This window comes from Pleurodeles waltl, chromosome 12 (assembly GCF_031143425.1).
Source record: "Pleurodeles waltl isolate 20211129_DDA chromosome 12, aPleWal1.hap1.20221129, whole genome shotgun sequence".
NCBI lineage: Eukaryota > Metazoa > Chordata > Amphibia > Caudata > Salamandridae > Pleurodeles > Pleurodeles waltl.
The window spans coordinates 105,345,949-105,452,180 of record NC_090451.1 but is presented as its reverse complement, the minus strand read 5'-3'; the positions used below and the strand labels follow the sequence as shown (position 1 = coordinate 105,452,180).

The 106,232-nt window shown below is 44.5% G+C and overlaps 8 non-coding genes across 8 annotated transcripts; all 8 read left to right on the top strand.

The window, feature by feature from the left end:
- The first annotated feature begins 15,467 nt into the window (after window positions 1–15,467).
- On the top strand, window positions 15,468–15,541 carry TRNAI-AAU (transfer RNA isoleucine (anticodon AAU)). Its single transcript has one exon. It is a non-coding gene; the product is annotated as a tRNA-Ile (tRNA).
- A 20,341-nt stretch (window positions 15,542–35,882) lies between these two features.
- On the top strand, window positions 35,883–35,956 carry TRNAI-AAU (transfer RNA isoleucine (anticodon AAU)). Its single transcript has one exon. It is a non-coding gene; the product is annotated as a tRNA-Ile (tRNA).
- Window positions 35,957–46,877: 10,921 nt separating this feature from the next.
- TRNAI-AAU (transfer RNA isoleucine (anticodon AAU)) lies at window positions 46,878–46,951 on the top strand. The gene has a single exon. It is a non-coding gene; the product is annotated as a tRNA-Ile (tRNA).
- Window positions 46,952–50,543: 3,592 nt separating this feature from the next.
- Window positions 50,544–50,617, top strand: TRNAI-AAU (transfer RNA isoleucine (anticodon AAU)). The gene has a single exon. It is a non-coding gene; the product is annotated as a tRNA-Ile (tRNA).
- Window positions 50,618–54,209: 3,592 nt separating this feature from the next.
- On the top strand, window positions 54,210–54,283 carry TRNAI-AAU (transfer RNA isoleucine (anticodon AAU)). The gene has a single exon. It is a non-coding gene; the product is annotated as a tRNA-Ile (tRNA).
- Window positions 54,284–61,539: 7,256 nt separating this feature from the next.
- Window positions 61,540–61,613, top strand: TRNAI-AAU (transfer RNA isoleucine (anticodon AAU)). Its single transcript has one exon. It is a non-coding gene; the product is annotated as a tRNA-Ile (tRNA).
- A 24,696-nt stretch (window positions 61,614–86,309) lies between these two features.
- On the top strand, window positions 86,310–86,383 carry TRNAI-AAU (transfer RNA isoleucine (anticodon AAU)). Its single transcript has one exon. It is a non-coding gene; the product is annotated as a tRNA-Ile (tRNA).
- A 19,272-nt stretch (window positions 86,384–105,655) lies between these two features.
- TRNAI-AAU (transfer RNA isoleucine (anticodon AAU)) lies at window positions 105,656–105,729 on the top strand. Its single transcript has one exon. It is a non-coding gene; the product is annotated as a tRNA-Ile (tRNA).
- Window positions 105,730–106,232: the final 503 nt, after the last annotated feature.

Sequence of the window (106,232 nt, the reverse complement as noted above, 5' to 3'; positions counted from 1 at the left end):
GTTACTGTTTTAAAAATGCAATCAAATACATGACCCCAAATATACTATTCTGGTCAGGCCTGCCCTACTAACCAATTGCAGCGTCATGCACTGCTGAGTAAACTGATCTCACGACAGTGAGGAATGCACAGGCCGGGTGGTGCCCGGCGCACAAAAGCGCGGCTTCTTGTGTTGTACGTCTCTTCGCGCAAATGCAAACTCAGATTTCCTGCAATGTGGTCGGCAGGAGAGACATGGGAAGGCGCTGTAGGGAAGGCTTGAGCAACGAACCGTTGGCTATGTTTTGTTGTTACTTTGTTGACATGAGCTCAAGTAATTTGAAGCAGAAGGAACGGCCAGACCTAAAAAAAACTCTCTTACCTCCACCGCCGAATAACCACTATAATTATAATATCTCAAAAGCAGCTGGCCTTGTAAACTTAATGAGCAAGCAAGCCGATGCATTTTGGGTTTTGTTGTAAAAGAATAAAAATACTATCCCTCCTTTCCTTTTTTTCCGGCAACAAGCCATGTTACAAAGATATCACAGCACACAGTGAGATTGAGTGAAAGAAGAGGCACTGAGGCTGGCGTGCAGCACTCCACAGCTCTTGTTATTGTAATCCAGACAGGGGGCGGAAGGAGAAAAATATGAAGGAATTGCAATAGTGAGACCAACTCTTCTATCTATCTGCATTACATGGAAAAAGGATATCTTTAGTATTCATGGCTGGTTAGCCCAGTTGGTTAGAGTGTGGTGCTAATAACGCCAAGGTCGTGGGTTTGATCCCCTTCAGGCCAGGTTGCATTTTTTCTCTCAACTAAACTCTTTTTTTCTCATTTAATCAAGCTCTTATAAATCCATACACTCTGTTGCTCCAGTATACGTTCACTTTCCATTAGTCCTTCTTTTGCCACTGCTGACCAAAGCTCAAGCCGCAGCGCCAGTAGAACAACACTAGTGCAAGGGATTGTCTCTCCAAGATGGAGACACTGCCTCAGACTATGTCTCGTGAGAGGTGGAGGGAGACCAAGAGCTGATTATTAGATGCGTGGGGATAAGAGGAACATAACTCAGGTGAACAGATTCTGGATAGTGATGCTATAGCTAGGATCAGCAACGTTACAGGGGAAAGGATAGGAAAATAATTAGGTGACAGAAGTATAGAAGTGGCTACAAGGGGGTGTGTCTCTTAAGAGGGCCGAAAGATACACTGAAGGCGAAGGTGAAGTGAAAAAAGAAAGAAAGATCAAAGGAAGTCGACAGTGATTGAGAGAAAACTCACAAAGGCAAATTGAGCAAAAGACAAGGCCTGGGGAGTTAGACTACTTCAATGCAAATTTACGCCGCAGATGAGCATGACAACTGACCCTTGTACAGTGGTGCTGAAACAATTTTCAGTGTGGGGGTGCTGCCATCAAAGGGCTTCTGAAAATCCAGGAATCATACAAAGAATTAGTCCTGCGGAATGAGCCACGCACATTCAGAAAGAGTGGTGATGCGTTGGTTACTTATTGGTAATCTTCATTAGCCTTAGTCCATTGCATCCTTGTGACAGTCATTACAAAGTAAGGTGATGTCACCTTCCAACAGGAAGAAAGAACAGGAGGATCCTTAAATGCTAGCCCCATGTACCCAACCTGGGTGCCAAGCCCTTGCCAAAGGACTGATGGGAAGGTGGGCAGGATGTAATGTTTGTGACAAAGACAAGATGGACTAAGGGTAATGCAGAGTTCAAAACATTGGTACTCAAATGCAAAACAGAAAAATTATTAAGCCATAATGCTTGACAACTGTATGCTCTGAGGACCAAGTAGCCACCCTAGGAATTTCCTAGATTGTTACTCACTGGAATTCAACCCAGGAGGTGGCCATTCCTCTCGTAGACCATCCCTGAACTGGAAGATATTCTAAAAAGCCTTGCAAAGCCAGAAAAATTGACAACTTAATCCACCTACTCAGAGTCATAAAAGTCACCTTCTTGTCTTTTCCAGGCTGTCCAAAAGTCACAAACAAGGAGTCGGTTTTCCTGAACTGCAGAGGCCTGGTGACATGAATGAAAAGAGCTCTTTAAACATCAAGTGTATTCAGCAAATGTTCCTCCGGAGAGGAAGGAGAGGGAATGAAAGAAGGAAGAATTATTTCCTAAGATCTATCAAAAATAGACTTAACCTTTGCAGCAAAGGTAAGGCTAGGCCTTAAAGTTACCCCATCTTCCAAAGTATCAAATGAAGAGAGGACAGCATTTTAAGGCTCCCAGCTCCCCAATTGTTCTCAGCAAGGTGATAGGAAATAGGAAAATAACTTTATAGGAAACAGTCTTTATGTCTACAGTATCCAGATCCTCAAAGAGATAAAATTGCAAAGCCTATAAAAGAGTAGGAAGATTCTGAGTTGGAGAAAAGGGATTTTTCAACTGGTCTTACAATTGACAAAAGATCAGAACAGTCTAGACACCAAAGATTGTAACATCGACGAAGGTACAGAAAAGTCCCTAAAAACCTTTATCGCAAAGCAATGAGCTTTCAGAGTGGAAAGAGATTCAAGTGAAACCCATTCAGAAGAAAATGCAAAATAGCAGACAAACTACAGGTAGGTGCCAAAAGATCATGAGCAGAACATCACGTCTCAAAAGACTTCCAGTTCTTTGAGTAAGACTTCGAAGTAGAAGGCCTGCTGGAGTGCTGAATTAACTCCACTAAGGAAGAGGAAAGACCCTTTGCGAGCAGTCCAGACTTCTCAACCTCCAAAGCGATAGAGTGAGTTGGAGCAAGAAGGTCAGGGACGACGTTCTGACAGAGACACACTTGAGCAGTACTCAAGGAGGTAGAAGAGCCAGGGGTTCAGAAGAGGAAACCATGACATCTCTGGGCAATAAGGGCCCACAAGAATAAAGTTCCCTCCCCCCTGCTGAGGCTTGAAGAGAACCATCTGGATCAATAAAAAGTGGGGGAATGTATAAAGGAGACTTCTCAGCCACTTTATCACTAATACGTCCACTACCTAGGCTCCTTGTTCCGGAAGCCTGGATCAGAATCGACAAAGATGAGCATTGTCCTTGTTTGAAAAGAGATCCAGAAAGGGTTTCACAAACTCTCGGCATATCTCTCAAAACAACGACCTGGATAACGTCAACTCCAGCAAATTTGGAAACCTCCAGCTGTCTGCCATCACATTGTCAGTGCCCTTGATGTGTACTGCCGACGTGTGCAACAGATTGATTTCTGTCCAATAACCCAATTGTTCTGCTATTGCATTGAAGGATTTTGAATGCATGCTTCACTGTTGGTTAATGTAAAAGACAGCTACCTTATTCTCTGTCTTTACTAGCACATTTTTTTGAGACAGATGATGATGGGAAAACTTCAAAGCCCTGTAGATTACCATCAACTCCATCTATTTCCATGACCTCCGACTCTCTAGGAAAGACCACTTGAATCGACAGGATCAGTCCAACACAGTAGCTCTCCAGCCAGGTTTGCTGGCATCTGTTGCGAGGATTCAGGAGCATCCAGGTATATTAGTGTCCACTTAGACCAGTGGTCTTCAAACTCTTTAATGCCGCATCCACCCAATGGGAAAAAAAAACATTGGTGCCTCCCCTCTGAATTGTCCACAATTCTTCTATTAAATTGATACTGTTTAAATATGTCTAGACCTATTTAAACATTGCAGTTAAGTTCTGTTACTGTTTTAAAAATGCAATCAAATACATGACCCCAAATATACTATTCTGGTCAGGCCTGCCCTACTAACCAATTGCAGCGTCATGCTCTGCTGAGTAAACTGATCTCACGACAGTGAGGAATGCACAGGCCGGGTGGTGCCCGGCGCACAAAAGCGTGCCTTCTTGTGTTGTACGTCTCTTCGCGCAAATGCAAACTCAGATTACCTGCACTGTGGTCGGCAGGAGAGACATGGGAAGGCGCAGTAGGGAAGGCTTGAGCAACGAACCGTTGGCTATGTTTTGTTGTTACTTTGTTGACATGAGCTCAAGTAATTTGAAGCAGAAGGAACGGCCAGACCTAAAAAAAACTCTCTTACCTCCAACGCCGAATAACCACTATAATTATTTTTTTTTTTTAAATGTGTTTTTATTATTTATTATCACACAACAAAATTACACAAGTGAAAGCTGTCAATAAGAATAACATTTGCAACAGGTTCGTTCATCACATCACCCTAGACGGCTTATGTACCATGACTGGGCTATGTTGTACTTCGCCCACTTCCGCGCCACTGCCAGAGAGAACGTGTTGCCACGGGCTGGAGCAGGGGGGGGAATAGTCCTGACTGGGCATCATATTAAAGCATCCTGTTGCATTGGAAAGAAAGAAAAAAAAAAAAAAAACAGAAAAGAGAAAAGAAAGAAAGAGAAAGAGGGGAAATACTGTGGGGGGGGATAAAGGCCGGGGGGGGCCCCCAAGACGGAGGAAGCGGGGGCAGAGGAGGAAAGGAAGGCACGCGCGCGAGCATTGGGTCATGCGTCCCTTTGTGTGCTGGTGTTATTGCTAGTTGGTTACCGCCTGTTAGGTTATACAATTTCATGTTGTCTCTCCCAGCTCCTGTCCGCCTTCCTCTATTTGACATTCTGATTCGAGCCTGATGAAGGGTGGTTGCGCGCTATCACTGGGGGGTTACAGCTATTTAGGACTATAAAATGCAGATTTTAATGTTCGTTGGGGGGATCGTTCAGGGCGGGCGTTCGTCATCTTTTCTTTCTATTATTGCTACGAAAGAGTTCCAGGTGTCAAGACCTTTGACCAGAACACCCTTTGTTGATAGGAGCTGAAGCGTGTCGGCTTCGGCCCTGGCCCAACGCCGCAGCTCCGATCGCCATTGTTCAATGCTCGGCGCGGCTGGTGCCTTCCAGTGCATGGCTATGAGGCGTCTGTACAACACCAGTGCCAGCGCTATGCATCTTAGGGTTTGTTTCCGTCTTTTAAGGCTTGGACCTACACCCAGCAAACACAGCTCCGGGGTGGGGGACATTTCAACAGCTGTCCAATCAACAAGCAGTACTATTATGTCTTCCCATACTTTCCGGATTGGGGGGCATTCCCAGGTCATGTGGTAAAAGGTGGCTTCGGGAGTGGCGCATCTAGGGCATGTTTGCTTTGAGTGGGGGAAAATACGGGTTATTCGATGAGGTGATAAATATGTTTGATGTAAATAATTAAACTGGGTATAACGAAAACGCGGGTTGCGTGATACTTCTTTTGTCATTGTCAACGCCTGATTCCAAGCGGGTTGTGGTAGAGGCTCTGCTAGCACTGCATCCCACTTGTTCTTTGATTGTACTTGTTTATCTTCAGCGCAAGAAGTTAAGATTATGTATGCTCTTGACACATTTATTGAATCTTCTATGCTACCTAGCAACTCATGCAATCTAGGGGAGATATTTGGTTCTGAGTTTTCATTGCCCCAGCAAAACCTTAGTGTCTGGCGTACAGCTCCATATGCTATAAAGCTTCCGCGCCCCAGTTCATATTTATCAATTAGTGTATTGAAAGTTAGGAGGCGTCCTTCACTATAGATGTCGCCGATGGTGCGTATTCCCTTTTCTGACCAACTGTTCAGGCCAACTCTAGCTGCTATGTTGGCTATTTTCGAGATGGCCAAAAATGGAAGCCTGGGGGAATATTGTGGTGTTTTATTGTTCATGATCACATGGTGGCCCCATATCCAGTGCGCAATTTTCAGTAGTATGTTGCGTGGGTGTTTGGGGGATTCGCGATTCATCAAGTATTGTATTAAGCCCCTGTTCCCCAAAGACGAGTGGATCATCTGTGATTCAGCTCCGTCTGGACGGCTTAGCCAGGATGAGATCCATTGTAACTGGGAAGCTGCGTAGTACATTTCGAATCTAGGCGCTCCCATTCCACCCATTGTTAGTGGGTGGTATAATTTTGTTAGTGCCACTCGGCGTCTGCCGTTGCCCCATATGAGATTTATTAATAGGCTATTCAGAGGTTTAAAGAAAGAGGCTGGGAGAGTCAGTGGGAGGGCCATGAAGAAGTACAACAATCGGGGCAGGATCACCATCTTCGCTATGGCTACTCTGCCCAATGGTGATAGAGGGAGTGAGCACCAGAAGGGCAGGGAGCCTCTAATGGATCGAATCGCCTGCCCCAAGTTGCCGTCCCTGAGATCTCGTGCGTCGTGATATATGTTTACACCCAAGTATTTGAAAGTGGTGTAACACCATTTCAGTTCGCCAGGGTTGGAGGATAATCTGTGTGCTTCAGGGACAGGACACATAGGGAATATGCACGACTTAGACCAATTTACCTTGAGTCCGGCCAACGTGCCAAACCTGTGCAGTAACTTCAGCACTTCAGGTAGGGATTTTTGGTGATCTCGTAAGAAAATAAGTGCATCGTCTGCATATAGCGACACTATACGGTGTGTGTGGTCGTCTCGGATGCCCCATGCAGGGGCTACCGCTCGTAGGTGAGCTGCTAAGGGTTCGATTGCGAGGGCGAATAAAAGCGGGGATAATGGGCAGCCCTGCCTGGTTCCTCTCTCTATTTTAAACGGTTGCGAAATCGTGTCGCCCGTTTTGACTCTTGCAGAAGGGTTAGTGTAGAGTACCTCTATCCATCTGATGAATGTTCGACCGAAGCCCATACGGCGCAACGTCTCCATCAAGAAGGGCCAACCCAGCGTGTCAAATGCTTTTTCTATGTCCAGTGATACTGCCACTTGAGCATAGTCATCCGTTCGTGAGTTCGCCATAAGGCGCAATAAGTTTCGGATATTGCTAAATGTGCTCCGGCCAGGTATAAATCCAGCCTGGTCGTGATGTATCAGGTCCGGCATACATGGGAGCAAACGGTTGGCTAGCAGTTTACCGAGTAGCTTACAGTCTGTGTTCAGTAGTGATAGTGGTCTATATGAACGTACATCCAATGGGTCTCTCCCCGGCTTAGGTAGCACTGCTATCAGCGCTTCACGGCATGTGTCTGGTAATTGTCCACGCTCTAGCGCCTCCGTCAGCATCTCTAGATATGGGGTTTGTGTTTGAGTCGGGAACATGCTATAGTATTCAATAGGCAGTCCATCGTTGCCTGGTGCTTTGCCATGCGGCAATTGTTTTAGGGCCTGCTGTATCTCATTGATATCAATTGGTCTTTCCAGGTCTGCAACCTGAGCGGTCGTTAGTTGTTTCAGCTCGATAACAGTAAAAAACTCGCTCAGTGATGTTTCGGGTGGGGGGACGGGAGCTTTGTATAGTGTGCTGTAATACTCCTTAAAGGCTAGGTTAATATCGGCCTGTGCATTTACTATTAGTCCTGTTTCTAATCGGATGGCTCCTATGGGGGATTTCCGGCCACCATTGTGTATGAGCCATGACAGTAATTTACCCGATCTGTCACCCTCTGCGTGGTTACGAGCTATGTAGTGTCGATGGTCAAACAGACCTAGTCGTCTATCAGCTTCGTACCATTGTGCGCGCTTTCCAGCTAGTTCTGTGTGTGTAATCTCGCCCCTGGCGAAGTCTTTCTCAAAAGAATGTACTTCCTTTTCTAAGTTACTAAGCTCACGTGCTAGTGTTTGACGCGCGCCGACTGTTGCTGAGATGCATGTTCCTCGTATGACTGCCTTATGTGCGTCCCATTCTGTTGATCTAGAGCCCGTTGTCCCCTTGTTTTGGATGAAGTAAGAGGATATGTGTATGGCTAATTCATCTCGGAAAGGGGGGTCTTGTAACAATCGGGTCTGGAGGCGCCAAGTTGGGATGCATGCGCGCGGGCTGCCCCATCTGAAATGAGCGATGAGAGGGGAGTGATCTGAGATTACCCTAGCGGTGTAATCAGCGCTAGTGATCTTGTGGGTGATGTCTTGGGAGATGAGGATAAGGTCTATGCGAGTGTGGAGGAGGTGTACTGGGGAGTAGTATGAGTATTCGCGATCATGGGGGTGTATATGCCTCCAGGTATCTATGAGACGGTGGTCTACCATCCATTGACGCAGCATCTGCGAATTTTTGATTGCTTGGGAGGCTGCTATGGGGGGGTGTGATCTATCCGTATCTATATGTGGAACGCAGTTCATATCCCCGCCCCAGATACATGTAGAGGATAGGTCGTTTGAGAAGTGTGAGATTGTTTTGTGTAGGAATTCACTTTGTCCGACGTTCGGGACGTACAGTCCGTTCAGTGTTACTGGTTCCCCATCTAAGTGGCCTGTTAAATGTATGTATCTGCCCTCTATGTCAAAAACGCCGCGCCGCACAGTGTACGGGACCCCCGGGGCTATCCATATCAAAACCCCTCTTGCGTATGATGAATTTCCCGACCCGTGGACCTGCCCGCCCCACTTTCTTTCCAACCAGGGAATATCTACAGGGGTAATGTGCGTTTCTTGGAGAATGGCTATATGAATATTGTGACGCTTTAGGTGCGCGTGTATCCTATTGCGCTTTCTTATGCCCGCCATACCCTTAACATTCCACGTCATTATATTATATGTTGGTTCCTTTTTTGTCATGTTAAGTTAGGTTGTTGCACACCTATTTTTTTGTACAGTTGGGTCGATCCCGTGACGCGTCCAGAGACTGCTGTTAGTCTAGTGCGCGCCGCCCACCCACGTCTCCCCTCCGCCACCAGCGCCCGCCCGCCAGCCCCCCCAGTCCTACAAAACAACATTATCAAAAGAGAATAATAAAAATGAGAGCAAAAGAAATAATAGGCAAAAGGATATTTCGGGTAAAGCCCGGAGATAAACATAATGGCACAACTGGTGCCTAAACTGCAAACTGCGAAGTTAAGTTCCATTCGGGAGTGACTTGGTTGTCGGAGAGCGTGGTTTTGGTATAGCCGGGCGGGAACCGACCCGTCTCCAGGATAATTTTGTCCCTGCTCGGTCCAAATTGTAAGTACAACCGCTTTGGTTACCCTGTTAGTCCCAGTCAAGGAAGCTAGCGGCCAGATCCCATCCCAAAGAAACCACCAAGCACCGCTCTAGGCCGCATAAGGGCGGGAGGTCGCGTGTCCCAACGCCGGACTCATGTCTGTGGCGCAGTTCATATTCCCTCACGAGGTCTAGAGATCATCCGCAACGCGCGGTGTAAGGTCAGGGCCGGCCAGTAGGAAGGAGGAGGATGCACTTGATTCCCCTCCTGGGGATCCGCTGTCTGTAGCATCTGTGTCACTTCGGGTTTTGGATTGTGGTCGAGTGAAGGAGCTAGTTTCCCTTAATATTTGAGCTTGCTCTGATTCCATTTGCGATTTCGTTGGGCGCAATGTGGTCTTGCTTTGTTTTTTTTTCCTCCTGGAGCTGGGTGTTATCCAGTCCTCAGTTGTTGTCTTTTCCGTTGGCGGGCTGATCAAACCTTTGGCGTGAATCCAAGTCCATGCATCCTCTGGGGTAGGGAATATGAGCGTTTTCTCATCTATGGTGATACGCAGGCGGGCTGGGAACATGAGAGAATAAGTTATATTATTTTGTCGCAAGATTTGTTTGATCTTTACAAAGGTTGCTCTTCTACGTTGTACTTCCAGCGTATAGTCCGGGTATGCAGATATGTTATTATTTTCCAAGCTGATTTGACTGGAAGATCTAAAGTGTTGAAGAACAGAATCTCTGTCTCTGTGGTTAAGAAATCTAGCTATCATGGGTCGGGGTGGCGCTCCAGGCCGAGGGGGTCTGCCCGGTATTCTGTGGGCTCTTTCTATCATTGGTGATTTTGTGGCATCCTGAGTTTTCATTATTTCTTTCAGCCAGTTTTCTAAGAAATCCTCGGCTTTGGGTAGTTCCAATCGTTCTGGGATGCCAATGAATCTGATATTGTTACGTCTTGAGCGCCCCTCTGCTTCTTCAGCTCGGCGTTGTAGCTGTGCCAACTCAGTTTCCATCTGTTTGAATTTGCTTTTCATGTCTTTCATTTCCGGGTGAACCGTTTCTAGCGACAGTTCAGCATTATGCACTCTGTCAGACAGTTTGCGGTGGTCAGCTCGGAGTAGGGAGACCTCCAGCACTGCGGCATCAATTTTCCCTTCTAGCGAAGTTTTGGTTTCCATAATTGCCTGCATAATTTTATCAAATTGCTGGGAGTGTGCGCGTAGCGTCTCGCTCAGTTGAAGTTGCGTTGCCTTTTGCATGTCCAGTTGGCCCATGGAGGGGGGGGTTTCTCCCTCCGCAGAAGTCCCTGTTTTGGAATGCTTAGGCTTGACCATTGTGACCACTATGCGACCGGGGAGAATTATGCCGTATGAAATCAGCTATGTGTACTGGTGGGGCGAAGCAGAGCCATGCACGTCAAAGTGGGTGATTTTAGCGTTATCAGTGGTCCAGGCGTGGTTGCTTATTTTCAGGGATATTAGGAGTTAGTATGTTAATTTGTTGACTGAGGCCCTCCTCGTTGCAAGGCAGAGAGCTGAATGCCACTGGCCTGGTACAGGTGCGTTGGGTTTTTCACTTATTTGCTTGTGGCTTGATACTTTGGTGACCCAACGTGGTTGTTTTATGTGCGTTTAATTTATTCTGTGCCAGCGCTTTTTCATTCTTTTTTTTTTTTTTTTTTTCTCTTTTTTATTTCTTTTTTTCCTTTATTCTGATTTTATTGGCTCCTCCTCTCTTTTTTATTTATGTATTTTTATTTTATTTTTTGTAAATTTTTTCCTTCTTCCTTTCTTTCCCACTCCTCCGCCTCTGCTTCCCACTGTTTTATCTTCTGTGCTGGGTGCTGGTGCTTGAGGGTCGTTGTCGCTGGCCCAGTGCCCTGCACGGGAGGAGAGGCCGAAGGTCCCCTCAGCCGGTCCGGTACACTCCACCAAAGGCACGCCGGGGCCCCCACTCCACCCGAGCACGCGTCCGCCGGCCGCCTCCACAGATCAAGGGCGGAGTGCCAGGGTGAGCCAGACGCCCGTTCCTGGCGCCGACACGTCCAAGGCCCGACCCCGCAAGGAAACACCGCCCAGTGCTCTCGCCGCAGCGTCACCGCACGACGCTGCTACCAGTTCTTGGTAGGGGGGCCACGTGGAGCTGTAGGGATGCTAAGCCATATCAGGGGGGGCTCGCTCACTGCCGCGCGCCCCCGTGTTTCTTGTTGCTCCGATGGAGCGCGGCCGAACCGGAAGCCGCGGCGTCCCCCAGGCCGCGCCCCAGCCAGCAGGCCCGCTCCCAGGGCCCACCGCAGTCCAGGCCCAACAGCCCTCGACCCCCCCGGCGATCCCACGGGGAAGCCGAACGGGGCGACCCGACCGCCGTGCCCACGTCTCGCCGGCCGCGGGAGGGCCGCCTCACCTCCCGATCCACAGCACCAGGCGCGTCTTGCTTCCTCGAATCCAGCAGTTGATCACGGGGCCATCCGCAGCTACTTCTGTGTCCTTGAGGGCTGCCCCCGGCACTGGGGGGGTAGCCTCAGCATTTTATGGCCGACCGGGAACCAGGGACCAGGATATTCGGCAAGAAGGAGGGCCGCGAGCGGAGCTCTTTTCTCAAGCGTCCGCTCCGGCCGCCATCTTGGCCACGCCCCCCCATAACCACTATAATTATAATATCTCAAAAGCAGCTGGCCTTGTAAACTTAATGACCAAGCAAGCTGATGCATTTTGGGTTTTGTTGTAAAAGAATAAAAATACTATCCCTCCTTTCCTTTTTTTCCGGGAACAAGCGATTTTACAAAGATATCACAGCACACAGTGAGATTGAGTGAAAGAAGAGGCACTGAGGCTGGCGTGCAGCACTCCACAGCTCTTGTTATTGTAATCCAGACAGGGGGCGGAAGGAGAAAAGTATGAAGGAATTGCGATAGTGAGACCAACTCTTCTATCTATCTGCATTACCTGGAAAAAGGATATCTTTGGTACTCATGGCCGGTTAGCTCAGTTGGTTAAAGTGTGGTGCTAATAACGACAAGGTCGTGGGTTCAATCCCTGTACGGGCCAGGTTGCATTTTTTCTCTCAACTAAACTCTTTTTTTCTCATTTAATCAAGCTCTCATAAATCCATACACTCTGTTAATCCAGTATACGTTCACTTTCCATTAGTCCTTCTTTTGCCACTGCTGACCAAAGCTCAAACCGGCAGCGCCAGTAGAACAACACAAGTGCAAGGGATTGTCTCTCCAAGATGGAGACACTGCCTCAGACTATGTCTCGTGAGAGGTGGAGGGAGACCAAGAGCTGATTATTAGATGCGTGGGGATAAGACTAACATAACTCAGGTGAACAGATTCTGGATAGTGATGCTATAGCTAGGATCAGCAACATTACAGGGGAAAGGATAGGAAAATAATTAGGTGACAGAAGTATAGAAGTGGCTACAAGGGGGTGTGTCTCTTAAGAGGGCCGAAAGATACACTGAAGGCGAAGGTGAAGTGAAAGAAGAAAGAAAGATCAAAGGAAGTCGACAGTGATTGAGAGAAAACTCACAAAGGCAAATTGAGCAAAAGACAAGGCCTGGGGAGTTAGACTACTTCAATGCAAATTTACGCCGCAGATGAGCATGACAACTGACCCTTGTACAGTGGTGCTGAAACAATTTTCAGTGTGGGGGTGCTGCCATCAAAGGGCTTCTGAAAATCCAGGAATCATACAAAGAATTAGTCCTGCGGAATGAGCCACGCACATTCAGAAAGAGTGGTGATGCGTTGGTTACTTATTGGTAATCTTCATTAGCCTTAGTCCATTGCGTCCTTGTGACAGTCATTACAAAGTAAGGTGATGTCACCTTCCAACAGGAAGAAAGAACAGGAGGATCCTTAAATGCTAGCCCCATGCACCCAACCTGGGTGCCAAGCCCTTGCCAAAGGACTGATGGGAAGGTGGGCAGGATGTAATGTTTGTGACAAAGACAAGATGGACTAAGGGTAATGCAGAGTTCAAAACATTGGTACTCAAATGCAAAACAGAAAAATTATTAAGCCATAATGCTTGACAACTGTATGCTCTGAGGACCAAGTAGCCACCCTAGGAATTTCCTAGATTGTTACTCACTGGAATTCAACCCAGGAGGTGGCCATTCCTCTCGTAGACCATCCCTGAACTGGAAGATATTCTAAAAAGCCTTGCAAAGCCAGAAAAATTGACAACTTAATCCACCTACTCAGAGTCATAAAAGTCACCTTCTTGTCTTTTCCAGGCTGTCCAAAAGTCACAAACAAGGAGTCGGTTTTCCTGAACTGCAGAGGCCTGGTGACATGAATGAAAAGAGCTCTTTAAACATCAAGTGTATTCAGCAAATGTTCCTCCGGAGACGAAGGAGAGGGAATGAAAGAAGGAAGAATTATTTCCTAAGATCTATCAAAAATAGACTTAACCTTTGCAGCAAAGGTAAGGCTAGGCCTTAAAGTTACCCCATCTTCCAAAGTATCAAATGAAGAGAGGACAGCATTTTAAGGCTCCCAGCTCCCCAATTGTTCTCAGCAAGGTGATAGGAAATAGGAAAATAACTTTATAGGAAACAGTGTTTATGTCTACAGTATCCAGATCCTCAAAGAGATAAAATTGCAAAGCCTATAAAAGAGTAGGAAGATTCTGAGTTGGAGAAAAGGGATTTTTCAACTGGTCTTACAATTGACAAAAGATCAGAACAGTCTAGACACCAAAGATTGTAACATCGACGAAGGTACAGAAAAGTCCCTAAAAACCTTTATCGCAAAGCAATGAGCTTTCAGAGTGGAAAGAGATTCAAGTGAAACCCATTCAGAAGAAAATGCAAAATAGCAGACAAACTACAGGTAGGTGCCAAAAGATCATGAGCAGAACATCACGTCTCAAAAGACTTCCAGTTCTTTGAGTAAGACTTCGAAGTAGAAGGCCTGCTGGAGTGCTGAATTAACTCCACTAAGGAAGAGGAAAGACCCTTTGCTAGCAGTCCAGACTTCTCAACCTCCAAAGCGATAGAGTGAGTTGGAGCAAGAAGGTCAGGGATGACGTTCTGAGAGAGACACACTTGAGCAGTACCCAAGGAGGTAGAAGAGCCAGGGGTTCAGAAGAGGAAACCATGACATCTCTGGCCAATAAGGGCCCACAAGAATAAAGTTCCCTCGCCCCTGCTGAGACTTGAAGAGAACCATCTGGATCAATAAAAAGTGGGGGAATGTATAAAGGAGACTTCTCAGCCACTTTATCACCAATACGTCCACTACCTAGGCTCCTTGTTCCGGAAGCCTGGATCAGAATCGACAAAGATGAGCATTGTCCTTGTTTGAAAAGAGATCCAGAAAGGGTTTCACAAACTCTCGGCATATCTCTCAAAACAACGACCTGGATAACGTCAACTCCAGCAAATTTGGAAACCTCCAGCTGTCTGCCATCACATTGTCGGTGCCCTTGATGTGTACTGCCGACGTGTGCAACAGGTTGATCTCTGCCCAATAACCCAATTGTTCTGCTATTGCATTGAGGGATTTTGAATGCATGCTTCACTGTTGGTTAATGTAAAAGACAGCTACCTTATTCTCTGTCTTTACTAGCACATTTTTTTGAGACAGATGATGATGGGAAAACTTCAAAGCCCTGAAGATTACCATCAACTCCATCTATTTCCATGACTTCTGACTCTCTAGGAAAGACCACTTGAATCGACAGGATCAGTCCAACACAGTAGCTCTCCAGCCAGGTTTGCTGGCATCTGTTGCGAGGAATTCAGGAGCATCCAGGTGTATTAGTGTCCACTTAGACCAGTGGTCTTCAAACTCTTTAATGCCGCATCCACCCAATGGGAAAAAAAAACATTGGTGCCTCCCCTCTGAATTGTCCACAATTCTTCTATTAAATTGACACTGTTTAAATATGTCTAGACCTATTTAAACATTGCAGTTAAGTTCTGTTACTGTTTTAAAAATGCAATCAAATACATGACCCCAAATATACTATTCTGGTCAGGCCTGCCCTACTAACCAATTGCAGCGTCATGCTCTGCTGAGTAAACTGATCTCACGACAGTGAGGAATGCACAGGCCGGGTGGTGCCCGGCGCACAAAAGCGCGGCTTCTTGTGTTGTACGTCTCTTCGCGCAAATGCAAACTCAGATTTCCTGCACTGTGGTCGGCAGGAGAGACATGGGAAGGCGCAGTAGGGAAGGCTTGAGCAACGAACCGTTGGCTATGTTTTGTTGTTACTTTGTTGACATGAGCTCAAGTAATTTGAAGCAGAAGGAACGGCCAGACCTAAAAAAAACTCTCTTACCTCCAACGCCGAATAACCACTATAATTATAATATCTCAAAAGCAGCTGGCCTTGTAAACTTAATGACCAAGCAAGCCGATGCATTTTGGGTTTTGTTGTAAAAGAATAAAAATACTATCCCTCCTTTCCTTTTTTTCCGGCAACAAGCGATGTTACAAAGATATCACAGGACACAGTGAGATTGAGTGAAAGAAGAGGCACTGAGGCTGGCGTGCAGCACTCCACAGCTCTTGTTATTGTAATCCAGACAGGGGGCGGAAGGAGAAAAGTATGAAGGAATTGCGATAGTGAGACCAACTCTTCTATCTATCTGCATTACATGGAAAAAGGATATCTTTAGGACTCATGGCCGGTTAGCTCAGTTGGTAAAAGCGTGGTGCTAATAACACCAAGGTCGTGGGTTCGATCCCCGTACGGGCCAGGTTGCATTTTTTCTCTCAACTAAACTCTCTTTTTCTCATTTAATCAAGCTCTTATAAATCCATACACTCTGTTGCTCCAGTATACGTTCACTTTCCATTAGTCCTTCTTTTGCCACTGCTGACCAAAGCTCAAGCCGGCAGCGCCAGTAGAACAACACAAGTGCAAGGGATTGTCTCTCCAAGATGGAGACACTGCCTCAGACTATGTCTCTTGAGAGGTGGAGGGAGACCAAGAGCTGATTATTAGATGCGTGGGGATAAGAGGAACATAACTCAGGTGAACAGATTCTGGATAGTGATGCTATAGCTAGGATCAGCAACGTTACAGGGGAAAGGATAGGAAAATAATTAGGTGACAGAAGTATAGAAGTGGCTACAAGGGGGTGTGTCTCTTAAGAGGGCCGAAAGATACACTGAAGGCGAAGGTGAAGTGAAAGAAGAAAGAAAGATTAAAGGAAGTCGACAGTGATTGAGAGAAAACTCACAAAGGCAAATTGAGCAAAAGACAAGGCCTGGGGAGTTAGACTACTTCAATGCAAATTTACGCCGCAGATGAGCATGACAACTGACCCTTGTACAGTGGTGCTGAAACTATTTTCAGTGTGGGGGTGCTGCCATCAAAGGGCTTCTGAAAATCCAGGAATCATACAAAGAACTAGTCCTGCGGAATGAGCCACGCACATTCAGAAAGAGTGGTGATGCGTTGGTTACTTATTGGTAATCTTCATTAGCCTTAGTCCATTGCGTCCTTGTGACAGTCATTACAAAGTAAGGTGATGTCACCTTCCAACAGGAAGAAAGAACAGGAGGATCCTTAAATGCTAGCCCCATGCACCCAACCTGGGTGCCAAGCCCTTGCCAAAGGACTGATGGGAAGGTGGGCAGGATGTAATGTTTGTGACAAAGACAAGATGGACTAAGGGTAATGCAGAGTTCAAAACATTGGTACTCAAATGCAAAACAGAAAAATTATTAAGCCATAATGCTTGACAAATGTATGCTCTGAGGACCAAGTAGCCACCCTAGGAATTTCCTAGATTGTTACTCACTGGAATTCAACCCAGGAGGAGGCCATTCCTCTCGTAGACCATCCCTGAACTGGAAGATATTCTAAAAAGCCTTGCAAAGCCAGAAAAATTGACAACTTAATCCACCTACTCAGAGTCATAAAAGTCACCTTCTTGTCTTTTCCAGGCTGTCCAAAAGTCACAAACAAGGAGTCGGTTTTCCTGAACTGCAGAGGCCTGGTGACATGAATGAAAAGAGCTCTTTAAACATCAAGTGTATTCAGCAAATGTTCCTCCGGAGAGGAAGGAGAGGGAATGAAAGAAGGAAGAATTATTTCCTAAGATCTATCAAAAATAGACTTAACCTTTGCAGCAAAGGTAAGGCTAGGCCTTAAAGTTACCCCATCTTCCAAAGTATCAAATGAAGAGAGGACAGCATTTTAAGGCTCCCAGCTCCCCAATTGTTCTCAGCAAGGTGATAGGAAATAGGAAAATAACTTTATAGGAAACAATCTTTATGTCTACAGTATCCAGAGCCTCAAAGAGATAAAATTGCAAAGCCTATAAAAGAGTAGGAAGATTCTGAGTTGGAGAAAAGGGATTTTTCAACTGGTCTTACAATTGACAAAAGATCAGAACAGTCTAGACACCAAAGATTGTATCATCGACGAAGGTACAGAAAAGTCCCTAAAAACCTTTATCGCAAAGCAATGAGCTTTCAGAGTGGAAAGAGATTCAAGTGAAACCCATTCAGAAGAAAATGCAAAATAGCAGACAAACTACAGGTAGGTGCCAAAAGATCATGAGCAGAACATCATGTCTCAAAAGACTTCCAGTTCTTTGAGTAAGACTTCGAAGTAGAAGGCCTGCTGGAGTGCTGAATTAACTCCACTAAGGAAGAGGAAAGACCCTTTGCTAGCAGTCCAGACTTCTCAACCTCCAAAGCGATAGAGTGAGTTGGAGCAAGAAGGTCAGGGACGACGTTCTGACAGAGACACACTTGAGCAGTACTCAAGGAGGTAGAAGAGCCAGGGGTTCAGAAGAGGAAACCATGACATCTCTGGGCAATAAGGGCCCACAAGAATAAAGTTCCCTCCCCCCTGCTGAGACTTGAAGAGAACCATCTGGATCAATAAAAAGTGGGGGAATGTATAAAGGAGACTTCTCAGCCATTTTATCACCAATACGTCCACTACCTAGGCTCCTTGTTCCGGAAGCCTGGATCAGAATCGACAAAGATGAGCATTGTCCTTGTTTGAAAAGAGATCCAGAAAGGGTTTCACAAACTCTCGGCATATCTCTCAAAACAACGACCTGGATAACGTCAACTCCAGCAAATTTGGAAACCTCCAGCTGTCTGCCATCACATTGTCAGTGCTCTTGATGTGTACTGCCGACGTGTGCAACAGGTTGATTTCTGCCCAATAACCCAATTGTTCTGCTATTGCATTGAAGGATTTTGAATGCATGCTTCACTGTTGGTTAATGTAAAAGACAGCTACCTTATTCTCTGTCTTTACTAGCACATTTTTTTGAGACAGATGATGATGGGAAAACTTCAAAGCCCTGTAGATTACCATCAACTCCATCTATTTCCATGATCTCCGACTCTCTAGGAAAGACCACTTGAATCGACAGGATCAGTCCAACACAGTAGCTCTCCAGCCAGGTTTGCTGGCATCTGTTGCGAGGATTCAGGAGCATCCAGGTATATTAGTGTCCACTTAGACCAGTGGTCTTCAAACTCTTTAATGCTGCATCCACCCAATGGGAAAAAAAAACATTGGTGCCTCCCCTCTGAATTGTCCACAATTCTTCTATTAAATTGACACTGTTTAAATATGTCTAGACCTATTTAAACATTGCAGTTAAGTTCTGTTACTGTTTTAAAAATGCAATCAAATACATGACCCCAAATATACTATTCTGGTCAGGCCTGCCCTACTAACCAATTGCAGCGTCATGCTCTGCTGAGTAAACTGATCTCACGACAGTGAGGAATGCACAGGCCGGGTGGTGCCCGGCGCACAAAAGCGCGCCTTCTTGTGTTGTACGTCTCTTCGCGCAAATGCAAACTCAGATTTCCTGCACTGTGGTCGGCAGGAGAGACATGGGAAGGCGCAGTAGTGAAGGCTTGAGCAACGAACCGTTGGCTATGTTTTGTTGTTACTTTGTTGACATGAGCTCAAGTAATTTGAAGCAGAAGGAACGGCCAGACCTAAAAAAAACTCTCTTACCTCCAACGCCGAATAACCACTATAATTATAATATCTCAAAAGCAGCTGGCCTTGTAAACTTTATGACCAAGCAAGCCGATGCATTTTGGGTTTTGTTGTAAAAGAATAAAAATACTATCCCTCCTTTCCTTTTTTTCCGGCAACAAGCGATGTTACAAAGATATCACAGCACACAGTGAGATTGAGTGAAAGAAGAGGCACTGAGGCTGGCGTGCAGCACTCCACAGCTCTTGCTATTGTAATCCAGACAGGGGGCGGAAGGAGAAAAGTATGAAGGAATTGCGATAGTGAGACCACCTCTTCTATCTATCTGCATTACATGGAAAAAGGATATCTTTAGTACTCATGGCTGGTTAGCTCAGTTGGTTAGAGCGTGGTGCTAATAACGCCAAGGTCGTGGGTTCAATCTCTGTACGGGCCAGGTTGCATTTTTTCTCTCAACTAAACTCTTTTTTTCTCATTTAATCAAGCTCTCATAAATCCATACACTCTGTTGCTCCAGTATACGTTCACTTTCCATTAGTCCTTCTTTTGCCACTGCTGACCAAAGCTCAAGCCGGCAGCGCCAGTAGAACAACACAAGTGCAAGGCATTGTCTCTCCAAGATGGAGACACTGCCTCAGACTATGTCTCGTGAGAGGTGGAGGGAGACCAAGAGCTGATTATTAGATGCGTGGGGATAAGAGGAACATAACTCAGGTGAACAGATTCTGGATAGTGATGCTATAGCTAGGATCAGCAACGTTACAGGGGAAAGGGTAGGTGTTAGAAATGGGGTCTTTGGTTGACAGTCAGGTTACCCCCTGTTCAAGCAAGGACCCTCACTCTAGTTAGGATAAAAGAGAATCACCCTCAGCTAACCCCTGCTTACCCCCTTGGTAGCTTGGCAGAGCAGTAGGCTTAACCTCAGAGTGCTGGGCGTAAAGTATTTGTACCAACACACACAGCAACTCAATGAAAACACTACAAAATGACACAACACCAGTTTAGAAAAATAGGAAATATTTATCTAGACAAAACAAGACCAAAACGACAAAAATCCAACATACACAAGTCAAGTTATGATTTCTTTTAAGGTTTAAAATAAAAAGAGTCTTTAGGTAGTTGTAACAACACACTAGCGCTGCTAGCGTGTAAATGTACCTGGTTTGCGGCAAAAATAACCCCGCACGGGCGGTGTGCGTCGAAAATAACCCTGCACGGGTATATGCGTTGAAAACAGCTCGGCTCGGCGAGGCGCGTCGAAAAAGCCAGCCACGCGACGGTCCGAAGTCCCGCGGCGCTGGTTGCGATCTCTCAGCCTTCGTCAGCGATGCTGCGCGTCGTTTCTCCTGCTCCGGGCATCGATTCTCCGGTCGCGTCTCCAGCGGCGTCGTTTCTCAGCTGCGGAGCCGGCGTCGCGTCGTTTTCTCAGCCGCGATCGGATTCGCGTCGATCTTTTCTCCGCACGGTGCGCGGTGCGTGTATTTTTGTCCTTAGGCTGCCAGCCTCTCCTTTCAGGGTCCCAGGAACTGGAAGGGCACCACAGAGCAGAGTAGGGGTCTCTCCAGAGACTCCAGGTGCTGGCAGGAAGAAGTCTTTGCTATCCCTGAGACTTCAATAACAGGAGGCAAGCTCTACATCAAGCCCTTGGAGATTTCTTCTTCAAGATGGAAGGCACACAAAGTCCAGTCTTTGCCCTCTTACTCAGGCAGAAGCAGCACTGCAGGAAAGCTCCACAAAGCACAGTCACAGGCAGGGCAGCACTTGTTCCTCAGCGATCAGCTCTTCTCCAGGCAGAGGTTCCCCTTGATTCCAGAAGTGTTTCTAAAGTTTGTAAGTTTGGGTGCCCTTCTTATACTCATTTTAGTCTTTGAAGTCACCTTCCTTCAAAGGGGACTCACACCTTCTTGTGAAATCCTGCCTTGCCCAGGCAAGGCCTCAGACACACACCAGGGGGCTGGAGACAGCATTGTCAGAGGCAGGCACAGTCCTTTCAGATGAGAGTGACCACTCCACCCCTCCCTCCTAGCAGAGATGGCTAATCAGGAATGCAGATCACACCCCAGCTCCCTTTGTGTCACTGTCTGGTGTGAGGTGAAAAACAACCCAACTGTCAACTGACCCAGACAGGGAATCCACAAACAAGGCAGAGTCACAGAATGGTTTAAGCAAGAAAATGCTCACTTTCTAAAAGTGGCATTTTCAAACGCACAATCTCAAAATCAACTTTACTAAAAGATGCATTTTTAAATTGTGAGTTCAGGGATCCCAAACTCCACCTGTCCATCTACTCTCTAGGGGAATCTACACTTTAATCATATTTAAAGGTAGCCCCCATATTATCCTATGAGAGAGAGACAGACCTTGCAACAGTGAAAACGAAATTGGCAGTATTTCACTGTCAGGACATATAAACCACATTACTATATGTCCTACCTTATCCATACACTGCACCCTGCCCTTGGGGCTACCTAGGGCATACCTTAGGGGTGCCTTACATGTAAGGAAAGGGAAGGTTTAGGCCTGGCAAGTGGGTACACTTGCCAAGTCGAATTTACAGTGTAAAAATACACATACAGACACTGCAGTGGCAGGTCTGAGACATGATTACAGAGCTACTTATGTGGGTGGCACAACCAGTGCTGCAGGCCCACTAGTAGCATTTGATTTACAGGCCCTGGCACCTCTAGTGCACCTTACTAGGGACTTACTAGTAATTCAAATATGCCAATCATGGATAAACCACTTACATACAATTTAAACAGGAGCACTTGCACTTTAGCACTGGTTAGCAGTGGTAAAGTGCCCAGAGTAACAAAAACAGCAAAATCAGAGTCCAGCACACATCAACAACCTGGGGAACAGAGGCAAAAAGTTAAGGGAGACCACGCCAAGGATGAAAAGTCTAACACGTGTCCCCCCCAGCTAAAAGTGGGGAGCAACTACCCAACCTCATGGGAGTTCTCATCACTAAGGCGGAAGAACCTGGACAGACCATCAGCATTGGCGTGTTCTGTACCGGGTCGATGTTCCACCGTAAAGTCCATCCCCTGTAGGGAAATGGACCACCTCAACAGTTTTGGGTTCTCACCCCTCATCTGCATTAACCATCTGAGGGGTCTGTGGTCGGTCTGAACTCGGAAGTGAGTCCCAAACAAGTAGGGTCTTAGCTTCTTCAGTGCCCAGACCACAGCAAACGCTTCACGTTCTATGGCACTCCACCTACGTTCCCTGGGTAGTAACCTCCTGCTAATGAAGGCTACGGGTTGATCTAGGCCCTCTTCATTCAGCTGTGAGAGTACTGCTCCAATACCATGCTCTGAGGCGTCTGTCTGTACAACAAACTCCGTGGAGTAGTCAGGTGCCTTCAGCACCGGTGCTGTGCACATGGCAGCCTTCAGGGCATCAAAAGCGTTCTGGCAAGCCTCTGTCCAGATCACTTTCTTGGGTTGCTTCTTAGAAGTCAACTCAGTTAAGGGGGTAACAATGGTACCATATCCCTTAACGAACCTCCGATAGTATCCTGTGAGACCTAAAAAGGCTCTCACTTCAGTCTGGGTCTTGGGAGGCTCCCAAGCCAGAATCGTGTCAATCTTAGGCTGGAGGGGTGCCACCTGGCCACTCCCCACCTGGTGTCCTAAGTACACAACAGAACCCTGCCCTATTTGGCACTTGCTCGCCTTAATAGTGAGGCCTGCCTTCTGCAGGGCCTCTAACACTCTCCAGAGGTGTTGCAGGTGTTCCTCCCATGTGGAACTAAACACAGCAATGTCATCCAGGTAGGCGGCACTGAACTCATCCAGTCCTGCCAACACCTGGTTGACCACCCTCTGAAAGGTGGCAGGGGCATTCTTCATCCCAAAGGGCATCACATTGAAGTGGAAGTGCCCATCGGGGGTAGAAAATGCTGACCTCTCCTTTGCCCCTTCAGTTAAGGCAATCTGCCAGTACCCAGATGTTAAATCAAACGTACTGAGGTACTTGGCAGCTCCTAACCGATCAATGAGCTCATCAGCTCGGGGGATGGGGTGTGCGTCAGTCTTGCTGACCGCATTGAGACTCCGGTAGCCCACACAGAACCTAAGTTCTGGAGTGGCACCAGGAGCAGTAGCCTTTGGGACCAAGACCACTGGGCTGGCCCAAGGACTGCTGGAGTGCTCAATAACCCTTAGGGCTAACATTTTGGAGACTTCCTCCTTAATGCACGCCCTCACCCTGTCAGTCACCCTGTAAACCTTATGTTTAACAGGTGTACTGTCCCCAGTGTCCACATCATGTGTGCACAGGTGTGTGACTCCTGGGATCAGGGAAAACAGTGAGGCGAACTGTCCCAGCACGTGGCGACAGTCCCTCTGCTGTTCCTCAGTCAGGGAGGGGGAGAGGATCACTCCCTCCACAGACCCATCTTTCTCTCCTGCAGACAGGAGGTCAGGAAGAGGCTCACTCTCTTCCTCCACCCCGTCATCTGTCGCTAGGAGCATGGATAGCTCAGTTCGCTCAAAGTGGGGTTTGAGGCGGTTGACATGTAGGACCCTCAAGGGGTTCCTGGGGGATTGCAAGTCTACCAGATAGGTGACCTCGCTCTTTCTTTCCACCACCTCAAAAGGCCCAGTCCACTTATCTTGGAGAGCCCTAGGCTCTACTGGTGCCATGACCCACACTTTTTGTCCAGGCTGAAACTCAACCAGAGTGGCATTCTGGTCGTACCACCGTTTCATGTCCTCCTGGCTTGCTTCCAGGTTCTCCTGAGCGAGACGCCTGAAGCGGGCAGTCTGGTTTCTTAGTGCCAGCATGTAGCTAAATACATCCTGGGGTGGTTTACTAGGAGCTTTCTCCAAAGCCTCCTTCACCAGACTGAGCGGTCCCCTCACAGGGTGGCCATAGATGAGCTCAAAGGGGCTAAAGCCAAGTCCCTTTTGAGGCACCTCCCTGTAAGCGAACAGAAGGCATGGCAAGAGGACGTCCCACTTACGCCTCAAGGGCTCTGACAGGCCCTGAATCATGCCTTTCAAGGTGCGGTTGAATCTCTCAACCAGACCATTACTTTGGGGGTGGTAAGGGGTGGTGAACTTGTAGGTTACCCCACACACCTTCCACAGAGACTTCATATAAGTGGATATGAAGTTTGTACCCCTATCAGATACTACCTCCTTGGGGAACCCCATGCGGGTAAAAACCCCCATCAAGGCACGTCCCACCACGGGGGCGGTGACCGTCCTTAGAGGAATAGCCTCTGGGTACCGTGTGGCATGGTCCACCAAGACCAGGATGAACCTGTTGCCCAGGGCTGTCTTGGGATCCAGAGGCCCCACAATGTCAATTCCTACCCTTTCAAAGGGAGTACTGACTACCGGTAAAGGTTGGAGGGGAGCTTTGCATTTCCCCCCACTCTTGCCACTTGCCTGACAAGTCTGACAAGATCTACAATAAGCAGCTGACTGCTTGTTCATCAAGGGCCAGTAAAAGTGGGAGCCAAGCCTCTTATAGGTCTTGTCCTGCCCTAGATGTCCTGCCAAAGGCACATCATGAGCCAAACCCAGTAGGAAGGTCCTGAAGCCCTGGGGTACCACCAGCATACGAGCTGACCCCGGCTCAGGAACCTTAGGCTCACTATACAGGAGGCCATCCTCCCAATAAATCAGGTGAGTACCTGGCGCCCCGCCAGCCGCCTGGGCTGCAGCCTGCTGCCGCAGTCCCTCAAGAGTAGGGCATTCCTTCTGCGCTGTGCAGAATACTTCCCTGGTGGGTCCCCCTTCCTGCTGCCACTGCGACAGCTCAGGGACCTCCCCCAGTTCAGCCACCTGTTCCCCTGTAGGTTCCGGGGCATCACCCTCAGGCTCTGCCTCCTCCCGGACCGTGGGAACTTCTGGGGCGGGTTTCCCGCGCCTCCTGCCTCTCCTCTTCTTGGCGGTCCCCTGGGCCACTGTTTCAGGCTCCAGGGGCTCTTGACTACCCTGATTGGCTGCCATAGACCGGGTGGATACGCATACCCACCCAGGCAGACCCAACATCTCCAAGTGAGACCTGTGTTCCACCTCCTTCCAAGGGGAATCCTCCAGGTCGTTGCCTAGCAAACAATCAACAGGCATGGTTGGACTCACAGCTACTTTCCAGGAACCTGAGACCCCCCCCCATTCAAAGGGAACCTGCGCCACTCTGCAGAGGCGCTCAGAGTTGTCTACTGCAACTACTTGGTGAAGTACCCGGGGATCAATCTGCTCTTCAGACACCAGGTGACTCCTCACTGTAGTCACACTGGCTCCTGTGTCTCTCAGAGCCTCCACCCTCTGTCCATTGATGGTCACCCATTGCCTGTACTTCTTAGTGTTATCAGGCACTAGGTTTCTCTGGACCATCTCACTGTCCCCTAGTGAGACAAGGGTCATTTCTGCTGGTTCCCACCCACCTGAAACCAACTCCTCCCCAAGCGCTACACTGGCCAAACCCTGGGACGGTGCACCAGTGGGTGCCGGTGTACTTTTGGGGCATTTGGGGTCCCCCCTCACATGACCCACCTGGTCACATGAATAGCACTTACGTAGGGGACCACCTGCCATTGGCTTCCCTTTGGAGAACCATGGCCTCTTTTCACTGGGGGGTTGGGAATCCTTACCCTGGGAATCAGTTTGGGGCCCTTTAGAGAACTCATCCTGTTTGCCCTTACCCCCCCCTTTCTTCTGAGAGGGACCCTGCCCACCCTTGGCGTGGTCTCCCCCATACCTCTTTTGGACCCTGGTGCTCTCCCAGCGGTCCGCTTCCTGTGCAAGCTTCCTGGGGTCAGTCAGCTTGCTGTCAATGAGGTGCTGGCGCAGCTCTGGAAAACATAAACTGTACAAGTGCTCCCAAGCAATTAAATTGTAAAGCCCCTCATACGTGTTTACCTTACTGCCCTTCACCCAACCATCCAGTGACCTGCAACAAGAATCAACACATTCCAACCATGTTTGGGATTCCTTTCTCTTGTAGGATCTAAACTTCTCTTTGTACTGCTCAGGGGTGAGACCATACCTGGTAAGTAAGGCCTCCTTCATGGCAGGGTAGGTGAGACTCTGAGCATCCCCTAAGGCCGTCAGTGTGTCCCTCCCCTCTGCCTCAAAATGCATCCACAAGGCTGCCCCCCAATGAGCTTCAGGGACCAGGTTCATGTGGAGAGCTGACTCATAACCCTTGAACCACAAGTAGATATCATCCTCCCTCTTATAATCCCTCACAAGGTCTTTTGGGATGTGTACCCTTCTCTCAGGCTGCACTGTAGAATTGCTGCCACCATCCCTACTGGACTGACTCCTCTGATCAATCTCTTTTAAACTGAGCTCATGAGCCATGTTTATCTTCCTTTCCTCAAGGGCCAGCTTTCTCTGTTCCACCTCAAGGGTCAGCTTTCTCTGTTCCCCCTCAAGGGTCAGTTTTCTCTGTTCCACCTCTAGACTGAGCCTTTTCAACTCCAACTGGTACTCCCTCTCTGCCTGTCTGTCCTGAAACTCTCCAGGTGTCAGACTCTTGGAGGACACACTGCTACCTGCCCTGGAGATTCTCCCCTGAGACATAGCAGGCCCACCCACTACATCAGTGTGAGTGACTTGCAACTCCTCTTCCCCCTCTGGCTCCTCATCTGTGTGCCCCTCAGCTGCTTTGGCTGCCACCCAGGCCCTCAGCGCCTTTTGCAGCTCAACCTTCTTGGATGAGCTCTCAATGGGACAGCCAACATTCCTACAAAACTGCTTCAACTGAGCCACCTTGTAGCTCTCCAATTTCTCCAAATCAAAAGCAGTTTCAGCTAGGGCATCTCCAGACTGAGACATGATGAGAGGTTAAAAAGAAATATGCACAGTTCCAAAAACAGAAAAGCAAGTTCTCAAATGAAGTTTCAGCAAAGTCAATCCCGGGATCAGTGAAAAAAAAAGAAACTGAATGCAGAGAAAAACAGTCCAAGTAAAAAACAAAAATCACAAGACTAGTAGTATGTGGTCACGTAGTGGTCTGAGATCAAAACAGTAGTGTACACTTAATTACTGTATGTCAAGTACAAATACAAGTCCAAATCCCGACCGCTGGTCACCAATGTTAGAAATGGGGTCTTTGGTTGACAGTCAGGTTACCCCCTGTTCAAGCAAGGACCCTCACTCTAGTTAGGATAAAAGAGAATCACCCTCAGCTAACCCCTGCTTACCCCCTTGGTAGCTTGGCAGAGCAGTAGGCTTAACCTCAGAGTGCTGGGCGTAAAGTATTTGTACCAACACACACAGCAACTCAATGAAAACACTACAAAATGACACAACACCAGTTTAGAAAAATAGGAAATATTTATCTAGACAAAACAAGACCAAAACGACAAAAATCCAACATACACAAGTCAAGTTATGATTTCTTTTAAGGTTTAAAATAAAAAGAGTCTTTAGGTAGTTGTAACAACACACTAGCGCTGCTAGCGTGTAAATGTACCTGGTTTGCGGCAAAAATAACCCCGCACGGGCGGTGTGCGTCGAAAATAACCCTGCACGGGTATATGCGTTGAAAACAGCTCGGCTCGGCGAGGCGCGTCGAAAAAGCCAGCCACGCGACGGTCCGAAGTCCCGCGGCGCTGGTTGCGATCTCTCAGCCTTCGTCAGCGATGCTGCGCGTCGTTTCTCCTGCTCCGGGCGTCGATTCTCCGGTCGCGTCTCCAGCGGCGTCGTTTCTCAGCTGCGGAGCCGGCGTCGCGTCGTTTTCTCAGCCGCGATCGGATTCGCGTCGATCTTTTCTCCGCACGGTGCGCGGTGCGTGTATTTTTGTCCTTAGGCTGCCAGCCTCTCCTTTCAGGGTCCCAGGAACTGGAAGGGCACCACAGAGCAGAGTAGGGGTCTCTCCAGAGACTCCAGGTGCTGGCAGGAAGAAGTCTTTGCTATCCCTGAGACTTCAATAACAGGAGGCAAGCTCTACATCAAGCCCTTGGAGATTTCTTCTTCAAGATGGAAGGCACACAAAGTCCAGTCTTTGCCCTCTTACTCAGGCAGAAGCAGCACTGCAGGAAAGCTCCACAAAGCACAGTCACAGGCAGGGCAGCACTTGTTCCTCAGCGATCAGCTCTTCTCCAGGCAGAGGTTCCCCTTGATTCCAGAAGTGTTTCTAAAGTTTGTAAGTTTGGGTGCCCTTCTTATACTCATTTTAGTCTTTGAAGTCACCTTCCTTCAAAGGGGACTCACACCTTCTTGTGAAATCCTGCCTTGCCCAGGCAAGGCCTCAGACACACACCAGGGGGCTGGAGACAGCATTGTCAGAGGCAGGCACAGTCCTTTCAGATGAGAGTGACCACTCCACCCCTCCCTCCTAGCAGAGATGGCTAATCAGGAATGCAGATCACACCCCAGCTCCCTTTGTGTCACTGTCTGGTGTGAGGTGAAAAACAACCCAACTGTCAACTGACCCAGACAGGGAATCCACAAACAAGGCAGAGTCACAGAATGGTTTAAGCAAGAAAATGCTCACTTTCTAAAAGTGGCATTTTCAAACGCACAATCTCAAAATCAACTTTACTAAAAGATGCATTTTTAAATTGTGAGTTCAGGGATCCCAAACTCCACCTGTCCATCTACTCTCTAGGGGAATCTACACTTTAATCATATTTAAAGGTAGCCCCCATATTATCCTATGAGAGAGAGACAGACCTTGCAACAGTGAAAACGAAATTGGCAGTATTTCACTGTCAGGACATATAAACCACATTACTATATGTCCTACCTTATCCATACACTGCACCCTGCCCTTGGGGCTACCTAGGGCATACCTTAGGGGTGCCTTACATGTAAGGAAAGGGAAGGTTTAGGCCTGGCAAGTGGGTACACTTGCCAAGTCGAATTTACAGTGTAAAAATACACATACAGACACTGCAGTGGCAGGTCTGAGACATGATTACAGAGCTACTTATGTGGGTGGCACAACCAGTGCTGCAGGCCCACTAGTAGCATTTGATTTACAGGCCCTGGCACCTCTAGTGCACCTTACTAGGGACTTACTAGTAATTCAAATATGCCAATCATGGATAAACCACTTACATACAATTTAAACAGGAGCACTTGCACTTTAGCACTGGTTAGCAGTGGTAAAGTGCCCAGAGTAACAAAAACAGCAAAATCAGAGTCCAGCACACATCAACAACCTGGGGAACAGAGGCAAAAAGTTAAGGGAGACCACGCCAAGGATGAAAAGTCTAACAGTAGGAAAATAATTAGGTGACAGAAGTATAGAAGTGGCTACAAGGGGGTGTGTCTCGTAAGAGGGCCGAAAGATACACTGAAGGCGAAGGTGAAGTGAAAGAAGAAAGAAAGATCAAAGGAAGTCGACAGTGATTGAGAGAAAACTAACAAAGGCAAATTGAGCAAAAGACAAGGCCTGGGGAGTTAGACTACTTCAATGCAAATTTATGCCGCGGATGAGCATGACAACTGACCCTTGTACAGTGGTGCTGAAACAATTTTCAGTGTGGGGGTGCTGCCATCAAAGGGCTTCTGAAAATCCAGGAATCATACAAAGAACTAGTCCTGCGGAATGAGCCACGCACATTCAGAAAGAGTGGTGATGCGTTGGTTACTTATTGGTAATCTTCATTAGCCTTAGTCCATTGCATCCTTGTGACAGTCATTACAAAGTAAGGTGATGTCACCTTCCAACAGGAAGAAAGAACAGGAGGATCCTTAAATGCTAGCCCCATGCACCCAACCTGGGTGCCAAGCCCTTGCCAAAGGACTGATGGGAAGGTAGGCAGGATGTAATGTTTGTGACAAAGACAAGATGAACTAAGGGTAATGCAGAGTTCAAAACATTGGTACTCAAATGCAAAACAGAAAAATTATTAAGCCATAATGCTTGACAAATGTATGCTCTGAGGACCAAGTAGCCACCCTAGGAATTTCCTAGATTGTTACTCACTGGAATTCAACCCAGGAGGTGGCCATTCCTCTCGTAGACCATCCCTGAACTGGAAGATATTCTAAAAAGTCTTGCAAAGCCAGAAAAATTGACAACTTAATCCACCTACTCAGAGTCATAAAAGTCACCTTCTTGTCTTTTCCAGGCTGTCCAAAAGTCACAAACAAGGAGTCGGTTTTCCTGAACTGCAGAGGCCTGGTGACATGAATGAAAAGAGCTCTTTAAACATCAAGTGTATTCAGCAAATGTTCCTCCGGAGAGGAAGGAGAGGGAATGAAAGAAGGAAGAATTATTTCCTAAGATCTATAAAAAATAGACTTAACCTTTGCAGCAAAGGTAAGGCTAGGCCTTAAAGTTACCCCATCTTCCAAAGTATCAAATGAAGAGAGGACAGCATTTTAAGGCTCCCAGCTCCCCAATTGTTCTCAGCAAGGTGATAGGAAATAGGAAAATAACTTTATAGGAAACAATCTTTATGTCTACAGTATCCAAATCCTCAAAGAGACAAAATTGCAAAGCCTATAAAAGAGTAGGAAGATTCTGAGTTGGAGAAAAGGGATTTTTCAACTGGTCTTACAATTGACAAAAGATCAGAACAGTCTAGACACCAAAGATTGTAACATCTTCGAAGGTACAGAAAAGTCCCTAAAAACCTTTATCGCAAAGCAATGAGCTTTCAGTGTGGAAAGAGATTCAAGTGAAACCCATTCAGAAGAAAATGCAAAATAGCAGACAAACTACAGGTAGGTGCCAAAAGATCATGAGCAGAACATCACGTCTCAAAAGACTTCCAGTTCTTTGAGTAAGACTTCGAAGTAGAAGGCCTGCTGGAGTGCTGAATTAACTCAACTAAGGAAGAGGAAAAACCCTTTGCTAGCAGTCCAGACTTCTCAACCTCCAAAGCGATAGAGTGAGTTGGAGCAAGAAGGTCAGGGATGACGTTCTGAGAGAGACACACTTGAGCAGTACCCAAGGAGGTAGAAGAGCCAGGGGTTCAGAAGAGGAAACCATGACATCTCTGGCCAATAAGGGCCCACAAGAATAAAGTTCCCTCGCCCCTGCTGAGACTTGAAGAGAACCATCTGGATCAATAAAAAGTGGGGGAATGTATAAAGGAGACTTCTCAGCCACTTTATCACCAATACGTCCACTACCTAGGCTCCTTGTTCCGGAAGCCTGGATCAGAATCGACAAAGATGAGCATTGTCCTTGTTTGAAAAGAGATCCAGAAAGGGTTCCACAAACTCTCGGCATATCTCTCAAAACAACGACCTGGATAACGTCAACTCCAGCAAATTTGGAAACCTCCAGCTGTCTGCCATCACATTGTCGGTGCCCTTGATGTGTACTGCTGACGTGTGCAACAGGTTGATCTCTGCCCAATAACCCAATTGTTCTGCTATTGCATTGAGGGATTTTGAATGCATGCTTCACTGTTGGTTAATGTAAAAGACAGCTACCTTATTCTCTGTCTTTACTAGCACATTTTTTTGAGACAGATGATGATGGGAAAACTTCAAAGCCCTGAAGATTACCATCAACTCCATCTATATCCATGACCTCTGACTCTCTAGGAAAGACCACTTGAATCGACAGGATCAGTCCAACACAGTAGCTCTCCAGCCAGGTTTGCTGGCATCTGTTGCGAGTAATTCAGGAGCATCCAGGTGTATTAGTGTCCACTTAGACCAGTGGTCTTCAAACTCTTTAATGCTGCATCCACCCAATGGGAAAAAAAAACATTGGTGCCTCCCCTCTGAATTGTCCACAATTCTTCTATTAAATTGACACTGTTTAAATATGTCTAGACCTATTTAAACATTGCAGTTAAGTTCTGTTACTGTTTTAAAAATGCAATCAAATACATGACCCCAAATATACTATTCTGGTCAGGCCTGCCCTACTAACCAATTGCAGCGTCATGCTCTGCTGAGTAAACTGATCTCACGACAGTGAGGAATGCACAGGCCGGGTGGTGCCCGGCGCACGAAAGCGCGCCTTCTTGTGTTTTACGTCTCTTCGCACAAATGCAAACTCAGATTTCCTGCACTGTGGTCGGCAGGAGAGACATGAGAAGGTGCAGTAGGGAAGGCTTGAGCAACGAACCGTTGGCTATGTTTTGTTGTTACTTTGTTGACATGAGCTCAAGTAATTTGAAGCAGAAGGAACGGCCAGACCTAAAAAAACCTCTCTTACCTCCAACGCCGAATAACCACTATAATTATAATATCTCAAAAGCAGCTGGCCTTGTAAACTTAATGACCAAGCAAGCCGATGCATTTTGGGTTTTGTTGTAAAAGAATAAAAATACTATCCCTCCTTTCCTTTTTTTCCGGCAACAAGCGATGTTACAAAGATATCACAGCACACAGTGAGATTGAGTGAAAGAAGAGGCACTGAGGCTGGCGTGCAGCACTCCACAGCTCTTGTTATTGTAATCCAGACAGGGGGCGGAAGGAGAAAAGTATGAAGGAATTGCGATAGTGAGACCAACTCTTCTATCTATCTGCATTACATGGAAAAAGGATATCTTTAGTACTCATGGCTGGTTAGCTCAGTTGGTTAGAGCGTGGTGCTAATAACGCCAAGGTTGTGGGTTTGATCCCCGTATGGGCCAGGTTGCATTTATTCTCTCAACTAAACTCTTTTTTTCTCATTTAATCAAGCTCTTATAAATCCATACACTCTGTTGCTCCAGTATACGTTCACTTTCCATTAGTCCTTCTTTTGCCACTGCTGACCAAGGCTCAAGCCGGCAGCGCCAGTAGAACAACACAAGTGCAAGGGATTGTCTCTCCAAGATGGAGACACTTCCTCAGACTATGTCTCGTGAGAGGTGGAGGGAGACCAAGAGCTGATTATTAGATGCGTGGGGATAAGAGGAACATAACTCAGGTGAACAGATTCTGGATAGTGATGCTATAGCTAGGATCAGCAACGTTACAGGGGAAAGGATAGGAAAATAATTAGGTGACAGAAGTATAGAAGTGGCTACAAGGGGGTGTGTCTCTTAAGAGGGCCGAAAGATACACTGAAGGCGAAGGTGAAGTGAAAGAAGAAAGAAAGATCAAAGGAAGTCGACAGTGATTGAGAGAAAACTCACAAAGGCAAATTGAGCAAAAGACAAGGCCTGGGGAGTTAGACTACTTCAATGCAAATTTACGCCGCAGATGAGCATGACAACTGACCCTTGTACAGTGGTGCTGAAACAATTTTCAGTGTGGGGGTGCTGCCATCAAAGGGCTTCTGAAAATCCAGGAATCATACAAAGAACTAGTCCTGCGGAATGAGCCACGCACATTCAGAAAGAGTGGTGATGCGTTGGTTACTTATTGGTAATCTTCATTAGCCTTAGTCCATTGCGTCCTTGTGACAGTCATTACAAAGTAAGGTGATGTCACCTTCCAACAGGAAGAAAGAACAGGAGGATCCTTAAATGCTAGCCCCATGCACCCAACCTGGGTGCCAAGCCCTTGCCAAAGGACTGATGGGAAGGTGGGCAGGATGTAATGTTTGTGACAAAGACAAGATGGACTAAGGGTAATGCAGAGTTCAAAACATTGGTACTCAAATGCAAAACAGAAAAATTATTAAGCCATAATGCTTGACAAATGTATGCTCTGAGGAGCAAGTAGCCACCCTAGGAATTTCCTAGATTGTTACTCACTGGAATTCAACCCAGGAGGTGGCCATTCCTCTCGTAGACCATCCCTGAACTGGAAGATATTCTAAAAAGCCTTGCAAAGCCAGAAAAATTGACAACTTAATCCACCTACTCAGAGTCATAAAAGTCACCTTCTTGTCTTTTCCAGGCTGTCCAAAAGTCACAAACAAGGAGTCGGTTTTCCTGAACTGCAGAGGCCTGGTGACATAAATGAAAAGAGCTCTTTAAACATCAAGTGTATTCAGAAAATATTCCTCCGGAGAGGAAGGAGAGGGAATGAAAGAAGGAAGAATTATTTCATAAGATCTATCAAAAATAGACTTAACCTTTGCAGCAAAGGTAAGGCTAGGCCTTAAAGTTACCCATCTTCCAAAGTATCAAATGAAGAGAGGACAGCATTTTAAGGCTCCCAGCTCCCCAATTGTTCTCAGCAAGGTGAAAGGAAATAGGAAAATAACTTTATAGGAAACAATCTTTATGTCTACAGTATCCAGATCCTCAAAGAGATAAAATTGCAAAGCCTATAAAAGAGTAGGAAGATTCTGAGTTGGAGAAAAGGGATTTTTCAACTGTTCTTACAATTGACAAAAGATCAGAACAGTCTAGACACCAAAGATTGTAACATCTTCGAAGGTACAGAAAAGTCCCTAAAAACCTTTATCGCAAAGCAATGAGCTTTCAGTGTGGAAAGAGATTCAAGTGAAACCCATTCAGAAGAAAATGCAAAATAGCAGACAATCTACAGGTAGGTGCCAAAAGATCATGAGCAGAACATCACGTCTCAAAAGACTTCCAGTTCTTTGAGTAAGACTTCGAAGTAGAAGGCCTGCTGGAGTGCTGAATTAACTCCACTAAGGAAGAGGAAAGACCCTTTGCTAGCAGTCCAGACTTCTCAACCTCCAAAGCGATAGAGTGAGTTGGAGCAAGAAGGTCAGGGATGACGTTCTGAGAGCGACACACTTGAGCAGTACCCAAGGAGGTAGAAGAGCCAGGGGTTCAGAAGAGGAAACCATGACATCTCTGGCCAATAAGGGCCCACAAGAATAAAGTTCCCTCGCCCCTGCTGAGACTTGAAGAGAATCATTTGGATCAATAAAAAGTGGGGGAATGTATAAAGGAGACTTCTCAGCCACTTTATCACCAATACGTCCACTACCTAGGCTCCTTGTTCCGGAAGCCTGGATCAGAATCGACAAAGATGAGCATTGTCCTTGTTTGAAAAGAGATCCAGAAAGGGTTTCACAAACTCTCTGCATATCTCTCAAAACAACGACCTGGATAACGTCAACTCCAGCAAATTTGGAAACCTCCAGCTGTCTGCCATCACATTGTCGGTGCCCTTGATGTGTACTGCCGACGTGTGCAACAGGTTGATCTCTGCCCAATAACCCAATTGTTCTGCTATTGCATTGAGGGATTTTGAATGCATGCTTCACTGTTGGTTAATGTAAAAGACAGCTACCTTATTCTCTGTCTTTACTAGCACATTTTTTTGAGACAGATGATGATGGGAAAACTTCAAAGCCCTGAAGATTACCATCAACTCCATCTATTTCCATGACCTCTGACTCTCTAGGAAAGACCACTTGAATCGACAGGATCAGTCCAACACAGTAGCTCTCCAGCCAGGTTTGCTGGCATCTGTTGCAAGGAATTCAGGAGCATCCAGGCGTATTAGTGTCCACTTAGACCAGTGGTCTTCAAACTCTTTAATGCCGCATCCACCCAATGGGAAAAAAAAACATTGGTGCCTCCCCTCTGAATTGTCCACAATTCTTCTATTAAATTGACACTGTTTAAATATGTCTAGAACTATTTAAACATTGCAGTTAAGTTCTGTTACTGTTTTAAAAATGCAATCAAATACATGACCCCAAATATACTATTCTGGTCAGGCCTGCCCTACTAACCAATTGCAGCGTCATGCTCTGCTGAGTAAACTGATCTCACAACAGTGAGGAATGCACAGGCCGGATGGTGCCCGGCGCACAAAAGCGCGCCTTCTTGTGTTGTACGTCTCTTCACGCAAATGCAAACTCAGATTTCCTGCACTGTGGTCGGCAGGAGAGACATGGGAAGGCGCAGTAGGGAAGGCTTGAGCAACGAACCGTTGGCTATGTTTTGTTGTTACTTTGTTGACATGAGCTCAAGTAATTTGAAGCAGAAGGAACGGCCAGACCTAAAAAAAACTCTCTTACCTCCAACGCCGAATAACCACTATAATTATAATATCTCAAAAGCAGCTGGCCTTGTAAACTTAATGATCAAGCAAGCCGATGCATTTTGGGTTTTGTTGTAAAAGAATAAAAATACTATCCCTCCTTTCCTTTTTTTCCGGCAACAAGCGATGTTACAAAGATGTCACAGCACACAGTGAGATTGAGTGAAAGAAGAGGCACTGAGGCTGGCGTGCAGCACTCCACAGCTCTTGTTATTGTAATCCAGACAGGGGGCGGAAGGAGAAAAGTATGAAGGAATTGCGATAGTGAGACCAACTCTTCTATCTATCTGCATTACATGGAAAAAGGACATCTTTAGTACTCATGGCTGGTTAGCTCAGTTGGTTAGAGTGTGGTGCTAATAACGCCAAGGTCGTGGGTTCAATCCCCGTACGGGCCAGGTTGCATTTTTTCTCTCAACTAAACTCTTTTTTTCTCATTTAATCAAGCTCTTATAAATCCATACACTCTGTTGCTCCAGTATACGTTCACTTTCCATTAGTCCTTCTTTTGCCACTGCTGACCAAAGCTCAAGCCGGCAGCGCCAGTAGAACAACACAAGTGCAAGGGATTGTCTCTCCAAGATGGAGACACTGCCTCAGACTATGTCTCGTGAGAGGTGGAGGGAGACCAAGAGCTGATTATTAGATGCGTGGGGATAAGAGGAACATAACTCAGGTGAACAGATTCTGGATAGTGATGCTATAGCTAGGATCAGCAACGTTACAGGGGAAAGGATAGGAAAATAATTAGGTGACAGAAGTATAGAAGTGGCTACAAGGGGGTGTGTCTCTTAAGAGGGCCGAAAGATACACTGAAGCCGAAGGTGAAGTGAAAGAAGAAAGAAAGATCAAAGGAAGTCGACAGTGATTGAGAGAAAACTAACAAAGGCAAATTGAGCAAAAGACAAGGCCTGGGGAGTTAGACTACTTCAATGCAAATTTACGCCGCAGATGAGCATGACAACTGACCCTTGTACAGTGGTGCTGAAACAATTTTCAGTGTGGGGGTGCTGCCATCAAAGGGCTTCTGAAAATCCAGGAATCATACAAAGAACTAGTCCTGCGGAATGAGCCACGCACATTCAGAAAGAGTGGTGATGCGTTGGTTACTTATTGGTAATCTTCATTAGCCTTAGTCCATTGCGTCCTTGTGACAGTCATTACAAAGTAAGGTGATGTCACCTTCCAACAGGAAGAAAGAACAGGAGGATCCTTAAATGCTAGCCCCATGCACCCAACCTGGGTGCCAAGCCCTTGCCAAAGGACTGATGGGAAGGTGGGCAGGATGTAATGTTTGTGACAAAGACAAGATGGACTAAGGGTAATGCAGAGTTCAAAACATTGGTACTCAAATGCAAAACAGAAAAATTATTAAGCCATAATGCTTGACAAATGTATGCTCTGAGGACCAAGTAGCCACCCTAGGAATTTCCTAGATTGTTACTCACTGGAATTCAACCCAGGAGGTGGCCATTCCTCTCGTAGACCATCCCTGAACTGGAAGATATTCTAAAAAGCCTTGCAAAGCCAGAAAAATTGACAACTTAATCCACCTACTCAGAGTCATAAAAGTCACCTTCTTGTCTTTTCCAGGCTGTCCAAAAGTCACAAACAAGGAGTCGGTTTTCCTGAACTGCAGAGGCCTGGTGACATAAATGAAAAGAGCTCTTTAAACATCAAGTGTATTCAGAAAATATTCCTCCGGAGAGGAAGGAGAGGGAATGAAAGAAGGAAGAATTATTTCCTAAGATCTATCAAAAATAGACTTAACCTTTGCAGCAAAGGTAAGGCTAGGCCTTAAAGTTACCCATCTTCCAAAGTATCAAATGAAGAGAGGACAGCATTTTAAGGCTCCCAGCTCCCCAATTGTTCTCAGCAAGGTGATAGGAAATAGGAAAATAACTTTATAGGAAACAATCTTTATGTCTACAGTATCCAGATCCTCAAAGAGATAAAATTGCAAAGCCTATAAAAGAGTAGGAAGATTCTGAGTTGGAGAAAAGGTTTTTTTCAACTGTTCTTACAATTGACAAAAGATCAGAACAGTCTAGACACCAAAGATTGTAACATCTTCGAAGGTACAGAAAAGTCCCTAAAAACCTTTATCGCAAAGCAATGAGCTTTCAGTGTGGAAAGAGATTCAAGTGAAACCCATTCAGAAGAAAATGCAAAATAGCAGACAAACTACAGGTAGGTGCCAAAAGATCATGAGCAGAACATCACGTCTCAAAAGACTTCCAGTTCTTTGAGTAAGACTTCGAAGTAGAAGGCCTGCTGGAGTGCTGAATTAACTCCACTAAGGAAGAGGAAAGACCCTTTGCTAGCAGTCCAGACTTCTCAACCTCCAAAGCGATAGAGTGAGTTGGAGCAAGAAGGTCAGGGATGACGTTCTGAGAGCGACACACTTGAGCAGTACCCAAGGAGGTAGAAGAGCCAGGGGTTCAGAAGAGGAAACCATGACATCTCTGGCCAATAAGGGCCCACAAGAATAAAGTTCCCTCGCCCCTGCTGAGACTTGAAGAGGATCATCTGGATCAATAAAAAGTGGGGGAATGTATAAAGGAGACTTCTCAGCCACTTTATCACCAATACGTCCACTACCTAGGCTCCTTGTTCCGGAAGCCTGGATCAGAATCGACAAAGATGAGCATTGTCCTTGTTTGAAAAGAGATCCAGAAAGGGTTTCACAAACTCTCGGCATATCTCTCAAAACAACGACCTGGATAACGTCAACTCCAGCAAATTTGGAAACCTCCAGCTGTCTGCCATCACATTGTCGGTGCCCTTGATGTGTACTGCCGACGTGTGCAACAGGTTGATCTCTGCCCAATAACCCAATTGTTCTGCTATTGCATTGAAGGATTTTGAATGCATGCTTCACTGTTGGTTAATGTAAAAGACAGCTACCTTATTCTCTGTCTTTACTAGCACATTTTTTTGAGACAGATGATGATGGGAAAACTTCAAAGCCCTGAAGATTACCATCAACTCCATCTATTTCCATGACCTCTGACTCTCTAGGAAAGACCACTTGAATCGACAGGATCAGTCCAACACAGTAGCTCTCCAGCCAGGTTTGCTGGCATCTGTTGCAAGGAATTCAGGAGCATCCAGGTGTGTTAGTGTCCACTTAGACCAGTGGTCTTCAAACTCTTTAATGCCGCATCCACCCAATGGGAAAAAAAAACATTGGTGCCTCCCCTCTGAATTGTCCACAATTCTTCTATTAAATTGACACTGTTTAAATATGTCTAGAACTATTTAAACATTGCAGTTAAGTTCTGTTACTGTTTTAAAAATGCAATCAAATACATGACCTCAAATATACTATTCTGGTCAGGCCTGCCCTACTAACCAATTGCAGCGTCATGCTCTGCTGAGTAAACTGATCTCACGACAGTGAGGAATGCACAGGCTGGGTGGTGCCCGGCGCACAAAAGCGCGCCTTCTTGTGTTGTACGTCTCTTCACGCAAATGCAAACTCAGATTTCCTGCACTGTGGTCGGCAGGAGAGACATGGGAAGGCGCAGTAGGGAAGGCTTGAGCAACGAACCGTTGGCTATGTTTTGTTGTTACTTTGTTGACATGAGCTCAAGTAATTTGAACCAGAAGGATCGGCCAGACCTAAAAAAAACTCTCTTACCTCCAACGCCGAATAACCACTATAATTATAATATCTCAAAAGCAGCTGGCCTTGTAAACTTAATGAACAAGCAAGCCGATGCATTTTGGGTTTTGTTGTAAAAGAATAAAAATACTATCCCTCCTTTCCTTTTTTTCCGGCAACAAGCGATGTTACAAAGATGTCACAGCACACAGTGAGATTGAGTGAAAGAAGAGGCACTGAGGCTGGCGTGCAGCACTCCACAGCTCTTGTTATTGTAATCCAGACAGGGGGCGGAAGGAGAAAAGTATGAAGGAATTGCGATAGTGCGACCAACTCTTCTATCTATCTGCATTACATGGAAAAAGGATCTTTTAGTCCTCATGGCTGGTTAGCACAGTTGGTTAGAGCATGGTGCTAATAATGCCATGGTTGTGGGTTTGATCCCCGTACGGGCCAGGTTGCATTTTTTCTCTCAAATAAACTCTTTTTTTCTCATTTAATCAAGCTCTTATAAATCCATACACTCTGTTGCTCTAGTATACGTTCACTTTCCATTAGTCCTTCTTTTGCCACTGCTGACCAAAGCTCAAGCCGGCAGCGCCAGTAGAACAACACATGTGCAAGGGATTGTCTCTCCAAGATGGAGACACTGCCTCAGACTATGTCTCGTGAGAGGTGGAGGGAGACCAAGAGCTGATTATTAGATGCGTGGGGATAAGAGGAACATAACTCAGGTGAACAGATTCTGGATAGTGATGCTATAGCTAGGATCAGCAACGTTACAGGGGAAAGGATAGGAAAATAATTAGGTGACAGAAGTATAGAAGTGGCTACAAGGGGGTGTGTCTCTTAAGAGGGCCGAAAGATACACTGAAGGCGAAGGTGAAGTGAAAGAAGAAAGAAAGATCAAAGGAAGTCGACAGTGATTGAGAGAAAACTCACAAAGGCAAATTGAGCAAAAGACAAGGCCTGGGGAGTTAGACTACTTCAATGCAAATTTACGCCGCAGATGAGCATGACAACTGACCCTTGTACAGTGGTGCTGAAACAATTTTCAGTGTGGGGGTGCTGCCATCAAAGGGCTTCTGAAAATCCAGGAATCATACAAAGAACTAGTCCTGCGGAATGAGCCACGCACATTCAGAAAGAGTGGTGATGCGTTGGTTACTTATTGGTAATCTTCATTAGCCTTAGTCCATTGCGTCCTTGTGACAGTCATTACAAAGTAAGGTGATGTCACCTTCCAACAGGAAGAAAGAACAGGAGGATCCTTAAATGCTAGCCCCATGCACCCAACCTGGGTGCCAAGCCCTTGCCAAAGGACTGATGGGAAGGTGGGCAGGATGTAATGTTTGTGACAAAGACAAGATGGACTAAGGGTAATGCAGAGTTCAAAACATTGGTACTCAAATGCAAAACAGAAAAATTATTAAGCCATAATGCTTGACGAATGTATGCTCTGAGGACCAAGTAGCCATCCTAGGAATTTCCTAGATTGTTACTCACTGGAATTCAACCCAGGAGGTGGCCATTCCTCTCGTAGACCATCCCTGAACTGGAAGATATTCTAAAAAGCCTTGCAAAGCCAGAAAAATTGACAACTTAATCCACCTACTCAGAGTCATAAAAGTCACCTTCTTGTCTTTTCCAGGCTGTCCAAAAGTCACAAACAAGGAGTCGGTTTTCCTGAACTGCAGAGGCCTGGTGACATGAATGAAAAGAGCTCTTTAAACATCAAGTGTATTCAGCAAATGTTCCTCCGGAGAGGAAGGAGAGGGAATGAAAGAAGGAAGAATTATTTCCTAAGATCTATCAAAAATAGACTTAACCTTTGCAGCAAAGGTAAGGCTAGGCCTTAAAGTTACCCCATCTTCCAAAGTATCAAATGAAGAGAGGACAGCATTTTAAGGCTCCCAGCTCCCCAATTGTTCTCAGCAAGGTGATAGGAAATAGGAAAATAACTTTATAGGAAACAATCTTTATGTCTACAGTATCCAAATCCTCAAAGAGACAAAATTGCAAAGCCTATAAAAGAGTAGGAAGATTCTGAGTTGGAGAAAAGGGATTTTTCAACTGGTCTTACAATTGACAAAAGATCAGAACAGTCTAGACACCAAAGACTGTAACATCGACGAAGGTACAGAAAAGTCCCTAAAAACCTTTATCGCAAAGCAATGAGCTTTCAGAGTGGAAAGAGATTCAAGTGAAACCCATTCAGAAGAAAATGCAAAATAGCATACAAACTACAGGTAGGTGCCAAAAGATCATGAGCAGAACATCACGTCTCAAAAGACTTCCAGTTCTTTGAGTAAGACTTCGAAGTAGAAGGCCTGCTGGAGTGCTGAATTAACTCCACTAAGGAAGAGGAAAGACCCTTTGCTAGCAGTCCAGAGTTCTCAACCTCCAAAGCGATAGAGTGAGTTGGAGCAAGAAGGTCAGGGACGACGTTCTGACAGAGACACACTTGAGCAGTACTCAAGGAGGTAGAAGAGCCAGGGGTTCAGAAGAGGAAACCATGACATCTCTGGCCAATAAGGGCCCACAAGAATAAAGTTCCCTCCCCCCGGCTGAGACTTGAAGAGAACCATCTGGATCAATAAAAAGTGGGGGAATGTATAAAGGAGACTTCTCAGCCACTTTATCACCAATACGTCCACTACCTAGGCTCCTTGTTCCGGAAGCCTGGATCAGAATCGACAAAGATGAGCATTGTCCTTGTTTGAAAAGAGATCCAGAAAGGGTTTCACAAACTCTCGGCATATCTCTCAAAACAACGACCTGGATAACGTCAACTCCAGCAAATTTGGAAACCTCCAGCTGTCTGCCATCACATTGTCGGTGCCCTTGATGTGTACTGCCGACGTGTGCAACAGGTTGATCTCTGCCCAATAACCCAATTGTTCTGCTATTGCATTGAAGGATTTTGAATGCATGCTTCACTGTTGGTTAATGTAAAAGACAGCTACCTTATTCTCTGTCTTTACTAGCACATTTTTTTGAGACAGATGATGATGGGAAAACTTCAAAGCACTGTAGATTACCATCAACTCCATCTATTTCCATGACCTCCGACTCTCTAGGAAAGACCACTTGAATTGACAGGATCAGTCCAACACAGTAGCTCTCCAGCCAGGTTTGCTGGCATCTGTTGCTAGGATTCAGGAGCATCCAGGTATGTTAGTGTCCACTTAGACCAGTGGTCTTCAAACTCTTTAATGCCGCATCCACCCAATGGGGAAAAAAAACATTGGTGCCTCCCCTCTGAATTGTCCACAATTCTTCTATTAAATTGACACTGTTTAAATATGTCTACACCTATTTAAACATTGCAGTTAAGTTCTGTTACTGTTTTAAAAATGCAATCAAATACATGACCCCAAATATACTATTCTGGTCAGGCCTGCCCTACTAACCAATTGCAGCGTCATGCTCTGCTGAGTAAACTGATCTCACGACAGTGAGGAATGCACAGGCCGGGTGGTGCCCGGCGCACAAAAGCGCGCCTTCTTGTGTTGTACGTCTCTTCGCGCAAATGCAAACTCAGATTTCCTGCACTGTGGTCGGCAGGAGAGACATGGGAAGGCGCAGTAGGAAAGGCTTGAGCAACGAACCGTTGGCTATGTTTTGTTGTTACTTTGTTGACATGAGCTCAAGTAATTTGAAGTAGAAGGAACGGCCAGACCTAAAAAAAACTCTCTTACCTCCAACGCCGAATAACCACTATAATTATAATATCTCAAAAGCAGCTGGCCTTGTAAACTTAATAACAAGCAAGCCGATGCATTTTGGGTTTTGTTGTAAAAGAATAAAAATACTATCCCTCCTTTCCTTTTTTTCCGGCAACAAGCGATGTTACAAAGATATCACAGCACACAGTGAGATTGAGTGAAAGAAGAGGCACTGAGGCTGGCGTGCAGCACTCCACAGCTCTTGTTATTGTAATCCAGACAGGGGGCGGAAGGAGAAAAGTATGAAGGAATTGCGATAGTGAGACCAACTCTTCTCTCTATCTGCATTACATGGAAAAAGGATATCGTTAGTACTCATGGCTGGTTAGCTCAGTTGGTTAGAGTGTGGTGCTAATAATGCCAAGGTCGTGGGTTCAATCCCCGTACGGGCCAGGTTGCATTTTTTCTCTCAACTAAACTCTTTTTTTCTCATTTAATCAAGCTCTTATAAATCCATACACTCTGTTGCTCCAGTATACGTTCACTTTCCATTAGTCCTTCTTTTGCCACTGCTGACCAAAGCTCAAGCCGGCAGCGCCAGTAGAACAACACAAGTGCAAGGGATTGTCTCTCCAAGATGGAGACACTGCCTCAGACTATGTCTCGTGAGAGGTGGAGGGAGACCAAGAGCTGATTATTAGATGCGTGGGGATAAGAGGAACATAACTCAGGTGAACAGATTCTGCATAGTGATGCTATAGCTAGGATCAGCAACGTTACAGGGGAAAGGACAGGAAAATAATTAGGTGACAGAAGTATAGAAGTGGCTACAAGGGGTGTGTCTCTTAAGAGGGCCGAAAGATACACTGAAGCCGAAGGTGAAGTGAAAGAAGAAAGAAAGATCAAAGGAAGTCGACAGTGATTGAGAGAAAACTAACAAAGGCAAATTGAGCAAAAGACAAGGCCTGGGGAGTTAGACTACTTCAATGCAAATTTACGCCGCAGATGAGCATGACAACTGACCCTTGTACAGTGGTGCTGAAACAATTTTCAGTGTGGGGGTGCTGCCATCAAAGGGCTTCTGAAAATCCAGGAATCATACAAAGAACTAGTCCTGCGGAATGAGCCACGCACATTCAGAAAGAGTGGTGATGCGTTGGTTACTTATTGGTAATCTTCATTAGCCTTAGTCCATTGCGTCCTTGTGACAGTCATTACAAAGTAAGGTGATGTCACCTTCCAACAGGAAGAAAGAACAGGAGGATCCTTAAATGCTAGCCCCATGCACCCAACCTGGGTGCCAAGCCCTTGCCAAAGGACTGATGGGAAGGTGGGCAGGATGTAATGTTTGTGACAAAGACAAGATGGACTAAGGGTAATGCAGAGTTCAAAACATTGGTACTCAAATGCAAAACAGAAAAATTATTAAGCCATAATGCTTGACAAATGTATGCTCTGAGGACCAAGTAGCCACCCTAGGAATTTCCTAGATTGTTACTCACTGGAATTCAACCCAGGAGGTGGCCATTCCTCTCGTAGACCATCCCTGAACTGGAAGATATTCTAAAAAGCCTTGCAAAGCCAGAAAAATTGACAACTTAATCCACCTACTCAGAGTCATAAAAGTCACCTTCTTGTCTTTTCCAGGCTGTCCAAAAGTCACAAACAAGGAGTCGGTTTTCCTGAACTGCAGAGGCCTGGTGACATAAATGAAAAGAGCTCTTTAAACATCAAGTGTATTCAGAAAATATTCCTCCGGAGAGGAAGGAGAGGGAATGAAAGAAGGAAGAATTATTTCATAAGATCTATCAAAAATAGACTTAACCTTTGCAGCAAAGGTAAGGCTAGGCCTTAAAGTTACCCATCTTCCAAAGTATCAAATGAAGAGAGGACAGCATTTTAAGGCTCCCAGCTCCCCAATTGTTCTCAGCAAGGTGAAAGGAAATAGGAAAATAACTTTATAGGAAACAATCTTTATGTCTACAGTATCCAGATCCTCAAAGAGATAAAATTGCAAAGCCTATAAAAGAGTAGGAAGATTCTGAGTTGGAGAAAAGGGATTTTTCAACTGTTCTTACAATTGACAAAAGATCAGAACAGTCTAGACACCAAAGATTGTAACATCTTCGAAGGTACAGAAAAGTCCCTAAAAACCTTTATCGCAAAGCAATGAGCTTTCAGTGTGGAAAGAGATTCAAGTGAAACCCATTCAGAAGAAAATGCAAAATAGCAGACAAACTACAGGTAGGTGCCAAAAGATCATGAGCAGAACATCACGTCTCAAAAGACTTCCAGTTCTTTGAGTAAGACTTCGAAGTAGAAGGCCTGCTGGAGTGCTGAATTAACTCCACTAAGGAAGAGGAAAGACCCTTTGCTAGCAGTCCAGACTTCTCAACCTCCAAAGCGATAGAGTGAGTTGGAGCAAGAAGGTCAGGGATGACGTTCTGAGAGCGACACACTTGAGCAGTACCCAAGGAGGTAGAAGAGCCAGGGGTTCAGAAGAGGAAACCATGACATCTCTGGCCAATAAGGGCCCACAAGAATAAAGTTCCCTCGCCCCTGCTGAGACTTGAAGAGAATCATTTGGATCAATAAAAAGTGGGGGAATGTATAAAGGAGACTTCTCAGCCACTTTATCACCAATACGTCCACTACCTAGGCTCCTTGTTCCGGAAGCCTGGATCAGAATCGACAAAGATGAGCATTGTCCTTGTTTGAAAAGAGATCCAGAAAGGGTTTCACAAACTCTCTGCATATCTCTCAAAACAACGACCTGGATAACGTCAACTCCAGCAAATTTGGAAACCTCCAGCTGTCTGCCATCACATTGTCGGTGCCCTTGATGTGTACTGCCGACGTGTGCAACAGGTTGATCTCTGCCCAATAACCCAATTGTTCTGCTATTGCATTGAGGGATTTTGAATGCATGCTTCACTGTTGGTTAATGTAAAAGACAGCTACCTTATTCTCTGTCTTTACTAGCAAATTTTTTTGAGACAGATGATGATGGGAAAACTTCAAAGCCCTGAAGATTACCATCAACTCCATCTATTTCCATGACCTCTGACTCTCTAGGAAAGACCACTTGAATCGACAGGATCAGTCCAACACAGTAGCTCTCCAGCCAGGTTTGCTGGCATCTGTTGCAAGGAATTCAGGAGCATCCAGGTGTATTAGTGTCCACTTAGACCAGTGGTCTTCAAACTCTTTAATGCCGCATCCACCCAATGGGAAAAAAAAACATTGGTGCCTCCCCTCTGAATTGTCCACAATTCTTCTATTAAATTGACACTGTTTAAATATGTCTAGACCTATTTAAACATTGCAGTTAAGTTCTGTTACTGTTTTAAAAATGCAATCAAATACATGACCCCAAATATACTATTCTGGTCAGGCCTGCCCTACTAACCAATTGCAGCGTCATGCTCTGCTGAGTAAACTGATCTCATGACAGTGAGGAATGCACAGGCCGGGTGGTGCACGGCGCACAAAAGCGCGCCTTCTTGTGTTGTACGTCTCTTCGCTCAAATGCAAACTCAGATTTCCTGCACTGTGGTCGGCAGGAGAGACATGGAAAGGCGCAGTAGGGAAGGCTTGAGCAACGAACCGTTGGCTATGTTTTGTTGTTACTTTGTTGACATGAGCTCAAGTAATTTGAAGCAGAAGGAACGGCCAGACCTAAAAAAAACTCTCTTACCTCCAACGCCGAATAACCACTATAATTATAATATCTCAAAAGCAGCTGGCCTTGTAAACTTAATGACCAAGCAAGCCGATGCATTTTGGGTTTTGTTGTAAAAGAATAAAAATACTATCCCTCCTTTCCTTTTTTTCCGGCAACAAGCGATGTTACAAAGATATCACAGCACACAGTGAGATTGAGTGAAAGAAGAGGCACTGAGGCTGGCGTGCAGCACTCCACAGCTCTTGTTATTGTAATCCAGACAGGGGGCGGAAGGAGAAAAGTATGATGGAATTGCGATAGTGAGACCACCTCTTCTATCTATCTGCATTACATGGAAAAAGGATATCTTTAGTACTCATGGTTGGTTAGCTCAGTTGGTTAGAGCGTGGTGCTAATAACGCCAAGGTCGTGGGTTCAATCCCCGTACGGGCCAGGTTGCATTTTTTCTCTCAACTAAACTCTTTTTTTCTCATTTAATCAAGCTCTTATAAATCCATACACTCTGTTGCTCTAGTATACGTTCACTTTCCATTAGTCCTTCTTTTGCCACTGCTGACCAAAGCTCAAGCCGGCAGCGCCAGTAGAACAACACAAGTGCAAGGGATTGTCTCTCCAAGATGGAGACACTGCCTCAGACTATGTCTCGTGAGAGGTGGAGGGAGACCAAGAGCTGATTATTAGATGCGTGGGGATAAGAGGAACATAACTCAGGTGAACAGATTCTGGATAGTGATGCTATAGCTAGGATCAGCAACGTTACAGGGGAAAGGATAGGAAAATAATTAGGTGACAGAAGTATAGAAGTGGCTACAAGGGGGTGTGTCTCTTAAGAGGGCCGAAAGATACACTGAAGGCGAAGGTGAAGTGAAAGAAGAAAGAAAGATCAAAGGAAGTCGACAGTGATTGAGAGAAAACTCACAAAGGCAAATTGAGCAAAAGACAAGGCCTGGGGAGTTAGACTACTTCAATGCAAATTTACGCCGCAGATGAGCATGACAACTGACCCTTGTACAGTGGTGCTGAAACAATTTTCAGTGTGGGGGTGCTGCCATCAAAGGGCTTCTGAAAATCCAGGAATCATACAAAGAACTAGTCCTGCGGAATGAGCCACGCACATTCAGAAAGAGTGGTGATGCGTTGGTTACTTATTGGTAATCTTCATTAGCCTTAGTCCATTGCGTCCTTGTGACAGTCATTACAAAGTAAGGTGATGTCACCTTCCAACAGGAAGAAAGAACAGGAGGATCCTTAAATGCTAGCCCCATGCACCCAACCTGGGTGCCAAGCCCTTGCCAAAGGACTGATGGGAAGGTGGGCAGGATGTAATGTTTGTGACAAAGACAAGATGGACTAAGGGTAATGCAGAGTTCAAAACATTGGTACTCAAATGCAAAACAGAAAAATTATTAAGCCATAATGCTTGACAAATGTATGCTCTGAGGACCAAGTAGCCACCCTAGGAATTTCCTAGATTGTTACTCACTGGAATTCAACCCAGGAGGTGGCCATTCCTCTCGTAGACCATCCCTGAACTGGAAGATATTCTAAAAAGCCTTGCAAAGCCAGAAAAATTGACAACTTAATCCACCTACTCAGAGTCATAAAAGTCACCTTCTTGTCTTTTCCAGGCTGTCCAAAAGTCACAAACAAGGAGTCGGTTTTCCTGAACTGCAGAGGCCTGGTGACATGAATGAAAAGAGCTCTTTAAACATCAAGTGTATTCAGCAAATGTTCCTCCGGAGAGGAAGGAGAGGGAATGAAAGAAGGAAGAATTATTTCCTAAGATCTATCAAAAATAGACTTAACCTTTGCAGCAAAGGTAAGGCTAGGCCTTAAAGTTACCCCATCTTCCAAAGTATCAAATGAAGAGAGGACAGCATTTTAAGGCTCCCAGCTCCCCAATTGTTCTCAGCAAGGTGATAGGAAATAGGAAAATAACTTTATAGGAAACAATCTTTATGTCTACAGTATCCAGATCCTCAAAGAGATAAAATTGCAAAGCCTATAAAAGAGTAGGAAGATTCTGAGTTGGAGAAAAGGGATTTTTCAACTGGTCTTACAATTGACAAAAGATCAGAACAGTCTAGACACCAAAGATTGTAACATCGACGAAGGTACAGAAAAGTCCCTAAAAACCTTTATCGCAAAGCAATGAGCTTTCAGAGTGGAAAGAGATTCAAGTGAAACCCATTCAGAAGAAAATGCAAAATAGCATACAAACTACAGGTAGGTGCCAAAAGATCATGAGCAGAACATCACGTCTCAAAAGACTTCCAGTTCTTTGAGTAAGACTTCGAAGTAGAAGGCCTGCTGGAGTGCTGAATTAACTCCACTAAGGAAGAGGAAAGACCCTTTGCTAGCAGTCCAGACTTCTCAACCTCCAAAGCGATAGAGTGAGTTGGAGCAAGAAGGTCAGGGACGACGTTCTGACAGAGACACACTTGAGCAGTACTCAAGGAGGTAGAAGAGCCAGGGGTTCAGAAGAGGAAACCATGACATCTCTGGCCAATAAGGGCCCACAAGAATAAAGTTCCCTCCCCCCGGCTGAGACTTGAAGAGAACCATCTGGATCAATAAAAAGTGGGGGAATGTATGAAGGAGACTTCTCAGCCACTTTATCACCAATACGTCCACTACCTAGGCTCCTTGTTCCGGAAGCCTGGATCAGAATCGACAAAGATGAGCATTGTCCTTGTTTGAAAAGAGATCCAGAAAGGGTTTCACAAACTCTCGGCATATCTCTCAAAACAACGACCTGGATAACGTCAACTCCAGCAAATTTGGAAACCTCCAGCTGTCTGCCATCACATTGTCGGTGCCCTTGATGTGTACTGCCGACGTGTGCAACAGGTTGATCTCTGCCCAATAACCCAATTGTTCTGCTATTGCATTGAAGGATTTTGAATGCATGCTTCACTGTTGGTTAATGTAAAAGACAGCTACCTTATCCTCTGTCTTTACTAGCACATTTTTTTGAGACAGATGATGATGGGAAAACTTCAAAGCCCTGTAGGTTACCATCAACTCCATCTATTTCCATGACCTCCGACTCTCTAGGAAAGACCACTTGAATTGACAGGATCAGTCCAACACAGTAGCTCTCCAGCCAGGTTTGCTGGCATCTGTTGCGAGGATTCAGGAGCATCCAGGTATATTAGTGTCCACTTAGACCAGTGGTCTTCAAACTCTTTAATGCCGCATCCACCCAATGGGAAAAAAAAACATTGGTGCCTCCCCTCTGAATTGTCCACAATTCTTCTATTAAATTGACACTGTTTAAATATGTCTAGACCTATTTAAACATTGCAGTTAAGTTCTGTTACTGTTTTAAAAATGCAATCAAATACATGACCCCAAATATACTATTCTGGTCAGGCCTGCCCTACTAACCAATTGCAGCGTCATGCTCTGCTGAGTAAACTGATCTCATGACAGTGAGGAATGCACAGGCCGGGTGGTGCACGGCGCACAAAAGCGCGCCTTCTTGTGTTGTACGTCTCTTCGCTCAAATGCAAACTCAGATTTCCTGCACTGTGGTCGGCAGGAGAGACATGGAAAGGCGCAGTAGGGAAGGCTTGAGCAACGAACCGTTGGCTATGTTTTGTTGTTACTTTGTTGACATGAGCTCAAGTAATTTGAAGCAGAAGGAACGGCCAGACCTAAAAAAAACTCTCTTACCTCCAACGCCGAATAACCACTATAATTATAATATCTCAAAAGCAGCTGGCCTTGTAAACTTAATGACCAAGCAAGCCGATGCATTTTGGGTTTTGTTGTAAAAGAATAAAAATACTATCCCTCCTTTCCTTTTTTTCCGGCAACAAGCGATGTTACAAAGATATCACAGCACACAGTGAGAGTGAGTGAAAGAAGAGGCACTGAGGCTGGCGTGCAGCACTCCACAGCTCTTGTTATTGTAATCCAGACAGGGGGCGGAAGGAGAAAAGTATGAAGGAATTGCGATAGTAAGACCACCTCTTCTATCTATCTGCATTACATGGAAAAAGGATATCTTTAGTACTCATGGCTGGTTAGCTCAGTTGGTTAGAGCGTGGTGCTAATAACGCCAAGGTCGTGGGTTCAATCCCCGTACGGGCCAGGTTGCATTTTTTCTCTCAACTAAACTCTTTTTTTCTCATTTAATCAAGCTCTTATAAATCCATACACTCTGTTGCTCTAGTATACGTTCACTTTCCATTAGTCCTTCTTTTGCCACTGCTGACCAAAGCTCAAGCCGGCAGCGCCAGTAGAACAACACAAGTGAAAGGGATTGTCTCTCCAAGATGGAGACACTGCCTCAGACTATGTCTCGTGAGAGGTGGAGGGAGACCAAGAGCTGATTATTAGATGCGTGGGGATAAGAGGAACATAACTCAGGTGAACAGATTCTGGATAGTGATGCTATAGCTAGGATCAGCAACGTTACAGGGGAAAGGATAGGAAAATAATTAGGTGACAGAAGTATAGAAGTGGCTACAAGGGGGTGTGTCTCTTAAGAGGGCCGAAAGATACACTGAAGGCGAAGGTGAAGTGAAAGAAGAAAGAAAGATCAAAGGAAGTCGACAGTGATTGAGAGAAAACTCACAAAGGCAAATTGAGCAAAAGACAAGTCCTGGGGAGTTAGACTACTTCAATGCAAATTTACGCCGCAGATGAGCATGACAACTGACCCTTGTACAGTGGTGCTGAAACAATTTTCAGTGTGGGGGTGCTGCCATCAAAGGGCTTCTGAAAATCCAGGAATCATACAAAGAACTAGTCCTGCGGAATGAGCCACGCACATTCAGAAAGAGTGGTGATGCGTTGGTTACTTATTGGTAATCTTCATTAGCCTTAGTCCATTGCGTCCTTGTGACAGTCATTACAAAGTAAGGTGATGTCCCCTTCCAACAGGAAGAAAGAACAGGAGGATCCTTAAATGCTAGCCCCATGCACCCAACCTGGGTGCCAAGCCCTTGCCAAAGGACTGATGGGAAGGTGGGCAGGATGTAATGTTTGTGACAAAGACAAGATGGACTAAGGGTAATGCAGAGTTCAAAACATTGGTACTCAAATGCAAAACAGAAAAATTATTAAGCCATAATGCTTGACAAATGTATGCTCTGAGGACCAAGTAGCCACCCTAGGAATTTCCTAGATTGTTACTCACTGGAATTCAACCCAGGAGGTGGCCATTCCTCTCGTAGACCATCCCTGAACTGGAAGATATTCTTAAAAGCCTTGCAAAGCCAGAAAAATTGACAACTTAATCCACCTACTCAGAGTCATAAAAGTCACCTTCTTGTCTTTTCCAGGCTGTCCAAAAGTCACAAACAAGGAGTCGGTTTTCCTGAACTGCAGAGGCCTGGTGACATGAATGAAAAGAGCTCTTTAAACATCAAGTGTATTCAGCAAATGTTCCTCCGGAGAGGAAGGAGAGGGAATGAAAGAAGGAAGAATTATTTCCTAAGATCTATCAAAAATAGACTTAACCTTTGCAGCAAAGGTAAGGCTAGGCCTTAAAGTTACCCCATCTTCCAAAGTATCAAATGAAGAGAGGACAGCATTTTAAGGCTCCCAGCTCCCCAATTGTTCTCAGCAAGGTGATAGGAAATAGGAAAATAACTTTATAGGAAACAATCTTTATGTCTACAGTATCCAGATCCTCAAAGAGATAAAATTGCAAAGCCTATAAAAGAGTAGGAAGATTCTGAGTTGGAGAAAAGGGATTTTTCAACTCGTCTTACAATTGACAAAAGATCAGAACAGTCTAGACACCAAAGATTGTAACATCGACGAAGGTACAGAAAAGTCCCTAAAAACCTTTATCGCAAAGCAATGAGCTTTCAGAGTGGAAAGAGATTCAAGTGAAACCCATTCAGAAGAAAATGCAAAATAGCAGACAAACTACAGGTAGGTGCCAAAAGATCATGAGCAGAACATCACGTCTCAAAAGACTTCCAGTTCTTTGAGTAAGACTTCGAAGTAGAAGGCCTGCTGGAGTGCTGAATTAAGTCCACTAAGGAAGAGGAAAGACCCTTTGCTAGCAGTCCAGACTTCTCAACCTCCAAAGCGATAGAGTGAGTTGGAGCAAGAAGGTCAGGGACGACGTTCTGACAGAGACACACTTGAGCAGTACTCAAGGAGGTAGAAGAGCCAGGGGTTCAGAAGAGGAAACCATGACATCTCTTGCCAATAAGGGCCCACAAGAATAAAGTTCCCTCCCCCCGGCTGAGACTTGAAGAGAACCATCTGGATCAATAAAAAGTGGGGGAATGTGTAAAGGAGACTTCTCAGCCACTTTATCACCAATACGTCCACTACCTAGGCTCCTTGTTCCGGAAGCCTGGATCAGAATCGACAAAGATGAGCATTGTCCTTGTTTGAAAAGAGATCCAGAAAGGGTTTCACAAACTCTCGGCATATCTCTCAAAACAACGACCTGGATAACGTCAACTCCAGCAAATTTGGAAACATCCAGCTGTCTGCCATCACATTGTCGGTGCCCTTGATGTGTACTGCCGACGTGTGCCACAGGTTGATCTCTGCCCAATAACCCAATTGTTCTGCTATTGCATTGAAGGATTTTGAATGCATGCTTCACTGTTGGTTAATGTAAAAGACAGCTACCTTATTCTCTGTCTTTACTAGCACATTTTTTTGAGACAGATGATGATGGGAAAACTTCAAAGCCCTGTAGATTACCATCAACTCCATCTATTTCCATGACCTCCGACTCTCTAGGAAAGACCACTTGAATTGACAGGATCAGTCCAACACAGTAGCTCTCCAGCCAGGTTTGCTGGCATCTGTTGCTAGGATTCAGGAGCATCCAGGTACATTAGTGTCCACTTAGACCAGTGGTCTTCAAACTCTTTAATGCCGCATCCACCCAATGGGGAAAAAAACCATTGGTGCCTCCCCTCTGAATTGTCCACAATTCTTCTATTAAATTGACACTGTTTAAATATGTCTAGACCTATTTAAACATTGCAGTTAAGTTCTGTTACTGTTTTAAAAATGCAATCAAATACATGACCCCAAATATACTATTCTGGTCAGGCCTGCCCTACTAACCAATTGCAGCGTCATGCTCTGCTGAGTAAACTGATCTCACGACAGTGAGGAATGCACAGGCCGGGTGGTGCCCGGTGCACAAAAGCGCGCCTTCTTGTGTTGTACGTCTCTTCGCGCAAATGCAAACTCAGATTTCCTGCACTGTGGTCGGCAGGAGAGACATGGGAAGGCGCAGTAGGAAAGGCTTGAGCAACGAACCGTTGGCTATGTTTTGTTGTTACTTTGTTGACATGAGCTCAAGTAATTTGAAGCAGAAGGAAAGGCCAGACCTAAAAAAAACTCTCTTACCTCCAACGCCGAATAACCACTATAATTATAATATCTCAAAAGCAGCTGGCCTTGTAAACTTAATAACCAAGCAAGCCGATGCATTTTGGGTTTTGTTGTAAAAGAATAAAAATACTATCCCTCCTTTCCTTTTTTTCCGGCAACAAGCGATGTTACAAAGATATCACAGCACACAGTGAGATTGAGTGAAAGAAGAGGCACTGAGGCTGGCGTGCAGCACTCCACAGCTCTTGTTATTGTAATCCAGACAGGGGGCGGAAGGAGAAAAGTATGAAGGAATTGCGATAGTGAGACCACCTCTTCTATCTATCTGCATTACATGGAAAAAGGATATCTTTAGTAGTCATGGCTGGTTAGCTCAGTTGGTTAGAGCATGGTGCTAATAACGCCAAGGTCGTGGGTTCAATCCCCGTACGGGCCAGGTTGCATTTTTTCTCTCAACTAAACTCTTTTTTTCTCATTTAATCAAGCTCTTATAAATCCATACACTCTGTTGCTCTAGTATACGTTCACTTTCCATTAGTCCTTCTTTTGCCACTGCTGACCAAAGCTCAAGCCGGCAGCGCCAGTAGAACAACACAAGTGCAAGGGATTGTCTCTCCAAGATGGAGACACTGCCTCAGACTATGTCTCGTGAGAGGTGGAGGGAGACCAAGAGCTGATTATTAGATGCGTGGGGATAAGAGGAACATAACTCAGGTGAACAGATTCTGGATAGTGATGCTATAGCTAGGATCAGCAACGTTACAGGGGAAAGGATAGGAAAATAATTAGGTGACAGAAGTATAGAAGTGGCTACAAGGGTGTGTGTCTCTTAAGAGGGCCGAAAGATACACTGAAGGCGAAGGTGAAGTGAAAGAAGAAAGAAAGATCAAAGGAAGTCGACAGTGATTGAGAGAAAACTCACAAAGGCAAATTGAGCAAAAGACAAGGCCTGGGGAGTTAGACTACTTCAATGCAAATTTACGCCGCAGATGAGCATGACAACTGACCCTTGTACAGTGGTGCTGAAACAATTTTCAGTGTGGGGGTGCTGCCATCAAAGGGCTTCTGAAAATCCAGGAATCATACAAAGAACTAGTCCTGCGGAATGAGCCACGCACATTCAGAAAGAGTGGTGATGCGTTGGTTACTTATTGGTAATCTTCATTAGCCTTAGTCCATTGCGTCCTTGTGACAGTCATTACAAAGTAAGGTGATGTCACCTTCCAACAGGAAGAAAGAACAGGAGGATCCTTAAATGCTAGCCCCATGCACCCAACCTGGGTGCCAAGCCCTTGCCAAAGGACTGATGGGAAGGTGGGCAGGATGTAATGTTTGTGACAAAGACAAGATGGACTAAGGGTAATGCAGAGTTCAAAACATTGGTACTCAAATGCAAAACAGAAAAATTATTAAGCCATAATGCTTGACAAATGTATGCTCTGAGGACCAAGTAGCCACCCTAGGAATTTCCTAGATTGTTACTCACTGGAATTCAACCCAGGAGGTGGCCATTCCTCTCGTAGACCATCCCTGAACTGGAAGATATTCTAAAAAGCCTTGCAAAGCCAGAAAAATTGACAACTCAATCCACCTACTCAGAGTCATAAAAGTCACCTTCTTGTCTTTTCCAGGCTGTCCAAAAGTCACAAACAAGGAGTCGGTTTTCCTGAACTGCAGAGGCCTGGTGACATGAATGAAAAGAGCTCTTTAAACATCAAGTGTATTCAGCAAATGTTCCTCCGGAGAGGAAGGAGAGGGAATGAAAGAAGGAAGAATTATTTCCTAAGATCTATCAAAAATAGACTGAACCTTTGCAGCAAAGGTAAGGCTAGGCCTTAAAGTTACCCCATCTTCCAAAGTATCAAATGAAGAGAGGACAGCATTTTAAGGCTCCCAGCTCCCCAATTGTTCTCAGCAAGGTGATAGGAAATAGGAAAATAACTTTATAGGAAACAATCTTTATGTCTACAGTATCCAGATCCTCAAAGAGATAAAATTGCAAAGCCTATAAAAGAGTAGGAAGATTCTGAGTTGGAGAAAAGGGATTTTTCAACTGGTCTTACAATTGACAAAAGATCAGAACAGTCTAGACACCAAAGATTGTAACATCGACGAAGGTACAGAAAAGTCCCTAAAACCCTTTATCGCAAAGCAATGAGCTTTCAGAGTGGAAAGAGATTCAAGTGAAACCCATTCAGAAGAAAATGCAAAATAGCAGACAAACTACAGGTAGGTGCCAAAAGATCATGAGCAGAACATCACGTCTCAAAAGACTTCCAGTTCTTTGAGTAAGACTTCGAAGTAGAAGGCCTGCTGGAGTGCTGAATTAACTCCACTAAGGAAGAGGAAAGACCCTTTGCTAGCAGTCCAGACTTCTCAACCTCCAAAGTGATAGAGTGAGTTGGAGCAAGAAGGTCAGGGACGACGTTCTGACAGAGACACACTTGAGCAGTACTCAAGGAGGTAGAAGAGCCAGGGGTTCAGAAGAGGAAACCATGACATCTCTGGCCAATAAGGGCCCACAAGAATAAAGTTCCCTCCCCCCGGCTGAGACTTGAAGAGAACCATCTGGATCAATAAAAAGTGGGGGAATGTATAAAGGAGACTTCTCAGCCACTTTATCACCAATACGTCCACTACCTAGGCTCCTTGTTCCGGAAGCCTGGATCAGAATCGACAAAGATGAGCATTGTCCTTGTTTGAAAAGAGATCCAGAAATTGTTTCACAAACTCTCGGCATATCTCTCAAAACAACGACCTGGATAACGTCAACTCCAGCAAATTTGGAAACCTCCAGCTGTCTGCCATCACATTGTCGGTGCCCTTGATGTGCACTGCCGACGTATGCAGCAGGTTGATCTCTGCCCAATAACCCAATTGTTCTGCTATTGCATTGAGGGATTTTGAATGCATGCTTCACTGTTGGTTAATGTAAAAGACAGCTACCTTATTCTCTGTCTTTACTAGCACATTTTTTTGAGACAGATGATGATGGGAAAACTTCAAAGCCCTGAAGATTACCATCAACTCCATCTATTTCCATGACCTCTGACTCTCTAGGAAAGACCACTTGAATCGACAGGATCAGTCCAACACAGTAGCTCTCCAGCCAGGTTTGCTGGCATCTGTTGCGAGGAATTCAGGAGCATCCAGGTGTATTAGTGTCCACTTAGACCAGTGGTCTTCAAACTCTTTAATGCCGCATCCACCCAATGGGAAAAAAAAACTTTGGTGCCTCCCCTCTGAATTGTCCACAATTCTTCTATTAAATTGACACTGTTTAAATATGTCTAGACCTATTTAAACATTGCAGTTAAGTTATGTTACTGTTTTAAAAATGCAATCAAATACATGACCCCAAATATACTATTCTGGTCAGGCCTGCCCTACTAACCAATTGCAGCGTCATGCTCTGCTGAGTAAACTGATCTCATGACAGTGAGGAATGCGCAGGCCGGGTGGTGCCCGGCGCACAAAATTGCGCCTTCTTGTGTTGTACGTCTCTTCGCGCAAATGCGAACTCAGATTTCCTGCACTGTGGTCGGCAGGAGAGACATGGAAAGGCGCAGTTAGGAAGGCTTGAGCAACGAACCGTTGGCTATGTTTTGTTGTTACTTTGTTGACATGAGCTCCAGTAATTTAAGCAGAAGGAACGGCCAGACCTAAAAAAAACTCTCTTACCTCCAACGCTGAATAACCACTATAATTATAATATCTCAAAAGCAGCTGGCCTTGTAAACTTAATGACCAAGCAAGCCGATGCATTTTGGGTTTTGTTGTAAAAGAATAAAAATACTATCCCTCCTTTCCTTTTTTTCCGGCAACAAGCGATGTTACAAAGATATCACAGCACACAGTGAGATTGAGTGAAAGAAGAGGCACTGAGGCTGGCGTGCAGCACTCCACAGCTCTTGTTATTGTAATCCAGACAGGGGGCGGAAGGAGAAAAGTATGCAGGAATTGCGATAGTGAGACCACCTCTTCTATCTATCTGCATTACATGGAAAAAGGATATCTTTAGTACTCATGGCTGGTTAGCTCAGTTGGTTAGAGCATGGTGCTAATAACGCCAAGGTCGTGGGTTTGATCCCCGTGTGGGCCAGGTTGCATTTTTTCTCTCAACTAAACTCTTTTTCTCATTTAATCAAGCTCTTATAAATCCATACACTCTGTTGCTCCAGTATACGTTCACTTTCCATTAGTCCTTCTTTTGCCACTGCTGACCAAAGCTCAAGCCGGCAGCGCCAGTAGAACAACACAAGTGCAAGGGATTGTCTCTCCAAGATGGAGACACTGCCTCAGACTATGTCTCGTGAGAGGTGGAGGGAGACCAAGAGCTGATTATTAGATGCGTGGGGATAAGAGGAACATAACTCAGGTGAACAGATTCTGGATAGTGATGCTATAGCTAGGATCAGCAACGTTACAGGGGAAAGGATAGGAAAATAATTAGGTGACAGAAGTATAGAAGTGGCTACAAGGGGGTGTGTCTCTTAAGAGGGCCGAAAGATACACTGAAGGCGAAGGTGAAGTGAAAGAAGAAAGAAAGATCAAAGGAAGTCGACAGTGATTGAGAGAAAACTCACAAAGGCAAATTGAGCAAAAGACAAGGCCTGGGGAGTTAGACTACTTCAATGCAAATTTACGCCGCAGATGAGCATGACAACTGACCCTTGTACAGTGGTGCTGAAACAATTTTCAGTGTGGGGGTGCTGCCATCAAAGGGCTTCTGAAAATCCAGGAATCATACAAAGAACTAGTCCTGCGGAATGAGCCACGCACATTCAGAAAGAGTGGTGATGCGTTGGTTACTTATTGGTAATCTTCATTAGCCTTAGTCCATTGCGTCCTTGTGACAGTCATTACAAAGTAAGGTGATGTCACCTTCCAACAGGAAGAAAGAAGAGGAGGATCCTTAAATGCTAGCCCCATGCACCCAACCTGGGTGCCAAGCCCTTGCCAAAGGACTGATGGGAAGGTGGGCAGGATGTAATGTTTGTGACAAAGACAAGATGGACTAAGGGTAATGCAGAGTTCAAAACATTGGTACTCAAATGCAAAACCGAAAAATTATTAAGCCATAATGCTTGACAAATGTATGCTCTGAGGACCAAGTAGCCACCCTAGGAATTTCCTAGATTGTTACTCACTGGAATTCAACCCAGGAGGTGGCCATTCCTCTCGTACACCATCCCTGAACTGGAAGATATTCTAAAAAGCCTTGCAAAGCCAGAAAAATTGACAACTTAATGCACCTACTCAGAGTCATAAAAGTCACCTTCTTGTCTTTTCCAGGCTGTCCAAAAGTCACAAACAAGGAGTCGGTTTTCCTGAACTGCAGAGGCCTGGTGACATGAATGAAAAGAGCTCTTTAAACATCAAGTGTATTCAGCAAATGTTCCTCCGGAGAGGAAGGAGAGGGAATGAAAGAAGGAAGAATTATTTCCTAAGATCTATCAAAAATAGACTTAACCTTTGCAGCAAAGGTAAGGCTAGGCCCTAAAGTTACCCCATCTTCCAAAGTATCAAATGAAGAGAGGACAGCATTTTAAGGCTCCCAGCTCCCCAATTGTTCTCAGCAAGGTGATAGGAAATAGGAAAATAACTTTATAGGAAACAATCTTTATGTCTACAGTATCCAGATCCTCAAAGAGATAAAATTGCAAAGCCTATAAAAGAGTAGGAAGATTCTGAGTTGGAGAAAAGGGATTTTTCAACTGGTCTTACAATTGACAAAAGATCAGAACAGTCTAGACACCAAAGTTTGTAACATCGACGAAGGTACAGAAAAGTCCCTAAAAACCTTTATCGCAAAGCAATGAGCTTTCAGAGTGGAAAGAGATTCAAGTGAAACCCATTCAGAACAAAATGCAAAATAGCAGACAAACTACAGGTAGGTGCCAAAAGATCATGAGCAGAACATCACGTCTCAAAAGACTTCCAGTTCTTTGAGTAAGACTTCGAAGTAGAAGGCCTGCTGGAGTGCTGAATTAACTCCACTAAGGAAGAGGAAAGACCCTTTGCTAGCAGTCCAGACTTCTCAACCTCCAAAGCGATAGAGTGAGTTGGAGCAAGAAGGTCAGGGACGACGTTCTGAGAGAGACACACTTGAGCAGTACTCAAGGAGGTAGAAGAGCCAGGGGTTCAGAAGAGGAAACCATGACATCTCTGGCCAATAAGGGCCCACAAGAATAAAGTTCCCTCCCCCCTGCTGAGACTTGAAGAGAACCATCTGGATCAATAAAAAGTGGGGGAATGTATAAAGGAGACTTCTCAGCCACTTTATCACCAATACGTCCACTACCTAGGCTCCTTGTTCCGGAAGCCTGGATCAGAATCGACAAAGATGAGCATTGTCCTTGTTTGAAAAGAGATCCAGAAAGGGTTTCACAAACTCTCGGCATATCTCTCAAAACAACGACCTGGATAACGTCAACTCCAGCAAATTTGGAAACCTCCAGCTGTCTGCCATCACATTGTCGGTGCCCTTGATGTGTACTGCCGACGTGTGCAACAGGTTGATCTCTGCCCAATAACCCAATTGTTCTGCTATTGCATTGAAGGATTTTGAATGCATGCTTCACTGTTGGTTAATGTAAAAGACAGCTACCTTATTCTCTGTCTTTACTAGCACATTTTTTTGAGACAGATGATGATGGGAAAACTTCAAAGCCCTGTAGATTACCATCAACTCCATCTATTTCCATGACCTCCGACTCTCTAGGAAAGACCACTTGAATTGACAGGATCAGTCCAACACAGTAGCTCTCCAGCCAGGTTTGCTGGCATCTGTTGCTAGGATTCAGGAGCATCCAGGTATATTAGTGTCCACTTAGACCAGTGGTCTTCAAACTCTTTAATGCCGCATCCACCCAATGGGAAAAAAAAACATTGGTGCCTCCCCTCTGAATTGTCAACAATTCTTCTATTAAATTGACACTGTTTAAATATGTCTAGACCTATTTAAACATTGCAGTTAAGTTCTGTTACTGTTTTAAAAATGCAATCAAATACATGACCCCAAATATACTATTCTGGTCAGGCCTGCCCTACTAACCAATTGCAGCGTCATGCTCTGCTGAGTAAACTGATCTCACGACAGTGAGGAATGCACAGGCCGGGTGGTGCCCGGCGCACAAAAGCGCGCCTTCTTGTGTTGTACGTCTCTTCGTGCAAATGCAAACTCAGATTTCCTGCACTGTGGTCCGCAGGAGAGACATGGGAAGGCGCAGTAGGGAAGGCTTGAGCAACGAACCGTTGGCTACGTTTTGTTGTTACTTTGTTGACATGAGCTCAAGTAATTTGAAGCAGAAGGAACGGCCAGACCTAAAAAAAACTCTCTTACCTCCAACGCCGAATAACCACTATAATTATAATATCTCAAAAGCAGCTGGCCTTGTAAACTTAATGACCAAGCAAGCCGATGCATTTTGGGTTTTGTTGTAAAAGAATAAAAATACTATCCCTCCTTTCCTTTTTTTCCGGCAACAAGCGATGTTACAAAGATATCACAGCACACAGTGAGATTGAGTGAAAGAAGAGGCACTGAGGCTGGCGTGCAGCACTCCACAGCTCTTGTTATTGTAATTCAGACAGGGGGCGGAAGGAGAAAAGTATGAAGGAATTGCGATAGTGAGACCACCTCTTCTATCTATCTGCATTACATGGAAAAAGGATATCTTTAGTACTCATGGCCGGTTAGCTCAGTTGGTTAGAGCATGGTGCTAATAACGCCAAGGTCGTGGGTTTGATCCCCGTATGGGCCAGGTTGCATTTTTTCTCTCAACTAAACTCTTTTTTTCTCATTTAATCAAGCTCTTATGAATCCATACACTCTGTTGCTCTAGTATACGTTCACTTTCCATTAGTCCTTCTTTTGCCACTGCTGACCAAAGCTCAAGCCGGCAGCGCCAGTAGAACAACACAAGTGCAAGGGATTGTCTCTCCAAGATGGAGACACTGCCTCAGACTATGTCTCGTGAGAGGTGGAGGGAGACCAAGAGCTGATTATTAGATGCGTGGGGATAAGAGGAACATAACTCAGGTGAACAGATTCTGGATAGTGATGCTATAGCTAGGATCAGCAACGTTACAGGGGAAAGGATAGGAAAATAATTAGGTGACAGAAGTATAGAAGTGGCTACAAGGGGGTGTGTCTCTTAAGAGGGCCGAAAGATACACTGAAGGCGAAGGTGAAGTGAAAGAAGAAAGAAAGATCAAAGGAAGTCGACAGTGATTGAGAGAAAACTCACAAAGGCAAATTGAGCAAAAGACAAGGCCTGGGGAGTTAGACTACTTCAATGCAAATTTACGCTGCAGATGAGCATGACAACTGACCCTTGTACAGTGGTGCTGAAACAATTTTCAGTGTGGGGGTGCTGCCATCAAAGGGCTTCTGAAAATCCAGGAATCATACAAAGAACTAGTCCTGCGGAATGAGCCACGCACATTCAGAAAGAGTGGTGATGCGTTGGTTACTTATTGGTAATCTTCATTAGCCTTAGTCCATTGCGTCCTTGTGACAGTCATTACAAAGTAAGGTGATGTCACCTTCCAACAGGAAGAAAGAACAGGAGGATCCTTAAATCCTAGCCCCATGCACCCAACCTGGGTGCCAAGCCCTTGCCAAAGGACTGATGGGAAGGTGGGCAGGATGTAATGTTTGTGACAAAGACAAGATGGACTAAGGGTAATGCAGAGTTCAAAACATTGGTACTCAAATGCAAAACAGAAAAATTATTAAGCCATAATGCTTGACAAATGTATGCTCTGAGGACCAAGTAGCCACCCTAGGAATTTCCTAGATTGTTACTCACTGGAATTCAACCCAGGAGGTGGCCATTCCTCTCGTAGACCATCCCTGAACTGGAAGATATTCTAAAAAGCCTTGCAAAGCCAGAAAAATTGACAACTTAATCCACCTACTCAGAGTCATAAAAGTCACCTTCTTGTCTTTTCCAGGCTGTCCAAAAGTCACAAACAAGGAGTCGGTTTTCCTGAACTGCAGAGGCCTGGTGACATGAATGAAAAGAGCTCTTTAAACATCAAGTGTATTCAGCAAATGTTCCTCCGGAGAGGAAGGAGAGGGAATGAAAGAAGGAAGAATTATTTCCTAAGATCTATCAAAAATAGACTTAACCTTTGCAGCAAAGGTAAGGCTAGGCCTTAAAGTTACCCCATCTTCCAAAGTATCAAACGAAGAGAGGACAGCATTTTAAGGCTCCCAGCTCCCCAATTGTTCTCAGCAAGGTGATAGGAAATAGGAAAATAACTTTAAAGGAAACAATCTTTATGTCTACAGTATCCAGATCCTCAAAGAGATAAAATTGCAAAGGCTATAAAAGAGTAGGAAGATTCTGAGTTGGAGAAAAGGGATTTTTCAACTGGTCTTACAATTGACAAAAGATTAGAACAGTCTAGACACCAAAGATTGTAACATCGACGAAGGTACAGAAAAGTCCCTAAAACCCTTTATCGCAAAGCAATGAGCTTTCAGAGTGGAAAGAGATTCAAGTGAAACCCATTCAGAAGAAAATGCAAAATAGCAGACAAACTACAGGTAGGTGCCAAAAGATCATGAGCAGAACATCACGTCTCAAAAGACTTCCAGTTCTTTGAGTAAGACTTCGAAGTAGAAGGCCTGCTGGAGTGCTGAATTAACTCCACTAAGGAAGAGGAAAGACCCTTTGCTAGCAGTCCAGACTTCTCAACCTCCAAAGCGATAGAGTGAGTTGGAGCAAGAAGGTCAGGGACGACGTTCTGACAGAGACACACTTGAGCAGTACTCAAGGAGGTAGAAGAGCCAGGGGTTCAGAAGAGGAAACCATGACATCTCTGGCCAATAAGGGCCCACAAGAATAAAGTTCCCTCCCCCCGGCTGAGACTTGAAGAGAACCATCTGGATCAATAAAAAGTGGGGGAATGTATAAAGGAGACTTCTCAGCCACTTTATCACCAATACGTCCACTACCTCGGCTCCTTGTTCCGGAAGCCTGGATCAGAATCGACAAAGATGAGCATTGTCCTTGTTTGAAAAGAGATCCAGAAAGGGTTTCACAAACTCTCGGCATATCTCTCTAAACAACGACCTGGATAACGTCAACTCCAGCAAATTTGGAAACCTCCAGCTGTCTGCCATCACATTGTCGGTGCCCTTGATGTGTACTGCCGACGTGTGCAACAGGTTGATCTCTGCCCAATAACCCAATTGTTCTGCTATTGCATTGAAGGATTTTGAATGCATGCTTCACTGTTGGTTAATGTAAAAGACAGCTACCTTATTCTCTGTCTTTACTAGCACATTTTTTTGAGACAGATGATGATGGGAAAACTTCAAAGCCCTGTAGATTACCATCAACTCCATCTATTTCCATGACCTCCGACTCTCTAGGAAAGACCACTTGAATTGACAGGATCAGTCCAACACAGTAGCTCTCCAGCCAGGTTTGCTGGCATCTGTTGCTAGGATTCAGGAGCATCCAGGTATATTAGTGTCCACTTAGACCAGTGGTCTTCAAACTCTTTAATGCCGCATCCACCCAATGGGGAAAAAAAACATTGGTGCCTCCCCTCTGAATTGTCCACAATTCTTCTATTAAATTGACACTGTTTAAATATGTCTAGACCTATTTAAACATTGCAGTTAAGTTCTGTTACTGTTTTAAAAATGCAATCAAATACATGACCCCAAATATACTATTCTGGTCAGGCCTGCCCTACTAACCAATTGCAGCGTCATGCTCTGCTGAGTAAACTGATCTCACGACAGTGAGGAATGCACAGGCCGGGTGGTGCCCGGCGCACAAAAGCGCACCTTCTTGTGTTGTACGTCTCTTCGCGCAAATGCAAACTCAGATTTCCTGCACTGTGGTCGGCAGGAGAGACATGGGAAGGCGCAGTAGGAAAGGCTTGAGCAACGAACCGTTGGCTATGTTTTGTTGTTACTTTGTTGACATGAGCTCAAGTAATTTGAAGCAGAAGGAACGGCCAGACCTAAAAAAAACTCTCTTACCTCCAACGCCGAATAACCACTATAATTATAATATCTCAAAAGCAGCTGGCCTTGTAAACTTAATAACCAAGCAAGCCGATGCATTTTGGGTTTTGTTGTAAAAGAATAAAAATACTATCCCTCCTTTCCTTTTTTTCCGGCAACAAGCGATGTTACAAAGATATCACAGCACACAGTGAGATTGAGTGAAAGAAGAGGCACTGAGGCTGGCGTGCAGCACTCCACAGCTCTTGTTATTGTAATCCAGACAGGGGGCGGAAGGAGAAAAGTATGAAGGAATTGCGATAGTGAGACCACCTCTTCTATCTATCTGCATTACATGGAAAAAGGATATCTTTAGTACTCATGGCTGGTTAGCTCAGTTGGTTAGAGCGTGGTGCTAATAACGCCAAGGTCGTGGGTTCGATCCCCGTAAGGGCCAGGTTGCATTTTTTCTCTCAACTAAACTCTTTTTTTCTCATTTAATCAAGCTCTTATAAATCCATACACTCTGTTGCTCTAGTATACGTTCACTTTCCATTAGTCCTTCTTTTGCCACTGCTGACCAAAGCTCAAGCCGGCAGCGCCAGTAGAACAACACAAGTGCAAGGGATTGTCTCTCCAAGATGGAGACACTGACTCAGACTATGTCTCGTGAGAGGTGGAGGGAGACCAAGAGCTGATTATTAGATGCGTGGGGATAAGAGGAACATAACTCAGGTGAACAGATTCTGGATAGTGATGCTATAGCTAGGATCAGCAACGTTACAGGGGAAAGGATAGGAAAATAATTAGGTGACAGAAGTATAGAAGTGGCTACAAGGGGGTGTGTCTCTTAAGAGGGCCGAAAGATACACTGAAGGCGAAGGTGAAGTGAAAGAAGAAAGAAAGATCAAAGGAAATCGACAGTGATTGAGAGAAAACTCACAAAGGCAAATTGAGCAAAAGACAAGGCCTGGGGAGTTAGACTACTTCAATGCAAATTTACGCCGCAGATGAGCATGACAACTGACCCTTGTACAGTGGTGCTGAAACAATTTTCAGTGTGGGGGTGCTGCCATCAAAGGGCTTCTGAAAATCCAGGAATTATACAAAGAACAAGTCCTGCGGAATGAGCCACTCACATTCAGAAAGAGTGGTGATGCGTTGGTTACTTATTGGTAATCTTCATTAGCCTTAGTCCATTGCGTCCTTGTGACAGTCATTACAAAGTAAGGTGATGTCACCTTCCAACAGGAAGAAAGAACAGGAGGATCCTTAAATGCTAGCCCCATGCACCTGATGAAGCAGAAAATGAAGGTTTTGATTTATTAACGCATAAACGTAGTGTGAAATAATCATGTGTGACATTAACCGAACTAATAAAGATTGTACGGGGACAAAATGTGCCCTTAGAGTAGTTTGCCAACATTTATAAGCGTGCTTTATATAACGTGGTGTATTAGAATTGCACTAATCCGACATAATCACAAACGTGTGCTACGATTTGCTTGTTCAAACTACGTTAGCTTAGCATTACTTTAGAGGAGGCTTTGGCCTAGTGGCCTGGTCTCACGGTTTAGATGCTCGTATTTTTCCAATGTGCTATTAAACGTGTATTTCTGCTTGAAGCTGTACTTTTCCACAGAAACTGTTCACATGCTTATCTTAAAGTTTCGTGCCAGCCTGGCATATTTTCTCTTTAATTCAAGGTCGACTTGCAGGTGCGGACAATGGAGGCTCTGAAAGTGAGCTAATTGGTAGACAATGTTGCGATTTGCGTACCCATCTCCAAGGATAATGTATGCTTAAGTAAAAGCTTGAGAACTGTCGTTTTTGATTGGACAATTTGAAGCTAACCTATGAACCCTCCAATGGAGACCCTACTGGATTCGAACTGTTGTCTATAAAAACCAGGTGCACGAGAAGAAGGTAGCCATTGCGCTATTAGGGGCCATTATTGGACATACCGCCATTTTGCAGACTTCGTAGCTATTATGGCCCACTTTGCTGCGATGCCATTTTGAGAGACTTTGATGCTTTCTCTAATCGAGAGAAAGAGACTTTGATGATTCTTGCCCTAGAGACTTTAACTTTGATCCCTTTGCATGAAGTAGTAGTTTTACTTTGCCGCCGTGAGGCAATTGTCCCGTTAACCCCTGCCGCTTTGTCCCGTCCCATGCTGACCGAGAAACGATACCTGTGAGATGAAGACTTCATTGATTGCTGATCGTAATTGGTAATTATGAAAGGAAATTGTAAAATTGCATTGTGTTTCTTTTAGGTAACCAACTGCTGATTTTGATAAGAGCCCCAGCTAGGAGTTTTCTAAATTTATGTTGCTAAATTGTCTTTGCATGAAGTCCCACATGCCGATGCTAATTTGAGGTTAGATGAGGATTCCATATGTCGCACGATGCAATTTGAGATCTTGTTATGCTGACTAAATGTACGCAATTAGCTCATTACAGATTATCGTATTAGTGCTTTGCATTGCCATTATCGAATGCCTTGTGATTCAAATGCTACATAGATTACACTTGTTCCGACGTTATGGACAGCTATTAATGTTCATTTATGTTTATCATTTGGTGTTGAGACACATATATATTGTGCTAGCTTTGTTAATATAGGGAAATAAATTCACTAACTTTGCAATAAACTGGTGTGGTTATTCCTGGCTGAAAGGTCAGGGTTCGCCGAAATGTATTCTGGATTAATCATTAAGTGTTATGTTGATCAAGGTATTGCTTATGTACGTTATTGATTATTGATTTGATGCGATTGATCGATTAAGAGTACAGAGAGTTCCCACTTAGTCAAAAGATTAATCGGCCTAAAGAGCGTCCGAACACAGGAAAATTGTTACCACGGTTCGCTCTATCAGTAGATGGTAGCAGAGGACGGTTACGTCTTTTGGGACCCTGTACTATTAGAGTACATGGTGTTGAATTAACGGTTACGCATTTTGAGACCCCATTCGAGAAGTTGGATTAGATTTTTCTTGGATAAAACTGATTGACAGAATGATGATGGGCTAGGTCCACCGCGACTTTCCCGGGATCTCGGAGCTTGCGAATGGAGAGAACGGAGGTGTGGAAACAGCGTTGGCGGTACTAGTTATGGTATGAGTGAAGTTAGAGTTTTGCGCTTGCACAGCTTATTGCCGCAGGGTGTGTGAAAAGGTTGCGAGGATTTTTTTCTTTTAAAGGATAGCGGAGGTGCGACTCCGAGTGTAGAAGTAGAGAAGTCGTCGAACTTCATAGAAATAGCGGAGGTGCGGCTCCGGGTGTGAGAGTAGGGAAGTCGTCGAACTTCATGTGCGTGTGGCGCTTTGTGCATAAAAAGGTCCACGTGGTTGTTGTTGTTGAGACGGGCCCTGCGAGGTCAAGAGACTCCGGAGTATGTTGATCCATGTTGTGGTCTGGGCGGTTTAGTAGGTTGATCGGGCGTGGTCAACGAGTCGGTACGTGTGTTAGGGAGTAAAAGAAACTTCGACTTCGGGCTTTGACAAGATTCTAAGTGCACTAGAACAGATCATTGACAAGTTGAGAGTAGGTCTGCAGGTCAGATTTGCTTGCGAACGTGGGGACCGAGAAAGACGGAATAGCGGCCGAGGCTAGTGAAAGGTCCCTAAGGTCCTGAAGCGACTGTGTTACCCTTCCTGTAGTAAACCGACAGATCTGTTTTATTTTTGGTAGCTCGCAATATATGCAAGAAGTTGTTACGAAAAGAGGTGAGTGAAGGAAGACTAGCCGCGAGGCTTTGTCAGCCGCAGTGTGTGTGAGTGTGACGTCACTAGGAGCCGCGCTGGGATAGGTTGGTTGGAGAGAAGGGTCGCGCACGGATTGGACGCAGTCCGTGGGGCTCGTTTGGAAGGGGAAAGGCAAGCGAAGAGTATTCCGGGAATTAAAGTCACCTATTGATTACAAACTTTGTGGAATAAAAGTGACCCATTGATTATAAACTTTGTAAAATAAAAGACGAGAAAATGAAATTCCTTAAAGCATTTAGGAGCGCGATGAAAGGGGAGTCTTACATCAAAGCGAGCGTAGGAGAGGAGACGCCGCCCGAGGGCACACCAGCTTACATTGTAATGGAGGAAAAAGGGGTAGCTCCGTGTCTTTGGCTAAAGCAATGGCACAAACTGACAGAGAAACATGGGAGCGTAGCGTTCCCGATACATGGGACATTCAATATAAGGATTCTAGAGAATCTGAGATTCACGATGTATGACATGAAGGTGCCTCCAAGGCCAGCACAGTTTGAGGCTCTAGCGATCTGGGAATTAATGGCTAGACAGCAACAGAAAAATAAGTTTGAAACAAGGATGAGGAAGGTAGAAAAGACACTAGCGGATGCTAGGTGGGATAATGCGCAGAAGGTGTGGAGGTCAGATATATTGCAGGGGATAAAATTGTTTCCAGCAATTACTAAGGAAGAAGAGGAGACAGGTAAGAAAGCTACCTGTAAGACAGACAGGAAGTGTCCCAAGGATAGAGAGGACGAGGAAAAGTTGAGAAGAGAAAAGGAGTTAGAAGATGAGGAGTTAATAATGCAATTGCTGAACGACCGTCCACCACCTTATGCAGAAAATGGACAAGGTCCAAGTACCAGTTCTGCCCCTCCGGTACCGGTACAGAACAGTGAAACCCAGAGTTCAGGAGCGCCATCGGGATCTAAGGACCCGAGTTTACTGTTCACCCCGCAGATACCGCAGGTTAGGAGAATATATCCAGATGTGCCCATAATGAAACCAGCAGAAAATTACCAACCGCAGATGCCAGGGTACTACAGCAGTGACAATAGTGGAGGAATGGTTCTAGAACAAACAGTAAGGGGAATACAGAATGGTCACAACCCAACAATGATACAAGCTGAATCAACTCAGTTTATGATGCCTCAAAAACAGATGCAGGGAGGAAACGCACATGCTCAGATGACAGGGAGTCAGATGGGCATGCCGGCAATAATGACCCATAGTATGGGAATGAACATGCCTCAGAACATGGGAAATGGACAGAACCCAGACGCGATATAACTACCCATTACTGTAGGTCCACCGGTACCTCTGTACAGTCAGCCTAACTTAGGTATGAGCGGTCAGGGATCAATACTGCAGAATGGGACAGAAAGGAGGTGCATAGAGAACACTCCAGGGATAACTCCTATAGCGGCTCAGCCAAATGGATCTGGATCCTTGATGGAGTTTAGTCCCATATGTGCTCAGTCTACACTGGTGAGGTCGAGTCCCCCACTGATAATACCTTTAACATCGAATACTGAAAAGTTGCCGCAACCTTCAATGGCAGTCGATGTGAATGCTACACTGATGGGGGTAAATGCGCAACAGCTGACACAGTGGTTCAACAGCTTGAATTCCACACAAAGTTCAGCCAGTGGGAAAGGAGAAGACTATATGAATAGGGTCAGGTTGAACATGGAAGCACAAGAATTGGTGGAAGGGACTATGGGTGTAAATAGGTTAGAATCCTACACGGAAGAAGAGCTGAGGTATCTATGTCCCAGGATTACGAAGGAAGTGAACAAGGTACATAAGGGCTTGCAGGAAGCAGCTGACAGAAACGGGGTTGACATAGACAAGATGAAACACTTGAGCAGAAGCTACAGGTTGGATTTTGGGACCACAGATTTTGAACACATGAGGTCAGCAGGCATGAAGACACACCTCAGAGAATTGCTGCAGAGTGCACAAGTGTGGAGGTGCTTAGACAAGTGGGAAAGCAGATGGATAAAGAGGAAGGAAAAGAGGAGGGACAGTGCTACAGAGCATAATGAGAAAAGACCACAAAGCAGCGAGACAGTAACCATGTTACCAATGAGGGAGACAGCAGGGGGAAAATTAATACATGTACCATGGCACAGAAGCGACATTCAGTCATTTACGGATGATTTTCCCAAACTGAGAGAGAAGCCGATTGAATGGTATCAACAGACTGATAGGTTTGTGAAACTTGCAAAATGTCTCTGGGAAGACCTGAACACTCTCTTTGAGATCGTGGTTCCGGCAGATTTGTGGGAGGATTGCAAAAGAGCTGTAGGTTGGCCGACAAGTGAACCAGAGAGAGACAGGGCGACGGGTGCACCATCACCTATGGTGATGAGTTTGTACTATAAGGTGATTGAGCATTTGAAGACGAAGGTTGCCGCGAAAAATGTGGATTGGCAGAAGATTGATCGAACGGCCCAAGAGGCAAAAGAATCGATTCATAGTTACTATGAGAGGTTGTTGAAGGCGTTCAAGAATTACAGTGGCACGGAAACAATCGAGGCGAAGGATATGCTTCATTTTGTGTTTAGATTTGTGGAAGGGCTGAGACCAGAGATAAGTCAGATGATAAAGTCGCATTTGATTTGTTGGCAGTCTAAACCGATTGATGAGGTCTTGACGTATGCGAAATACTGTAGCGACGAAATTGAGGTGAAACAGAAAAAGCTGAAAGAGAAGGTGATGATGATGCAACTTAAAGCAGCTCAGACAGGTCTGCAAGGTTTGCAAGGGATGCAAGGGTTCCAACAGCAGGTACCGCAACCGCGGGCGCAGTTGCAGGGAAACATGGCATTTCAGCCACAGGCGAGAGGCAGAGGCAGAGGAGGTTTTGTGAATAATGGTCCGGATTTAAACACTGTTGTAACGGGTGTGCAGGCAATGAAGAAGGTGATGCCGTGTCACGTGTGCGGAATTGTAGGTCATTGGAAACGCGAGTGCCCGATGGTGGTGCAGGAAGGTGCAGGTGCAGGTGTAGGTGTTGGTCAGCAAAACAATGATGTCAATGCATTTCAGACAACGAGGGGACCGAAAATGAGAGGTCCAAACCCAAATTTTCAGACCATAAATCAATTGCAGGGATTACAACCTATGCAGCCGCAGCAGATGCAGATGCCTCGTATGCAAATGACGCAAATGCAGCCGATGCAACAGCAGTTACCCATGGTACCTAATCAGCAAATGCAAATACCTTTGGCACCAATGAGTCAGCAGCAAGTGATGGTTCCTCCACAGGTCTCGGGACAGGTAATGAGTACAAATAGCACCGTACAACAGTTTCCATTACACAGTGAGAGTGGAATAAACAATGTATGGGAGAGTGAAAGCTCAGAAGAGGAAGGAGATTGTGTGCTTGCACCTTCTTTAGTAGTTTATCAAAAGGGTCGTACGTAGAGGGAAGAGTAATGGGTCATCGTGTTTCATTCTTGGTGGACACGGGAGCCACACGTTCAACTGTTAAGAGTAGTGAAGTACCAAATTTGCCACTCTCAGATAGGACAGTTCAAGTGGTGGGAGTAGCAAACAGGCACCTGACGAACCCAATAACGGATCCGGTACCAGTCAGCATCGGTAACTATCAAGGGGTGCATCAGTTTGTGATATGTGATTCAAGCCCAATAGCACTGTTAGGGAGAGACCTATTGTGCAAGCTGGGATGTTCGATCATGTGTTCGAACAAAGGAATAACAATCCAGACGAGCAGTGATGGGGAGGAAGAGGATAGTGTAGAGGGGGATGAAATGGAAACGGTCGATGAAGAGTATCCTCTGATTTGCCTTTTCCCGATGATAACTGAAGAAGATATTCCAGCCGAATTACGGGAAACAGTCGGAAAAGAGGTGTGGGACATGACAGGGAAAGAGGTGGGATTGATGAAAGGAGTGGAACCAGTGAAAGTGACGGTAAAGCCCAATGCGATCTTTCCCCAGACCCCACAATACCACATGGCACAAGATACCCTCATGAAAGTTTCCCAACTCATTGACGAATTTGTAAAACAGGGGGTACTGAAAGAAGTGTTAAGTAGTCCATGTAATTCACCGATAATGGGACTAATAAAGCCAAGTGGAAAGGTCCGACTTGTGCAAGACTTGAGGAAAATAAATGACATCATAGTCAAATGCTGCCCAGTAGTACCGAATCCAGCTGTGATAATGTTTCAAATTCCTTGCGATGCTGAGTGGTTCTCGGTCATCGATTTGTCACAAGCATTCTTTTCTGTGCCTCTTCATGAGGACAGCCAATTTCTCTTTTGTTTCAAATTCCTAGACAGAGTGTACAGTTGGTGTCGAATTCCTCAAGGGTTTTCTGAGTCACCGTCAATATTCAATCAGGTTCTAAAGAAAGACTTGGAAGAGTTAGAGTTGCCATTCGAGTCAACCCTAGTACAGTACATTGACGACTTACTGGTTGCATCAAAGACAGAAAGTGGCTGCACAGCCGATACCATTGCTCTGTTGATCCATTTGGGAAGGAATGGACACAAAGTGTCTCCTTCCAAATTACAGTTCTGTCAGAAGAAAGTGAAATATTTGGGTAACCAAATAGAGAAAGGGTCACGGAGAATAATGAAGGAAAGAATTACAAGTGTACTTCAAATGAGTCCGCCCAAGACGAGAAGGGAGGTGAGGAAGTTTTTGGGAATGGTGGGCTACTGTCGCCAGTGGATTCCCAACTTCTCCACTCTAGCGAAGCCTTTACTGAAACTGACCCAGAAGGATGCTTTGGATCAAATTGAGCTGAAAGGAGATGAGATGGATGCTTTTGTTGAATTGAAAGAGTGCATGTGCAGGGCTCCAGCTTTAGGTATGCCTGATTACACGAAGCCTTTCACATTGTTTTGCCATGAACGTGATGCATGTTCTTTGTCTGTCTTGACTCAAGCCCATGGTGGCGTAAACAGACCAGTAGCGTATTTTTCAGCTACTTTGGATCCGGTCGCAGCAGCACTCCCAGGGTGTTTGCGCGCCGTAGCAGCAGTTGGTATCAGCCTCACTCAGAGTGAAGGAATAGTGATGGGACACCCAGTAACAGTCATGGTCCCTCACTCAGTTGAGATACTTTTGACCCGCTCCCGAATGCAACACATGACTGGAGCAAGACTCACAAGGTATGAAACGATTATTCTGGGCTCACCGAATGTGCAGCTGAAAAGGTGCACTACGTTGAATCCAGCAACCTTGCTTCCTGGAGAAAATGTCGAAATTGAGAACGCTGAAGACGTCGAGCATGACTGCCTTCAGGTGACTGAATTTTGCACAAAACCCCGACCGGACATTAAAGATACTAAGCTTGATGAAAATGAACAAATTCTTTTTGTGGATGGTTCATGTCTAAGAGATGGGATGGGGATTTTGAAAGCAGGATATGCTGTATGTACTGTAACAGGGGTCTTGGAAGCGGGATGGCTCCAAGGAGTCTATTCTGCACAAGTAGCAGAACTTGTAGCCCTCACCAGAGCATGTCAACTGTCTGCATTGATGAAAGTCACCATTTACACTGATAGCCAATACGGGTTTGGGATTGTGCATGACTTTGGACAACTATGGTCACAGAGAGGTTTCCTGATTTCTTCAGGATCCCCAGTGAAAAACGGGGAAAGAATAAGGGAATTGTTACACGCCATTCAAGTGCCAGCTGAAGTTGCAGTGGTAAAGTGCAGTGCTCACACGAAAGGACAGGACTATGTTTCTCTGGGAAATGCATATGCGGATCAAGTCGCAAGATTTTGTGCCTTGAACTGTATATTACTGAGAGATGAATGGAACTCAATAAGTGAGCCAGAACTCGAACCAGCTGAAGCATTTGCCTTGAAGGTCGTAGATACAATAGAGGAACTAAAAGCACTACAGAATAATGTCAGGGAGGATGAAAGAGATTCCTGGATTAAATCACAATGTATAAAGAGACAAGACGAGTTATGGGTTTCACATGAGGGAAAATTTGTTTTGCCAAACAGTCTCCTATCACAGCTTGCGCGGTTCTATCATGGGCAAGCTCACCTAGGGAGAGATGCCATGATAAGATTGTTCAAAACTGATTGGTTTAACCCCAGATTTCGTCAAGCTGCAGAAGCAGTTTGCCATCGATGTGTCACTTGCCAGCAGATGAACCCAGGAAAGGGAACAGTTGTGAACGCGAGTCACATTGGGAGGGCAAGCGGGCCTTTTAGTCGTATGCAGATGGACTTCATTGAGATGCCTGTGCATGGAGGTCTGAAATATGTGTTGGTGATCGTGTGCATTTTTAGTCACTGGATTGAGGCATACCCCACACGTAGAAATGACAGCCTTACAGTTGCCAAGCTATTATTGAGAGAGTTGATACCACGTTTCGGATTCCCGATCTCTTTAGAATCAGATAGGGGAAGTCACTTCAACAACGAGGTGATAAAGTTACTTTGCGAAGCGCTGAACATTGAGCAGAAACTGCATTGTAGCTATCGCCCTGAAGCATCAGGACTGGTGGAGCAGATGAATGGTACACTGAAATCAAGAATGGCGAAAATATGTGCATCAACAAATTTGAAATGGCCTGACGCATTGCCCTTAGTGCTAATGTCAATGAGAAACACTCCTGATAGAAAAACTGGATTGTCTCCGCACGAAATTCTCATGGGCAGGGCTATGAGACTTCCTGCAGTTCCCGCAAACGCGCTTTTGAATATTACAGATGATATGGTGTTAGACTACTGCAAAGGTCTGGCTGACGTGGTTCGCTCTTTCTCTCACCAGGTGGAAGCAACCACCTTGCCACCGATCCAAGGTCCAGGACACGCACTGAAAGCTGGTGACTGGGTCGTGGTAAAGAAGCACGTGAGGAAGTCGTGTCTGGAACCCCGTTGGAAAGGCCCTTTCCAAGTGATCCTGACGACAACTACCGCTGTGAAGTGTGCGGGGGTTCCCAACTGGATTCACGCCAGTCACACAAAGAAGGTGTTGTGTCCCACAGATGAGGAAGCTGAAGCGCTGAGACTGCCAGTGCCTGATAAAACAGTGCCGAGTGCTGAGACAGGACAAAAGCGAACTGAAAGCGAACAAGCAGAAGCAGGAGAGAAAGAGATATTGTTGGAGGGCGAAGAGTCCGACTCACTTGGGGAAGACTAAGGAGAAAGTTCAGACAGCGACGAAGAAGCTGCAGGTGACAAAGAGCCTGAAGCAGCTGAGGGTAGCAAAAAGCCTGAAGCAGCTGAAGGTGACAAAGAACCTGAAGCAGCTGAAAGTGATACAGAGCCTGACGAAAGTAACGGTGACGAAGGGCTCGAAAAAGGTGAAAAAGCAGGAGAGCCTGATCAGAAGGGGGCTTTCCCAGAAACAGACGATACAGAAAAAGAAAAAGAGAACGTGATCGATTCCCCTGAAGGAGGGGACAAGGCAGAGCAGAACGAAAAAGTTCAAACCTCTACAGAAAAGGTCGCAGGTCCATCAAATGGACATGGTGCAAAGAGGAGATTAAGTATATCACCAGTAAAACAAAGGTCTGGAGAAGGTTTGAACGACGGAGAAAGGCCAAAAGTAAAAGAGAAAAGAAAAGAAGTGTCTGTCGTGGTACCAACCTCGAGTGAAGAAAAGGACTTGACAAAAGAGGAAAGTACCAGCGAGGCAGAATCGAAAAGAGAAGCAAAACTGAAAAGGAAAAGGATACCAAACAGGAGATATTCTGGTCCTGAATGGGCATATGCAGTCAATGACGATTGGACTGACGAGTTTGTATCTCTAAGCATCGAGAACGAAGAAGAGGAAGAGATACCAATAGAAAAGAAAAGCTTTATGGACAGTGTTGATTGAAAGGGTGATAAATTATATTGCTTGCTACAATCTAACGTGAAACAAAACAACCAGCTGAGATATTGCTAAACCGGATGAGACATTTGCTAAACCGATAAAGACTGAGTTATTGCCGAATTGAGACAAATGCTGCTAACCGATAAGTGACTTGGCCTTTGGAGAAGACGGTGTGAACATTGCGCTCGCTCAGCTTCGTAACTGAATTGCTAAATAGTTTCATTTATAAGTGCTTCTAGCTCTCTGATTCTATACAGATCATGACGCAAAACAATAGAAAGAAATATTGTAAATATGTGTGTATAGGCTTGGTAGTTACATGTGTACTAATAATAATGGCAATTGTACTTGGAATGCCTGGAAAGGGTGAGAATGAGAATATTGAGGCTTCTACTTTTGTTCCTGTTACTGTCACTGAACTAACCGCATTGAAAAGGCTAGCACTGGATGAGAGACTCTTGCATGATAGGAAAGAGCTTTCGTATAATGTTTTCTATCGCTTACTAACAGAATATGTTGAGACAATGGATGCGAAAGATTGTTATGTGTGTACCCAGATACCGACATCAGTGAAGGAAGGGGTGACATACCACCACATGCCTCTTACATACGGGATTACATGTAGTATAGTAATGTCTAGGTTTTATGGACAAACTAACATACAGTATTTTTACTCAAATTATGATGTTACCTTTGCTTATGTTCCTATAATAGCGCAGCTAAGCCAGACTGCAAAAGATTGGGATGCTAAAATCATGAGGGAATTTTTCGAGCCAATGCTACCTTTTGAAACGGCTCACGCTCATAGGGAAAATCTTACCTGCTCACTCTCTGCAGTAGAAATAAGCTTTTTAGATCGCACAGATGATAGAAGGGCTCAAATGAAGGCGAAATTAGAAAAGGAGTTGCATAAGAGGACTTCAGTAGATAATTATGATTTTGCTGCAATAAAGACACAGGGGAAAATTGCTTTAGATGCTTGGCATGTAGGGAAGTTTTGTATATATCGAGGTGAATCTTATTATGACAACATTTTTGTAGGGGCGAGTGAGTGTAAACACACGTTTATCTTTAAGGCCAAATGGACATTCATGATGGACGGACTTGACCCTGTCATTCCAGGTGTATATTACATTTGTGGGTATAATGCCTATTATCGTCTTCCGAAGGGATGGTGGGGAAGATGTTATTTGGGTATAGTGTTCCCAAAGGTTTATCAACTGGATGACCTATCGATGATTTCAAAGACATCTGGATCCCATCGTATCCAGAAAAGAGAGACCGCAGCTGCTGTGGTAGGAGATATATTTGGAGCCATGATTCCTTCATTGGGAGTTGTGTTGAATTCCATCAAAATAAGAAAGTTGTCTACTATAGTGGATAACATGTTGACAAAGTTTTCAGGTGCTATAATCCTGATAGATGCTGAACTTGCAGCGGAAAGAGCTATGACTCTTCAAAATAGGCTTGCTTTAGACATTCTTTTAGCAAAGGATGGTGGTGTTTGCAAAATGCTTGGTGCAAGACACTGTTGTACCTATATACCTGACAATAGTGTGAAAATTAAAACTATGCTTGCTAATCTAACAAAAGAAAGTGCAGATTTGAAGGAACTGAAAGAACCAGGAGTGTGGGAGAAGGTTGGAAAAGGACTTGCTTCAGTGGGACATTGGATTGGGGGAATTTGGAATGGAATATTGTTAAAAATAATAGAGGGAATTTTAATAGTGATAATTTGTGTATTTGGAATTTGGGGAATAAAAAGGGGAATAATAATGATTATGGAAAGAATTAAAAGAAGAAAGGATGAGAAAATTATGAAAAGAATGGCAGAAGAATACAAAGCGCAAACTAGGGGAACTAAAAGGAAAAGGGAACTGACAGAATTTTAATGGAATAAAATTTGTGGGCATAATTTGTGTGATGACAAGTAGTCATCAGAGGAGGGATTGATGAAGCAGAAAATGAAGGTTTTGATTTATTAACGCATAAACGTAGTGTGAAATAATCATGTGTGACATTAACCGAACTAATAAAGATTGTACGGGGACAAAATGTGCCCTTAGAGTAGTTTGCCAACATTTATAAGCGTGCTTTATATAACGTGGTGTATTAGAATTGCACTAATCCGACATAATCATAAACGTGTGCTACGATTTGCTTGTTCAAACTACGTTAGCTTAGCATTACTTTAGAGGAGGCTTTGGCCTAGTGGCCTGGTCTCACGGTTTAGATGCTCGTATTTTTCCAATGTGCTATTAAAAGTGTATTTCTGCTTGAAGCTGTACTTTTCCACAGAAACTGTTCACATGCTTATCTTAAAGTTTCGTGCCAGCCTGGCATATTTTCTCTTTAATTCAAGGTCGACTTGCAGGTGCGGACAATGGAGGCTCTGAAAGTGAGCTAATTGGTAGACAATGTTGCGATTTGCGTACCCATCTCCAAGGATAATGTATGCTTAAGTAAAAGCTTGAGAACTGTCGTTTTTGATTGGACAATTTGAAGCTAACCTATGAACCCTCCAATGGAGACCCTACTGGATTCGAACTGTTGTCTATAAAAACCAGGTGCACGAGAAGAAGGTAGCCATTGCGCTATTAGGGGCCATTATTGGGCATCCCGCCATTTTGCAGACTTCGTAGCTATTATGGCCCACTTTGCTGCGACGCCATTTTGAGAGACTTTGATGCTTTCTCTAATCGAGAGAAAGAGACTTTGATGATTCTTGCCCTAGAGACTTTAACTTTGATCCCTTTGCATGAAGTAGTAGTTTTACTTTGCCGCCGTGAGGCAATTGTCCCGTTCACCCCTGCCCCTTTGTCCCGTCCCATGCTGACCGAGAAACGATACCTGTGAGACGAAGACTTCATTGATTGCTGATCGTAATTGGTAATTATGAAAGGAAATTGTAAAATTGCATTGTGTTTCTTTTAGGTAACCAACTGCTGATTTTTATCTTGCTAAATTGTCTTTGCATGAAGTCCCACATGCCGATGCTAATTTGAGGTTAGATGAGGATTCCATATGTCGCACGATGCAATTTGAGATCTTGTTATGCTGACTAAATGTACGCAATTAGCTCATTACAGATTATCGTATTAGTGCTTTGCATTGCCATTATCGAATGCCTTGTGATTCAAATGCTACATAGATTACACTTGTTCCGACGTTATGGACAGCTATTAATGTTCATTTATGTTTATCATTTGGTGTTGAGACACATATATATTGTGCTAGCTTTGTTAATATAGGGAAATAAATTCACTAACTTTGCAATAAACTGGTGTGGTTATTCCTGGCTGAAAGGTCAGGGTTCGCCGAAATGTATTCTGGATTAATCATTAAGTGTTATGTTGATCAAGGTATTGCTTATGTACGTTATTGATTACTGATTTGATGCGATTGATCGATTAAGAGTACAGAGAGTTCCGACTTAGTCAAAAGATTCATCGGCCTAAAGAGCGTCCGAACACAGGAAAATTGTTACCACGGTTCGCTCTATCACACCCAACCTGGGTGCCAAGCGCTTGCCAAAGGACTGATGGGAAGGTGGGCAGGATGTAATGTTTGTGACAAAGACAAGATGGACTAAGGGTAATGCAGAGTTCAAAACATTGGTACTCAAATGCAAAACAGAAAAATTATTAAGCCATAATGCTTGACAAATGTATGCTCTGAGGACCAAGTAGCCACCCTAGGAATTTCCTAGATTGTTACTCACTGGAATTCAACCCAGGAGGTGGCCATTCCTCTCGTAGACCATCCCTGAACTGGAAGATATTCTAAAAAGCCTTGCAAAGCCAGAAAAATTGACAACTTAATCCACCTACTCAGAGTCATAAAAGTCACCTTTTTGTCTTTTCCAGGCTGTCCAAAAGTCACAAACAAGGAGTCGGTTTTCCTGAACTGCAGAGGCCTGGTGACATAAATGAAAAGAGCTCTTTAAACATCAAGTGTATTCAGAAAATATTCCTCCGGAGAGGAAGGAGAGGGAATGAAAGAAGGAAGAATTATTTCCTAAGATCTATCAAAAATAGACTTAACCTTTGCAGCAAAGGTAAGGCTAGGCCTTAAAGTTACCCCATCTTCCAAATGAAGAGAGGACAGTATTTTAAGGCTCCCAGCTCCCCAATTGTTCTCAGCAAGGTGATAGGAAATAGGAAAATAACTTTATAGGAAACAATCTTTATGTCTACAGTATCCAGATCCTCAAAGAGATAAAATTGCAAAGCCTATAAAAGAGTAGGAAGATTCTGAGTTGGAGAAAAGGGATTTTTCAACTGTTCTTACAATTGACAAAAGATCAGAACAGTCTAGACACCAAGGATTGTAACATCTTCGAAGGTACAGAAAAGTCCCTAAAAACCTTTATCGCAAAGCAATGAGCTTTCAGTGTGGAAAGAGATTCAAGTGAAACCCATTCAGAAGAAAATGCAAAATAGCAGACAAACTACAGGTAGGTGCCAAAAGATCATGAGCAGAACATCACGTCTCAAAAGACTTCCAGTTCTTTGAGTAAGACTTCGAAGTAGAAGGCCTGCTGGAGTGCTGAATTAACTCCACTAAGGAAGAGGAAAGACCCTTTGCTAGCAGTCCAGACTTCTCAACCTCCAAAGCGATAGAGTGAGTTGGAGCAAGAAGGTCAGGGACGACGTTCTGACAGAGACACACTTGAGCAGTACTCAAGGAGGTAGAAGAGCCAGGGGTTCAGAAGAGAAAACCATGACATCTCTGGCCAATAAGGGCCCACAAGAATAAAGTTCCCTCCCCCCTGCTGAGACTTGAAGAGAACCATCTGGATCAATAAAAAGTGGGGGAATGTATGAAGGAGACTTCTCAGCCACTTTATCACCAATACGTCCACTACCTAGGCTCCTTGTTCCAGAAGCCTGGATCAGAATCGACAAAGATGAGCATTGTCCTTGTTTGAAAAGAGATCCAGAAAGGGTTTCACAAACTCTCGGCATATCTCTCAAAACAACGACCTGGATAACGTCAACTCCAGCAAATTTGGAAACCTCCAGCTGTCTGCCATCACATTGTCGGTGCCCTTGATGTGTACTGCCGACGTGTGCAACAGGTTGATCTCTGCCCAATAACCCAATTGTTCTGCTATTGCATTGAAGGATTTTGAATGCATGCTTCACTGTTGGTTAATGTAAAAGACAGCTACCTTATTCTCTGTCTTTACTAGCACATTTTTTGAGACAGATGATGATGGGAAAACTTCAAAGCCCTGTAGATTACCATCAACTCCATCTATTTCCATGACCTCCGACTCTCTAGGAAAGACCACTTGAATTGACAGGATCAGTCCAACACAGTAGCTCTCCAGCCAGGTTTGCTGGCATCTGTTGCGAGGATTCAGGAGCATCCAGGTATATTAGTGTCCACTTAGACCAGTGGTCTTCAAACTCTTTAATGCCGCATCCACCCAATGGGAAAAAAAAACATTGGTGCCTCCCCTCTGAATTGTCCAGAATTCTTCTATTAAATTGACACTGTTTAAATATGTCTAGACCTATTTAAACATTGCAGTTAAGTTCTGTTACTGTTTTAAAAATGCAATCAAATACATGACCCCAAATATACTATTCTGGTCAGGCCTGCCCTACTAACCAATTGCAGCGTCATGCTCTGCTGAGTAAACTGATCTCATGACAGTGAGGAATGCACAGGCCGGGTGGTGCCCGGCGCACAAAAGCGCGCCTTCTTGTGTTGTACGTCTCTTCGCGCAAATGCAAACTCAGATTTCCTGCACTGTGGTCGGCAGGAGAGACATGGAAAGGCGCAGTAGGGAAGGCTTGAGCAACGAACCGTTGGCTATGTTTTGTTGTTACTTTGTTGACATGAGCTCAAGTAATTTGAAGCAGAAGGAACGGCCAGACCTAAAAAAAACTCTCTTACCTCCAACGCCGAATAACCACTATAATTATAATATCTCAAAAGCAGCTGGCCTTGTAAACTTAATGACCAAGCAAGCCGATGCATTTTGGGTTTTGTTGTAAAAGAATAAAAATACTATCCCTCCTTTCCTTTTTTTCCGGCAACAAGCGATGTTACAAAGATATCACAGCACACAGTGAGATTGAGTGAAAGAAGAGGCACTGAGGCTGGCGTGCAGCACTCCACAGCTCTTGTTATTGTAATCCAGACAGGGGGCGGAAGGAGAAAAGTATGAAGGAATTTCGATAGTGAGACCACCTCTTCTATCTATCTGCATTACATGGAAAAAGGATATCTTTAGTACTCATGGCTGGTTAGCTCAGTTGGTTAGTGCGTGGTGCTAATAACGCCAAGGTCGTGGGTTCAATCCCCGTACGGGCCAGGTTGCATTTTTTCTCTCAACTAAACTCTTTTTTTCTCATTTAATCAAGCTCTTATAAATCCATACACTCTGTTGCTCCAGTATACGTTCACTTTCCATTAGTCCTTCTTTTGCCACTGCTGACCAAAGCTCAAGCCGGCAGCGCCAGTAGAACAACACAAGTGCAAGGGATTGTCTCTCCAAGATGGAGACACTGCCTCAGACTATGTCTCGTGAGAGGTGGAGGGAGACCAAGAGCTGATTATTAGATGCGTGGGGATAAGAGGAACATAACTCAGGTGAACAGATTCTGGATAGGGATGCTATAGCTAGGATCAGCAACGTTACAGGGGAAAGGATAGGAAAATAATTAGGTGACAGAAGTATAGAAGTGGCTACAAGGGGGTGTGTCTCTTAAGAGGGCCGAAAGATACACTGAAGGCGAAGGTGAAGTGAAAGAAGAAAGAAAGATCAAAGGAAGTCGACAGTGATTGAGAGAAAACTCACAAATGCAAATTGAGCAAAAGACAAGGCCTGGGGAGTTAGACTACTTCAATGCAAATTTACGCCGCAGATGAGCATGACAACTGACCCTTGTACAGTGGTGCTGAAACAATTTTCAGTGTGGGGGTGCTGCCATCAAAGGGCTTCTGAAAATCCAGGAATCATACAAAGAACTAGTCCTGCGGAATGAGCCACGCACATTCAGAAAGAGAGGTGATGCGTTGGTTACTTATTGGTAATCTTCATTAGCCTTAGTCCATTGCGTCCTTGTGACAGTCATTACAAAGTAAGGTGATGTCACCTTCCAATAGGAAGAAAGAACAGGAGGATCCTTAAATGCTAGCCCCATGCACCCAACCTGGGTGCCAAGCCCTTGCCAAAGGACTGATGGGAAGGTGGGCAGGATGTAATGTTTGTGACAAAGACAAGATGGACTAAGGGTAATGCAGAGATCAAAACATTGGTACTCAAATGCAAAACAGAAAAATTATTAAGCCATAATGCTTGACAAATGTATGCTCTGAGGACCAAGTAGCCACCCTAGGAATTTCCTAGATTGTTACTCACTGGAATTCAACCCAGGAGGTGGCCATTCCTCTCGTAGACCATCCCTGAACTGGAAGATATTCTAAAAAGCCTTGCAAAGCCAGAAAAATTGACAACTTAATCCACCTACTCAGAGTCATAAAAGTCACCTTCTTGTCTTTTCTAGGCTGTCCAAAAGTCACAAACAAGGAGTCGGTTTTCCTGAACTGCAGAGGCCTGGTGACATAAATGAAAAGAGCTCTTTAAACATCAAGTGTATTCAGAAAATATTCCTCCGGAGAGGAAGGAGAGGGAATGAAAGAAGGAAGACTTATTTCCTAAGATCTATCAAAAATAGACTTAACCTTTGCAGCAAAGGTAAGGCTAGGCCTTAAAGTTACCCCATCTTACAAAGTATCAAATGAAGAGAGAACAGCATTTTAAGGCTCCAAGCTCCCCAATTGTTCTCAGCAAGGTGATAGGAAATAGGAAAATAACTTTATAGGAAACAATCTTTATGTCTACAGTATCCAGATCCTCAAAGAGATAAAATTGCAAAGCCTATAAAAGAGTAGGAAGATTCTGAGTTGGAGAAAAGGGATTTTTCAACTGTTCTTACAATTGACAAAAGATCAGAACAGTCTAGACACCAAAGATTGTAACATCTTCGAAGGTACAGAAAAGTCCCTAAAAACCTTTATCGCAAAGCAATGAGCTTTCAGCGTGGAAAGAGATTCAAGTGAAACCCATTCAGAAGAAAATGCAAAACAGCAGACAAACTACAGGTAGGTGCCAAAAGATCATGAGCAGAACATCACGTCTCAAAAGACTTCCAGTTCTCTGAGTAAGACTTCGAAGTAGAAGGCCTGCTGGAGTGCTGAATTAACTCCACTAAGGAAGAGGAAAGACCCTTTGCTAGCAGTCCAGACTTCTCAACCTCCAAAGCGATAGAGTGAGTTGGAGCAAGAAGGTCAGGGATGACGTTCTGAGAGAGACACACTTGAGCAGTACCCAAGGAGGTAGAAGAGCCAGGGGTTCAGAAGAGGAAACCATGACATCTCTGGCCAATAAGGGCCCACAAGAATAAAGTTCCCTCGCCCCTGCTGAGACTTGAAGAGAACCATCTGGATCAATAAAAAGTGGGGGAATGTATAAAGGAGACTTCTCAGCCACTTTATCACCAATACGTCCACTACCTAGGCTCCTTGTTCCAGAAACCTGGATCAGAATCGACAAAGATGAGCATTGTCCTTGTTTGAAAAGAGATCCAGAAAGGGTTTCACAAACTCTCGGCATATCTCTCAAAACAACGACCTGGATAACATCAACTCCAGCAAATTTGGAAACCTCCAGCTGTCTGCCATCACATTGTCGGTGCCCTTGATGTGTACTGCCGACGTATGCAACAGGTTGATCTCTGCCCAATAACCCAATTGTTCTGCTATTGCATTGAGGGATTTTGAATGCATGCTTCACTGTTGGTTAATGTAAAAGACAGCTACCTTATTCTCTGTCTTTACTAGCACATTTTTTTGAGACAGATGATGATGGGAAACTTCAAAGCCCTGAAGATTACCATCAACTCCATCTATTTCCATGACCTCTGACTCTCTAGGAAAGACCACTTGAATCGACAGCATCAGTCCAACACAGTAGCTCTCCAGCCAGGTTTGCTGGCATCTGTTGCGAGGAATTCAGGAGCATCCAGGTGTATTAGTGTCCACTTAGACCAGTGGTCTTCAAACTCTTTAATGCCGCATCCACCCAATGGGAAAAAAAAACATTGGTGCCTCCCCTCTGAATTGTCCACAATTCTTCTATTAAATTGACACTGTTTAAATATGTCTAGACCTATTTAAACATTGCAGTTAAGTTCTGTTACTGTTTTAAAAATGCAATCAAATACATGACCCCAAATATACTATTCTGGTCAGGCCTGCCCTACTAACCAATTGCAGCGTCATGCTCTGCTGAGTAAACTGATCTCATGACAGTGAGGAATGCACAGGCCGGGTGGTGCCCGGCGCACAAAATTGCGCCTTCTTGTGTTGTACGTCTCTTCGCGCAAATGCGAACTCAGATTTCCTGCACTGTGGTCGGCAGGAGAGACATGGAAAGGCGCAGTAGGGAAGGCTGGAGCAACGAACCGTTGGCTATGTTTTGTTGTTACTTTGGTGACATGAGCTCAAGTAATTTAAGCAGAAGGAACGGCCAGACCTAAAAAAAACTCTCTTACCTCCAACGCCGAATAACCACTATAATTATAATATCTCAAAAGCAGCTGGCCTTGTAAACTTAATGACCAAGCAAGCCGATGCATTTTGGGTTTTGTTGTAAAAGAATAAAAATACTATTCCTCCTTTCCTTTTTTTCCGGCAACAAGCGATGTTACAATGATATCACAGCACACAGTGAGATTGAGTGAAAGAAGAGGCACTGAGGCTGGCGTGCAGCACTCCACAGCTCTTGTTATTGTAATCCAGACAGGGGGCGGAAGGAGAAAAGTATGAAGGAATTGCGATAGTGAGACCAACTCTTCTATCTATCTGCATTACATGGAAAAAGGATATTTTTAGTACTCATGGCCGGTTAGCTCAGTTGGTTAGAGCATGGTGCTAATAACGCCAAGGTCATGGGTTTGATCCCCGTACGGGCCAGGTTGCATTTTTTCTCTCAACTAAACTATTTTTTTCTCATTTAATCAAGCTCTTATAAATCCATACACTCTGTTGCTCTAGTATACGTTCACTTTCCATTAGTCCTTCTTTTGCCACTGCTGACCAAAGCTCAAGCCGGCAGCGCCAGTAGAACAACACAAGTGCAAGGGATTGTCTCTCCAAGATGGAGACACTGCCTCAGACTATGTCTCGTGAGAGGTGGAGGGAGACCAAGAGCTGATTATTAGATGCGTGGGGATAAGAGGAACATAACTCAGGTGAACAGATTCTGGATAGTGATGCTATAGCTAGGATCAGCAACGTTACAGGGGAAAGGATAGGAAAATAATTAGGTGACAGAAGTATAGAAGTGGCTACAAGGGGGTGTGTCTCTTAAGAGGGCCGAAAGATACACTGAAGGCGAATGTGAAGTGAAAGAAGAAAGAAAGATCAAAGGAAGTCGACAGTGATTGAGAGAAAACTCACAAAGGCAAATTGAGCAAAAGACAAGGCCTGGGGAGTTAGACTACTTCAATGCAAATTTACGCCGCAGATGAGCATGACAACTGACCCTTGTACAGTGGTGCTGAAACAATTTTCAGTGTGGGGGTGCTGCCATCAAAGGGCTTCTGAAAATCCAGGAATCATACAAAGAACTAGTCCTGCGGAATGAGCCACGCACATTCAGAAAGAGTGGTGATGCGTTGGTTACTTATTGGTAATCTTCATTAGCCTTAGTCCATTGCGTCCTTGTGACAGTCATTACAAAGTAAGGTGATGTCACCTTCCAACAGGAAGAAAGAACAGGAGGATCCTTAAATGCTAGCCCCATGCACCCAACCTGGGTGCCAAGCCCTTGCCAAAGGACTGATGGGAAGGTGGGCAGGATATAATGTTTGTGACAAAGACAAGATGGACTAAGGGTAATGCAGAGTTCAAAACATTGGTACTCAAATGCAAAACAGAAAAATTATTAAGCCATAATGCTTGACAAATGTATGCTCTGAGGACCAAGTAGCCACCCTAGGAATTTCCTAGATTGTTACTCACTGGAATTCAACCCAGGAGGTGGCCATTCCTCTCGTACACCATCCCTGAACTGGAAGATATTCTAAAAAGCCTTGCAAAGCCAGAAAAATTGACAACTTAATCCACCTACTCAGAGTCATAAAAGTCACCTTCTTGTCTTTTCCAGGCTGTCCAAAAGTCACAAACAAGGAGTCGGTTTTCCTGAACTGCAGAGGCCTGGTGACCTGAATGAAAAGAGCTCTTTAAACATCAAGTGTATTCAGCAAATGTTCCTCCGGAGAGGAAGGAGAGGGAATGAAAGAAGGAAGAATTATTTCCTAAGATCTATCAAAAATAGACTTAACCTTTGCAGCAAAGGTAAGGCTAGGCCTTAAAGTTACCCCATCTTCCAAAGTATCAAATGAAGAGAGGACAGCATTTTAAGGCTCCCAGCTCCCCAATTGTTCTCAGCAAGGTGATAGGAAATAGGAAAATAACTTTATAGGAAACAATCTTTATGTCTACAGTATCCAGATCCTCAAAGAGATAAAATTGCAAAGCCTATAAAAGAGTAGGAAGATTCTGAGTTGGAGAAAAGGGATTTTTCAACTGGTCTTACAATTGACAAAAGATCAGAACAGTCTAGACACCAAAGATTGTAACATCGACGAAGGTACAGTAAAGTCCCTAAAAACCTTTATCGCAAAGCAATGAGCTTTCAGAGTGGAAAGAGATTCAAGTGAAACCCATTCAGAAGAAAATGCAAAATAGCAGACAAACTACAGGTAGGTGCCAAAAGATCATGAGCAGAACATCACGTCTCAAAAGACTTCCAGTTCTTTGAGTAAGACTTCGAAGTAGAAGGCCTGCTGGAGTGCTGAATTAACTCCACTAAGGAAGAGGAAAGACCCTTTGCTAGCAGTCCAGACTTCTCAACCTCCAAAGCGATAGAGTGAGTTGGAGCAAGTAGGTCAGGGACGACGTTCTGAGAGAGACACACTTGAGCAGTACTCAAGGAGGTAGAAGAGCCAGGGGTTCAGAAGAGGAAACCATGACATCTCTGGCCAATAAGGGCCCACAAGAATAAAGTTCCCTCCCCCCTGCTGAGACTTGAAGAGAACCATCTGGATCAATAAAAAGTGGGGGAATGTATAAAGGAGACTTCTCAGCCACTTTATCACCAATACGTCCACTACCTAGGCTCCTTGTTCCGGAAGCCTGGATCAGAATCGACAAAGATGAGCATTGTCCTTGTTTGAAAAGTGATCCAGAAAGGGTTTCACAAACTCTCGGCATATCTCTCAAAACAACGACCTGGATAACGTCAACTCCAGCAAATTTGGAAACCTCCAGCTGTCTGCCATCACATTGTCGGTGCCCTTGATGTGTACTGCCGACGTGTGCAACAGGTTGATCTCTGCCCAATAACCCAATTGTTCTGCTATTGCATTGAAGGATTTTGAATGCATGCTTCACTGTTGGTTAATGTAAAAGACAGCTACCTTATTCTCTGTCTTTACTAGCACATTTTTTTGAGACAGATGATGATGGGAAAACTTCAAAGCCCTGTAGATTACCATCAACTCCATCTATTTCCATGACCTCCGACTCTCTAGGAAAGACCACTTGAATTGACAGGATCAGTCCAACACAGTAGCTCTCCAGCCAGGTTTGCTGGCATCTGTTGCTAGGATTCAGGAGCATCCAGGTATATTAGTGTCCACTTAGACCAGTGGTCTTCAAACTCTTTAATGCCGCATCCACCCAATGGGAAAAAAAACATTGGTGCCTCCCCTCTGAATTGTCCACTATTCTTCTATTAAATTGACACTGTTTAAATATGTCTAGACTGTTGTAATGTGTTGTTCAATTAACCCAATATATGTAACATACTTCTTTTCCTAAATTAGGTACACTATTATTATTATTCTAATAATCTTATTTCCTATTTACTAAATCTGTGTAATCTACAGTGTAATTATACTAGTGAATTGGTGCATTCCAACCATTCCTATAGAATGTTGACGAATGGTACAATCTGGAGTGCACCTTAGAATGTTGGATGAAGAGAGTTGGTGGAAGCTTGAGAGAGGGTGATAAGCAGTGAACTGTGAAGGTGTAATGCAAGGAGTTTACCAATAAACCTACGTTAATCATCTGGGCTACTGACTCTGATTACAACAGATGAACTTTTGGCGACGAGGATGGGATACTGCGCAGGGGCAGTGAAGACTCCTTGCCCCTGATTGATTCAGCACCACAGTGGATTACCTGCTTCCTGCTTGAGTTTTATGACATTGAGGTAATTGGCGCCTGTGTGTGTAAGCAGGCAAAGTAGCGGTTGTTTACGCTACTATTTCATATTTACTCTGCTGCGTATGACTGTATAGCGCTTCAGCACGTCATAAGGGAGTGTGCTGTGAGGAGGATACTGGCAATACGGTGAGTGTAGCCTCCTTATTCAACACGGTTGGATGTGCGACAAACACAGTGTCATAAGGTTAAAGTACCAAAAAGAACCGGTTGTAAGGATTAGCCAGTTCAATCGTGAAGATTTCGGTGACATAGCGCTAACAATGAAATTTCTAAGGCAACTCTAGTAATATAGCCCCGTTATTCTGGCGTTCGTGGATGGACGGAAAATGGTTTGGTTGCTGTAGCGTCCCAGCGCGCTCTGTGAGGCGCTAAGTACGGCGGCATAACACGGTCGGAAGGATCGCCTGGGAAGTCCGCATTGAGCGCGGCGCTGAGCACAGTGGTCTCAGCGGTGCGCTAGATTCCGGGACAACGACTGAGGAACCTGAGAGGAATTTCTGCGTCAGCGCAGTCCGTGAGGCGCTAAATAGAGCACAACGACACAACACGGACGTAAGGATCGCTTTGGGAAAGTTCGCATTGAGCGCGGCGCTGAGCGCAGTGAGTGCGTCTCAGCGGTGCGCTGGACTCCGGGACGCCGACTAAGAAACCTGAGTGGAACTTCTGTGTCAGGGGCGACACGGATAATGTAGTGAGCGGAGGCTTTTGCCAGCATTGTTGCAGCTAGTATTGTCACCTGTGGTTTCACACGGGGTGCGAACGGCTCACTGCTTCATGTGGAGACACTCTTGACTCGGAAGACTTCATCATATGCTCGAGGAAGGAGATTGAATCCTCGAACAGGAAGATAGCTTGGGCAGAAAAAGGACGATTTCAAAATAAAAGTTTGTTTGGTGCTAAGTTGTATCAGAATATGAGCGCAATGGTGTACTGTTAATATTATTTAGAAGTATAGCATTGGGTACAGATTGAATAGGCTGGTGATTATCCTGAAATTTACTGTTTTAATATGGGCATATTATTCTGTGATGCAGTATTAGGTTTGTGTTATTAATGCGAAGTCTGCACATCTTTATGCAATAATTTTCTTTTATATATAGAGTGTATTTTTTGTAAGGAACTGAAAGCAATAACATAATATACTCTACTGTAGTCAAATACATAATGGCTGCAGCAGGGATGTACCAGCCTCCTCCATTCTTAAACGAAATTGGTGAACCATTGCTACCCTGGAGGGAATGGTCTAAATTATTTGAATCTTATTTAATTGCTATTGGGGGAGAAAAGTTCACATCATTAAGGAAGCAACATATTCTACTACATAACTTAGGAATACAAGGAAGAAAAGTGTATGAGAACATTTCAGCTAATGAAGGAGAGGGAGAGGAGGATGGTGAGAACTCAGATGTGTTTCAACAAACATTGTACAAGTTGGAGAGTCATTTTGGGCACAAAGTTAATATTGTCCTAGAGCGGCATAGATTCTTCAGTAGAGTACAAGCCAAAGATGATAAGGTTGGCACCTACATAGCTTCCCTGCGAGGGCTGGCTCAAACATGTGATTTTGGTGAGTTAGAAGACTCATTGATCCGTGATCAGTTAGTTAGATGCACAAACAACCTAAGGGTACAAGAGAAGCTCCTTACTTACAATCCTACTCTTAAAGAGGCTGTGGATATGGCAAAGGGCATTGAACATACAGTAGAATGCATGAGAGAGATTAAGAATACACCTGAAGTGGAAGGAGTGAAGGAAATAAAAGGCGGCAAGGCAAGGGATGAAGGGGTAATGGTTAAAGATGAAGTTTCAGAAGTATTAGCTACCAAAACAAGGAGAAATAGTGATGAAGACATAACAAAAGGCAGATGCTTCAGATGTGGGAATCCCAAACATCTAGCAAATAGTCCTGAGTGCCCTGCGCGTGGGTGCTTGTGTAGGAAGTGCGGGACTAAAGGACACTATGTGCGGGTCTGCAAAAACAATAGAAACTTCAAGAAAAAAACAAATAGAGTAGAAGAGGTCACTGATTCAGGCACGAAATTCATTCTGCAGGTTAAGAGTAATCAGGTAAAAGAACCTTTCAATAACACCTATCCTGTGTGTGACGTTAGTCTGGATGACATTGAGGTACAGGTCTACGCCGATTCTTGTTCACCGTATACATTCTTGAATTATCAAACGTTTGTTGACAAGTTCCAGGAGAAAGGTTATGAACTGCATGCGGCCAATATTAGACCAGGAGGGTACAACAACGATCCCATACCTCTTAAGGGAATGCTAGAACTAGATATCATGTTCAAGGGCAGACATACCACAGGTATGGTGTACATCACAGAGAGGGGATCCAACTTGCTGGGTTGGAGGCACCAGAGGGAACTGGGAATCAAACTGGATCCCAATGGCGAGGAACAGGTGTTACTAGTGGATTTGCATAATCTCTGTGAAAACATATGTGAGGAATATCCCAAGTTGTTCGAGAATAGGTTGGGATTGTTGAAAAACTTCCAACACAAAATTAAACTTAAGGAGGGGGCTACACCAGTAGTACATAAAGTTAGAACGGTCCCATATCTAATGAGGGAACCCCTGAAAGAAGAATTGGACAAATTAGTTGAATTGGGTGTTATAGAACCGATTGAAAGTTCATTATGGTTGGCACCGATAGTTGTCACCAAGAAATCCAACGGCAGAGGCATTCGTCTGTGTGTGGACTTGAGGGACTTAAACACAAATATATGGGTAGATAGATTCTCCCTACCTAAAATAAATGAAATGATAAGTATGTTGGGTTCCGCCAAACACTTTAGTGTAATTGACTTATCTTCTGCATATCACCAAGTGGAGTTGCACCCATCTTCATATTCTCTCACTTCTTTTATCACTCTATTTGGGGCGTTTAGATATCGCAGGATGCCATTTGGTCTCGCATCAGCGGCAGCGGTATTCCAAAGAATCATGCAGAAGGTTTTGCAGGGAATCAAACAAGTAATGTGCTTCCAGGAGGACATACTAGTGTATGGAAGTACAGAAAGTGAACATAATTTAACACTAAAAGAAGTATTCCAAGCCCTAGATGAAGCTGGCATGACCATCCGGAAAGAGAAGTGCCAATTGGGTGTCGATTCAGTAGAATACCTGGGGCACAAAATAAGCAAGGAGGGCGTGGAACCCAAATGTGATCTAGTAGTGGCGGTGAAAGAAGCTCCAGCCCCAACCACTAAAGAAGAGTTGAGATCGTTTCTGGGTTTAGCTGAATTTATGTCAAAATTTGTGTATAATTTTGCTACAGTTACAGCTCCCATGAGGGCATTATTAAAAAAATATATACCATTCGATTGGAACAAAGACTGTCAAATTGCATTTGATGAAGTTAAAGAAGCCATTATCCATTGCCCTATGTTAGGAAATTTTGATACCACCAGGAAAACTTGGCTTACTACAGACGCGAGTGGAAAAGGTTTAGGGTCCACTCTATCTCAGTGGGTAAATGGACAGGAGAGAATAGTGGCATTCGCATCCAGGTCACTAAAGGAGGCAGAACTAAACTATTCCACAATAGAGAGGGAGGCTTTAGCCTGTTTTTGGGCAATCAATCATTTTAAATTTTTCCTGTGGGGGTTACCATTTGTAGTTAGAACGGACCACAAACCCCTTATTTCATTATTTACTGTTAAGGGTAAGGACCAAGCTACCCCCCGGATTGCAAAATGGATTATGGGGTTGGAAGGCTTTAACTTTGACATGCAATATGTTCCAGGAAAAAGAAATATTGTAGCCGACTGTCTCTCAAGATTACCTAGGAAGGGAGGAGAGGAGGAGACCATTGAGAGTTTTGATCCTGTGCTCCATGTAGAATTGTCGGGTATCACTAAAGAAGAATGGGTCATAGCTACTTCAGGGGACCCGACCTTGCAAACCTTGAAAACCATGATTGTGAAGGGTTGGCCTGATAAATGCCAACAGGTCAAAGAAGACGTAAGGGGATATTGGGAGGTACGCTCAGAACTTCATCTAACTAAGGAACTTGTAATGAGAGGAGAGAGAATAGTTCCCCCTGAGGCACTCTGGAGGAAACTTATAGATTTAGCACATGAGGGACACTTGGGAAGAACTTTGACCAAGAGCAGACTACGAGCCTCCTACTGGTTCCCCACTATGGATAGGTTAGTAGAGGATATCGTACGTGATTGCACCCATTGTTCACTAAGTGACAAGACCAGAAGTACACGTAAGGCGCCCCTATCCCCAGTTGAGGTCCCCACTAAACCTTGGGACAAGCTAGGGTTGGACATAGTAGGACCCCTAACGTGCCCTGGATCAAGAGCTAGGTTTATCTTAGTATTAGTTGATTATCACACACACTGGGTCATGACCAAAGCTGTGCATAATGTAACCACACTGGATGTAATACAATTCCTTAGGGAGTCCTTTTCCCGTGAAGGGATTCCTAGCACATTAGTAACGGATAATGGGGTGCAGTTTACTTCAAGCACCATGTTGGAATTTTTGACAGTCAGTGGAATAAAACATCACCGAACAGCATTATATAACCCAAGGGCAAATGGTCTCGTTGAAAGGGTAAACAGAATGGTCAAAGAATGTTTGCAGTTAGCCAGCGTATCTCGTGAGTCAGGAGAGGGTGCAATTGAACGTAGCTATGGTCTTACCATACCACACCCAATTTGGTCACAGGAGTATCCCCTTTCACGTCTCTCAAGGGTAGGCAACCAGGAACTAAGTTAAACCCGAATTGGTTGAAAGGAGGGGAGCCTGTCATAGTCCATCGCAAGGAAGTAATGACAAAAGTGGAAGAGAATCAGAGGAAGTACCATGAATGGTACAATAACAAATTTGGTACTAAGAGCAAACAATGGGTGGTAGGACAATGGGTCAGGATAAAGCTTCCGGGTTCCACTCGAAGAGAAGGTAGTCGGTTCTCCAGACCTTTGAGAATATCTAAGGTACATAAGAATGTTGTAACTATGGAGGATGGCCGTGTGTGGAGTATGGACCGCTTGTCTGCCATCCAGATCGATCCAAGGAAGTCTGGAGAAGGGTTTGGTGAGGAGCAGCAGTGATCTTGGAAGTGTTCAAGTTCACTTTTCCCCTGTAGAAATTTTATTGATATTTCATAAGGAATGATATTCTACTTTTAACAATTGTATCTTAGCCACAACTCTAATCCTTCTTGGTGGGGAAGGGGAAGTGTTGTAATGTGTTGTTCAATTAACCCAATATATGTAACATAGTTCTTTTCCTAAGTTAGGTACACTATTATTATTATTCTAATAATCTTATTTCCTATTTACTAAATCTGTGTAATCTACAGTGTAATTATACTAGTGAATTGGTGCATTCCAACCATTCCTATAGAATGTTGACGAATGGTACAATCTGGAGTGCACCTTAGAATGTTGGATGAAGAGAGTTGGTGGAAGCTTGAGAGAGGGTGATAAGCAGTGAACTGTGAAGGTGTAATGCAAGGAGTTTACCAATAAACCTACGTTAATCATCTGGGCTACTGACTCTGATTACAACATAGACCTATTTAAACATTGCAGTTAAGTTCTGTTACTGTTTTAAAAATGCAATCAAATACATGACCCCAAATATACTATTCTGGTCAGGCCTGCCCTACTAACCAATTGCAGTGTCATGCTCTGCTGAGTAAACTGATCTCACGACAGTGAGGAATGCACAGGCCGGGTGGTGCCCAGCGCGCAAAAGCGCGCCTTCTTGTGTTGTACGTCTCTTCGCGCAAATGCAAACTCAGATTTCCTGCACTGTGGACGGCAGGAGAGACATGGGAAGGCGCAGTAGGGAAGGCTTGAGCAACGAACCGTTGGCTGTTTTGTTGTTACTTTGTTGACATGAGCTCAAGTAATTTGAAGCAGAAGGAACGGCCAGACCTAAAAAAAACTCTCTTACCTCCAACGCCGAATAACCACTATAATTATAATATCTCAAAAGCAGCTGGCCTTGTAAACTTAATGAGCAAGCAAGCCGATGCATTTTGGGTTTTGTTGCAAAAGAATAAAAATACTATCCCTCCTTTCCTTTTTTTCCGGCAACAAGCGATGTTACAAAGATATCACAGCACACAGTGAGATTGAGTGAAAGACGAGGCACTGAGGCTGGCGTGCAGCACTCCATAGCTCTTGTTATTGTAATCCAGACAGGGTCGGAAGGAGAAAAGTATGAAGGAATTGCGATAGTGAGACCAACTCTTCTATCTATCTGCATTACATGGAAAAAGGATATCTTTAGTACTCATGGCTGGTTAGCTCATTTGGTTAGAGTATGGTGCTAATAACGCCAAGGTCGTGGGTTCGATCCCCGTACGGGCCAGGTTGCATTTTTTCTCTCAACTAAACTCATTTTTTCTCATTTAATCAAGCTCTTATAAATCCATACACTCTGTTGCTCCAGTATACGTTCACTTTCCATTAGTCCTTCTTTTGCCACTGCTGACCAAAGCTCAAGCCGGCAGCGCCAGTAGAACAACACAAGTGCAAGGGATTGTTTCTCCAAGATGGAGACACTGCCTCAGACTATGTCTCGTGAGAGGTGGAGGGAGACCAAGAGCTGATTATTAGATGCGTGGGGATAAGAGGAACATAACTCAGGTGAACAGATTCTGGATAGTGATGCTATAGCTAGGATCAGCAATGTTACAGGGCAAAGGATAGGAAAATAATTAGGTGACAGAAGTATAGAAGTGGCTACAAGGGGGTGTGTCTCTTAAGAGGGCCGAAAGATACACTGAAGGCGAAGGTGAAGTGAAAGAAGAAAGAAAGATCAAAGGAAGTCGACAGTGATTGAGAGAAAACTCACAAAGGCAAATTGAGCAAAAGACAAGGCCTGGGGAGTTAGACTACTTCAATGCAAATTTACGCCGCAGATGAGCATGACAACTGACCCTTGTACAGTGGTGCTGAAACTATTTTCAGTGTGGGGGTGCTGCCATCAAAGGGCTTCTGAAAATCCAGGAATCATACAAAGAACTAGTCCTGCGGAATGAGCCACGCACATTCAGAAAGAGTGGTGATGCGTTGGTTACTTATTGGTAATCTTCATTAGCCTTAGTCCATTGCGTCCTTGTGACAGTCATTACAAAGTAAGGTGATGTCACCTTCCAACAGGAAGAAAGAACAGGAGGATCCGTAAAATGCTAGCCCCATGCACCCAACCTGGGTGCCAAGCCCTTGCCAAAGGAGTGATGGGAAGGTGGGCAGGATGTAATGTTTGTGACAAAGACAAGATGGACTAAGGGTAATGCAGAGTTCAAAACATTGGTACTCAAATGCAAAACAGAAAAATTATTAAGCCATAATGCTTGACAAATGTATGCTCTGAGGACCAAGTAGCCACCCTAGGAATTTCCTAGATTGTTACTCACTGGAATTCAACCCAGGAGGTGGCCATTCCTCTCGTACACCATCCCTGAACTGGAAGATATTCTAAAAAGCCTTGCAAAGCCAGAAAAATTGACAACTTAATCCACCTACTCAGAGTCATAAAAGTCACCTTCTTGTCTTTTCCAGGCTGTCCAAAAGTCACAAACAAGGAGTCGGTTTTCCTGAACTGCAGAGGCCTGGTGACCTGAATGAAAAGAGCTCTTTAAACATCAAGTGTATTCAGCAAATGTTCCTCCGGAGAGGAAGGAGAGGGATATGAAAGAAGGAAGAATTATTTCCTAAGATCTATCAAAAATAGACTTAACCTTTGCAGCAAAGGTAAGGCTAGGCCTTAAAGTTACCCCATCTTCCAAAGTATCAAATGAAGAGAGGACAGCATTTTAAGGCTCCCAGCTCCCCAATTGTTCTCAGCAAGGTGATAGGAAATAGGAAAATAACTTTATAGGAAACAATCTTTATGTCTACAGTATCCAGATCCTCAAAGAGATAAAATTGCAAAGCCTATAAAAGAGTAGGAAGATTCTGAGTTGGAGAAAAGGGATTTTTCAACTGGTCTTACAATTGACAAAAGATCAGAACAGTCTAGACACCAAAGATTGTAACATCGACGAAGGTACAGTAAAGTCCCTAAAAACCTTTATCGCAAAGCAATGAGCTTTCAGAGTGGAAAGAGATTCAAGTGAAACCCATTCAGAAGAAAATGCAAAATAGCAGACAAACTACAGGTAGGTGCCAAAAGATCATGAGCAGAACATCACGTCTCAAAGGACTTCCAGTTCTTTGAGTAAGACTTCGAAGTAGAAGGCCTGCTGGAGTGCTGAATTAACTCCACTAAGGAAGAGGAAAGACCCTTTGCTAGCAGTCCAGACTTCTCAACCTCCAAAGCGATAGAGTGAGTTGGAGCAAGAAGGTCAGGGACGACGTTCTGAGAGAGACACACTTGAGCAGTACTCAAGGAGGTAGAAGAGCCAGGGGTTCAGAAGAGGAAACCATGACATCTCTGGCCAATAAGGGCCCACAAGAATAAAGTTCCCTCCCCCCTGCTGAGACTTGAAGAGAACCATCTGGATCAATAAAAAGTGGGGGAATGTATAAAGGAGACTTCTCAGCCACTTTATCACCAATACGTCCACTACCTAGGCTCCTTGTTCCGGAAGCCTGGATCAGAATCGACAAAGATGAGCATTGTCCTTGTTTGAAAAGTGATCCAGAAAGGGTTTCACAAACTCTCGGCATATCTCTCAAAACAACGACCTGGATAACGTCAACTCCAGCAAATTTGGAAACCTCCAGCTGTCTGCCATCACATTGTCGGTGCCCTTGATGTGTACTGCCGACGTGTGCAACAGGTTGATCTCTGCCCAATAACCCAATTGTTCTGCTATTGCATTGAAGGATTTTGAATGCATGCTTCACTGTTGGTTAATGTAAAAGACAGCTACCTTATTCTCTGTCTTTACTAGCACATTTTTTTGAGACAGATGATGATGGGAAAACTTCAAAGCCCTGTAGATTACCATCAACTCCATCTATTTCCATGACCTCCGACTCTCTAGGAAAGACCACTTGAATTGACAGGATCAGTCCAACACAGTAGCTCTCCAGCCAGGTTTGCTGGCATCTGTTGCTAGGATTCAGGAGCATCCAGGTATATTAGTGTCCACTTAGACCAGTGGTCTTCAAACTCTTTAATGCCGCATCCACCCAATGGGAAAAAAAACATTGGTGCCTCCCCTCTGAATTGTCCACTATTCTTCTATTAAATTGACACTGTTTAAATATGTCTAGACTGTTGTAATGTGTTGTTCAATTAACCCAATATATGTAACATACTTCTTTTCCTAAATTAGGTACACTATTATTATTATTCTAATAATCTTATTTCCTATTTACTAAATCTGTGTAATCTACAGTGTAATTATACTAGTGAATTGGTGCATTCCAACCATTCCTATAGAATGTTGACGAATGGTACAATCTGGAGTGCACCTTAGAATGTTGGATGAAGAGAGTTGGTGGAAGCTTGAGAGAGGGTGATAAGCAGTGAACTGTGAAGGTGTAATGCAAGGAGTTTACCAATAAACCTACGTTAATCATCTGGGCTACTGACTCTGATTACAACAGATGAACTTTTGGCGACGAGGATGGGATACTGCGCAGGGGCAGTGAAGACTCCTTGCCCCTGATTGATTCAGCACCACAGTGGATTACCTGCTTCCTGCTTGAGTTTTATGACATTGAGGTAATTGGCGCCTGTGTGTGTAAGCAGGCAAAGTAGCGGTTGTTTACGCTACTATTTCATATTTACTCTGCTGCGTATGACTGTATAGCGCTTCAGCACGTCATAAGGGAGTGTGCTGTGAGGAGGATACTGGCAATACGGTGAGTGTAGCCTCCTTATTCAACACGGTTGGATGTGCGACAAACACAGTGTCATAAGGTTAAAGTACCAAAAAGAACCGGTTGTAAGGATTAGCCAGTTCAATCGTGAAGATTTCGGTGACATAGCGCTAACAATGAAATTTCTAAGGCAACTCTAGTAATATAGCCCCGTTATTCTGGCGTTCGTGGATGGACGGAAAATGGTTTGGTTGCTGTAGCGTCCCAGCGCGCTCTGTGAGGCGCTAAGTACGGCGGCATAACACGGTCGGAAGGATCGCCTGGGAAGTCCGCATTGAGCGCGGCGCTGAGCACAGTGGTCTCAGCGGTGCGCTAGATTCCGGGACAACGACTGAGGAACCTGAGAGGAATTTCTGCGTCAGCGCAGTCCGTGAGGCGCTAAATAGAGCACAACGACACAACACGGACGTAAGGATCGCTTTGGGAAAGTTCGCATTGAGCGCGGCGCTGAGCGCAGTGAGTGCGTCTCAGCGGTGCGCTGGACTCCGGGACGCCGACTAAGAAACCTGAGTGGAACTTCTGTGTCAGGGGCGACACGGATAATGTAGTGAGCGGAGGCTTTTGCCAGCATTGTTGCAGCTAGTATTGTCACCTGTGGTTTCACACGGGGTGCGAACGGCTCACTGCTTCATGTGGAGACACTCTTGACTCGGAAGACTTCATCATATGCTCGAGGAAGGAGATTGAATCCTCGAACAGGAAGATAGCTTGGGCAGAAAAAGGACGATTTCAAAATAAAAGTTTGTTTGGTGCTAAGTTGTATCAGAATATGAGCGCAATGGTGTACTGTTAATATTATTTAGAAGTATAGCATTGGGTACAGATTGAATAGGCTGGTGATTATCCTGAAATTTACTGTTTTAATATGGGCATATTATTCTGTGATGCAGTATTAGGTTTGTGTTATTAATGCGAAGTCTGCACATCTTTATGCAATAATTTTCTTTTATATATAGAGTGTATTTTTTGTAAGGAACTGAAAGCAATAACATAATATACTCTACTGTAGTCAAATACATAATGGCTGCAGCAGGGATGTACCAGCCTCCTCCATTCTTAAACGAAATTGGTGAACCATTGCTACCCTGGAGGGAATGGTCTAAATTATTTGAATCTTATTTAATTGCTATTGGGGGAGAAAAGTTCACATCATTAAGGAAGCAACATATTCTACTACATAACTTAGGAATACAAGGAAGAAAAGTGTATGAGAACATTTCAGCTAATGAAGGAGAGGGAGAGGAGGATGGTGAGAACTCAGATGTGTTTCAACAAACATTGTACAAGTTGGAGAGTCATTTTGGGCACAAAGTTAATATTGTCCTAGAGCGGCATAGATTCTTCAGTAGAGTACAAGCCAAAGATGATAAGGTTGGCACCTACATAGCTTCCCTGCGAGGGCTGGCTCAAACATGTGATTTTGGTGAGTTAGAAGACTCATTGATCCGTGATCAGTTAGTTAGATGCACAAACAACCTAAGGGTACAAGAGAAGCTCCTTACTTACAATCCTACTCTTAAAGAGGCTGTGGATATGGCAAAGGGCATTGAACATACAGTAGAATGCATGAGAGAGATTAAGAATACACCTGAAGTGGAAGGAGTGAAGGAAATAAAAGGCGGCAAGGCAAGGGATGAAGGGGTAATGGTTAAAGATGAAGTTTCAGAAGTATTAGCTACCAAAACAAGGAGAAATAGTGATGAAGACATAACAAAAGGCAGATGCTTCAGATGTGGGAATCCCAAACATCTAGCAAATAGTCCTGAGTGCCCTGCGCGTGGGTGCTTGTGTAGGAAGTGCGGGACTAAAGGACACTATGTGCGGGTCTGCAAAAACAATAGAAACTTCAAGAAAAAAACAAATAGAGTAGAAGAGGTCACTGATTCAGGCACGAAATTCATTCTGCAGGTTAAGAGTAATCAGGTAAAAGAACCTTTCAATAACACCTATCCTGTGTGTGACGTTAGTCTGGATGACATTGAGGTACAGGTCTACGCCGATTCTTGTTCACCGTATACATTCTTGAATTATCAAACGTTTGTTGACAAGTTCCAGGAGAAAGGTTATGAACTGCATGCGGCCAATATTAGACCAGGAGGGTACAACAACGATCCCATACCTCTTAAGGGAATGCTAGAACTAGATATCATGTTCAAGGGCAGACATACCACAGGTATGGTGTACATCACAGAGAGGGGATCCAACTTGCTGGGTTGGAGGCACCAGAGGGAACTGGGAATCAAACTGGATCCCAATGGCGAGGAACAGGTGTTACTAGTGGATTTGCATAATCTCTGTGAAAACATATGTGAGGAATATCCCAAGTTGTTCGAGAATAGGTTGGGATTGTTGAAAAACTTCCAACACAAAATTAAACTTAAGGAGGGGGCTACACCAGTAGTACATAAAGTTAGAACGGTCCCATATCTAATGAGGGAACCCCTGAAAGAAGAATTGGACAAATTAGTTGAATTGGGTGTTATAGAACCGATTGAAAGTTCATTATGGTTGGCACCGATAGTTGTCACCAAGAAATCCAACGGCAGAGGCATTCGTCTGTGTGTGGACTTGAGGGACTTAAACACAAATATATGGGTAGATAGATTCTCCCTACCTAAAATAAATGAAATGATAAGTATGTTGGGTTCCGCCAAACACTTTAGTGTAATTGACTTATCTTCTGCATATCACCAAGTGGAGTTGCACCCATCTTCATATTCTCTCACTTCTTTTATCACTCTATTTGGGGCGTTTAGATATCGCAGGATGCCATTTGGTCTCGCATCAGCGGCAGCGGTATTCCAAAGAATCATGCAGAAGGTTTTGCAGGGAATCAAACAAGTAATGTGCTTCCAGGAGGACATACTAGTGTATGGAAGTACAGAAAGTGAACATAATTTAACACTAAAAGAAGTATTCCAAGCCCTAGATGAAGCTGGCATGACCATCCGGAAAGAGAAGTGCCAATTGGGTGTCGATTCAGTAGAATACCTGGGGCACAAAATAAGCAAGGAGGGCGTGGAACCCAAATGTGATCTAGTAGTGGCGGTGAAAGAAGCTCCAGCCCCAACCACTAAAGAAGAGTTGAGATCGTTTCTGGGTTTAGCTGAATTTATGTCAAAATTTGTGTATAATTTTGCTACAGTTACAGCTCCCATGAGGGCATTATTAAAAAAATATATACCATTCGATTGGAACAAAGACTGTCAAATTGCATTTGATGAAGTTAAAGAAGCCATTATCCATTGCCCTATGTTAGGAAATTTTGATACCACCAGGAAAACTTGGCTTACTACAGACGCGAGTGGAAAAGGTTTAGGGTCCACTCTATCTCAGTGGGTAAATGGACAGGAGAGAATAGTGGCATTCGCATCCAGGTCACTAAAGGAGGCAGAACTAAACTATTCCACAATAGAGAGGGAGGCTTTAGCCTGTTTTTGGGCAATCAATCATTTTAAATTTTTCCTGTGGGGGTTACCATTTGTAGTTAGAACGGACCACAAACCCCTTATTTCATTATTTACTGTTAAGGGTAAGGACCAAGCTACCCCCCGGATTGCAAAATGGATTATGGGGTTGGAAGGCTTTAACTTTGACATGCAATATGTTCCAGGAAAAAGAAATATTGTAGCCGACTGTCTCTCAAGATTACCTAGGAAGGGAGGAGAGGAGGAGACCATTGAGAGTTTTGATCCTGTGCTCCATGTAGAATTGTCGGGTATCACTAAAGAAGAATGGGTCATAGCTACTTCAGGGGACCCGACCTTGCAAACCTTGAAAACCATGATTGTGAAGGGTTGGCCTGATAAATGCCAACAGGTCAAAGAAGACGTAAGGGGATATTGGGAGGTACGCTCAGAACTTCATCTAACTAAGGAACTTGTAATGAGAGGAGAGAGAATAGTTCCCCCTGAGGCACTCTGGAGGAAACTTATAGATTTAGCACATGAGGGACACTTGGGAAGAACTTTGACCAAGAGCAGACTACGAGCCTCCTACTGGTTCCCCACTATGGATAGGTTAGTAGAGGATATCGTACGTGATTGCACCCATTGTTCACTAAGTGACAAGACCAGAAGTACACGTAAGGCGCCCCTATCCCCAGTTGAGGTCCCCACTAAACCTTGGGACAAGCTAGGGTTGGACATAGTAGGACCCCTAACGTGCCCTGGATCAAGAGCTAGGTTTATCTTAGTATTAGTTGATTATCACACACACTGGGTCATGACCAAAGCTGTGCATAATGTAACCACACTGGATGTAATACAATTCCTTAGGGAGTCCTTTTCCCGTGAAGGGATTCCTAGCACATTAGTAACGGATAATGGGGTGCAGTTTACTTCAAGCACCATGTTGGAATTTTTGACAGTCAGTGGAATAAAACATCACCGAACAGCATTATATAACCCAAGGGCAAATGGTCTCGTTGAAAGGGTAAACAGAATGGTCAAAGAATGTTTGCAGTTAGCCAGCGTATCTCGTGAGTCAGGAGAGGGTGCAATTGAACGTAGCTATGGTCTTACCATACCACACCCAATTTGGTCACAGGAGTATCCCCTTTCACGTCTCTCAAGGGTAGGCAACCAGGAACTAAGTTAAACCCGAATTGGTTGAAAGGAGGGGAGCCTGTCATAGTCCATCGCAAGGAAGTAATGACAAAAGTGGAAGAGAATCAGAGGAAGTACCAGGAATGGTACAATAACAAATTTGGTACTAAGAGCAAACAATGGGTGGTAGGACAATGGGTCAGGATAAAGCTTCCGGGTTCCACTCGAAGAGAAGGTAGTCGGTTCTCCAGACCTTTGAGAATATCTAAGGTACATAAGAATGTTGTAACTATGGAGGATGGCCGTGTGTGGAGTATGGACCGCTTGTCTGCCATCCAGATCGATCCAAGGAAGTCTGGAGAAGGGTTTGGTGAGGAGCAGCAGTGATCTTGGAAGTGTTCAAGTTCACTTTTCCCCTGTAGAAATTTTATTGATATTTCATAAGGAATGATATTCTACTTTTAACAATTGTATCTTAGCCACAACTCTAATCCTTCTTGGTGGGGAAGGGGAAGTGTTGTAATGTGTTGTTCAATTAACCCAATATATGTAACATAGTTCTTTTCCTAAGTTAGGTACACTATTATTATTATTCTAATAATCTTATTTCCTATTTACTAAATCTGTGTAATCTACAGTGTAATTATACTAGTGAATTGGTGCATTCCAACCATTCCTATAGAATGTTGACGAATGGTACAATCTGGAGTGCACCTTAGAATGTTGGATGAAGAGAGTTGGTGGAAGCTTGAGAGAGGGTGATAAGCAGTGAACTGTGAAGGTGTAATGCAAGGAGTTTACCAATAAACCTACGTTAATCATCTGGGCTACTGACTCTGATTACAACATAGACCTATTTAAACATTGCAGTTAAGTTCTGTTACTGTTTTAAAAATGCAATCAAATACATGACCCCAAATATACTATTCTGGTCAGGCCTGCCCTACTAACCAATTGCAGTGTCATGCTCTGCTGAGTAAACTGATCTCACGACAGTGAGGAATGCACAGGCCGGGTGGTGCCCAGCGCGCAAAAGCGCGCCTTCTTGTGTTGTACGTCTCTTCGCGCAAATGCAAACTCAGATTTCCTGCACTGTGGACGGCAGGAGAGACATGGGAAGGCGCAGTAGGGAAGGCTTGAGCAACGAACCGTTGGCTGTTTTGTTGTTACTTTGTTGACATGAGCTCAAGTAATTTGAAGCAGAAGGAACGGCCAGACCTAAAAAAAACTCTCTTACCTCCAACGCCGAATAACCACTATAATTATAATATCTCAAAAGCAGCTGGCCTTGTAAACTTAATGAGCAAGCAAGCCGATGCATTTTGGGTTTTGTTGCAAAAGAATAAAAATACTATCCCTCCTTTCCTTTTTTTCCGGCAACAAGCGATGTTACAAAGATATCACAGCACACAGTGAGATTGAGTGAAAGACGAGGCACTGAGGCTGGCGTGCAGCACTCCATAGCTCTTGTTATTGTAATCCAGACAGGGTCGGAAGGAGAAAAGTATGAAGGAATTGCGATAGTGAGACCAACTCTTCTATCTATCTGCATTACATGGAAAACGGATATCTTTAGTACTCATGGCTGGTTAGCTCAGTTGGTTAGAGTGTGGTGCTAATAACGCCAAGGTCGTGGGTTCGATCCCCGTACGGGCCAGGTTGCATTTTTTCTCTCAACTAAACTCATTTTTTCTCATTTAATCAAGCTCTTATAAATCCATACACTCTGTTGCTCCAGTATACGTTCACTTTCCATTAGTCCTTCTTTTGCCACTGCTGACCAAAGCTCAAGCCGGCAGCGCCAGTAGAACAACACAAGTGCAAGGGATTGTTTCTCCAAGATGGAGACACTGCCTCAGACTATGTCTCGTGAGAGGTGGAGGGAGACCAAGAGCTGATTATTAGATGCGTGGGGATAAGAGGAACATAACTCAGGTGAACAGATTCTGGATAGTGATGCTATAGCTAGGATCAGCAACGTTACAGGGGAAAGGATAGGAAAATAATTAGGTGACAGAAGTATAGAAGTGGCTACAAGGGGGTGTGTCTCTTAAGAGGGCCGAAAGATACACTGAAGGCGAAGGTGAAGTGAAAGAAGAAAGAAAGATCAAAGGAAGTCGACAGTGATTGAGAGAAAACTCACAAAGGCAAATTGAGCAA